A 144,179-nucleotide genomic window follows, 5' to 3' on the forward strand; every position below is an offset into this window, starting at 1 on the left:
CCCTGCGCAGCTAAAGGAGGCCAGCGCGGGCTCAAGGTGAGTGCAGGGGCTGGGGCACCCCCGACACCCGGGGCCCCGATGCGGCACGAAGGGCCCCGGGTCCCAGAAGCCAGCCTGCTACTCCCCTGGCCTGGCCCCTACACTCATGCTCCCACACGAGTCTGCATTCCCCTCCTCCCCACACTTGCCCCAGGGCCCTGCCCCTGCCTGGGCCAGTTGCAGAGTCCCTGTGCACAGATGTGTAGGAATGTCAGACTAGAGCCTCCAGGGGAAGCCTGGTCGCCCAGTGGTTTAGCGCCTGCCTTCCGCCCAGGTCCTGACCCCGCAGGCCTGGGATCGAGTCCCGCCTCGGGCTCTCTGCACCAGGGCTGCTTCTCCCTCTGTCTGTGTGTCTGCCTCTCTCGGTCTCTGTCTCTCTGTGTCTCTTGAGGTCCTTGTAGTGATCCAACCTTTTTTGAACATTTATCCTCTGAGATTGTTTCTTTATTGGATAGTTCGTCTTGTTTGTGTAAGAGACAGGCAGAGAGCAGGGAGGGGGAGAGGGAGACCCAGGCTCCTCAAGCACACTGGGCCCCAAGCCCGGGGCCTGCCAGGGCGGGATCCCAGGGGCTGCGGCCACGACCTGAGCCACAGCCGAGAGTCAGATGCTAAGTGCCTGAGCCACAAGCATCAAGGCCCGGGTTCCTGCCATGGGCGCTCCTGCTGCCCGCAGCCCCCGAGAGCTCGGGCTGCGGTCTGCGCTCCCAGCCCAGGCCTCCGGGCGGCTCCATGCAGGCTGCACTTCCCCTCTGTCCCACCTCAGGGTGCAAGGGCCTCGGCCGGGAAGGGGCCTCCCATCTGCCCGACGAAGCCCAGCCGGACGGAGCTGCTGGAGCAGGAATTCCAACAACTGCTGCCCGCCTTGCTGCGCAGGGATGTCATCTCGGTATTCATGTTTTTAGATGAATGTCATGGATTTGCCACCACCGAGGAGGTGCTGGATCTGCTGTTTACGAAGTGAGCACCTGCCCCTCCATGGCCCAGGGGAGCGCCACCTGCTGGTGGGGAGGCTGGGGAAGGGTTCTGAGCTTCCCGGGCCTCGGGCTGCTCCCCCGACTGGAGCAGAGTCACCCAGGGCACAGTGGGGTCCTGGAGGGCAGCCCCGGGGCCTGGCCTGTGACAGGTCGGCCAGAGGGGCTGTGCCTGTGCTCAGCAGCCGTCCTCACCCCATGACGGGGCCTGTGCCTCCTCCCCACCGTCACCAGGGTCTTGAGCTGGCCTCTTTTCCCGTTGAAAGGGAGGTTTGAGAGTCCACCGGGGGTCTGTGTCCTGGGGCAACCAGACAGGGGGACCACGGGGACCCCGGGGCGCCCAGGCCCACTCTGATATCGGCCATGGGCCTGGCCGGAGCCCTTTCATGCTCAAGCACTCAGGAGGCCCCAGCAGGTGCGGGCGCTTCTCCGGGAGCTGCGCGTGGCCCCACGCACAGAGCTGACGGCACCCAGGGCTCCGGCGTCGTCGGGGGTCAGAGGGTGACAGCCCCCATGGTGAGAGGTCGCGGCCACAGGACGATTCATGGGATGCCCCCCGCCCTCCTCTAGATATGGGTGCATCGCAGGTGGGTGTGGTGGCAACGACGCGGTCCTGCAGCCCTGGAAACTGTGAGTGACTCCGGCTGCTGCAGGCGGGCCTTCCCTCTCCAGGAGGGCAGCGAGGGGGCTGTGGGTCGGGGGGTGCTGGACACTCACCCCACACATCTGCAATTCCCGTGACAGGGTAAAGGTCTAAGGGCCCTTAAGGAAAAGAGGAAAGGAGAGCTGTGAATAGGGTGTGGGCTTGGTGGGAGAGCACTGGGACCCCGAAGGGAGACTTTCTCCATGCCCGCCCCTCCACCCCTCTGTCTGCCCCACACCTGGGACCCAGAGCAGAGGGGGTGGGGAGCATCGCACTCCCCAATATGGTGGCACCTGGACCCAGGTGCACAGCAGGTTGCCAGGAGGGCCGTTGAGGGCTCACGGACCAGGTGGCCCTCGCCCTGTGGGAGACGGGAGATTGGAGTCAGTGGAAGGACATCCCCTGGGGCCCCTCATGAGGGAGGCAGCGCAGAGCCACAGGAGGGAAAGTGGAGGTCCCGGGTGGCTCCTGGCAAAGCCTGGCAGGACACAGAGCCCGAGCTCCTCTGGCTTGGACCTTCCCAGAGTGACAGTGTGTGCAGTGAGGGCAATGACAGGCCAGACGCCCCCCCCCACCCCGTCCCCGGACGCCTGCCGGTGGATTCAAGGGGCAAGTGGGCAGGGACCCAGGCTGAGGAGGGAGCCCCGCTTCCCCAGCAAAGACAGTGATGGTCACACCGCTGGGCGTGGGCTCCCCCGCACAGAGGCTTCGTGCCAGCCCCTCCTCGGTGAGCAGGCCTGTGGCAGGCAGGACTGCCAGGTGGCAGGTGGACGAGGAGCAGGACTGGCCTCCGACAGCCCCGCGCGGGAGGCTGAGGCCCCGGGTCCTGCAGGGTTTCCCCGGGACACCTCGGCGTGAGGGAGCCCTGTCTTCTGACGCCTGTGCCCACCTGTCCCTCCCCAGGGCCATGTGCTGCATCCTGGAAATATGGGTGGATTATTATCGGCAGGACTTGTGTCAGCTCCGAGAATTTGCTTCCCTGAAGAAGATTCTGGAATTCTTAAGGCAGCGCATGCCAGGCACAGACGTGGAGCTCCGTGCCCGACGTTACCTCCAACAACTCAGACGCCTTCATGCAGTGGAGCCAGAGGCTGGGGGTGAGGAGTCCTAGGGGTGGCCGAGCTGGGGACAGGGTGGGCCCCACGGATCCAGCGACCGTGCAGCTGGGCCGGGAGCAGGGGTTAGGCTCACACCCCATCCCCACGAGCTGCTAGGCTGGGGACACCTACCAGGGCTCTCCCCCCCCCCCCCACACACACACTTGAGCGGTGGGGAGAGTGTCCTTGATTTGGGAGGGTCGTGGAAAGTCCGTCCTGGTGGTGATACTTTGTCTTTTTGGAGCTACAGCTTTGGCCTGAGCAAAAGACCCTGAGCCACTTCAGCAGCCCGCCCCAGCTCCAACTCCGGGGCCTGCTGCCTCGGTAGGGCCTGAAGTGATCGAGGCCATCCTGACAGCTGGGGCTGAGGGCTCGGCCCAGCTGAGGTGCCAGCTGGGGAGGCGAAGCCCCTGCAGATAGTGGTCACTGCTCTAGTTCCCTGCTGCACCCTGGACGAGCCACCTGCACCCGCGGCCACCCGGGAGGAGGAGCAGGCCCCGGCACCTTCAAGCGGGGTCCCCAGAATGCCAGAGCCGCCACTTGCCTCTGGAACAACTGGCTTCCATCCCTGAGCAGCCCCCTGACCACCTGGGGAGCCCACCCCAGCTCCCACCGCGGGGCTCGTGATGGCTGCAGCCCAACGGAGGCTTGCCCTCCCCTGTCACTTGATTCTTTCTATATTTTGAGTTTTTCTTTAACCTGTATAATGCCTTATGAGTTTTATCGTAATTAATTATAAGTTAACTTCAAACAAAATTCACTCTGATGCTTTTAAACTATACATCGTGGACCTACACTTTAGGTCCATTCACAGTGTCACAGGCCCCAGAGCCCAGGGCACCGGGGGACACAGCCCAGGATCGGGTGTTCCCCCGGGTCAGGCAGAGGCCGGGAGGACACAGGATAGCCAGGGGGCTCCTGCCCCCGGCGGCCCGAGCTGTACAGATCGGCGGGCCCGCCCCTGGAGCATCCAGGGCCCTGTGCACTGGGAGCTGCGGTAGTCACTGCGGGAGCTGACTCCAGGGCTGCACAGCTGGCCGCCCCCACTGTTGTTGTCCCTCCTGGTGTCACCCTGTACCTGGGACTGAGCAGGGGCCTCACAGATAAACAACTCCCACTGAGCCATACACCTGGCAGGGGCCTGGGTAGCTCCCCATGTGCACACACCTGAGAATCAGCACAGCAGGCCCCTCCCCCAGAAGACCAGCTAGAAGGTCAGGGGAAAAGCAAGGTATTGACCAGGCAGCACTGGAAAGTTCCAGGGGAAGTCGAGGGATTTACAGTATATAGAATCAGAGGATACTCCCCCTTGTTTTTTTCTTTTCTGTTTGTTTCTGCTGTTTCCCCACCCCCTTTTTTATTCTTTTTTATTTCTTCTTTTCTTTCTCTCTCTCTCTTTTTCTCATTATTCCAGTACAACTTGTCTTTGGCCACTCTGCACTGAGTAAAATGGCTAGAAGGAAAAAGTCACCTCAAAAGAAAGAAATCAGAAACAGTCCTCTCTCCCACAGAGTTACAACATTTGGATTACAATTCAATGTCAGAGAGCCAATTCAGAAGCACAGTTATAAAGCTACTGGTGGCTCTAGAAAAAAGCATAAAGGACTCAAGAGACTTCATGACTGCAGAATTTAGATGTAATCAGGCCAAAATTAAAAATCAGTTAAATGCGATGCAATCCAAACTGGAGGTCCTATCGACCAGGGTTAACGAGGTAGAAGAACGAGTGAGTGACACAGAAGACAAGTTGATGGCAAGGGCGGAAACTGAGGGAAGAAAAGAAAGACAATTAAGAGACCATGAGGATAGGTTAAGGGAAATAAATGACAGCCTCAGAAGAAAAAAATCTAATTTTAATTGGTGTTCCAGAGGGTGCCGAAAGGGATAGAGGATCAGAAAGTGTTTTGAACAGGGGATCCCTGGGTGGCGCAGCGGTTTGGCCCCTGCCTTTGGCCCAGGGCCCGATCCTGGAGACCCGGGATCGAATCCCACATCAGGCTCCTGGTGCATGGAGCCTGCTTCTCCCTCTGCCTGTGTCTCTGCCTCTCTCTCTCTCTGTGTGACTATCATAAATAAATAAAATTTAAAAAAAATTAAAAAAAAGAAAGTGTATTGAACAAATCATAGCTGAGAAATTCCCTAACTTGAGAAGGGAAACAGGCATTCAGATCCAGGATATAGAGTGATCCCCTCCTCTAAAATCAGTAAAAACCATTAAACATCCCGACATTTAATAGTGAAACTTGCAAGTTCCAAAGATAGAGAGAAAATCCTTAAAGCAGTGAGAGACAAGAGAAAATCCTTAAAGCAGCGAGAGACTCCCTTAACTTATATGGGGAGAAATGTTAGATTAACAGCAGACCTCTCCACAGAGATCTGGCAGGCCAGAAAGGGCAGGCAGGATATATTCAGGATCCTAAATGAGAAGAACGTGCAGCCAAGAATACATTATCCATCAAGGCTCTCATTCAGAATAGAAGGAGAAATAAAGAGCTTCCAAGATAGGTAGAAACTGAAAAAAATATGTGACCACCAAATCAGCTCTGCAAGAAATATTAAGGGGGACCCTGTAAAAGCAAGAGGAAGCCCAAAGAAATAATCCACAAAAACAGGCACTGAATGATATTACCATGACACTAAATTCATATTTTTCAATAGTAACTCGGAATGTGAATGGGCTTAATGATCCCCTCAAAATACCCAGGGTTTCAGACTGGATAAAAAAGCAAGACCCATCTATTTGCTGTCTGCAAGAGACTCATTTCAGATGTAAGGACACCTACAGCCTGAAAATAAAAGGTTGGAGAACCATTTACCATTCAAATGGTCCTCAAAAGAAAGTTGGAGAAGCAATTCTCATATCAGGTAAATTAAATTTAATCTCAAAGACTAGTAAAAGATGAAGAGGGACACTATATCATACTTAAAGTGTATTTCCAACAAGAAGACCTAACAACCATGAATATGTATGCCCCTAATGTGGGAGCTGCAAGTGTATCAATCAGTGAATAACCAAAGTAATGACATACTTAGATAATACACTAATAGTAGGAGATTTCAACACGGCACTTTCAGCAAATTACGGATCTTCTAAGCATAACATGATCAAAGAAACAAGAGCTTTAAATGATACACTGGACCAGATGGATTTCACAGATATTGCAGAACACATCCAAACGCAACTGAATACACATTCTTCTGAAGTGCACATGGAACTTTCTCCAGAATAAACCACATACTGGGTCAAAAATCAGGTCTCAACTGATACCAAAAGATTGGGATTGTCCCCTGAATATTTTCAGACCACAATGCTTTGAAACTAAAACTCAATCACAAAAAGAAATTTGGAAGAAACTCAAACACATGGAGGTTAAAATGCATCCTGCTTAGAGATGAATTGGTCAGCCAGGAAATTAGGGAAGAATTAAAAAGATTAATGGAAACTAATAAAAATGAAGTTACAACCATTCAAAATCTTTGGGATACAGCAAAAGCAGTCCTAAAAGAGAAATACATCGCAATACAAGCATCTCTCAAAAAATTGGAAAAATTCACACCTTCAGGAACTAGAGAAAGAACAGCAAATAAAACCTACACCAGGCAGAAGAAGGGAGACAATAAAGATTCAAGCAGAACCCAGTGAAATGGAGACTAGAACTGTAGAACAGATCAACAAAACCAGGAGTTCTTTCTTTGAAAGAATAAATAAGATAGATAAACCATCCTTAGCCAGCCTTATTAAAAATAAAAAAAGACTCAAATTAATAAAATCACAAATGAAAAAGGAGAGATCAAACCAATAACAAGGAAATACAAACAATTTTAAAAACGTTATATGAGCAGTTATATGCCAACAAATTAGACAATGTAGAAGAAATGGATGCATTTCTAGAAAACCACAAATTACCAAAACTGGACAGGAAGAATTAGAAAAACTGAACAGGCCATAACCAATGAAGAAGTTGAAGCAGTCATCAAAAACGTCCCAAAACACAAAAATCCAGGCCCAGATGGCTTCCCAGAGGAATTCTATCAAACATTTAAAGAAGAAAAAATATCTATTCTACTAAAGCTGTTCTGAAAGATAGAAAGGGATGGAATACTTCCAAACTCGTTTTATGAGGCCAGCATCACCTTAATTCCAAAATCAAAGACCCCACCAAAAGGAGAATTATAGATCAATATCTCTGATGAACACATGCCAAAGATACTAGCCAATAGGATCCAACAGTACATTAAGAAGATTATTCACTATGACCAAGTGGGATTTATCCCTGGGATGCAAGGCTGGTTCAACACTGGTAAAACAATCAATGTGATAGATCATGTCAACAAGAGAAAAAACAAGAACCATATGATCCTTTCAATAGATGAAGAGAGGGATGCCTGCGTGGCGCAGCGGTTTGGCGCCTGCCTTTGGCCCAGGGCGCGATCCTGGAGACCCGAGATCAAATCCCACGTCGGGCTCCCGGTGCATGGAGCCTGCTTCTCCCTCTGTCTGTGTCTCTGCCTCTCTCTCTCTCTCTCTCTCTCTCTCTCTCATTGTGTGTGACTATCATAAATAAATAAAAATTAAAAAAAAATAGATGAAGAGAAAGTATTTGACAAAATTCAGCATCCATTCCTGATTAAAACTCTTCAGAGTGTAGCAATAGAGGAAACAATCAGCATCTTAAAAGCCATCTACGAAAAGCCCACCTTGAATATCATTCTCAATGGGGAAACACTGAGAGCCTTTCCCCTAAGATCAGGAACAAGACAGGGATGTCCACTCTCACCACTGCTATTCAACATAGTACTAGAAGTCCTAGCCTCAGCAATCAGACAACAAAAAGAAATAAAAGGCATTCACATTGACAAAGAAGAAGTCAAACTCTCCCTCTTCGCAGATGACAGGATGCTTACATAGAAAACCCAAAGACTCCACCCCAGGATTGCTAGAACTCATACAGCAATTGCAGTGTGGCAGGATACAAAATAAATGCCCAGAAATCAGTGGCATTTCTATACACTAACAATGAGACTGAAGAAAGAGAAATAAAGGAGTCAATCCCATTTATAATTGCACCCAAAAGCTAAAATACCTAGGAATAAACCTAACCAAAGAGGTAAAGTATCTATACCCTAAAAACTACAGAACACTTCTGAAAGAAATTGAGGAAGACAGTAAGAGATGGAAAAATATTCCATGCTCATGGATTGGAAGAATTAATATTGTGAAAATGTCTATGCTACCCAGGGCAATTTACACATTCAATGCAATCCCATCAAAATACCATGGACTTTCTTCACAGAGTTGGAACAAATCATCTTAAGATTTGTGTGGAATCATAAAAGAAACCAAAAAGCCAAGGGAATATTGAAAAAAGAAAACCAGAGGCAGGGGCATCACAATGCCAGATTTCAGGTTGTACTACAAAGCTGTGGTCATCAAGACAGTGTGGTACTGGCACAAAAACAGACACATAGATCAATGGAACAGAATAGAGAACCCAGAAATGGCCCCTCAACTCTCTGGTCAACTAATATTCGACAAATCATGAAAGAATATCCACTGGAAAAAGGACAGTCTCTTCAATAAATGGTGCTGGGAAATTGGACAGCCACATGCAGAAGAATGATACTAGACCAGTCTTTTACACCATACACAAAGATACACTCAAAACGGATGAAAGATCTAAATGTGAGACAAGATTCCATCAAAATCCGAGAGGAGAACACAGGCAACACCCTTTTTGAACTTGGCCACAGCAACTTCTTGCAAGATACATCTATGAAGCCAAGGGAAACAAAAGCAAAACGGAACTATTGGGACTTAAGATAAAAAGCTCCTGCACAGCAAAATAAACAGTCAACAAAACTAAAAGACAACCTACAGAATGGGAGAAGACATTTGCAAATGACATATCAGATAAAGGGCTAGTATCTAATATCTATAAAGAACTTATTAAACTCAATACCCAAGAAACAATCCAATCCAATCATGAAATGGGCAAAAAGCATGAACAGAAATCTCACAGAGGAAGACACAGACATGGCCAACAAGCACATGAGAAAATGCTCTGCATCACTTGCCGTCAGGGAAATAGAAATCAAAACCACAATGAGATACCACCTCACACCAGTGAGAATGGGGAAAATTAACAAGGCAGGAAACAACAAATGTTGGAGAGGATGTGGAGAAGGGGGAACCCCCTTGCACTGTTGGTGGGAATGTGAACTGGTGCAGCAACTCTGGAAAACTGTATGGAGGTTCCTCAAAGAGTTAAAAATAGATCTGCCCTACGACCCAGCAATTGCATTGCTGGGGATTTACCCCAAAGATACAGATGCAGTGAAACACCAGGACACCTGCACTCCAATATTTATAGCAGCAATGTCCACAATAGCCAAACTGTGGAAGGAGCCTCGGTGTCCATCGAAAGATGAATGGATAAAGAAGCTGTGGTTTATGTATACAATGGAATATTCCTCAGCCATTAGAAATGACAAATACCCACCATTTGCTTCGGCGTGGATGGAACTAGAGGGTGTTATGCTGAGTGAAGTAAGACTATTGGAGAAGGACAAACATTATGTGGCTTCATTCATACAGGCTTCATTCATATAAGAAATAGTGAAAGGGAATAAAGGAGAAAGGAGAGTAAATGAGTGGGAAAAATTAGAGAGGGAGACAGAACATGAGAGACTCCTAATTCTGGGAAATGAACAAGGGGGTAGTGGAAGAGGAGGTGGGTGGAAGGATGGGATGACTGGGTGACGGGCACTGAGGGGGCACTTGAAGGGATGAGCACTGTGTGTCATACTATATGTTGGCAAATCGAACTCCAATAAAAAATAGACAAAAAATAAATAAACTCTGTGCTTCTGTGAAGTTTAAGATGTGTAGATTATCTCTATATATGATCTAATGAAAGGGAGTATGGAGACCAAGGTGGCTAACAGTGTTTTCTTCATCCACATCCAAATTAATACGTTAATAAGGTTATCACAACATAGACATATTAGTGCAGTTTATTATGATTTTCTAACATTGATAATTAGGGGGAAAATGTCAAGTCCTAAGTCACAGGTGGATACAGGAATGAGGACAGTCATGTTTGTATTGTTTGGAAGGATGACACTGTCAGGAAAGGCAGCTATAATTAGGTCATTCTACAAAAAATGCTAATCCTCTTTAATCTCATGGTCTCCTGTCTTTTCCTTTATTATTATTATAACCTATTAGAGTTTCCTACTTTTCGTTCCTTCTTACTTCTGATAATGCAGTAGAATAGAAGGAATTTTTTCTCATTTACTCTTTTATGTTAAACATTAAAATATTTGATGTTCTATTTTATTTAATTCACCAATATCTACTAAGAACTAAGGGCCCAGAACTCTACTAGGAATTTAGAATATAACAATGAATGAAACAGACAAACTTCTGGTGGTTGCCATATTTAGGGATTGGGCCAGGGAGGGCATATACTAAATACATAACAAATAAGTAAATTATGATATATATTAGAAGGTGATAAGTACTTTAGATATAAGAAAAAGTTGATTAGGGTTAAAGCAGTCAGTAAATAAAGAAGGTACTTGTGGGTAGTGGAAAGTAGAGAGTGTAGTGGAGAGTAGATAAGGTCTCAGCAAAGACTTAATGAGATGAAATTAACCCACCAGCTATCTAAGGGAAGTATATTCCACGTACAGGAAATAGCTGGATTGAATGCTCTGGGTTGGCATCTTCTGAGCATGTTCTAGAGGATGATCAAGCAGCCCAATATGGACAGAGCAATCTAAGCAAGGGGGCATAGCAATAAGAGATGAAGTTTGGGAGGGAACATTAGACAAGGTCTCGTAGTCAATGTGAAGACTTTGTGAGCCATCTGAGTTTCAAGCAGAGCTATGTATAACACGATCTGAGTTACATTTCAAAAGAATCTTTCAGAATGTTGCATTTAGAATAGATTTTAGGGGACTAATATACAAGCCAACAGGTAGAAGGTTAATGCAATAAAATTACAAAACCTGGAAAATACCAAAACATATAAGGAAGTGGAAACAAAATTACCCAAAATCACTACTTAAATTCTGACCCATTTGTCATATTTTTCTATATATTTTTGGCTTGTTAATATTATTCTTCAGATAAAATATTATTCTCTATACAAAATTGCTTTGGTTTCTTAGTTGACCATTGTATCTCTGTATATTTACTTAAAATGTCACATTTATTCACTTTATAAGAAATTAAATTTTAACTATTTTATTTATTTATTTATTTATTTATTTATTTATTTATTTATTTATTTGAGGCAGAGAGAGCATGTGTGAGTGAGTGAGCAGGGGGAGAGGCGGAGGCACAGAATCTCAAGCAGACTCTGCACTGAGCACAGAGTCTGAGGCAGGGCTCCATCTCTCTATCCTGAGATTACAACCTGAGTAGAAACCAAGAGTCAGGTGCTTAATCAACTTTGCCACCCAGGTGCTCAAGAAATTGAATTTTAAACCTCGCTAAGTATTCACTCTTAACACAGTACTGAAAGAGTCATTCATTCTTTGACCCCCATGACATTAAAACTTCATCAGTATGGTATCCATTCTTTTTTACAGTTACTTGTTCAACGTAATTTAGTTGTATTGCACTATGTTCCCACCACTGTATTAGTGACTGGGAAGAGGAGAATAATCAAGACACACATAGCTCTTCCTGTATGTGTTTCACTGTTGGCAAATGCCAAGCTATCTAACAGCCACTGCTGTCTGAATGATCATTTCTAAAAGGGTATGGTCTGTAGACTACAGACAGAGTCCAATGTTTCTTTAAGAATCTATCTATATTATGTTAAAAAATTGATAATCTTAACATATAGTTTGTAAGATGTACATTACTACTGTGAAATATTTATCCCCTGTTATACATTAGAGAAGTAGGTCTAGGATAGACAATCTCACAGATGACTTTAAGAATATAGGGAAAGACTTAACCATCATTGGTGGTACACACTCATGCAAATTCTACCAGTGAATGGGACTTTTTATTTAAGCTGTAGCCAGTGGTGTTAGAGATATGTCCAATTAGATGTCTTATCATTTTTTGACTATATGCCTAAATATGATGAGAATTTATAGACAGAGTATCAGAGAATAAAATTTTTGTCTTTAAAATAGCCACGTTTTGGAGCACCTGGGTGGCTCAGTGGTTGATCATCTGCCTTTGACTCAGGTTGTGACCCTAGGGTTCTGGGAGCCAGTCCTTCATAGGGATTCCCCCCCCCCCCAGGGAGCCTGCTTCTCCCTCTGCCTATGTCTCTGCCTCTCTCTATGTGTCTCTCATGAATAAATAAATAAGATATTTAAGAATAAAATAAAATAGCCATTTTTGGAATTATAAACTTAACATCCATTGAGTTTAAAATGAAACCTATAAAGAATAATGCAAATCCCTGGAAAGATGGTAGCACAGTATCTCTGACTTTGATTATAGGATTTGACAATGGGACATTGATCTTACACTGATTCTTAACATTATTAGCTCTTACTACGTTTTGTTGGGTTGTTTGTTCTGACTTGATCTAGGAGATAGCTCCTCACTTTGATTCATTGACCCATGTGGTTAATGTCAACATTTTTGTAATGATGAATGAGTTTATAGAGAATACAGAAGAGTTACCTATGAATAGAATAAACCCATAAAAACACAGTTAAAAGCATGATCAGATTTAAGTAAATATGATGAATGTGCTTAGTGGTCAAATAAGAAATTTAAATAAATACAGAGCTATAAACTTAGGAGGAAAAAGACATGTAGCAAATACAATTCTGGACACATCTGACAATGCTCAGGTATAAGACCAAACCCCAGGAATTATAAAATGGAGAACAAAAGCCTATAGTGAATAAATCACAGTTAAGAAAACTAGCATGAGAGTTGAGTATGGTAAAGTAGTAACATTGAATTTAAATATAATGTGGTGATCTTTTTTTATTATGTCTAGGATTTTACAATGAATGAGTACCATGGAAAGCTTGCTGTGGTTTGGATTTCATCCATATACAGTTTGGATTAACTTCTTATTTTTCCACTCTAATTTTCTCAGAGGCTACATTTTATAGCTTTGCAGTTGAGTGCCAAAAGGGTGATTAAAATTCAACTAATAAAAAAAAGAAGGAAACTGGAGTGATTTGGTTTGAAAGAAAAAAAGGCCGGGGAATGATTTGATTGCTCTAAATCAGATAATGAGAATTAAATTATTTCTATTTCTTATATTATAGAATAAATGAAAGTCTGTACATTTTGTCTATAAGATTTTTTTAAAAATGTCTTTAATTTTTAAAAAATTAACCCTGCTTAATGTATTTTCAGATGTTAGCTGGGTTGGAGTTTATTAAAAGTTGGGTAGGATGGGGTTTATTAAATGGAATCTTGATATACTTCCCTTTCCTAAGATATAGAGTCATCTTTTTCTTAAATCTTTTAAAATATATTGAAAACATATTGTTCAGTTTTCCAAGCTATAGTAAACTTAGTGAAGTTAGTTTTTTGCTCATATTAAAGTTACTAAGATCAAATACCATCTCTTAAAAATATTAATGTATCAATTTTCAGGTTTCATAATTATTCCTCTCATTAAGTTTTATAGGACAACTGCAGATTGTCCCAAGTTATACCAAGGTAACAGATCCAGAGGACAAGTCTTAAAAATTAATTATCACAAAAATAGCTATCTTTAACAATATGTATTTTTTCTTCTATTCTGTTTACAAATAAATGACTTAAAGAAAAATGACCTAAATAAGAAAAAAGCTATATAGAGCTATACCTGTATCTATATATCATCTATCTGTATGTGAACATATACATATATTTAAAGACAGAAAAAAATGGACTAATATAAAATATCTCTCCAAAGTTCATGAAAAAAAAGGTAATTATTTTCCAATCTATGCATACTCTTTTAAAGTCAAATACCAAGAGCATGGAGATAGAGAATAGATAAAGACCCATTTTTGAATAATAAATATACAAAGATGATTGACTCTTGTCCATTGTGTTAATGAGACAGTTAAAAGCAAAAGAGAGGTATTTCAAAATATACTTTGTTTCCTTTTTAAAAAAGATTTTATTTACTTATTTATTTATTTGAGAGAGAGACAGGGAGAGAGCAAGAGTAGGGAGAGGGGCAGAGGGACCAAGCAGACTCCCCGCTGAGCAGGGAGCCCACAGTAGGTCTCCATCCAGACCCCATGATCATTAACCAAGCTAAAGTTACATGCTTAACCCACCGAGCAACCCAGGCACCATAGAAATATATTTAAGTACCTGCTTGTGTTCTTATTAAAAAAAAAAAAAAAGCATACTTAAAAGATGATAGGGGATCCCTGGGTGGCGCAGCGGTTTGGCGCCTGCCTTTGGCCCAGGGCGCGATCCTGGAGACCCGGGATCGAGTCCCACGTCGGGCTCCCGGTGCATGGAGCCTGCTTCTCCCTCTGCCTGTGTCTCTGCCTCTCTCTCTCTGTGTGTGTGTGTGTGTAACTATCATAGATAAAAAAAAAAGTTGATAGCATTCAGATAGTGTCAGTTATAATTCTAACAGGATTCTGAGACAGTATGTAAGTATATCAGTAGTGAGGAGCTATGTGGGCCCTATTATTGAGGCTTTCTGCTTAGAAGTAAGAGAAGTGACAGGTAAAAACTATTTCTAGGAGATTGTAGTCAAGGGAATCATTTAGTGTAAGTCAGTCTCTTATGCTGATAAATAATGTAAGCTAAACAAGGTAAAAGATGTTCATGCTTCTATATACAAGTTGAATATAAACTATGGTTAATAGGGCAGCCCGGGTGGCTCAGCGGTTTAGCGCCGCCTTCAGCCCAGGGCGTGATCCTGGCGTGATCCTGGCGTGATTCTGGAGACCCGGGATCCAGTCCTGCAGTCAGGCTCCCTGCGTGGAGGCTGCTTCTCCCTCTGCCTGTGTCTGTGTCTTTCTCTCTCTCCTCTCTGTGTATTCTCATGAATAAGTAAATAACATCTTAAAAAAAGAAAGTACATTATTAAAAAATTACAGTTAATAATTTTTGCTAAACTTATATTCATCAAATATTAAATTTAAAAGGTGGAAAATGATCCTTTGAGAAAATTTACTTAAAAAGTCTTATAAGAGAGAACATTGGCCTTAATTTTGGGGATTTTTTTCATTTAATCTGTTAAACCCATAATTAAAAGTTATTCAAAGACCAGAATTTATTTTGCTTTGGTTTTCTTGCTACCAGCCAGAGGTCAGGTATTTAAAAAGTGAATAATAATATTAAAAGTGGGTAACTTGGAGAGATTAAAATGAATATATGAATAGACAATATTATTTTTAAGGTAATTATTCCCATATAAGTGAGCTTCCAACTAAAAATATCCAGACTTTACAACACTTAGTTATCATCGGTTGGTGCTTTCTTCTTCTATTCTTTCTCTCATTCCTTCTTTTTTTCTTTCTTTCTTTTTCTTTCTTTCTTTCTTTCTTTCTTTCTTTCTTTCTTTCTTTCTTTCTTTCTTTCTTTCTTTCTTTCTTTCTTTTCTTTCTTCTTTCTTTCTTTCTTCTTTCTCTTTCTTTCTTCTTTCTTCCATTCCATAATTTATAATTTGTTACGTGCCCTCAATGTTAGTATTTGGGAGTAGAAAATTGGGAGGTAATTAGGTCATGAAAGTGGAGACTTATGAATGAGATTAGTGCTCTTACAAAAGAACTGATCTGGCCTGATCTCAAACTCCTGGCCTCCAGAACTAAGAGAAAATAAATTTCTGTCACTGAAAAGTCACTCAGTTTATGGTATTTTGTCATAGCAGCCTGAACTGAGTAAGACAATATCTTCAGACTGCATGATTCCATTTACTAGAGTGCAAAAACAAACAAACCTTATCTGTGGTATTAAAACTCAAGATAATGGTTATGTTTAAAGGGGAGGGGAAGTTATGATTGGAAGGTGGCTGTGAGTACAGCTGTTTGGGCTTTGACATGTGCTTGTAAACTTGAACCTCATGCAGTTCTTGACATAGACAGGGGCTTCAGTAATGCATTCATTTCATATAGTTACCTGAATTATATGACTCTAATTCAACAAATACTTTTTGATAATCTACTGTGGATCAAATACAGAACCAGGCTTTAGATTTAGAACCTCACAGATGATAGGGACTGTCCCTACCATCATTGAGCATACAGTGTAGTGGTGAGTACAGATAACTAGACAGTGGGATCTGTGCGCAATAGCAGTGGTCCCCAAATTTGGGTATGGTATGAGATTTAGGAAAAACTTTCTTTATAAAATGACATTGATGTTAAAACTTGAAAGAATGGAAGAGTTTTTCCTTAAAAAGAAGATTGGAAAGGTGTTCCAATAGAGGAAATAATATATAGATGGCCCCAGAAATGATAGACTGCATTGGTCTTTTAGTTAACTGGAATTTCTACAGATTTGCTTAAGACTTAAGCACTCAAGCCATACAAATACTCATTCTTTTTCTTTGCTTTGCAACTACATTCACAATTTCTTTCATTCTTTTTTTTTTTTTTGGAAGCTACCAAAAGTCTTAGGACCTTTTATTTTATTTTTTTTAATTTTATAAATTAATTTTTATTGGTGTTCAATTTACCAACATACAGAATAACACCCAGTGCTCATCCCGTCAAGTGTCCCCCTCAGTGCCCGTCACCCATTCACCCCCACCCCCCGCGTCCTCCCCCTCCACCACCCCTAGTTCATTTCCCAGAGTTAGAAGTCTTTATGTTCTGTCTCCCTTTCTGATATTTCTCACACATTTCTTCTCCCTTCCCTTATATTCCCTTTCACTATTATTCATATTCCCCAAATGAATGAGAACATACACTGTTTGTCCTTCTCCGGTTACTGTGGCCAAGTTCAAAAAGGGTGTTGCCTGAGTTCTCCTCTGGGATTTTGATGGAATCTTGTCTCACATTTAGATCTTTCATCTATTTTGAGTTTATCTTTGTGTATGGTGCAAGAGAGTGGTCCAGTTTCATTCTTCTGCATGTGGATGTCCAATTTTCCCAGCACCATTTATTGAAGAGACTGTCTTTCTTCTAGTGGATCGTCTTTCCTCCTTTATCGTATATTAGTTGAGCATAAAGTTCAGAGTCCACTTCTGGGTTCTCTATTCTGTTCCATTGATCTATATGTCTGTTTTTGTGCCAGTACCACACTGTCTTGATGAACACAGCTTTGTAGTACAACCTGAAATCTGGCATTGTGATGCCCCCAGATATAGTTTTCTTTTTTAAAATTCCCCTGGCTGTTTGGGGTCTTTTCTGATTCCACACAAATCTTAAAATAATTTGTTCTAAGTCTCTGAAGAAAGTCCATGGTATTTTGATAGGGATTGCATTATACGTGTAAATTGCCCTGGGTAACATTGACATTTTCACAATATTAATTCTGCCAATCCATGAGCATGGAATATTTTTCCATCTCTTTGTGTCTTCCTCAATTTCTTTCAGAAGTGTTCTATAGTTTTTAGGGTATATTTTGAGAACCATTTGAATGGTAAATGGTTCTCCAACCTTTTATTTTCAGGTTGTAGGTGTCCTTCTGTCTAAAATGAGTCTCTTGTAGACAGCAAATAGATGGGTCCTGCTTTTTTATCCAGTCTGAAACCCTGCGCCTTTTGATGGGGTCATTAAGCCCGTTCACGTTCAGAGTTACTATTGACAGATATGAGTTTAGTGTCATCATGATATCTATTTAGTCCTTGTTTTGTGGATTGTTCCACTGAACTTCTTCTGAAAGGGGAATTTTAAGAGTCCCCCTTAAAATTTCTTGCAGAGCTGGTTTGGAGGTCACATATTCTTTCAGTTCCTGCCTGTCTTGGAAGCTCTTTATCTCTCCTTCCATTCTGAATGAGAGCCTTGCTGGATAAAGTATTCTTGGTTGCATGTTCTTCTCATTTAGGACCCTGAATACATCCTGCCAGCCCTTTCTGGCCTGCCACGTCTCTGTGGAGAGGTCTGCTGTTACCCTAATATTCCTCCCCATGAAAGTCAGGGACTTCTTGTCTCTTGCTGCTTTAAGGATCTTCTCTTTATCTTTGGAATTTGCAAGCTTCACTATTAAATGTCGAGGTGTTGAACGGTTTTTATTGATTTTAGGGGGGGATCTCTCTATTTCCTGGATCTGAATGCCTGTTTCCCTTCCCAGATTGGGAAAGTTTTCAGCTAGGATTTGTTCAAATACTTATTCTGGCCCTCTGTCCCTTTCGGCGCCCTCGGGAACCCCAATTAAGCGTAGGTTTTTCTTCCTTAGGTTGTCATTTATTTCCCTTAATCTGTCTTCATGGTCCCTTAATTGTTTGTCTCTTTTTTCCTCAGTTTCCCTCTTTGCCATTAACTTGTCTTCTATGTCACTCACTCGTTCTTCCACCTCGTTAACCCTCGTCGTTAGGACTTCTAGTTTGGATTGCATCTCATTCAATTGATTTTTAATTTCTGCCTGATTCGATCTAAATTCTGCAGTCATGAAGTCTCGTGAGTCCTTAATGCTTTTTTCTAGAGCCACCAGTAGCTGTAGAATAGTGCTTCTGAATTGGCTTTCTGACACTGAACTGTAATCCAGATTTTGTAACTCTGTGGGAGAGAGGACTGTTTCTGATTCTTTCTTTTGAGGTGAGGTTTCCTTCTAGTCATTTTGCTCAGTGCAGAGTGGCCAAAAACAAGTTGTATTGGGAAAAGGAGAGAAAGAGAAAGAAGGAAAGAAAAGAGAAAAAGAAAAAAGAAAAAGAAGGAAAAAAAAGGAAAAGAGAGAAGAAAAACAGAAAGAAAAAGAAAGAAAGGTAAAAAAAGGGGGGGTGGGGGAAGCAATCAGAAATCAAAAAGAAAAAAAAGAGAAAACAAAAACCACGGCGGAGTATCTTCTGAATCTGTAGACTTTAAGTCCCTTGACTTCCCCTGGAACTGGCCCGTCCAGCTGGTCTTCTGGGGGAGGGGCCTGCTGTGCTGATTTTCAGGTGTTAGCACTTGGGGGAGCTGCTCTGCCGCTGCCTGCTGCAGGGCTCAGCGGGGGTTGTTTACCCCGTGGGGCCCCAGGAGGAACAGCCGCAGTTGCTATGGCAGCTCTGGAAGCCTGGAGTCAGCCTCCGCAGGAACTACGGGGCTCGGGGCTCTCGGTTCTCTGTCTGCAGGGCCTGGAGGCTCCGGGGCGGGGCCGCTGATCTGCTCAGCTCGGGGCAGGAGCGTCCTTGCTGTCCTGGGCCCTCCCGGCCTCTGCCCGTCCCGGGGGGAGGCCGGATCCTGGGCTGTGCCCCGGTGGCCTGCGCTGTTGGATTCGCGCTCCCGGCCTGCAGCCCCCTCCACGGAGCCGCCGCCCGAGCCCCTACGAGCTGCTCCCGGCTGCGCAGCCCCCTCCGCACGGAGCCTCTTCCTCTGCCCGAGCCGCCGCCGCCGCCGAGCTGCTCCCGGAGCCACCGCCGGAGCCCCCCGAGCTGCTCCGACCCCGCCGTGCGCGCTGCAGCCCTTAGGGAGCTCGGCGCACTCTCCCGGGGCGCAGGTGCCTGTTAGTGTCCCCGGGAGCCCGAGGGCATCCCCGCCCTCCTGGGTCCTGCTCCAACTCCCTGCGAGCCCCTTTCCGCCCGCCCGGGAAGGTTGGTGCAGCTCCTGCTCCTCCGGGACGGGGCTCTCCTGTCCTGGGGACACTCGCCCCGGCCTCAGCCCGGCTCCTCGCGGGGCCCCTCCCCCTCGGAGGCCTTTTGTTCCTTTATTTCTCTTTCCCCGTCTTCCTACCTCGATAGAAGCGTGAACTCTCCTCACTGTAGCATTCCAGCTGGTCTCTCTTTAAATCTCAGGCCGAATTCGTAGATTTTCAGGATGATTTGAAGGTTATCTAGGTAATTTTTGGGGACAGGTGATTCGGGGACCCTGCTCTTCCGCCATCTTCAATAGGAATCCCCAACTACTAATTTCTAAAGCCCCTTTGTAACTTTGAGAAAATTCATCAGTCAGATGCAGGTCAATAGCTGGGAGACCATGAGAAATCTTATATATCAAAGTATCAAAATTAAATGCTTCTGTTTTATTTAAAAACAACTTAGAGCCATTTATGGGTTGCAATGAAAGAAATGAAATGATCATATTTTCATTTTAGAAAAGTATTCACTGCATGCAGTTTAGAGGAAGGCCAGAGGGAAAGAGCCCAATTTTGGAGCCCTGGTAGGAATCTGCTTGAGATATTTTGGTGAACTGAACTCAAGAAATTCATAGTGGATACAGGTAGAAAGAAATCTATGCTATGAAGTAATTGTATACATGCTTCTCAATAAGATGTGAGGGTAGAAAGTTTAGGAGTATACAATAATGACATCAAAGTGACAGGCTGAATGGAGTTGTGACCTCTCAATACCCAGAAGTATTCGTAAAAGAGAGTGAAAAAGAAGATTTAATGGTGCATGTAGAAAATTTCAATCACTGTGCTATTTAGTAAAATTATGTGGACATAGATCTAGGCCAAAGGCAATTTATTCAAGACTTTGTTCTAGAGTGGAGAAAAGAACCTAGAATGGGATCCTAAGAAAAGTCATCATTTAAGAGTAGACAGAGAAATTGAAAACTACATTCACTGAAGAGTTCTTTGCTAATAAATAATTTATCAAATTCGCCTAAACTCAATTTACTAAATATCACTCCACAGAATACCAATTCACCATTCATCATAATGCTCATTTGTCAAACTTGGTTTCCCAAAAAAAATTATTTTCTTGAAGATATCCAAAGAATCTGGTTTTTTTTTTCAGTGAATTTCATAAAGAAAAGTATGCTCAGCAATGTCAAATGCTCAGAGTTCATAATGACTTTGTATGGAGAATAGGAATTACTTAAAGAGGCTCCTTTTTGCATATTGGTATGGTTCCTAAGACCACTCTGAGATTTCTCAAACGAGCAGGTTAGCTTCAGGACAAATGCTAGATCAAAAGTACTGGTTGTAGGAACTTATAACCCTTTAATCATTTTACCAACTAAGTTGGTCCACTGCCATTCACAACTTGGCTCCCTCTGATCTAGAGTAAATTGGAATTCTGCTGAGGCAGTTCTTTCTTCTGATGGCTCTGAAGCACTGTATGATTCTATAGGCTTCTACCTCAGAAAAGTTGTCAATTTTAAATAAAACTTTACCCAATTTTCTAATATTTTCACATTTAAAACAATTCTTCTGTCACTTCCATGGGATTGTTTTTACAGTATACTTCATTTCTTTTTCTAGATATATATTTTTATCTGATATGAGTTTACCGGTGCCTGAAAGGCTTCCTTAAAATCTCTTATTAGTGTAATCTGCTGGTGATGAATCCTTTCAGGTTTTGTATGTCTGAAACTATCTTGTTACAAATTTTAGAAATGTATTTTCAATGAGTTTAAAATTCTAGGTTGAAAATTATTTTTCTTTTATTACTTTAAAGATATTGCTCCATCCTCTTCTTGGAATTTTTTCGAACAAGAAATCTATGTTTTCATTAACTATGTTTTTTATGTATATAATGTGTCTTTTTCTCCTGGATGTTTTTGAGATTTCTTGGTTTAGGGAAATTAAAAGAATTTTTTTTTCTTTTTAGTAAGCTTCAGCCCAGTGTGAGGCTCAAACTCATGACTCTGAGAACAGTCACATGCTCTTCCAATTAAGCCAGCTAGGTTCCCCTGGTTTTGAGTAATATTATCATGATGCCTCTTGGTGCAGTTTTCTTCATTTTTGTTTTTTGTTTTTTGTTTTTTGTTTTTTTTTTTTGCTAAGGTACTAAGGTAAAGAAGTCCCCATCTGAAGGTTGCTTTTTGGAAACTAAGAGATTGTTCCTCTATTGTGAACAAGATCATAAGTTGTATGTCAAATGTTTGAAGAGATAAAACATATTTACTGTAAAAAATGTGAGGGTCTTGTTGCTATTAATGACTGCTAATGTGTAGTCTCAAACTTATGTTTTCAAGCAGTTCTTCCCTTTTCGGATATGGGCATCAAGGGGATAGGTGGAAAAATGAAGATATGAATTCTTCCAGTTAAATGGGGGAATATTAAATATTTTATTACATAGGGAAGGAAGTGCACAGAAGAGGGGATTGAATGATGAGAAGAAATTTGAGGGCTCAAATAATCATATATTCTGAAGTGATGAAAACATGGATATGGAGCACAATCTAAAGGCCTAAAAAGAGTAGGATTCTAGGAATAAAATACAGAATATTTTAATGTGGCATATTAGTGTTGTAGTTCCATGTGATAGCATGATCCAGCATGTGGTCATGATATAGCAATGCTGGTACAGCAAGGAGAGGCACTGTCAAACAAGTTAGAAGACAGAGAATAAAATAGATGACTCATGTAAAAGTTGAAAGACCCCAATGTGTGAACTAGTGCTTTGGGATGAAAAGAAAATCAGAGAACCAAGTACCACATTTTTACTAAATGAAGTAGAGTTCTAGGAATTCAGTATGTAGTCAGCAACAAAGAGAAGTAAACTATGATAGAAAGAAATGGAGTGGCCTTGAAAGAAGTATGTGTTTTACCTAATGTTTGAAAAGTGCCAGTAAGAGAAATGGGAGGGTAAGAATGCCAACTCCAAACTCTTAAGCTTAGGAATGTGGAACATGGTTGAATGAGCAGACAGGAGACTATCACTTACATGGGCAGAAAGTGAAGTCAAAAGAATCAACACTTTCTGTCTTATTGGTTAAAACTTATTCTGGATGGATCTGATTATAGCCCAAAGAAGGGGAAAAAAGAATGAAGAGGAAAATAAATCATGCAGAAAAAAGCACTACTGAACAGGTAATATACTAACCACTAGAGTAAGAGGACAAATATAATTTGGAAAATAATCACTGTAGTGTTCTATAAGAAAACATCAAGAAAACACTGACATCTTAAAATGCAATAAGACATGCCCCCTATTAAATAAAAGGGGGCACATTTCAAGGAAGGCCCAAATATAAAAACAGATAACATCTACATTGGAGTGAGAAAATAAAAAAAACTAATAAAAACAAAACAAAACTTCAGGAATAAGAAATGTAGTTATGATGCTATATTGCATGAAAACAAAACAAAACAAAACAAAACAAAAAAAAAACCACGGGGATCCCTGGGTGGCGCAGCAGTTTAGCGCCTGCCTTTGGCCCAGGGCGCGATCCTGGAGACCCGGGATCGAATCCCACATCGGGCTCCCGGTGCGTGGAGCCTGCTTCTCCCTCTGCCTGTGTCTCTGCCTCTCTCTCTCTCTCTGTGTGACTATCATAAATAAATAAAAATAAATAAATAAAAAACCCACAAAGGTTAAAAAATAGAGACAATGTGTCAAAGCAGATTTCCAGATCCAATACCTGAAGAGTTTGTGTGTATGAAAAATAGACCAGGGAGACCAGGAAAAAAAATAATAAATGTAAAAGAAAAACAATTTCTTCAATTACATTGAAATGGCTCACTGTGTTTCAGAAAAAAAAAAAGGGGGATCCCTCGGTGGCGCAGCGGTTTGGCGCCTGCCTTTGGCCCGGGGCGCGATCCTGGAGACCCGGGATCGAATCCCACATCGGGCTCCCGGTGCATGGAGCCTGCTTCTCCCTCTGCCTGTGTCTCTGCCTCTCTCTCTCTCTCTCTCTCTCTGTGACTATCATAAATAAAAAAAAAAAAATTAAAAAAAAAATAAAAAAAAAACAGAAAAAAAAAGCGTAAGTTAAAACATTTAAAAGAAAGTCTTGAATTCACCCCAAATTATATAGGTTTAGATTTGTAGCTGGTTTTATACTTTTTTCTGCATGGGTTTTTGTATTTAAAAAAATTGGCAATAAACAAGTATTTTGTGATTATAAAAACGTTATTTTAAGATGATTTGAAAAAAGAAATGTCAAAATTATAACTAGATTTCTATGTAGATACTGAAAAAATTCTAGAAAATTGCATCCTTTACTTTAGGTTTTGTTCAGTGAAGAAAAAATATTTACTTCCTAAACAGTAGAGAGCTGTTTTTGGGTGGCTTTGGAAATCTCCCTTTCTGAAATAGAAAGAACTAACACAGCACAAGTTATTAAGCGGTGAAGTGGATATCCTCAAATAGTCTGTGAAAAGAGCTCTTAGAGCAATGGAAAAGTATCTTTTCTTAATAGAAATGTTAGCACTTCCTGGGCTCATTTATTGTTTGGGAGTGCACCAAAGTTTGCCTCATTTCTATCAGAACCCAAGGTCAGCACCATTATTTCCAGTTAAATCCTACAGATTTTCATTGAACATTAAATAAAAGTCACCTTGTTTCAGTGTAGCTACCATGGTGATATTAAGGAAAGTAGAAACGTCTAAATCTGAAGTCCTTAAAAAGGTTTGTTGATTTTACTGCATCAGATATAGAATGGCACTGATTTCCAAACTGAGACTTAAGGAAATATGGACAACGGAAATTGAAGTCATTTGGAAGTAAGCATTGTTGTGTGACTATCAGAATGTGCCATCCTCAGAAAGAGACTACAGAAGAGCCCTGGAAGGATGAAGTGAGAGATAATGCTTTGTGTTATTTGAAACAGAGAAGAAAATATATTGGAAGATATGAGTCTATCAAGATGAGTTGGAATTCATGAAAAGCATCACTGAAAAAAATTCAGGTATTGTGGGTAAAGAATGTGAAAATAGAATGCAGCATCAGACTTACATGCTGTTAGTAGATAAACTAAATGACCTAAAATGCCTTTTCACACCCAGTTGTCATTTCTTGTAAGATTCTTTTATTTACAAAAATGACAATAGCACAGTTTCCTGACATTGTTTTCAATGATTTTTTTTCTATGATTGAGAAATAGCTATCCAAAACATTTTTGCAGGAGGAATTTAAAAGGGCTTCTAAATCGTCATAACCTCCCAAGACATACAACTCTCCTTTTTCAGTTAAGAATGTGGCAAAACCCTCCATCAGTAGAATTTAGGGGTCTTTCCCTGCCATTTGCTGAAATGCGAAATTTAACGTTGGCTGGTTGCCTTTCTTGAGATGTTCGACTTCTTTTCTTTTTTTTTTTTTTAACACTTATATAATCTCATTAATTTTCTCAAAATCCCTGTGAACTATCGTACTGATATTATTCTCTTAAAAGTGAAAGGATTTGAGGCAGGGTGACAAAATGATGACAAAGCAGCAAAGAAAAACTGCTTATACAACCTCAGACACTTGGTGTGGACACTCTCAATTAACATAACTCAACTTGCTCTTCTTTTTGAATGAGTCCCCTGGTGTTATCACCAGTCTGTTTTAAAGGTCTCTGGGAATCGGGGGAAGCAAGCAATAACAGGAGATGTAGGTCAGCCCAGGAAGTAAAATGTTATTTGCATGATTTCCCCTCTGTGTTTCTATGAAGCTTTTTTCTGTTCCTAATTTTTAGTACCCTAGAATTTACAGATTAAAGTTAATGATAAAATGGGACTTTATAGATGGGCAGTATGGAAGAGCAATTGAAAAGTCTATTTTCAGGAAAATTGGTTTTTAATCTTATTTTAGAGATAATGCAACCAAAGCTCTGAAGTAGATGCCTTTCTTTCTGGATCCCACTCCTGTTGGACAGCATCTTACTGCGGGGAAGACAGATGAGCTGAAGCCTTGAAGGAATCCACTTAGCTTAGTGAAACCTTAGGAAAAATAAGCAGAAAGGAAAGAGTTTGATCTAAGTCTCAAATAGAATGAGTAAAATACTGTTTTAGAAAAATTTTCCTATTTTTACTGGAACTCATTTTAAAGGCTAATAGCTACTGTTCATTAAATATCAAGTGACAGGGATATTTTAAGAGCTTTACCTACATTGCCTCATGTAATCTACATAAATCCCACGACATAGCCATTATTATTTTCCCTCATTTTATAGATGGGGAAACTGAGTGAAATGAAATTCTGACTCTTGTCTAAGGTTACATTTGGAGCTACTTGGGTAGTCTTGTCCCAGAACTTACACTCTTGACAGTTACAGCATTTTATCTCTCTAAGGCTAAAAGATTATTTATTTATATCACTGTTAATATTAACTCTGTGGAAGATACAGCAGCAGACAACGTGATACTTTCTCTGACAGCTCATGGAATAAAGATACAGTTTGGCAAAATTAAATAAATAAATAAATAAATAAATAAATAAATAAATAAATAAATAAATAAATCAAAGGCATACTCCAGGTGGATCTCATTGTGGTTAAACTCGATTCCTTTTACACAAATGACGGAGGAGATCCAGAAGCATTTTGTCCATGGTAAGTCAGCAGCCATCTGGGGACTGGTGGCAGACTCCATGATAGTTTGATGTAGAAAAGTTTATTAGTTATGTGGTGGTCTTCTGGGACTTAATGTGCAGTAGACATATAAGGGAGAGAGAGGGGCAGGGAGAAGGAGGGAGGGAAGAGAGGAGGGAGGGGGAGGAGAGGGAGAGAGACACACAGAGAGAGATAGATGCTGACAAATAACATTTATTTGACTAACATTCACAAGAGCGGAAAGCTCAAATCTTTTTTTTTTTTCTGGTTTAAATATGCTTTCTCTTATCCATTCATTCAATACACCGTCCCAAAACCTTCGTCCTTGGTTCTGATGAAACAGTATTTGAACAAGACAAGAGGGCATTGCTCTGGGGGCCACACAGACATGGCAGTGGCTGTTCTACTGGGAGAGAGTAGCAGACAGAAAGAGTCCACCAATTTGGTTGTCTTGTTGTGGTATTGAAATGCATCTCTGTGAACTGGTTCCTCACTATCCGTGCTCAAGGTGTCTCGGGCCTCACCGGAGTCGCTTCTACTGTGGTTGTTTGTAGACTCTGGGTTCTTGCCTATATTCTGGGCTGCTGTTTTCTGCTGTAGTGTTGAGGATTTTCCTTCTGATTTCTGAACCTCAGAAATTTAACACTGAAGCTACCTTATTTTTAAAACCATCTTTCAGTTATTTCTAGGGTTTTGTGCTGAGGAAGGAGACCTCAGTTTGTGTTCATTTGCTATATCAAGAGTGAAAATTGGTATTGCCACTGTGGGAAATATTTTTAAAAATCCTGCTTTGGAATGATGTGTAGACCCTGAAATATGTTCCTTGGGATTTATCTGTGTATACATTTTTCATCCTCTGCAGTGGCCATAAGAAATTTTAAGCCAGTTCTAAAAAAAAAAAGTGATTAAATGGAATAAAAACATTTCTGGCGAAAAATTTTAAAATTAGCGAGGGGCATGGCCATAAAGTCATGAAACTGATTTTCTTTCTGAAGGCAGAATTAATGCCCAACATCTTCATCTTCATTTATTGATTACTCACTTACTTACCGTCTGGTATGCATTTTTAGGCACTTCTAACATGTTCCCTGATCATTTTGGAAAAATATTGCAATTGAACATACAATTACAAACAAAGAATCTTCCTATGTACAGAGTGTTTACAGACCACTTCTGCATCCCAGGAACACTCACATACAGGATATTCACTGTACTATTATCTCTAGACAAAACCCATGGGAAACATTTGTATTAACCTATTATTAACAATTTCACAAAGGTATAATGAAAAGGGACTTTCTATAATTAAGAGACATGGATAAACATGTCAACTGTTTAAAAACTTCAACCACATTCAGATGATAAAAATTACATAAATATTGTTCTTGCAGTTGTCTCAGCTGAATGTTAAACTGCCTCACTACTTATCCATCCTGGCTAGCTGTTAAGTTGTGATTGCACAGCTTTTGTTTATCTCACTTAAGATCTTTACTAGTGATTTTGACAAATGGAAGGCTAAGACCTCAGGGAGTTTCTGCTTCTATTTTGAAACCTCAAGTGTTAAAATGTCATTGGTGGCTCCAGTGGCATTAATATTCTAACATCTGAGCTCTCTGCCCTTTCCCTGGGAAAGAATTTTCCTGGTTGAAATGTTTCCCACCTCATCCTGTAGATAACGGAATCTAGAAATGGAATGCATAAGAGAAATAACATTAGAGTTTTATTTTTTTTAACAGTAGAGTTTTAGAAAGTTGATATTTAAGGAAAACTATTTATGAAGATACAGTCCTCTTAAAGAAGTTTCATAAATAACACTTTCAACTCATATTTCCAGTGATACAGTAACAGGATTATGTACATATGTATAGATATGTGTGCATTTGGAGTTTTTATAAACAAAGTCTGATTAATTAGCTCTGCACTAGTGCTTATTATATAAACACTTTACTCCTGCTTTCACTTTGGCTTGCATAATGGTTAAAAAATTGTGGAAGGAAAGCTGTTTAAAATATAACATGCATTAATTTCTTTTATTTCTTTTTTATTTTTTTATTATTTTTTAATAATAAATTTATTTTTTATTGGTGTTCAATTTGCCAACATACAGAACAACACCCAGTGCTCATCCGGCCAAGTGCCCCCCTCAGTGCCCGTCACCCATTCACCCCCACCTCCCGCCTTCCTCCCCCTCCACCACCCTCAGTTCGTTTCCCAGAGTTAGGAGTCTTTATGTTCTGTGTCCCTTTCTGATATTTCCTACCCATTTCTTCTCCCTTCCCTTATATTCCCTTTCACTATTATTCATATTCCCCAAATGAATGAGAACATACACTGTTTGTCCTTCTCGGATTGACTTACTTCACTCAGCATAATACCCTCCAGTTCCATCCACGTTGAAGCAAATGGTGGGTATTTGTCATTTCTAATGGCTGAGGAATATTCCATTGTATACATAAACCACATCTTCTTTATCCATTCATCTTTCGATGGACACCGAGGCTCCTTCCACAGTTTGGCTATTGTGGACATGGCTGCTAGAAACATCGGGGTGCAGGTGTCCCGGCATTTCATTGCATCTGTATCTTTGGGGTAAATCCCCAACAGTGCAATTGCTGGGTCGTAGGGCAGGCATTAATTTCTTTTATAGTTTACTGCTTGTTTACTTTGTTAGTAGAATAGTTCAAACTTGGTCAATAATTCTCATTTGATACAGAGTAACTTTTAAAAAATGATAATCCATAATTTTAACTACATATCCTCTACAAAAAATTGAAAGGGAAGAAATCCCTTTATGATCCCAAATAACAAGTACAATTAAATAATGCAGAAATCAAATGCATTATTTAGGCAAATCACATCTTTTTTTTTCTTTTTTTTTTTCAAATCACATCTTATATAGTACTTTTCTAGTTTAAAAAATAACTTTCAGGCACATCTGAATAACCACAATAATTCCCTACTTTGCCAGGACAGGAAAATTCAGTCATCTCTAACTTTCAGATTATTCTTAAATGTTGTGCCTTGAAATTTCCAATTTCCATGCTTTAAGTTTGACCACTCAAATTCACAGTTTCAGTGTAAATCTAAAGTTAATAATCTATTTTAGAATATTTACGATCATTTGAAGATGACTTATTTTGCTTCTTGATTTAGATGACTTATAATTTGCCTGCCATATGCAGATTTATTAATATTATTGTTAGTAAAATGCCAGTAGTGTAAAGGGGTATCTCACTTATTTTAGTTATGGTTACTACAGCATGGCTAACTTTAGTGAACATTTTCAAGGCAGAAGGTACTGCTTGAATTCTTTGTTTTCTCCAGGCTTCAGTGGATAGTGCAAAGATTTAGAGGCCTCTTTAGAACAAAATCAGTCAATTTGCTTGGGTTGAATTGAAAGAAAACCTCTTCCTTAGCATCAGACTCCAGGTGCCCATTGGGTGAAATGGGCTATGACTGGATGAGTAGAATGTGATTCTTTACCATTTGGAGTCAGAGAAGGACATGAAACATGGAGAGAGCCCAATGTTCATGAGGAAAGCCTATCTCTTTGCCTTCCCCAACTGCAGGGATAATGAAAAGTATGCTCACTGATTTTCTTCCCTAAAGTTAAGGGATTTGCGTTTCAAAAGAATCATTCTTAAAGTTTGGTTGTGTCCCAAAAAGGGATAGGATCCATCCATGCTGGATATCTGCTTGGCTCCAAGGCTGCTAGTTTGCCCTGGTGCTATCAGAGAAATGATAGAAGAGATAAACAGCGGGATGCTGAATCAAAGTGTGGGAAAACAGATGCCTCCCCTTGAGTTCTGAGACTCTGAAGCAGGTGAAAGATTGTGGTCATGTGCAGGAGCATGATGCCCCAACATGATGACATCAGAGGATGGAATTTTACATGGGACCACTACGGGATAACAAAAACACTGAATCTTTGAAAGAGTAAAGCATGTGGGGCTGTCCAATGAGGGCCAGGCAGGAAATGTAGCTGAGGTTTACAAGGCACCCTCAGTGTCTGGGGCGGGGGTGCTGATTGAGTCCCTGGATGGACAACAGGGCCCCTTGAGTCCTCTGCTTTTGCTTAATGAGCCTAAAAACATGAGTTAATAAGGGAACAGCAATGTGATTGTGGACACTATCCCCAAGAGAACTTTCTCTCTGCTCCAACGCCACATAAGTTGGTGCAGGGAAGAGCACGTATGAGAATGGGGATGAGGGAAAAGAAAGAAGACAGCAGACCAAGGAGGGAAATTTGCTTTGAATAGGAGTTTGAGATTTTTAAATGAAAGAAGCAAAGTCTTTAAAGCTAAAACTGGTAAAAAAAATTAAGAATCCAATTGATTTGTCTTTAAGAAAGCCCAGTACCCAGCAGAAAGATGAATAAAGCCAAAATGGTAATGACTGTTGGAAAAATAAAATGAGGTAATATTTATATCCCAAATCTGGCAGTTATTTTGAAGTGTAGACTACTAGAGTTGGGAATACACTGGAGGTATTTCCTTCTCCTTTTTAAATGACTAATCCACAGTATACGCTGGGTAAATATTGCTGAACCAGTGAATCCTTGTAATTCACCAAACAAATTCAGTATTTTATTTAAATGTGGTTAGTAGGAAGAGTTCAGAATAAGCACCTGAGAATCAAGCACTTGATTCTCATCCCACTACTCTTTTTTCCTTAAAGTTACATTGTTTCTACATTATTTCTGTATTATTCTACATTATTTTACAGACAAGCACAATTTAACTGAATTTTTAGAGTTTAGTGATTTAATAATCACTACTCCAAAGACCTGAACTGTGTCAACCTTTTAAATGACAGTCTTCAAGCCCTTGTTTTTCAATCATGTGCTGACTTGCATGATTTAGTTAGAAAAATGCAAGGGCTACATTTCAAAGTATATTTCTGAAGAAAGTCTTGGGTTTTGTTCAAGGTTTCTCTAACCCTGGCTTGTGTATGACTGATTTCTTCTTAAGAAATATCATCAGTTACTATGACACTGTGACCATGTAGAACATTTTGGAAGCTTCAGGTTTGGAAACATCAGCATTAAGAGTTCCTGAATGTCCATCAGAAGAACCTCTGATCAAATTTAAGGCTTACAGAGTGCAAAATAACTTTTCTTTAGATGGGGAAAATAGTTTTAGGGTTCCTTGCTACATTTTTAAAGAAAAGTGAGTAAAAAATATTAAGTAAGATGGGACTTCTATATCATCCTGTTGGTAAAGAGAACAGGATAAGAAGATGACATAATTTAACTGAACTCATATTAGCAAAAATGTTTGGCAAGCCAAACTTATAGGACCCGAGACACACAGGGATGAAAATAAATGGACACTTGTCAAAATATTGCACCCTCTCCTTTCATTTTAGCAGAAAACACATCCAGAGACACTATAAACCACTTATATTGACACTGACCAGGCGTATCTGGCAAAGCAAATGGTGCAATATGTCATGATCATTGCCACTACCAGCCTTCTTTCTCTAGAAGGAGTTCATGATTTGGCAAATTTGTAATTATGGTATGTTGTATGATCTCCTTAGCCCTCCATCTGTTAACAGACTCCCATGCAGATGCTTGTGTGCCATTTACCTTCTCGCAATGATGACTTGATTACAACTTTAGCAAATGCTATGTAGTGGATAGCTGCCATAACTCACCAAAGCATCTTAAGCATCCTCTACAAATGCTCAGTATCTGAACATGACTAAAGGATTTGAGATGTGGGCTCTTTTCAATCTCTGGAAGGTTCTTAATTACCCCTTATTGATTTTTTAAAAGACTTATTTATTTATTTATTTATTTATTTATTTATTTATGAGAGAGAGAGAGAGAGAGAGAGGCAGAGACACAGGAGGAGGGAGAAGCAGGCTCCATGCAGGGAGCCCGACGTGGGACTCGATCCCGGGACTCCAGGATCGCGCCCTGGGCCAAAGGCAGGCGCTAAACTGCTGAGCCACCCAGGGATCCCACCCCCCTTATTGATTGTTAATCCTACCAACCACAGTCACCTCCCACATATGTGTCCCACTATTTTTAAGCTCTATCTCAATGATCTAGTCTCTCACTTTCAATCCATGGCACTGCTTCTATTTTTCTGTAACCATGGTGATATTTTTTCTGAATGCTTATACCTTTACATATCTTCTTTCAAATCCTTCTACTCTTTGCCATGCTTCCCTTTTGACCACTTCTAACTCATTATTTCCAATCCTTATTTGCTCTTAGTAATTTGCTTTGTGAGTCACTCTTGTGGAGCTTTCCTAAGTGTATATTTCTTCTTGTGTGTGTTTTGCCACCCTCTTCCTGCAAACACAAGTATTTTAAAAAATATTTTATTTATTTATGCTGGAGAGAGAGAGAGAAAAAAAAAGCAGCAGAGGGAGAGGGACAAGCAGATTTCACACTGACAGCAGAGCTGACACAGGGCTCAATCTCATGACCCTGAGATCATGACCTGAGCCCAAATCAAGAGTTTGATACTTATCTGACTGAGCCACCCAGGGAGCCCCAAATGCAAATATTTAGATCTCTACTCTCTTAAAATTATCTCTCCCTCAAGTTTTCATTCTTTATCTCTTTTTTTCCCTGCTACTCATTTTGACAAAGTAGTTTACACTTGGTGCCTACACTTCATTATCACCTTTCTACTTCTTGTCACTGAAATTGTTAGCCCACATATTTTTTGACTTCCTATTCATCATTGGGTTCCACTTTCCCCCTCCTTTATCTGTGGTGACCACTTCTGCCTTCCTTTCTGAGCTTCCCTTGTTTCTGGAGCATTAACCTATTTCTCCAACTTATTTGTAGCTTTTTCTCTCTTATGCTTGCTCTTCTTGGTTTTCCACATTCTATTTATTAGCTTTCCTTAAGTATTTACTGTTATCACCACCGTCATCACCATCGTCATCATCTCCCCTCCTCTCCATTCACAATCTGTTCACCTCGAGGTCTTCCCTTTCCACACTTGCTCTCCACAGAGCACTTATTTTTCATTCTAGTTGTCAGGTCTGCTTTTATATTCTTCTGGATTTTTTACTACTATTTTAAACTTAAGAGATATAAAAATGAACTCATTCTGTTTCTCCAAAACCAATTCTCTCTCCTGATGTTGAAATTTGAATTTATGATAGCATCAATCTTAGGGAAAACTGTCAAAGAAATAGTTGTGTTGTTTGCTGTTATGCACACTTCCCTGTCATTTCACCAACAAGCAGCTATACATATAGATTCAAAATACTTTCATCTTTACCTCTGGCTTTTTCCTTTTCTGCCTTTTTTGTTTGTCGATTATTAGTTCTTCTAGTTGGAACCTTGCATGCCACTTTCCAGTTTGTCTCAAATATTCCTATTTCTTCATAATATAATTTATGTATCATCCATCTCAATTTTCCACAAGTTACTGCCACACCAAACTTCCCTAATCACAGATTTAATCATCAGATTCTCCAATGCAAAATGGCCTTCTATTGCCTAATATATTAAATTATATATCAACCCAAAGTGTGATTACAATCTCTCCTTCCAAACCGATGCCCCATAACTTTTTTATTTTTTGTGTGTAATCTCCACTCACATTACAATATCAAACCCTGAATACTCCATTTATTTTTAAAAAACAATTATTTTTATACTATTTCCTCTGCCTACTACATTTTATTGTTTTAGTTGTTGAAACTTAAAAATCACCCTTCTATGTGAAGCCTTTCCTTATTCTTCCTAACTTCTGAAATTAAAAGTGATTGCCTCCTTTGAAAAAGTCACCTCCTAATTAAAATCAAGACATAAAGTAGAGATGTACTAACAGGTAAACTAGGGGGAGCATCTGCTCTGAAAGGGTAAATGGAAAAGTCAAAGTCAATTACTGAGTCTCTTAAACAAGAGATACTGAATACTAACAGGAACAGGTAATTCTACTGCCTTGAGAACAAATACAAGAAAATAGTAAACAATATAGTAAATCAGATATGTTCTATCATTGATTCTGCTTAACTGTACCATCCTTGTTTTCATCCCCACTTTTTCTTTCTAACATTAACAAACTCAGCACTTGCGATATCCTATCCAGAATAGTGATTCATGGTAAGGATTCTCATTGGCTGAGATAGGGATGACTCAGTAGCATCTTCATTGTAGTCAACATATTTGAATCTTAGTGGAGGTATCACATACAGATTAAAAAAAAAAGCATCGCAGAGATCAGAAACCACCATTCTCACGCTGCTCAACTCTCCTCCCTAACCAAGACACTCACTAGTATACTTTCCCTTCTATACTAAGTGATAAACCTTTTAAAGGCAGATGGTAGATATTATTCATTATGTCTCTTAGGTCATGTAGTATAGTGTGTGGTACATAGTTGAGACTAGGCAAATCTATTATGCTTGAATAAAAAGGAAATTTGGATTAAAAAATTCTACATGGTTTCCTTAATTACAGAATTAATTTTTCCTACTTGAATATAATGTAAGATCTTCTGTATTTATAAGCCTTGAGGACAGATAGCATGATTTCATATTTCCTTCTGAGAATTATTTAACAAAATATCTGATTCTACTCTCTTACTTATTAGAATATAGAAGCCTGGAAAGTTATCATTTTAATCACTGACAATGGAATGTAGTTTTTATTCCAGACCTCAGAGTCTTCTAATGTTCAAATTACTTTTTTGGTCAATATAATGAGATCTTAAAGAGGGAAGACAAGAACATATGAATGAATATAACTGATTGCTTAAAATTCATATTAAAGGGAAATTTATGCTTCATACAGAATATTTCTTAAGAGATAAAACAAAATATTTGACAAAATACCTCAACCAGTATTTCATTTTCTTTTCAAAAATAATTTGATATCAATCAAAACACAATTAGAGGAAAAAAGCAAAAGGGGTTTAGTATAAATGACATTTTTAAAGAAAATATTGATAAAAAAATCCATGAACTCATAGCAAGCCCAAGATGTAATAAAAATACCTTTGACAATCAAAATTTCATATACTTTGATTCTCAGTTTAGACACATGTTAAAGAGAGATATTAAAAGCACTTGGGGTGTCTGGGTGATTCAGTCAGTTAAGTGTCTAACTTTGGCTCAGGTTATGATCTCAGGGTCCTAGGCTTTGAGCCCTGCTTGGGGCTCCACATTCAGCAGGGAGTTTGCTTACAATTCTCTCTCACACTCTCCTGCTGCCTCCCACTTGTGTTCTTTCTCTCTTTCTGAAATAATAAAGTCTTTAAAAAATTAAATAAATAAAATGGATTAATATAAACTACTAAGATCATACTCTGTATCAGGTACTTTCCTTCTTATTGAGATATTTTATATCAATGGATTATTAATGCTAACAAATGCTTTACATATATTATCTCTAACATCTCAATAACTTTTCAAGGAAAGTTCTGTTATCTAAAACTATTATAAATTCGTGCCAGACTAGATATGAATATAGGTGTGCTTAACTCCAAAGATTTAATATCATCACACTGAGAGTATTTTCCAATCATACTGCAATACTTGATGTAGAATGTTGTGAAAAGTCTCATGTGCTTTATCTCCTCTTCTGATTTCCTCTATGTTTAGGTAGAAATAAAGAAAATAAGATAAGATCTATTGCCCATCAATGAGGGAAGCTTTCCTGTGTAAACAGTTCTTTTGCTATAGCAATACATACCACTCTGATTTGAATAGTTTTAATAAAGCACTTCATGAAGAAGAAATGCTACTCTCGCATATACACACACACCACACAAGTACAAATGCACATTATATGTTTAGCATAGTTAGAATTCCAAGGAGAAGGACAAAAGAGACAACAACACAAACAAAATGTAGGCAAAAATAAAAAATTTCAAGTATTTCATTAATGTATTTTATATTTGACCTTCAAGCAAAATAACCATGGAAAGGAAAAGCATCTATTTTGGAACTTTGGTTTTTGCTCGATGATGGCAAAAGCAAAATTTCCCCCATCCTATTTGACTGTCACTGAGAACTTCCCTCTCTTTGAGGTTTTACAATAAAGAAATGTACCTTTCGTAATCAGGATTCTACGAAGTTGGGCCCAGTTAGCCTGATGTCTATCAATTACCTGGTTCTTTCTTGGAAACTGAAGACAAGTTTTCAGTATTGCCAGGAGGATATACATGGGAATGCATGTGTCAGAGTCAGTTGACTGGGTGTCCAATTATAGATATTTGTCCAATTTGTTCTCTTGGAATTTTAATCCCATATATTATGCTGAGTGAAGTAAGTCAATCAGAGAAGGACAAACAGTGTATGTTCTCATTCATTTGGGGAATATGAATAATAGTGAAAGGGAATATAAGGGAAGGGAGAAGAAATGTGTGGGAAATATCAGACAGGGAGACAGAACATAAAGACTCCTAACTCTGGGAAACGAACTAGGGGTGGTGGAAGGGGAGGAGGGCGGGGGGTGGGGGTGAATGGGTGACGGGCACTGAGGGGGGCACTTGACGGGATGAGCACTGGGTGTTATTCTGTATGTTGGTAAATTGAACACCAATAAAAATTAATTTATTAAAAAAAAAATTTCAAGTATTAAACAAAAGTAGAATTCCTCCTATAAAAGTGCTCAGAAAATCAGAACATCCAAAAAACTACCAAATGCTACCAACAACATGGAGAAAACACTTGCTATTTATTATTGCCTTATACACTGTATCTGGGTGAGCCCATCTGTTATTAACAGATGCTTAGTTGCCAAAAGAGAGGAATTCTGTTTCATGCTTTATTGTGTAATAATATTATATAAAGCAAAGCTTTATGTTACCATTTCTGGATTGATAGCTGATAATCACAATTTGGCCCAAGTCAAATTGTGACTTTTTTGGAGAGGTCAATAAGAAAAGAATCACTACTGCAGATGTTTGTAGGGTTAGTCAAAAGAAGGTGAACAATATTTTAGGTGTCTAGGTCAAGAGAAGTCATTCAATAATTCATGTGCTATACATAGAAAGAGGTTATTCAGTTAAATTATGCCTATTCATCTGTCTTTGTATGTGTGGCATCATAAAAGGGAACAAAATGTTAGGGTCTTTTGACAGGCCCCTCTGGTTTGTAGAGTTCTAAAATTGGAGGATCCCCTGTCCTCATGCTTGTGGGTGGATCCACTAACAAGGATGCATCTGATAGCTCTGCTTTCCTTAGATCTAATATTAAACTTGTCATTAAATCTGTCTTAGTCTTTCAGAAAGTACTACAAATTGGGTGGCTTATAACCAACAGAAATTTATTTCTCACAGTTCTAGAGAGGTAGAAGTCCAAGGTCAGGGCATCAGTGAACTTAATGTCGGTGATGACTGTCTTATCACTGTAACTTTAGGTGGTAGAAGGTCCAAGCAATTTCTTTGGGGTCTCCATTGTAATGGCACAAATCCCATTCATAAGGAATTCACTTTCATGACCTAATCACCTCCCAAGGTTCCACTTCCTATATATCATCACACTGGGGGTTAGAATATCAACATGAATTTTGGGGAGACACCAGCATTTAGAGCACAGCAGTTTCTATATCAGTAAGATTCATATAACACTATATATCACATAAATCAAATGGAGGCTGTGCATTAAGTCTGTAGAATCAACATAGAGAGCTAAATTAAGTGATTGATAATTCTAAATCTATTCTGAGTTTAGAATATTAGGATAATATTAAGTGGACCATAAACAAGTCTGGATGCACTGTTGGGATGCTTAAATATAGCCTTTTATTTGAAGGCATTATTTTCCTAAGCAGAGACCTGATAAAATAGGTTGATAATATCACATGATCTCCATGTATTTATTTTCTTAGCATTTAAGTAAACAAAAACTACCAATAGTTCAAGGATTTTTAAAAATTATTGGTTTGATTAGGACAGTATTTTGAAGATTGTATTCCTGAGGAATCATGATTGTGTAAGCTGTTAGTAAGCATTAGGTGAAAATTGGGCTCTGAGGATTTATGTTTGAGAAACTATGGGTTAAAATATGTTAAAGTGGTCTCTTGCAGGATATCTTAGAACTTTTAAAATGCTAATGAGGGACCACCAGTTCTGAGTAACATGGGATAAGCACACTCTCGTCCTGTGTCTCTCTTAGTGAACATAGCTTCAAAAATAAGGCAGAAGGCATGGAGCAGTTAGTGGAGAACTTTTAAAAGTTAAAAGTAACAGATGGATTGGGGAAGAAGACCAGAACCAAAGTATCACTGAGATAGCTGTGAATTTACAATATTCCCACCAATTGTATACACTGGCCTGGATTCAAGGCATCCAGAACTGACAAGTAGCCTTTTGCATGAACAGAAGCTACCAGAGAAACCCTCTCATTTAGATTTTTGGAGTAGGAAAGGGCTCTTCTGGCAGAGACAGCGGGCTGCAAGGTCATTCATCTAAAATTCTGAAGAAGAAGCTTCCTCTCTATTGCAAGGAGCTGTGGTCCAAAATGGTAAAAACAAAGCTGTTTTTCTTTTTTTTTTCTGTCCTTTTCTTGTTGGTTTCAGAGGTGAGTACAGTTGAAGGAAGCACATAGCAGAGGAAAGTAAATAAAGCTCCAGCTTTTGGGCCAAAGCCCTAAAAAGCAGGGTCTACAGGGAACAAAGTGCCAGGAAGATCATGAAGCTGACAAAAGTGACACAATAAAGTTGTCTATGAATTCCTATGCTCAGCCCAGAACTACACAAGCATTGATTTAATCTCAAACAATCCACCAAAGATGCTGAGAGTTGTAATAAGCAATAGACTGTCGCTTACATCTAGAATGGCCAATACATAGGACAGATCCTAAAAACACTTCAGAGACTTTGAAAACAGAAATGACATTGAAATAACAACTCACAAATGACTGATTTGAATATGTGATTGGAACCAAACTGTGTTTATGGCCTACTAAAACAACAGTGGCAACATTCACTGTAGGATTAAAACAAGTCTCAAAACATAATATTTGAAACATCCAGGAGAGGGTGCAAACTTATCTGGCATATAATGCCTTACCAGCATTTTGAGATGAATAAGGGTGGTTTTTGGATTTGTAAAAAGGATAGGTGGGGTTTCTTTTTCTGTTTTTGTAAAGACTCAACTTGTAAAACAAGTCATGTGAGTTGTCTTCATTTGTAGGACAGTTGTTTTCAATTCCTCAAAGAATTGGATTGCAACCTTTATGATATGACCCATCCATCCAATGACATTATCTTCAATTTTCTTCTTTTTTAATATTTTATTTATTTATTATTTATTCATTTATTTTACACACACACAGAGAGAAAGCGAGTGAGTAGGGGGAGGGGCATGGGGAGAAACAGAGGGGGAAAGAATCTCAAGCTGAGTGTGCAACCCAACATGGGGCTCCATCTCATGACCTGGGTGGAAATCAAGAGGCAGACACTTAACCTACTGAGCCACCCAGGCACTCACCCACTTTTCTACTTTATGTTAGGGAGAAGATCTTCAACTAAGATAGAAATCAAAAGATTCCTATATTCTAGACTTAGAGCTATTGTCTCTGGAATGTTCCTTCCACACATATACTGGGCACATAGTTTCATTTAGCTTAGAGAAGTAGGCCTAAAAAGAAAAGTTTCTATCAGGCCCTGAATATCGGCTTCCAATTTGGCTAACTTCTGACCATAAAACTATCTAAAAATTTAAAAAGAAATGATTTCAAATATCTTACCAAGCTTCAGCTAGGACAAATAGTAAACAATTCTGGCAGTATTAGACAACCCCAGAAGATACTACCCTCCCAAGATGCAGAGCCACTCCCAAGATAGCCAAAAGAAAGGACTCAGACAATTCCCTATGACCTGGAACAAGTCACTAGGACCCTATGTCACAGATGGAATGCAACCTACATTTCTGCCTGGCTATACATTTTGGCCCACAGCCCAATATTGAGCTGCTTGCATATGCAAGAACCAACAATCTACATGTCCCAGGCAGGCAGAAAGCCAACCCAAGTCTGAGGACACAAAATGAAAGAAACATAAAAGGCAATATCTGTCCCTGGGAGAAAAAGGATTGGCAACCAATGGGCACCCCAAAATCATATTCACAAAACTCCGAATTTAGAAAGGAATCTGGAAAGAAATTTTATCTCCCCTTCTTGACCAAGCACTACAGAGAGTTCTAAGAGAGCAGACCTTGGTAAGAAGTCTCATCCTTTGCTGTCTTCTGACAATTTTCTTAAGATCCCATCTTCCCATCTATAGCCTCCAGAGCAAGTGGAGTTTAAAGTAGAAAATATAGCTTTGGTATCTATCAGAATTTGGTAAGGTTTTCCATCAACTTTAATTTTAGTTTCTCCTTGTCTAACTGATAATAGTTTACCAGAGAATCCCTCAGAATCCCATCAACCCTGGAAGGGGCCCTTTGGGGTGGGGCAGGGTGGAGGCTCCATCAAGGCTAGATATGGGAACTTTTGAGTGGGTGTGAAAGGATTTGACAAAACAAAAAAAAATTTTTTTTCCAGTGTCCCAGTTGATTTTCAGGGAGACACTGCTTTCTGGGCCAGTGTTCTGAGGCTAGACCCCTAGAAGGGTGCAAAGGGGAAGACCCAGGTGTTTTAGGTCTCTGACCTTGGAGCTTTTGCAGTTGTAAGGCCATTAACCCGGTGGGCTTTTTTTTTTTTTTTTTACAGTCTTGTGGTCTTTACAGAACTTAAAGGCAATTCAGACAGAGGACTTGCAGACTGAAAACTCAGGTAAAGTAAGACAGAGAAAAAGAGCGGACACTACACCAGTCTTAACAGTCTTTTGTTTTAGGTACCTCTTAGGTCTTTAATTTTTCATTAGTGTTCTGCAATGAATCTCTCAATGAAGCTATTCTGGAATCTTGAAGCCTTTTGGAGCCTTCTGCATGCTCGTTAAAATAGGTATCCCATTCTGTTAGTTTGATTTGAGAAACCTTGCTTTCAAGTACCCTTCTTAAATTAACAATCCTGCCTAATTGTAATGTTCCCCATAATGGCCATTGTAATTCTAGTTGTCTTAGTAAGACTTTACCATTTTTGTAGATATCTGCAGCTTCCAGGACCACTTTCTTAGACATAAAATAAGCAGGTGTGCCAAATGGTCCACACTCAATTCTTTGAAACTTCTAGGATCCCATTTCTTTAGCTGGGCCTTCCATCCCTTGGAAACAAATTAATACCTAAAAAGGATGTGCCACTGGATCAGGGATGGTGTGTCCACCTTGTTGTATGGAAGTTTTCTTGAGGTTGGAGGGTAATAAGGTGTCAAGTTCACCCATTCCTTGACAACTTAACCTAGCATGGAAATCTTAGATTAGGTAGTAAGTGCTCCAAAAGCTTTTAAGTGCGTAACCCCTGCCCACCAATTTTATGGCTTTGACTTCCCAGATTCCCATTAGCAAGAAATCTATTATTCTTTTCACAAGATGTCTTTATAGTGGCAGATGCCTTGATGGCTTTTAATAGTGTCACTTGTGCCCCTTTAGATATTGATGGTCGAAACAGTCTGAATTTCTTGTCTTAGTTTATTCTTCTGAGCTCCCCACCAACATTCCCTGAAACAGCTTATGCTATAGACTTGTCCCAAGGTTTTGTGAGTCCTCTAACAGCTACCAGACAATGTGGACTCCCAAATATAACTATACTGGAATATTTCTCGGATCCCGGAAACTTTCTTTTTAAAAATATTTTCTTTTCTTTTCTTTTTTTTTTTTTTTTTGAGAGAGAGCGTGCACACGAGAGAGAGAGAGAGAGAGAGAGAGAGAGAGATCAGGGTGAGGGAGGGGAAGAGGGAGGGAACCTTAAGCAAACTCCCTGCTGAACATGGAGCCCAACACAGGGCTCAATCCCACAACCCTAAGATCATGACCTGAGTGGAAACCAAGAAACGAATGTTTAACCAACTGAGCCACCAGGTGCCCCTAGGACTTCAGAAACGTTCTGGAATTTTTAAAAAACCCTGAAACCCCTCCAGGGCCCCAGAACCATTTTGATATATAAATATATAACCTTTATTTAATCATAAATATTGTTTCTTTCAGAGAGCTGCATGGGAGGGAACAGAGCTCCAATCTGAGAGTGACTTACCTGGCTCTCAGTAATGAGGAGAGGAAGAGTGAATTCAGAACATTCAGTGGATTTGTCTCATGCTCAGGCTGTTAGCAGTCAGCTTGGAGTCCCATTTTTTGTTGCCCAAAACTGTTAAGAAACAATTAAAGCAAACAATTTAGATGATACACATAAACTTTAACCCTTCGCAAAGTCGACAGTCTCCTGTGGAGAACTGCAAAATGGGGCAGAAGGCAGGAAGCTTTTGTAGGATTAAGAATAAAGAACAAAAAAGACAAAAATAGAAAACTTCTGATGGTTTGGGACCACATAGTCAACTTTGTTGAGGTAAGAAGGCCCAGCGCTGGCTGCACGTTTGGGGATGGCAGACTGGATATACTACATTTCTAGTCAAATGGAGTGTTTACAGGGACACGAACATTATGTGAATTTCAGTTTGCTGACATGGAGCCCTGGCAAGAGCAGCTCCATCTGGAATCTCAAAAGTGATTTCAACACAAGTCAGTTATATCGTAATCTCATATGAAATGTGTGCCGAAGACGTCAGATAACTTGATCATCTGTTATTCTAGGTGAATAAGGGTTTAAGAGGAATTCAACATTTGCCCAGGCAATAGTTTTACTGTCCATAAATAATAGAAAGACAATCTAGAAAAGAGAGGCCATAAGTGAGAAATAAATCTCATGTTGGCTTTATGCCTAGGACTAATGAAAGAAAAGGAGGTTGGCCAAAATGAACAATAATTCAAAGGGGGCAATTGTATATCCTTTAATTGATTTTATTCATAGGGTTCATAACCATGAGATATCAGAACTCGTGACCAAAATTGGGATTTGTCAAGTCCAAAGCAGAGATGTCAGCTTGGGTACTCTACACATCAGGAGCTCAGGTAGAAAATAAATTGCATGCACACATATACACATAAGAAGTAATATCTTAACACTGAATGTTGTTGGCCCAGTCTAGCAGCAGCCAACAACTTCCTGTCTTTATTAGCATATTGGCCCAAATGTCACAATTCAAGACTGATTGCACTTTCCTTTAATAATATGAGTCATGGTAGAAAACAAAAAGCATTTGGATAACTACACAATTTTTCTTGAGACTCTCAAATAATTAGTTACTTCAACACAAAAAGAAAAAAGTTAAAACAAGCACTGGGAACTCAGTGTATTTACCAACTCAATTTACTTAGTTTTCAATTTACTTTCCTAACAATCTCTAATAATTTTCTAATTCTTGCATATATTTTGGTTTTATAAAAAACCAAAAGGTACATTTATAAGAGCAGGATTGCAGTTAGGCACCATAACAATAATTCTGTGAAAGATATTTTAAGTGTATTTTTACTAAAAAAGAAAATTAAATATTATAACATTGTGTTTACTCAATTTACTTTAGTTTATGGGATAAGTGTACAATTGTTTTCTCCTATTTACTATAGACAGTACTTTGTATTTCCTTCTTTTATATTTCTCCAAAGGCTCTTCCTTCTGCCTAGACAACATCATATAAAAGCAGACATCCAGAGGAGTCAGACTTCTTCACTGGTAGGTGTGCTTGGCAGCAGTACATCATCCTTTCTTAACATCAGTTCCCTTACCTATAAGGTGGGGATATTCTCCACCAATCCATGCCTATCAACATACCACCTTAACTAAAATTGCTTCGTCACAGTTTATTTCTATGTAAACTTTACATCTATGTCCTCTTGATCTTGGTATTTGAGTTGCTTCTTTAAGGATTCATACTAATAAGATAATGTGTGTGTATACGTATATAAGATATCTAAGAACTGCTATAGGGCTTTTGCTCATCACTTGAATTCAACTACTGTTCACTCACAGGAACCCATAAACCCCAGTGCAAGGGTGGGTAGGTGGGTATTCCCTGCTCAAAGCCTGTGTTGGGTTTTCAATGCCCAGCATAGAGGGAAGAAATCTCTGGAGCAAGACCAACTGGATCATATCTCAACTTACCCATCTTTTACCTAGGTGATATTGGACAAGTGACCTAAAATTCTCTACACACTCTGCTTGTTCAACTGGTAAAATAAGGATATCAATATCTACTTCATGGGTTTATTGTGAAGTTTAAAGCATGTGAAGTACTTGAACACTAATGGGCACATAGAAAGTGCTTAAAAAGCATTTGTTGCTGTTATGACATGGATGGAAATCTATAGTACGTTTTTGCATGGTTTGGTCACTACTTTTCTCATTTTCATTATGCTACAACCTCTAACCCCTCAGACCCTTCGACACACACTGTTTTACTCCAGCCATACTTGCTTTCAATAAATTCTTGGTTTATGGAATTTGGACTATTTTATCCTTTCTTAAGGTTTTAGACTTGCTATCTCATCTACTTAGAATAGTCTTCACACTTCTTAATTCCTACTTGTCTTTCTGACCTCATGTAAAATATTACCTCCCTGGGGATGTCTTCCTTAATCTACAAGATTGGGTCAAATCCCCCTGTTAATCATGAATATAATTCCCTGTATTTCTTTGCTGAGAGCACTTATCACAATCATTATGAAATAATTTCTTTTGAAATTCGTTTTTTGCCTGTCCTATTAAAATTCTGTCTTGTTTAATTTTTTATTTTTAGAACTTAGCATAGGGTCCAATAAGTATTTGTAGAAAACATAGATACAAGTAATTAACCACTTGGTAATCTCAAAATCTCAACTTTGATAATAAAAAAAGGGGGGGGACACATTTCAAAATGCCAAACAACAGTTCAGAGTATATTTAAATTATAAATACCAGATGAGTTAATACATGAAAAGCTACCTTTATTTAGTTAATACTACAGAAATTTAAAACATCACTGTGATTATTCAGTATCATTCAACTTCCTTCAAATCACTACCAACAAAAATAACTCAGGATCTGTAAAATTTCCTATATAATACCTGTTCCCCCTGAAATCATGGAGGCTTGGGGAAAGCTATCAAAAAGCTATCCATAAACAGGTGTAATTTTAGAAAATGAGCAGGTTGTTCAGAATATTCCTATAGTGCATTTTGGAGGGAAGCATATTGGATAGTTATTAAATAACATGCCTTTAGTCTAAATTAGACTTGAATAAACTGATCAACCTCCCATTCAAGACAGAGCTTTAAACAGGTTTTCATTAACATCTGGTATTTCCCAGCTCACTTTTCTCATTATTAAAGCCAATAAATGGCTTGGGTTGAAATTATTCTCAGAGGGTCTTTAGAAGAGAATTGACCAGAGCTGTTTATTACTTTGCTTTCCAAATGTTACCCAAAATATCCTTTGGTAATCAATGCATGACTAGCATTCTAGAACCTATTAAGGACAAAGAATTTGGAATCTGCTATGCTCTAGGCTTCATTCCTAGTGAAAACTCTCAATTAATTTGCTAAGAAAACTTTTATATAAGGGACCTATTTAAAATATTCATCCCTCCTTGAAATTTAGTTCAAGTAAAAAGTTTATCCTTAAATAGAAACTTATCTATTTTCTCTGATTAATCATCAGTTCTGTATAAATCAAAATATTTCCATTTGTTCTTTTTCCTTTGATTCAATCTTGACTCACTGTAGTAACTAACTTACTCTAATTTTCCATGAACACCTATATATTTATCACTTACTGAGATTTTTGTTCTATGTTCAATGTAATTGAATTGCCCTGTGTAATATACTGTCAATTTTTGTAAGGGGGCTCAAAATTAAGCAGATATGCATAAATTATAATTTACAAAAGAGGAAATGAAGAATCTGACATTAATTCTTTTTTTAAAAAAATATTTTATTTATTTATTTATGAGCGACACACAGAGAGGGAGAGAGAGGCAGAGACACAGGCAGAGGGAGAAGCAGGCTTCATGCAGGGAGCCTGACATGGGACTGGATCTCATGTCTCCAGGCTCAGGCCCTGGGCTGAAGGTGGCGCTAAACTGCTGAGCCACCTGGGCTGCCCAGAATCTGACATTAATTCTGTATAACGCCTTTTGTACATAGGTGGTAGGTCTAATCTCAAACATATCCCAAGGTTGCTTGCTGCTTACAAAGTTTTAAGGAGATAGATTACTTATTTTCTTTTTCCCTCCTGTTATAACCATTTAGATAAATAAATATGTTGTGATTTATTTCTGAAGCATCAAGAAAGGGACACCATGGTGATTAGACCTTCACTCCAGCATGATCCTTTCCTTTTCTTCTTTTACAGTGACTTCTCCTCAAGGACATGCCCTATTTCTAAGCTGTGTGGTATGCAACCAACCAACCAGGTAGCAAATGACAGTGCAGAGTCAGGTAGATGCTATCTGGAAGTAGAGCCATGATATTTTTCCTTTTCATTTCTTGCTAATTAAAGATAAACAGGATGGGAACCTGGAATAACAGAAAGCCAATGTAATTTGGGGTCATTGGTAGGTTAGATTCTAATTACTCCACTAACTACCATGAACTTGACCAAGTTACTTGACTTCTCTGTATCTCAATATCTTTTCATGTTAAATCTTTGTGATGTTGTTAAAAGCATTACATGAAATCCTGTGTATGAACAGCCAGCTGGAGAGCAGGTGGTTTCAAGGATTTGTTATTGGTATTAGTGCTATAGCTATTAATAAGAGCATTGGTGGCCTCTACATGCCCTTTTAACTTTCTTCTTGGTGAGGTAACATGGATAAGTAGGTGATTTTGTGTCTCCAACATGGAAGTAGCTATAATAAAATCTTAAACAAATCAATAATCCAACCACTGAGAATCCGAATGTCTTTTCACTTGTGTGCACTGAATTGGAAGAAGTTAAAAAATTATTGTGTAATCAATCCATTAATAGCTGGTTGAGGAGGAAAATGTGTGCAAGCTCCCTTCACCGGTGATAACTGTTCTTAGGTTTCTCCCAGGTTCTTGTCCCCTAAAGGGTTAGAGTCTCCCTCACAATCTTCTCTCCTACCATCTCCTCCTGAAGTCTCCTCCCAGGATCTTCCCCTAGGATCCATTCTCTCTGTACTCAAGGTTCTCTGCTAATGGACAGACTCGGTTTTAGTGTGGGATTAATGGCTGACAAGGGGTTCCTATAGGAAATCTTCTGGTTAACATTTGCATTTGAATAGAAATTTTAGCAGATGAAGTGAGCAGCATTTTGGAATATGGGTTCTTTTTGGTTTCACTGTGGCAACATTTACCAAAGGATTTTTAAAATCAAATGCTAATTATAAGAGATGCTGATGTCACAAGGGAAAGATGATCAAATACACTGTGCAGAGACCTGGTTAAACAAAATTAAGCAGATTCATTTACTGTAATACTGCTAGGAGCTCTTAATCCGCAATGTGCATTGTGTTAAGGAGACACTGGATTATGCAAAGTTATTAATTCAACAACGATTCATACAGCACCTCTATATACCAGGCACCGTTCAGTAGGGATGATGATGTAGCCTTGAATAAGATGGATAGCATCCTTGCTTTCATGGATCTGACAATCCAGCTTTGAGGCTGATGATGGGGGGAGTGGGTCAGAAAATAAACAAGCAAACACTTGGCAAGATACTTTGAGAAAATTAACTTTTAAGGAGAAAATAAAGTACAACAACATGGTAGAGACTAACTGGTGAGGAAAGACTACTGCAGGGAGACCGATCTGAAAGCTGAAGAAGGGAAGAGCCCTAAAAGGTTCTGAGACAGCAGAGTTTCAGAAAACTTAAAAAAGAGGAAGTGTGGGCAGCCCAGGTGGCTCAGTGGTTTAGCACTGCCTTCAGCCCAGGGTGTGATCCTGGAGACCTGGGATCGAATCCTACGTCAGGCTCCCTGCATGGAGCCTGCTTCTCCCTCTGCTGTGTTTCCACCTCCCTCTCTCTTTCTGTGTCTATCATGAATAAATAAATAATTTTTTAAAAGAGGAAGTGGGAAGAGTCCAGTTAGGAATGAGCGTGGCACTGTCACTAGTCACCATAAAAATATTCGGTTTGAAATCTCTTTTCCTGAATTTCACAAATGGATAGTGTTCCACAGAACATATTTTGAGAAAATAAAGTGCTCTATAGCTTAGGTGACTCACACTGTTGAGGGGGAGCCACCTCCTGCCATTACCTGTGAGGTAGGCTAGAATACCTATCTCAGAGATATGTTATAGCATTTTTTTGTAAAGTACCAAATGGAATATTTGGTGCATAGAGATATTCAACATTTGTTAATTTCCTTTCACTCTTTTGCTTTGAAAATTGTCCAAAAAAAGATTTTAATACTTAGTGTACATTCGCATTGAATAATCTCTTAAGAATTTTCACTAGTTTGTTCACACTATACTCATCTAATGTCATTAAGAAGATTTGATTTCATACTAGCAGAGTAGAGAAAGAAAAGCAAGTGTAAATGTTATAAAATGCATATGTGCAATAACAAAACATGAATTCTTTTCTCCCCACCAAAGGGCAGAAATGAACTACTGGGTTCAGATAAAATCATAAGCAGCTAAATGTTTTTTCTTGGTTTCTTTTATTCCTGAAAATGAATTTTAATCATAAAGATATGCATTAGTAAATATAGAGTGCATTCTAACTATAATATAGTAGATCATTTGTTCTTTTAATTCCACAAAGAAATATAATGTGAGGTTATTTAAATTAAATTGAGTCTCTTGTTTAAAAAAAAGTGAAAAGTATTAATCTCTCAATTTGTTCAGGAAGAAAATGTTAGGTGAACTTTTTCAGTGGCTCATTTTCCACAATTTCAGAGGAAGAAAAAAGTTAGAAAGGGAGCTGATTTTAAACGTGAACCGAAAATTATCTGTCAAAACAAATACTTTTATATGACTTAGAGGGGACCTGTTTAAAGGAATTATAAAGAGTCTTGTCTAAAAGATTTTAATCTTAAACATATGGTATTAATAATTTGCACACCTTTTACTTCCATTATTATAGGCAACTTAGAGGTAAAATAAGATTATGCTTAAGTAATTTGTTTTCCTCCTTGCTGCCACAGAAGTCACATGGGGATTTTTGACAGGCAAATTAGTCAAATACAGGATAAATGAGTAAAATGAAAATTGAAGGGCCAATGGAATAAAGCAAAATTGTAAAATGACTAAGGCTTTTAAAAACTAAAATAATGCATGCTCATCCTTCAGAAATCTGCTGTCCCCAGTTATAGTCCTACTTTGCAATGGTAGTCATTTTTAAAAGTATATTTTGAATAGTTCAAAATATTTGACATACAAGTAAATATATAAATCATTTTTATGCAAATGAGTATACTATTAAATGTTATGTTCTTCACCTAACTTTAAACTTCTCAATATATTTTGGAATTTTTTTTTATCAGACACAGAGCCTAGCTGCTCTTATTAATGATAGCTGGTTTTCTATTTAATAGATTTGTCACAATTTGTTTAGCTAGTCTCTAATTATGGTGAACATTTAATTATTTCTATTCTTTTGCTTTCACAAACGATGTTATTCTGAAATTATATCTATAAGCCCTGCCATGCTGTCTAATGATTGCTTTAGATTCCTAGCATCTGACCTGCTCCATGTAGAACTAGGCCCCATGGCCTATAAAACAAGTGGCTAGAATATGGCCCTAAAAAATAGCTGCAACAGAGCATGTCAGAAAGTCAGATGCAGGAGAAGATGAAGGATACTGGCTTTGCTATACACTTCATAGCATCTACTTAGTTCAATAAAGCTGTTACACTTGGAAAATATCTATTGTCTTCACACTTTTTTTTCACTTGCAAGTTCTTTGACATAATTTGGAAGTAATTTTATACTATCAAGATATCTAAGATATATCCTAAAGGAGATCAGATGAGCATATTTTTTATTTTTCTATTCCCTTTCTCCATCACACACACACACCACACACACACACACACACACACACACACTGCTATTGACATCACTTTTTTGGTGCACCTCAATGATAGTAATTTCCTTTGGAAGTGTCTTTCCCTAGACTTTTCAACACCACATTTTGCGATACCATGCCTGTACCTACATCTTCCAGCCCCACCTCTAGAGATGACAGTTTAACTTGCTCTATTCAATCGTGGATTCTATCAGTGGGTACTAGAAGCTCAGGATGGCATGCCTCCCAAACACTAACTGTGTGATGCATACCATTCAACGTCTGTATAGATTATGCAACTATTACATAGGAAATTAACAAGTAAGATAGAGCTCCTTCCCCTTGAGAAGCTCACAGTATACTAACAAGATGAGTGAAGAAGGAGCTGGAATAAAAAAATCACTGAAATAAAGAAAAAGGAAGGGGAAAGCCACTTATAGATAGCCGGCAAAATTTGATAGGGCTACACAGAAGAGCATTGCTTCTGGTTGCTAGCATTAGAAAAAAGGATTGGTGAAGAAACTTATACTTTATCTAGGTCTTGAAGGATCCTTACTTTTTTTTTTTCCAGAAATGACATTAGAGGGAGGCCATTTCAAATGAGGAATAGCACAAGTCAAAGGCAGGTATTAGGAAACTCAGTAACTGGGGAGCAATGAGTACTCCAGTTTTGTGGGAATATAGGATGCAGAAGAGTAGTGGGGGAATGTGTAGTAAGGAATCTGGTGCCGAAAGATAGGTCTAGGTATATAATCTTTGTCCTGGGTCCCGGGAGGTAACCTCTAAACTCTTTGAGAGGAGAGTCTTTGTTATTGGTGGTGCATCCATAGATTGCTTCTCATGGTTTATGCTAAGAAGTGACTCTTGGTAGGCCCCTCAATAGCTTGTGCTAGCAAGATGACTTAGGCTGTGGGCTTGCCATATAAGAGAGACCTGCTATAGTATCTGATTAGAGAATAAGGACTTGGGGCCACATAATATTAGCCTGATCTTCATGGAGGGAAAGGGGCCTGGAGATCGAGTTCAATTATATGGGCAATTCAGTTTATCTTGCTTATATAATGATGCCTGAATAAAAGACCCTGGACACTGAATCTCTAGTGAGCTTTCTGGCTTGCTGATTCTCTGCATGTATTGTCACACATCAATGGCAGAAGGTTAACTCATCCTGAGGATGCCTGAGGCTTGGTGTCAGGAACTTCTTCTCTATATGTCTTTCTCCTTAGCTGATTCTAATATATATCCTTGGCAGAGTGAAATATAGAAGGAAGAGTTGCCATCACATTACAGAGGGCCTTGACCGGGGCTAAGAATAAATAAGAATAAATAATATAGACAACAAAAATATTTAAAGTTTTGGGATCCCTGGGTGGCGCAGCGGTTTAGCGCCTGCCTTTGGCCCAGGGCACGATCCTGGAGACCTGGGATCGAATCCCATGTCGGGCTCCCGGTGCATGGAGCCTGCTTCTCCCTCTGCCTATGTCTCTGCCTCTCTCTCTCTCTCTCTCTCTGACTATCATAAATAAATTAAAAAAATTAAAAAAAATATTTAAAGTTTTGAGCAGAGCTGTGGCATATTAAGATGGTGTGTGTGTGTGCATGTGTTTAATCTTGAACTGATGAGGAAAATGGATTTAAAGGCAGAGAGTATAAAGAAAAGGGGAACTATTCCCTTGGGAGACCATATTAGTTTTCTTTTGCTGCCCAAACATATTACTACAAATCTAGCAGCCTAAAGCAACACAGATTTGTTATCTCACAATTCTGCAGGTCAGAAGTTGTGTGGGTACAGCTCATTGTTTTGATCTAGGTTCCACTGGATAAAAGCATAGTGTCACCAGGGCTGCAGTATTTTCTGGAAGCTCTGGGGCAAAATCTCCTTCTACATTCCTTCTGGTTGTTAGCAGAATTCTAGTCCTTGCAGTTGTAAGACTGAGGTCCTTGTGTCCTTGCTGGCTGTTGGTCAGGGAGCTATTCTGATCTTCTGGAGGCCACCTGCATTTCTAACCTTATCTTCAAAAGTAGGTCAAGTCCCTCTCATGCTTTGAATCTCTCCTCCTTCTTATCCATCAGATCTCTTTAACAGACTCTTGCTTTTCTGCTCTCACTTTTAAGGACCCATGTGATTATGTTGGGCCCATGTGGATAATCAAGATAAAATTTCTTTTAAGGGCAGCATATAGCAACCTTAATTCCATCTGCGAAGTCTATTTTGCTATAAGATGTAAAGGTTGTGGCACCAGGGGTTGAAGATTATGGGCCCCCAAATCCTGCCTAGAACAGAGATGAAATGAGGACCTAAATAAGTGGTAGTCGTGGAAATGTAAGGCATAGGTAGCAGAAGAGATATTGTAGAAGTAGACAACTGGGAATTGTAATGTGACTGGTTAGAAAGAACAAATAGGGGGAAAGCCCAGAAGGGTTGTTTAGGATTTAACACTGAGTGATTAAAAAATACTGATGGCGATATATGGGTTTGAAGCTGGCTACTTATGGTGAAGTTGCTCAGTTGTACCTTAGAGTTTGAGACACTCACAGGCTATCCAGTAGGAAATGCCAGTAGGGAATTGATAATAAAGGACTGTATCTTGGGAAAGGATAAAGCTATAGATAAATATTCAGGATTTATCTATGTAAAGTTGACTGTTTAAATTAAGGAAATGGATAATGAAAAGAAAATAGAAAAATACAGGGCTAGGACAGAACCTTGGTGGAATGAGTACAATGGGGGGACTGAAGGAAAAAAAATGTTGCTATGCCTGCATCTCTTTGAGATTATTGAGTAGCTCCCTAAATGTTTGTCCTGTCTGTACTCTTATTCCATGCTTCAGACATCAGTTATAATGATGCTTTGGAAAAAGTTAGGATATGTCATATTCTGGCTTAAAATTCACCAATGTTTTCCATAACACTTGGAAAAAAAGCACACCTTCTTACCATAGCCTAAAAGGCCAGCATCATGTACTCCAAACTCATTTGCTACTCTTCCCTGATGACCCAGTCACTCTGCCTCTAGTTGACTCCTCCAACACACTAAACTCATCCCACTTTGGAGCGCTTGTACCATTTGTCCTCTTTGCCTGCTTGCTTGTAAGGTTCAATGCTCAGATCTTTTTATGACTGTCACTTCTCACAATTCAGGTCTGAGCTTAAATATCCGTTTATAACAGAGACCCCAATCTAAAATAGTCATCCATCATCACCTTTTTGATATATCACCCTACTTCTCTGCTATTTCTTTCTTTTTTAAAAATTTTATTTAAATTCAGTTTGCCAACATATCTGCTATTTATTTCTAATAATGCCTTTATATTCAAAGTCTAATTTGCCCTATGTTAATATTACTATATCACATTTTCTTTGATTAGTATCTGCATAACTGATCTTGTTTCCATTCCATTATAATCTTAATCTTGCGTTCTAAATAATGTTTTCAGGTTTTCTCCTTAAAAAAAGAAAAAAGAGCTTTTTATTTTTTTGTTTTTTAAAATAAGCTCAATGCCCAATGTGGGGCTTGAACTCACAACCCTGAGGTCAAGAGCCACATGCTTTACTGACTGAGCCAGCTAGGCACCCCATTTTCTTCTTGAAAGTAGAGTACAACAAGTTGGCTTTATTTTGTCTTCCAATCTGCTAGTCCCTGGGTTTTAAATGATGAGAATAACTAAATTACATTTGTGATCATTAGTGTATTCATACTTATTTCTTCCAACTTATAGTCCATTGTCTATAATCTTTTTTCTTTGTTTTATTCTGTCTCCTTCCTTGTGTTCTGTTAATTTTTTTGATATTCCATTTCCCCCATTTTACTAATATTGAAGTTATAAATTGAGTTTTATTTAGTATAATAATTTGTCTCAACTAAAAAATCTCCAATTATTTATACAAGTTATTATTACAATTCTGTAATTAATTAGTGTTTCTATTTCCTAGACATAACATTACAAGGACTTTAGGGTGCCTTAATCCACTGTTTAAAATTCTTTTATATAGATTATTTTCTACAGAGTTACTTTTATCAAAAAACTATTATTAGTTTTACTATCAACTCCTAGTTAAGTTTTCTAACATATTTTTAACAGTGTTTTCACTTACTGATACTGTTTTAGTCTCATTATTCCTCCGGGGTTTACATTATAAAAAATAAGTATTTCAAGATCTATGAGCTCTAAACTCTCTTACCTAGTCTTTGTGTATTTGAAATATCTTTGTTTTGCCTTTAGTCTAAGATGATTATTTGGATGAGTGTAATATCCTGTTCTTTTCCCATAGTACTTTGAAGATATTGTTCTATTATTTTTTAGTTTTAATTAGTGCTGTTGAGAAGTCAGCTTTAGGCTAATTTACAATCCTTTATAGGTAATCTGTCTTTTCCCTCTGGTAAACGTTAAGAATTAAAAAAAACAACAACAACAAAACTTTGATGATCTGCAGTTTTTATAATGCTGTGCCTAAGTCTGAGTTTATATTTATATGCCATTCAGTTTTTGTAGGAAACATTTGATCTGAGAAGTCGTGCTTTTTAAATTCTGGAAAATTCTCAATTCTATTCTTGTCAAGTATGGCTTCTCTGACATTCTCTGTTGTTTTCTTTTGAAACTGATTGAACATGCTTTGCAATCTTTCAATCTTTTACCCATATGCCTTAATTGTATTTTTTATACTTTTTAAACTCTTTATCTATGAACTGAGTTTTGAATACCTATATTATTGCTGTGTTACTTCTCTCTTCAATTGGGTATGGGGTAGAGTTTATCTCTTATGTAGTTCTTTAATTCAATGGTTAATATTCATATTCAAAGTTTCTAAATTTTTATGCGTTTTATGTATCTTCATTACATGCTGATTTTTGAAGGATTTTAGTTTTATTTTTATCTTGTTGAGCTTTATCTTGTTGAGCTATTTTAAAAATCTTTGTCACACTGTTTCATAAATTATTTTCAGTTGAGCTGATTTCATGTTCTGAATTTTAAATTCTGTTATCTATCTTTATTAGCTTTTGCTTGTGTAGTGTTTTAGTTTGTGGGCTAATTTCGAGTGTTAACTTTCTTTTCTCCTTTCTGCCTCCTTAGCTGTCTGGCTGTTCTTTTTTAGTTTTGTATGTACTTGCCCTGATCCCACTTCAAGCCAGAGTTAGTCTCCTCATGACTGTTTCATGGCTCTAGGGACACCATGGCTCTAGTTACCAAAATCTTAGCTGGCTTGGCTAAGTTCCTGGTCATTAGGCCATGTGTTTATTTTCAAACTTCTGGAGGTCCACAGGTTTCCATAAAGTCACGGTATATTAGTTTCCCCAGGCTGTTGTAACTAAGTACCACTAATTGGGTGGTTAAACAACAGAAGTTTATTGTCTCATAGTTCTGGGTTCTAGAAGTCCAAAATCAAGGTGTTGCTGGGGTTGTTTCCTTATGAAGGCTCTAAGAAAGAATTTGTTCCTGCCTTTCAGCTGCTGGTGGTTTCTGGCAATCCTTGACATTCCATGGCTTTTAGAAACATCATCTCATCACTGCCATCATCTGCACATTGTGTTCTCCCTGTGTGCATGTGTCTCCAAATTTCTCCTTTTTATACAGACACCATCATATTGGATTAGAGTGCACCCCACTTTAATGATCTCATTTTAACTTGATTGCCTCTCTAAGGACTCTATCTCCAAATAAAGTCATGTTCCAAGGTATCAGGTGTTAGGACTTCAAAATAGGAACTTCGGGGGAACACAATTCAATCTGTCACACATGGCATCAAAAGCTTCCTTGAAGGTATCCTTTTTTATCTTTTTAACTTACTATGCTGCTGAGTTTGAGCTACAAACCTAGCTTCAGACTCTCATCTCAAGTGGGGCATTTTGGTTGTTTTTGACTCAAAAGAGCTAACCTGGGCCCAAAGTGGAGCAAATCCTTAGCTTCAGATGTTCTTGTTATACACTGTCAGTTGTCTTTCAATTTTTTATCTATCATTATTGTATGTTGGGTATTATGATATGTTGTAGTATAAACTGACACTCATAGTGATACATTTTCCTAGTTCAGTTGCAACAAAAATGCTAAATTGGAGATCCCTGGGTGGCTCAGTGATTTAGCGCCTGCCTTCAACCCAGGGCATGATCCTGGAGTCCAATGATCAAGTCCCATATCAGGCTCCCTGCATGGAGCCTGGTTCTCCCTCTGCCTGTGTCTCTGCCTCTCTCTCTCTCTCTCTCTCTCTCAATGTCTCTCATGAATAAATAAATAAAAACTTTTTAAAAATGCTAAATGAATTAAACTTTTGGAACTAAAGTCACGTGACACACATGTAATCAGAGTAAGTTTGGAAAAATAAGAACAACAGATAATGGAGCTAACATGAACTGCTAGATATTAAAACATATCCAAAAATCTAGTTATTGAAATAATATGGTACTGACAAAAAGACAAATAGAATAAAATACAAAGCTCAGAAACAGACCCATGTCCACAGAAGTATTTTGGAGATATTTTTGGATTGAAATTCAAGTTAGCAGGATAAATATGGGTTACTCAATATGTGAATGTATTTGGTTAACTATTCAGAAATGTGAAGTTAGAATTCTGTGCCTCTCAACACAATGATAATTAAATGTTAAAAAGAATAAGATTACTTGAAGAAAATATAGTTGGATGTTAATTAAAACATAGGCTTAGAGATGATTTTGCCAAAGGAATAGAAAAGAGAAGGAAGTCATAAAGATAAAAAAATGTATTAAAGTGACAAAGGAAATAGTAAGCTATAAATTAGGAAACTCTAAATATATAGAGAACACTTGGAAAATCCTAAAAATGAGACCAGTGCACCCAATGGAAAAATGAGCAGGCAGTTCATTAAAGAGAGTTAAAACAATAATGAAAATATTAAAAAGTAAAACAAAGATGAAATAAATAAACCCATGTAGACCAAGGACCCTCATACATTTGCTGTAGGAGTTAAGTTGAAACAATCATTTTGAAGAGTAGGTTCACAATATAAAATGTTTATACCCTTCAAATTTACATATTCTATGAGTTTGAACTAAGACAAAAGTCAATATGTATACAGAGATTAATGTGCAAGATTATTTATCATAGTATTAAAAATAACGGCAAAATTATAAATGGCCTAAAGGATATATGTGACTTATTATATAATTTATGGTGTGTGCATGAGATACAATGATTAAATTAAAAATCACATTGTAGAAGGGTATTTACTGATTTGAAGGTATGTCTCAAGAAAGAAATCGTGTCCAAAATATTATAAGTGTATGTGTATCCATCCATATATACCTGAAAATATATACATCCACATCTTATTTTGTTAGTAGTTATCCTCGGGTAATAGGATTATGTGTGGTTTTAATCCTTGCTTTTATTTTTGCACTTTAACATCTTTCTGCATAGACTATATATATCTTTTGTAATGAGAGGAAAACAACAACAGTTTCATAAAAACATTGGCAGTCAGAAAACTTTTTCCTTATTTTTAAACCAAACCTCTTGTGCTACTGTCAAGATAATTTTTTTTCCTTTTTCTATCTTCAGTTGAGATCCAGAACAGCTAATTACTATCTTTGTGCAGAATATCGCCTATACATTACAACTCTCAGGTATTCTAGGACTTTTAAAATTGCCTTCAACCTTCTTGTATTTTGGGTAATCAGTTCTTCCGGAATTTTATCTTATGTCCATTTTCAAGTTTTTCTGATCACTATGAATTTTTTAATGACTTTCTGAACTTTTAGATAACTAAAAGTCTTCATAATCAGATAAAATATAATGCATAAAAATTGTCAACATGGCAAATTGAGGATCTGCTCCAGAGAAATGCCATAATAGAAAGTCAGTGGTTAATGGTAAAAAACAATGGTAAAAAAACTTTAGTGTGGGCAAAGCATCCTGTATCCATGTCTCCTGGCAAAAATAGGACTCCTGTGTGCAGAAAGAGTTAATGTAGCTTCCCAGTACACCTAATTTATTTCTAGAAACTATGTTATGCACTTTGGAGAATTTGGCTCACCATAATATAAGTTCCTTTGCTAATAGTATCAAGAATAAAAAATCTCATTTTCCTTTTTTTATAGTTTACTTCCATAATTGTTTATTTTTCTACTGCTCACATATCAAGTTAGTTTACTGCATAAAGTCTCGGTTTTGGAGATTTTGAAGATTGTCAGTTTGGGCTGTTATAGGCTATTCCGAATGCAGCTTGATTAAACTAAAACTTCCAGATCAGAAATTTTAATGATGTTACAGATAGGAAAAACAGATTGGCTCATATCAAAACATATTTATGGACTTCGACATATACATCTGGTAAATTTATAGTTAAGATCAATCTCTCACTGAATTATGGAACTACATTTAGGATAGGCAAATACTATATAGTATATTATACATTAATATCTTTTAAAAAAAAACACAATGAATTTGAAACTCTCCCAGTTTTTCATTTTATTCCTTGTTCCCTGCTGTATTTTCATCAGAAAATAAGACTATACACTCCACTGTGACATATTGCAATGATAAGAATTATTAGATTTTGTTCATGTAAGGACATAATAACACCTATTTAGATAAATGTCTATTATTACTCAGGTTTCAGCTTCTTCAACTAGTTACAGCTTACACAGAAATATCTCCATTAACCTTATCTTTCATGCCAATCTGTGATGCTTTATATTTTTGAAAGGGATTCTCCTAAGCCAGAAAATAATCTCCGATTATAAATTAAGCCCTTTCAAAGCTGCATGAAATTTTAAGACCAATGTACTTCTATTTAAGAAACAAAAATACAGTACAGTTCGAATTGCAGTTTGAATTGTGTGACTAAGAATGTAACCCTCATTTTTATGAGATAGATACAATATTTTCTTGTATTTTCATCAACTCTTAGTTTGTTGTTTGACTCTTGAAATATTTTTTGCAAATTAAAGTTTCAATGCATATAGATTTATACGCAATGAAAAGTTTGGTCTAGAAAGTTGTACAATGAATTATTTTATACTTTTTAGTACTTTGGCAATCCAGGGCTTTGATTCGAAGTGTCCACTAACTTTAAATTTTTGTGCTGGTTAAAGACAACCTAAGGATGGTCTTTCTTCACACAGAAATTGTCACAAGTTTCATATAAACACAAATGCTTTTTTCATTCCTTATGTAATCTTGGGTAAGGACATTGAATATTATAGCCTTTCTCTTTAAGAAATGGGATCATCATGTTTTGGAATGTCTGGCTGTGTTTGAGGAGATCATTGAGAGGACGGGACCTCTGATGTCCTTACATGATCTTGGAGCTAAACCGGGGCAATAGGAGGCTCATCACCCCTCCCCCATCCTTATAATGTACATTCTACTCACCAACCCCACTGGGAGAGCCTGAGCCTTTTCAAGGACACAGCTTTGAGATAGTAGTGTATTATTGAGAGCATCTGGAGGTACACGGTGACTGAACCCAGGTAAGGCCTCTAAATAAACTCCTAAGGTTCTGGTTGGTAAATTTCGTAGTTTTTTTTTTTTTTTTTTAATCTACTACCCATCAATCTGGAATGGTCTCTTTCCTCTGGCCTCTCCTTGCCCTCTGTGTACTGGTGCTGGTTTCAGATTTCACCCTGGAAGCTCCAAAGTTTCAACACAATAGACAATGATATAAATTTGAAATGTACAGGTATCAACTACATGGTTTCTTGCTGCCTAGAACTTTTGAATATAACTTTATATGTCTGGAAAGCTTCCTCTTTTATGAGTCCTACTTTCACTTGTAGAAGCCAGAAAACCTGTTCCCATCTTCTTTTGCAACTGGAGCCCAGACATGGGTCCTAATCCCCACCAATCACATGTGTCAGTAGGTGAATCCAATTTGGAAGTAAGCATTAACTTTGAGGAAAGATGCGCTGTGCAGAGTCTTTCTTGGGGGGGCTGGGAGGAGGAAGGCAGGCACCTGAGGATGGGATGATACTGGAGGGTGTCTGGTGGGGTACTAGGGCAAGGATGGCATTCTGGCTTGCACTAGAAGCACTTGCAATTGGGTTCTGTGCAACAAATAAAAAAAACTCTATAATATCTATAGCTTGTTAGTGGGAGCACGAGTGGCAGTGATTTCTCATTCCTCCTTCTGTGGAGTGATTCAGAGGATTATTTCTGAAAGTTTAGTGTTAAATCTGGTTCTCCAGACCTCCTGTTTAATTTTTGCCCAATAAACTCAATAAAGTAGTTTTCTTTAAAGATTTTATTTATTTCAGAGAGAGAGAGAGACAATAAGCAGGGGGAGCGGCAGGCAGAGGGAAAGGGAGAAGCAGACTCCTGGTGCAGCAGCGAGGACAATGTGGATTCCATCCCAGGACCCTGAGATCGTAACCTGAGCTGAAGGCAGACACTTAACTGACTGAGCCACCCAGATGCCCTTGTTGTCTGTTTCTGCTCGAGCAGTCATAATCAGCTTCTGTGGTTGCAACTGAGATTTCTACAAAGATCATTACTAATTTCTTTCTTACTGTAAATATTTTTTACATGGACATTTGATTTTTATCTTCTCTCTCAGCGTACCAGTTATACTCTTTTTGAAACATTTTTAGTGGTTATCTTAGAGGTTCCATTATACTTTCTAACCAATCTAAATCCACCTTCATTAAAACTATCCTGCTTCATGGGTAGTGTAATTAAATTAAAAGTATTCCCAATTCTTCCCTCCTGTGTTCCATAATGTTTCTGCTCTGTATATACACCCAGTCCTAAATATAATCACACAATGCAATCCTGCTATTATGACTCTAAGCAGTTATCCTTTACATCTAGTGAGAGTAAGAAAAAATGAGAGATTTTATTTATTTAAGTTAGATTTGCCAACATATAGCATAACACCCAGTGCTCATCCCGTCAAGTGCCACCTCACTGCCCATCACCCAGTCACCCCAACCCCCCTGCCCACCTCCCTTTCTACTACCCCTTGTTTGTTTTCCAGAGTTAGGAGCCTCTCATGTTCTGTCTCCCTCTCTAATTTTCCCACTCATTTTCCCTCATTTCCCCTTTATTCCCTTTCACTATTTCTGTATTCCCCAAATGAATGAGACCATATAATGTTGTCCTTCTCTGATTGACTTATTTCACTCAGCATAATACCCTCCATTCCATGTCAAAGAAAATGGTGGGTATTTGTGGTTTCTAATGGCTGAGTAATATTCCATTGTATACATAAACCACATCTTCTTTATCCATTCATCTTTAGATGGACACCGAGGCTCCTTCCACAGTTCGGCTATTGTGGACATAACTGCTATAAACATTGGGGTGCAAGTGTCCCGGTGTTTCACTGCATCTGTATCTTTGGGATAAGTCCCCAGCAGTGCAATAGCTGGGTCGTAGGGCAGGTCTATTTTTAACTCTTTGAGGAACCTCCACACAGTTTTCCAGAGTGGCTGCACCAGTTCACATTCCCACCAACAGTGCAAGAGCGTTCCCCTTTCTCCACACCCTCTCCAACATTTGCTGTTTCCCGTCTTGTTAATTTTCACCGTTCTTATTGGTGTAAGGTGGTCTCTCATTGTGGTTTTGATGTGTACTTCCCTGATGGCCAGTGATGCGGAGCATTTTCTCAAGTTGGCCATGTCTGTGTCTTCTTTGGTGAAATTTCTGTTCATTTCTTTTGCCCATTTCAGGATTGGATTGTTTGTTTCTTTGCTGTTGAGTTGAATAAGTTCTTTGTAGATCTTGGATACTAACCCTTTTTTGATATGTCATTTGCAAATATCTTCTCCCGTTCTGTAGGTTGTCTTTTACTTTTGTTGACTGTTTCTTTTGCTCTGCAGATGCTTTTTATCCTGGTTAAGTGCCAATAGTTCATTTTTGCTTTTGTTTACTTTGCTTTCATAGATGTATTTTGCAAGAAGTTGCTGTGGCCAAGCTCAAAAAGGTGTTGCCTGTGTTCTGCTCTAGAATTTGATGGATTCTTATCTCACAAGAATGATCTTTCATCCAATTTGAGTTTATCTTTGTGTATGGTGTAAGAGAATGGTCTAGTTTCATTTTTCTGCATGTGGATGACCAATTTTCCAAGCACCATTTATTGAAGAGACTGTCCTTTTTCTAGTGGATATTCTTTCATGCTTTGTCAAATGTTAGTTGATCATAGAGTTGAGGGCCCATTTCTGGGTTCTCTATTCTGCTCCATTGATCATGTGTCTGTTTTTGTGCCAGTACCACACTGTCTTGATGATCACAGCTTTGTAGTACAACCTGAAATCTGGCATTCGGATACCCTTGGATCTGGTTTTCTTTTTCAATATTCCCCTGGCTATTCGGGATCTTTCTGATTCCACACAAATCTTAAGATGATTTATTCCAACTCTGTGAAGAAAGTCCATGGTATTTTGATAGGGATTGCATTGAACGTGTAAATTGCCCTGGGTAACATTGACATTTTCACAATATTAATTCTTCCAATCCACGAGCATGGGATATTTTTCCATCTCTTAGTGTCTTCCTCATTTTCTTTCAGAAATGTTCAGTAGTTTTTAGGGTATAGATAGATCCTTTGCCTCTTTGGTTAGATTTATCCCTAGGTACCTTATGTTTTTGGGTGCAATTGTAAATGGGATTGATTCCTTAATTTCTCTTTCTTCGGCCTCATTGTTAGTGTATAGAAATGCCACTGATTTCTGGGCATTGATTTTGTATCCTTCCACACTGCCAAATTGCTGTATGAGTTCTAGCAATCTTAGGATGGAGTCTTTTGGGTTATCTATGTACAGTATCATGTCATCTGCAAAGGGGGAGAGTTTGACTTTTTCTTTGCCATTGTGAATGCCTTTTATTTCTTTTTGTCTGATTGCTGAGGCTAGGACTTCTAGTACTATGTTGAATAGCAGTGGTGAGAGTGGACATTCCTGTCTTGTCCCTGATCTTAGGGGAAAAGCTCCCAGTGTTTCCCCATTGAGAATGATATTTATGGTGGGCTTTTCATAGATGGCTTTTAAGATGCTGAGGAATGCTCCCTCTATTCCTACATTCTGAAGAGTTTTGATCAGGAATGGATGCTGTATTTTGTCAAATTCTTTCTCTTCATCTATTGAGAGGATCATATGGTTCTTGTTTTTTCTTGTTGAAGTGATCTATCATATTGATTGCTTTACCAGTGTTGAACCAGCCTTGCATACTGGGGATAAATCCCACTTGGTCATGGTGAATAATATTCTTAATGTATTGTTGGATCCTATTGGCTAGTATCTTGTTGAGAATTTCTGCATCTGTGTTCATCAGGGATATTGGTCTATAATTCTCCTTTTTGGTGGGGTCTTTGTCTGGTTTTGGAATCAAAGTGATGCTGGCTTCATAAAACACGATTGGAAGTATTGCATTCCTTTCTATCCTTCAGAAAAGCTTTAGTAGAATAGGCATTACTTCTTCTTTAAACATTTGATAGTATTCCTTTGAGAAGCCATCTAGCCCTGGACTTTTATGCCTTGGGAGGTTTTTGATGACTGCTTTAATTTCCTCACTGGTTATTGGCCTGTTCAGGTTTTCTAATTCTTCCTTTTCCAGTTTTGGTAATTTGTGATTTTCCAGAAATGCATCCATTTATTCTAGATTGCCTAATTTGTTGGCATATAGCTGCTCATAATACATTTTTAAAATCATTTGTATTTCCTTGGTATTGGTGGTGATCTCTCCTCTTTCATTCATGATTTTATTGAGTTTTTTTTCTTTTTAATTAGGCTGGCCAGTGGTTTGTCTATCTTAGTAATTCTTTCAAAGAACCAACTCCTGGTTTTGTTGATCTGTTCTATAGTTCTTCTGGTCTCTATTTCATGGAGTTCTACTCGAATCTTTATTGTCTCCCTTCTTCTGCCTGGTGTAGGTTTTACTTGCTGTTCTTTCTCTAATACCTTTAGGTAAACATTAGTTTGTATTTGAGTTTTTCCCGATTTTTTGAGGGAGGCTTGCTTGTATTAAGATATATTTTCTTCTTAGGACCTCTTTTGCTGTATCCCAAAGATTTTGAATGGTTGTATCTTCATTTTCATTAGTTTCCATGAATCTTTTTAATTCTTCTCTAATTTCCTGATTGACCCATTCATCTTTTAGGAGGATGCTCTTTAACCTCCATGTGCTTGAGTTTCTCACAAATTTCTTCTTGTGATTGAGTTTTAGTTTCAAAGCATTGTGGTCTGAAAATATGCAGGGGACAGTCCCAATCTTGTGGTATCAGTTGCGACCTGATTTGTGACCCCATATATGGTTTATTCTGGAGAAAATTCCATGTGCACTTGAGAAGAATGTGTATTCAGTTGCGTTTGGATGTAAAGTTCTGCAAATATCTGTGAAATCCATCTGGTCCAGGGTATCATTTAAAGCTATTGTTTCTTTGGTCATGTTATACTTAGAAGATCCATAATTTGCAGAAAGTGCCGTGTTGAACTCTCCTACTATTAGTGTATTATTATCTAAGTATGTCTTTACTTTGGTTATCCATTGATTGATATACTTAGAAGCTCCCACATTAGGGGCATAAATATTCATGATTGTTAGGTTTTCATGTTGAATAGACCCTTTAAATATAATATAGTGTCCCTCTTTATCTCTTATTTCAGTCTTTGGGATAAACTTTACCTGTCTTATATGAAGATTGCTACCCCAGCTTTTTTTGAGGACCATTTGAATGGTAAATCATTCTCCAACTTTTCATTTTCAGGCTGGAGGTGTCTTAGGTCTAAAATGAGTCTCTTGTAGACTTCAGAGATAGCTCTTGCTTTTTATCCAGTCTGAAACCCTGCATCTTTTGATGGAATATTTAGCCCATTGACGTTCAGAGTAACTACTGAAAGATATGAATTTAGTGTCATTGTAATACCTATTCAGTCCCTGTTTTTGTGGATTATTTCTTTGGGCTTCCTCTTTCTTTTACAGGTTCCCCCTTAATATTTCTTGCAGAGCCGGCTTGGTGGTCATATATTCTTTAGGTTTCTGCCTATCTTGGAAGCTCTTTATCTCTCCTTCTATTCTGAATGAGAGCCTTGCTGGATAGAGTATTCTTGGCTGCATGTTCTTCTCATTTAGGACCCTGAATATATCCTGCCTGCCCTTTCTGGCCTGCCAGGTCTCTGTGGAGAGGTCTGCTGTTAATCTGATATTTCTCCCCATATAAGTTAAGAATCTCTTGTCTCTCGCTGCTTTAAGGATTTTCTCTCTATCTTTGGAATTTGCAAATTTCACTGTTAAATGTCGAGGTGTTGAGCAGATTTTATTGATTTGGGGGGGGGAACACTCTATGTTCTGGATCTGAATGCCTGTTTCCCTCCCCAAATTAGGGAAGCTCTCAGCTATGATTTGTTCAAATATACTCTGTGGCCCACTCTCCCTCTCAACTTCTTCTGGAACCCCAATTATACATAGATTCTTCCTTCTCCGGCTATCATTTATTTCCCTTAGCCTTTCCTCATGGCCTCTTAATTGTTTTTCTACTTTTTCCTCAGCTTCTTTCCTTACCATCAACTTGTCTTCTATGTCACTCACTCTTTCTTCTACCTCATTAACCCTCATTGTTAGGACCTCCAGTTTGGATTGCATCTCATTTAACCGATTTTTAATTTTGGCCTGATTAGATCTAGATTCTGCAGTAATGAAATCTCTAGGGCCCTTTATTCTTTTTTCCAGAGCTACCAGTAGCTTTATAAGTGTGCTTCTGAATTGGCTTTCTGTCATCAAATTGAAATACATATTTTGTAACTCTGTGGTAGAGAGTACTGTTTCTGATTCTTTGTGTGTGTGTGTGTGTGTGTGTGTGTGTGTGTGTGTGTGTGTGTGGTGAATTCTTCCTTCTAGTCATTTTATTCAGTGCAGAGTGGCTGTATGAGCAGGTTGAGTTAAAAATATCAACTACAATCTAAGTAAATTCCACCCTAGGTGATTCTGATGAGAGACCAGAAAATGAAAAAGAAGATCAGAACTTAATAAACCAAAAGGACCACTAAAGTGAAAAACAAATCTTAAAACAAAGTAGTAAAAATAAAAGGCCCAAAACCCCAAAGAAGAAGAAAAATGAAAAAGAATAAAAGAAAAAATAGGTAAAGAAAAAAAAGAAAAAAAAAAGGACTGAGATAGTGGTGGTGAAGAACTGGTAGTGGAGAAAGAATGTAGTCTACCTGAAGAGTCCTAGAGGATGATCCTCTTGGTTCTGAGTGTATTTTGTTCTGTATGTTAGATGCTCAATCCCAATTTGTATAAACCAGCAATACCTATAGAGGGCCCCAACACTGACCACCAACACATACACAAGATAAAAGGGGGGGGTAGAATGGGAATGAAGAGAGAATATAATCTCTCAGAATGAACTGGAACAGTATTCCATTTGGTTTTGGGTGCATGCTGGTCATATTTTAGAAGATATTAACTTCCGCTATTGTAGAACAAAATGAGGCAGAGAAAACAAACACAAAACAAAAACCCATATCTTGTATATCTCCCCAAATTAAATTGAATATGTTGAAGGGAATCCATAAGTGAAAAATATATCTAAGACCTGTAATTGTAGAAATATGAAAGTCAAAAGGGAAAAAACTTAAAAATGAAGAGCTGGCAAAATATTGTAAATAAGGTGGAAAAAGATTAGACATATTGGAAATTTTTAGTCTGATATAAAAGAGTTACAATGGAAAAAGGAAAAAAAATAAAAACAAAGGGGGACCCTTTAGTTCTATATACTATTTCCCTTGGTCCTGGAGCTTTCCAGTGCTGCTGGGTCAAGAATTTGCTGTCCTGCTCTCTCCTTCCAGCTGGTCTTCTGGTCGAGGGGCCTGCTGTGTTGATTCTCAGGTGTGTGCACCCAGGGGGATGCCCCGCCCCCTGCCAGGTGCCGGACTCCGTGGGAGCTGTTGACCCCACGAGGCCCCTGTCCCCTGGTGGCCCCGCTCAGTCCCAGGCACAGAGTGACACCGGGAGGAACAACCCCACTGGCGGCGGTCGGCTCCCCAGCCCTGGAGTCAGCTCCCCAGTAACTACCGCAGCTCCCAGTCCGGGGGCCTGGATGCTCCGGGGCGGGGCGCTGACCTGCACAGCTGGGGGCACCCCAAGCAGGAGCGTCCTCGCTGTCCCGGGCCCTCCCCGCCCCGCCTGTCCTGGGGGAGCGCAGGATGGGGCCGTGTCCCCCGGCGCCCCAGGCTCCATCCGCCCCGCTGGGCTGGCATCGCGCTCCCGGCCATGGTCCCGAAGGCAGCAGGTACAGCCCCCTCCGCGGAGCCCCCCGACCCCCGGCTCCTCCCGAGGCCCCGGCGGGCGCTCCAGCCCTTTACCCGCTGGGCCGCGGGGTGCGGCGCTCTCCTCTCCCCGGGCGCCCCTCCTCTGTGAGTGACCCCGGGGCTGGAGGCCCCCGCCCCCGTGGTCCTGCCCGGGTCCCTGCGAGCACTTCCCCCGGGAAGGGTCAGGGGCGGATTCCTAGAGTCCCCACTTCTGGGGCCGGGGGGGGGCGGGGGGTAGGGCTTTCCCGTGGGAGGCCCTCGCCGCCCTCTTAGCCCGGCTCCTCGCTGGGCCCTCCCCCCGGGTTCTTTGTTATTTATTTATGTTTTTCTGCCTTCCTACCTTGTGAGAAGCTAAAATTTTTCTCTCTGTAGCCTTCCAGCTGCTCTCTCTTTAAATCTCAGGTCAACTTCGCAGGTGTTCAGGATGGTTTGTAAGTCATTAGGTCAATTGGTGGGGCCGGGGCAGGTGAGGACCCCGCTCCTCTGCCAGCTTGCCCTGCCTCCTGAGAGATTTTATTTTACTTCAATTTATTGCATCACCATAGCTTTTTCTTTCTTTGTGTCGATCTGGGTTTCTGAACCGTTAGGGTACTGTTGCTGTTGTTTTTCTACTTGGAGAACTTCGAACATTCTTGCAGGGAAGATCTGGTCATAATGAATTCCCTCAGTCTCTGTTTTCCAGAAATGTCTTTATTTCTCCCTCACATTTGAGGAGAGTTTCCATGGATATAGAATTCTAAGTTGTTGTTTTCTTTTTTCTTGCAACTCTGAAAACATTTCCTTGCACACTCCATCAGAACCTTTGCAAGTCAATCATAGTTATTTAGAAATCTGTTTTTATAATTCCAATATCTGTGTCATGTCTAAGCCACAGTCTGATGGTTTCTCTGTCTCTTCAGAATTTTTTTGTTTGGTCCTTTGGCACGCATGTTAATTTTTGTTGGTAGCTGGACATGTTTCATGGTCTAATGGGAACTGAGGTAAACAGTTGTGAAGATTTAAGTTAATGTGGCCAGGAGGTGAGCTGTATTTAATATTTGTTGTAGTTATAGGTGGGAGAGGTTTAAAATTCCTCTAGTATCCTTGGTTTTGGTGTCCCTTCTTGCCTTTGGACTCCTCCCTCTAGAGTCTGGGTCTTGGCATTTTTTTTTTCCATTGTAATCCACTGTTACACCGGAGCCCTGTGTGTGCTGGTAAGATGTGGGATAAGGAAAGTACTGTATAGTGTTTTGATTAAATGTCAGTAGTTTAGTGGGCTTTTTTCCCTAGGTCATGACCATCACAGGCATTGTTCCAATAGTATAGCTTTTTCCCCTTTAGGTGAGACAGGAAGGCTAAAGAGGACAGAGTTGGGTAGATGCCCCTCCTCCAGGTGGAATAAGGCTCTGGCAAAGACTTTTCCCCTAGAGAGTGAGCATATTATGAAGAACACACTGGGCATATTTCATATTACTCTTTTCCTCCTCCTGTTAGAGTCAAGAGAATATCTTTCTTGATTTTTTAATTGTAAGTTGCTAGTGCATTTCCTAGTGGTAAAATTCAATAAATATGAGGTCCCCTAAATCTGGTGCCCGTGGAGTTTCCCACTTTCATTCTAGTTTATACTCAGCCTCCAGAAATTTGTTAAAATTACCATTTAAGTATTCCTGTCACTTTACAGTACTAGTAGCTTCTGCGCTAGGTGAGCAGATATCAGCTGTGATCCTCCAGATTTAGGGGTGGGCATTTGTCCTGCAACCACAGTTCTCAGAATCCAGGGAAAGTAATTGATTTTAAGTTTGTTGCATTTTTCTTATTTTAAGTGTGGAAGCGACAACGTCCAGGCTCAGGCCATGTTGTGACTGAAACTGTACATCCCCTGGATTTATTTTCTATACCTGTAGAAATTGATGTTTTGAAAAAAAAAAACATATTGAAGAGAATCCATTTATCTGATGTGTTTTTAGCTTTGGAAAAATAATACCTAGAGATATTTTGGGAGAGATCAGATTAAATTTTAGGTTTGATACATAATGGAAGGCAGTCCATGTATGGCAGGCTTCCTTACCCAAGGGACATATTTTCTAATTTGGCAGTTGCCTCCTTGGATTCCTGTATAAGGTAAAGGGGATCACCTGAGGCCTTGTAAGGGGTGTGATGAAGCTACTGTCTCCAGATGAGGTGTTTTCCATGTCCACCGGGTCACTGATGGTGTTGTAAAGAGCTCACAACTGCTTCCACCAACAAAAGTGAAGCTTTCCATCAGTATCGATGCCCTCTAAACCACAGAAGTAAAACATCAGGACTTCGTAGCAAAATCAGCCTTCAAAGGTAATTTCAAAACAATGTACTACTTCTCACTAATTGTGGGTGTTTGTTTCACTTTCCAGAATCTACCTTCACCATTCACACATGATTTACGGCAGCAGTTTACAAATTTGGTATCTTGCTGGAATGAGTGCTTCTTATAGAGGCTAACCAGCATTTGGTGCTGCTTTTCTTTCCAGACTATTAGGAATGTTTTCAAAACCCTTGTTGCTCAAGGCACCTTGAACAACTGTGCTCAGTGCACTGCAGTGTCAGAAACTACCCATGGTCAGTTTTCAAATCGGTGCAGTCAAAAAGGTTGTTGATTTTTATTTGGTTAATCCAGATTTAAAGACCTATTAAAGGAATCTATCATTATATATCTAATAATATTTTAAAATGTGGATATTTAATTAGACACACTAACTAGCGGACAGTTTAGGAAGCCATAATTTACCTTCTCTTTCTTACTTTGATGAATAATTTTAGTTTTGCAGATCCATGTCTTTTGTAAGGAGCTTTGTCATTATTTATTCAATCTTATTACCCAGAATAGAAGATTAAACCCTCACAAAGGCTCCAAATGTTTACTAGCTCTCTGATTTCATCTTTTACTTCTATTCTCCTTGAAACTTCCCTCTAGCCATGGCTTTCTTACTGTTTCTTGAACACATTATGCATGTTCTCTTCATTAGGACATGTGTACTGGTTGCTTCTTCTGCTAGAAACTTTTTATTCCTAATAAATGCGTATGTAACTCCCTCACTTCCTTTGAGCTTTTACTAAGACTTCATCTCAGCAAGGCCTACCTTGACCACCTTATTTTATTTCCAGCTTGCCCTCCCCTGGTTTTCCTCATCCCCAACAATCTGATCTTTTTTTTTTCAGAGCCCCTTTCCATGCTACTATGCTACTAATTTACTACTCAGTTTGTTTATTATTTATTGTATATTGTTGTCCACTAGAATGTGAGCATCAGAGAGGTGGTATCTTTCCAAGGTTTGTTTCATGATGTATCCAGAGCATGTAGAATGGTGTCTAGAATATAGTAATTCTTGCTACATTATAAAGCTTTTCTACTGTGGTAATTCTATGGCCTAGACACTGTACTAGAGAAACTGATGATGAATAAGAGATAGATCTTACACTGATAAACAGACCAGGAAGATACATAACACTGGTAGAAAAGAACATGCATTGGAGAATGTTGAGCAAGAAATAATGCATATCTGAACTACAGCTATGGCAGTGGAAATAGTTAAGTATAAAATTTGGAGAGATATTCATAGAAAAAGATCAAGAAGTCTTGGCTATTGATTGGATGGTAAAGCAAAAAGAAAAACATATAAAAATAGTTTCAATATTTTTTTTAGTTCCAATATTTCTAAACTGAGATTAGGAATGGTGGGAAATAAATATATTTAGGAAGTGAATATGTAGGTTCATTTCTATGTACATTAAATAGAAGATGCTTGATTGTATATTCAACAGTTGATGGTAAATAAGGTTATATAAATTCAGAGCATGAGACAAAGATCTGAACTGTAGATATAAATTTAAGGGTCATTACTATTTGGGTTAAAACTGAAGTTAAGGTTTGGATGGTATTTTCAGAGACGGAAAAGTAAAAAAGATCAAGATGAGCAAAGAGAACATTGAAAATGACAATTTGAGAGACTGGAGAAGAAAGACCTACAAAAGAGAATGAAAAGGTAAGTCTGGAAAGGCAAGAGAAAAGTCAGATGTCAAAACAGAAGAAAAGTTCAGGAAAGGAGCAAGCTATTGTTATAGAGGTTGCCGAGAGAGGCACACAGGATGGAGAAAAAATATTAGACAATAAATTATCTAAAATAACATCTTCAAATTTATATATCCTAGCTTAAAAATAGATGTGTTTGAAAGACATGTATGCTTATGATTTGGGGAGCAAAGATCCTAAGTGATAAATATATGATGGATTACAGTTTGGAAAGTATACTCATAAAAGTTATATGTGCTCTTTGCTATACTGCAAATACCGTTGCATTCTTACTTAATTTGGGAAGACTCAGGAAAAGGATATGTTTTCATAATCTGTCATTTGATGGACTTAGAGGGCAGAGAAAGTGTATTTCTATTTGACGGAAAACAGTTATACTATTTTTGTATGTGCTTTATCTAAATATATGCAAATATGTGCGTACAGATCTTTTATCTATACATAGCAGCAAAATGAATGACCTTGAGGGTGATTTTGTTATTGTGTTTAATACAATGCAATATTCATTTCTGAGGTGAATTTGCTGGCTTTATTAATGAGGCATATTTCTCTGAATATTTAGTGTGAATGAGAAATATTGATTATCACCATTTCCTTGATGGGTGTTTTTTATTTTTTATGGAGAAACATGAAAATTATACTCTACTGAAAATAATAATGTCTATCTCAGTGAGCGTTAATGCGTCTACTTTAGACTTCACTATACTGAGGCTATGTGAGTGAAGTGCTTTATGCTTATGGCATCCGGACTTTTACTTTACTTGTGGCTATTTCCTCTGTGTATATTAGTGGTTATGATGATGATAATAGCAGGAAGAACACTTAATTTTGCATATTCTAGCTTACTGAGCATATGAATAACTCCATTTTACTATACCTTTCCTCCCCACAATGGGATATATTATTTTTTGAAAAGCGCATTTCTAGACCTTTCTGGACTTATAATAGAGGCAAACATATGATGAGAACCTGTAAAGGCACAAAGGACTGGAAATAGTTGATAAAATCTGATGCGATAATGTACAAAACATATCCCTTATCACAGCCCCAGGAGGGGTGGTACTAAAGTTCTGACACATTGTGTGTCCCACAGAGCCTGATGTATTTTCTTATACATTGTAGGTGCTTCTTAAATAGTTGGTGATGGAAAATAAATGTTCTAGACTTCTCTAAGGAGTACCTCATGCAGAGGAAACATGTGCACAAGCTCTGAGGCATGAAAATGTCCAGCACTCTGGGAAACTGCATATGGTTTAGACAGAGAATGGAATTGGTTTTGTAAGCCTATTAGGCTAAAAAGCTAAGCCTTGTAAGCAATGGGAGACCACTTCGAGATTTAAAACAGAGTTATGTTAGATTTGCATTTTAGAAAGAGGGTTCCTTCTCAGCCCTCTGTAGAGGACTGGGATGAATAGGTCAACTTTTATGAAAAGTACAGAAAAAGATGAACCTACAAAGGTAATCAGGGTTGAGAAGGCAAATGACATGTTTTGGGAGCCAATGCAAGAGAGATTCACCTAAAAGGTGCAGAAATATTTAAGTAGAAACCAAGGGGTAGCCACTGGATTTAGAATCATTTCATTATTGTCTTTGCTCTCCCTTTGGAGAGCTTAAAACAGATTATCAGAAGTTGATGAGTGATCAGAAGATGAGCAAATGGAGAAGGCATGTTTACAATACTTCTAAAAGCCTGGTTAGGAAGGGCAGTTGGACACAGAGAAATGGTAGGATTTATTTATTTTTTCTATGTTCCAAGGAACAAAAACATGGTGTCTTCATATAATCAATGTAAAGAAAGAGCTTGATATATATAAGAAAGGAGAATAAGCAAATTCTGTTTGAAAAAGGAAAAGTAACCAGAGTATAGGTGGAGAGACTAATTAGTCCTAGAGAGCAGAAAGGACACCTAGCTCTACCATGGAAGGAAGGGAAGTACTATTGGCTGCAGAGGTAAATGAATTTGTAGAGGGAGTGAAAAAATAGGCTTCTGAAACAGAAGGTTTGTTGCTGGCTAAAAATGCAGCAATGCATTAGTAAAACTCATTAAGCAATTTTCAATTACTAAGGCAATGGTCAAGAGCTTCCTGTTTAAGTTGTACTAAAAAATACCACAGAGACCCATAATGCAAGAGTTGGACTAAAATCAGATTTATAAACTAATGATGTTACTCTCTCCTTGAGTATTGACTATCACTTGCATTTTACTTATTAAAATAACACCTGCTGGCAAGAAGTTTATTTACAGAATGGTTTGTTTATTTTCTTGAAGATGAATCAGTCATATAAAATTTTAAAAAATGCATATCTAGACTATTTACCAACTTCTCTTTCCTCCAAAGTTGTCTTTAGTTGTGCTTAATATTATCATTCTTAAAATGATTATCATTTGAAATTACCTCATGGTATGGTGACAAATAACTCTATTATTACTGCCTATAAGAAATGACAGGAGTGTAATGTTTTATGCATTTTTAAAACTATCTAATATAACATCTTGCAGTCATTATAAATAATTATGAAGTCCAAAAAATCACGGCTATAGCATGGCGTAGAGAAAGAAAGAAAGAAAGAAAGAAAGAAAGAAAGAAAGAAAGAAAGAAAGAAAGAAAGAAAGAAGGAAGGAAGGAAGGAAGGAAGGAAGGAAGGAAGGAAGGAAGGAAGGAAGGAAGGAAGGAAAGAAAGAAAGAAAGAAGGGAGGGAGGAAGGGAGGGAAGGAAGGAGGGTTGGAGGGAGAAAGGAAGAGAGGTTTTAAAATGAGTACTGTGTGTTATACTATATGTTGGCAAATTGAATTAAAATAAAATAAATTTAAGAAGATGCATCACATGGGAGTTACTAAGTGTTTGGAGAATCCAAATATTTGTGGGAAGCCATGCCAAGTTGAGACCCAGTGCCTGGTACCTTTGCATTCCTCTGTGACTTGGGACATGCCTGATGTCCAGCAGTGTGCGTGAGGGCAGTGCAGCCTCAGCGCAGACATTGGTAGGTGTTGGCACTGCCAGCGTCTGTGTTGTCAGGGATTAGAAACTCCATCCCTCCGGGAGGTTCAGTGATGATCTTGTTGGAGGGTGTGGGGGGCCCGGCTCCTGTGGCTGGCACAACAGACCTGCTCCCCCCTCAGAGGGGCCACAGAAGGGGGACGTGATGGATGCCATGCTATAGTCAGGGAACATCTGTGGACACTGGTGAGGCATCTCCATGGCATTCCTGGGGATGCTGGGAAGAAAGTGAGGTGGAATTTTTAGGGTATTCACATAGCAGGGGCAGATAAATACTGCACCAGAGCTGACATTAAGATCCTCCTGTTAGTCTTCAGATAGGGTGGCCAGGAAAACGAGCGGTTTATATTCACAGGCCTCAGATTCTCGGTTTTTTTTTTTTCTACTCTTGGGTCCTTACAACCTTTTACTACCACTACTATTACCACTACCACTGCTACCCTTATCACCACCAACACTACCACTGCTAAAATGCTAGAAACAAATAGTGATAGCAACATTTTTATGGCATGCAATATTTTACAGCAGCAAAGTTTTATAATGTGTTTACCTACTATGTGCTAGAGTTTCATTAGTTTTATCTGAATCACCTCATTTCTTTCTCAAAAATACAAACCCATAAGATAGGTAATATCCTAGTTGAGGATACTGTCAAATTGATACTTAAAGAGAAGAATGTCAGTAGCCACATTCACATACCCAGTGTGTGCAGCCAGGACTCACACTGTTAGCTCTGCTATTAGTACTAATGTGTCTTTCACCCTTTATGACCCTTGGGACCTTAGAACTCAAGATGCTCCTGAATCTTCTATGCCAAAGACTTACAGGGCACAGTGACGAGGAAAGCCCAATGTGGACAAATATTCTATCAAAGAAATTTCCCTTTTTAATTTTTTTGTCTTTGGATAAGGAAATTTGAGTAGACTGTTTAAATTGGCACATCTTTGTTTATGATGTAAGAGGATGGTCTAGTTTCATTCTTCTGCATGTGGCTGTCCAATTTTCCTAGCACCATTTATTGAAGAGACTGTCCTTTTTCCAGTGGATAGTCTTTCCTGCTTTGTCAAATATTAGTTGACCACAGAGTTGAGGGCACAAACATGGCTAACAAACACATGAGAAAATGCCCTGTTTCACTTGCCATCAGGGAAATACAAATCAAAACCACAATGAGATACCACCTCACACCAGTGAGAATGGGGAAAATTAACAAGACGAGAAACAACAAATGTTGGAGAGGCTGTGGAGAAAGGGGAACCCTCTTGCACTGTTGGTGGGAATGTGAACTGATCAGCCACTCTGGAAAGCTGTGTGGAGGTTCCTCAAAGAGTTAAAAATAGACCTGCCCTACGACCCAGCAATTGCACTGCTGGAGATTTACCCCAAAGATACAGATACAATGAAACGCCGGGACACCTGCACCCCGATGTTTATAGCAGCAATGTCCACAATAGCCAAACTGTGGAAGGAGCCTCGGTGTCCATCGAAAGATGAATGGATAAAGAAGATGTGGTCTATGTATACAATGGAATATTACTCAGCCATTAGAAACGACAAATACCCACCATTTGCTTCAACGTGGATGGACCTGGAGGGTATTATGCTGAGTGAAGTAAGTCAATAGGAGAAGGACAAACATTATATGGTCTAATTCATTTGGGGAATATAAAAAATAGTGAAAGGGGATAAAGGGGAAAGGAGAGAAAATGAGTGAAAATATCAGTGAGGGTGACAAAACATGAGAGGCACCTAACTCTGGGAAACAAACAAGGGGTAGTGGAGAGGGAAGTGGGTGGGGGGTTGAGGTGACTGGGTGATGGGCACTCAGGGGGGCACTTGGCGGGATGAGCACTGGGTGTTATGCTATATGTTGGCAAATTGAACTCCAATAAAAAAATAGGCACATCTTGTGTTTTAAGTGGATGTCAAATATGAGGTTATATAGATCGGTCTCATTATAGCAGAAGTTACAATTATGTTGCTGTAGGATGTTTGTTTATCTTGGCTTGAATATATCATTACACTTTAGCTATCAATGACTTTAATATTGTTACACTTTGTGAATAAAATAATGACCCCAACTTTCTTATTCTTGGTTTTAATTATATTCATAATAGGATTATATGATCATGTTCATGTTAAACAAGTAGATTGAAGAAGACTTACTATTTCCTAAATGAGCTTATTATTCTTACTTTTAAAGTTAATATAATAAATTTTCACTTTGGGTAATTTTTTAGAACTTCGCTTTATAAAAAGTTGTTCTTCTGGGATAGGTTGTTTATTATTAGCACTAAGAAACTAGGCCAGCTACTTATGCAGGAATAAGGGATAGTAATGTAGTTAAGGAAGGAAATGTCTGTTTTCACTTTAATTTAAAAATGATCCTTTTTGGATATTACTATTGATCATGCATTTTTAAGTTTAATGAATAAAAATACCTAAAATCATAGTTACATTATGGTAAGTATCACCCTCAGGATTTTCCTAATGAATTGTGTGCACATTATGAATATTGTGCTTTTCAGTCATTCTCTTAAAGAAAGTGTAAATATTCTCACTGTTGTTAAAACTTTAAAACTGGAAATGCAATTTCCTTTTAAAAGCAGCTGGTCTCTGGTAAATAAAGTAAGCAAAATGTCATCTTTCTTAGTCACTCCATAAAGGAAAATCATCCAGATCCAGGCATTGCAAGGAAAGAGTGGTTAGGCTAAGAGATGCATCAACCAAAAAAAAAAAAAAAGAAAAAGAAAAAAAGGATTCATTGTTAGAAATCCTTATGACAGTGTCAGAAAAAAAATGCAAATCAATTTGAATAATAGTATCCCACAAATTGATGGACACTTAAGGCATTGCTCCCAAGCCAAAATCACAAGCACCAAAGCACGCAGCAACAATTAGAACCTTCCTTACTTGTCCTGATCTCTTATCCAATGACCATCCCATACACATGTGTATCCCACGCCTTGGCTGACCACCTGCTTCAGGTCCACTTGGGATTCAGCTATTCAGCCAACCATGTGATCTCCCAGCTCCTGGATTTATCCTCATTTCTGGGCCTGCAGTGTATGGGCTACCACCAATAATGATGATGATAAAAAAGACCATGGCTTGGGTTTATGTAGTGCTTACTAGATGTAAACATAATTTTACAATATATGTTTACATAAATAGTATTAACTGTATTAATATTTTATTCAGTTTTATATGTTTTCACACTTATGTATATGGAACCAGACTCTATGTGTGCCTGTGTGTGTGTGTGTGTGTGTGTGTGTAACATTCCAGCGTTAATGTAATTTTGGGTTGTTTTGTACTTTTTTGCTACAATCAGTAAACGTGCAAAAAATTCCCTAGAGTCTGTGTTAGAGAATGCCAGTGCTTGCACATGTTTATGTTTTCCTCTCCTTTCCAGCCATATATCCGTACTGTTTTCCAGGGTCCTCTATAATTAGATGGGACTGTGTGTCTGCTTTCTGGTCATTGTAATGTGAACAGTCCTGGCTGATCCCCAGAAATCTCCACACATCCATTCCTTTTCCTCATCTCCTAGCCAGAAATGTGACATTGGCTTATCAGACAACTTTGGCAAAGGATCAGATATCAGAGACTAAAGGGAGAGCCCTGTTAAACATAGAAAAAATCTCTTAAGACTGTTCCCAGTGATAACTTGGAAAGCAGGTTATCTACCTACTGATCTTTCAACTCATGAGGAAGAAGTTGGAAAAAGATGTTTTCTGTGTATAGTCACTAAAATTAACTACGTTTGACAAAGTTATAAAAATGAGATATAATGGAAGATAAGAGGGAATAGAGACAGCCCATAAATTTGGGGCACTCAAAGGATTGAGTTATCAACTGCTTTTATGCCCTGTAAAGTTTGAGATAAAAAATTTAAGAAACTTTGTGTGGCAAAGGGTCAACCAAATTTTTCATTTTGATAGAGCCAATTGGGTTTATGGCAAAATTCAGATTAAGGCTGGCCTTCTACCCAAGCCTACTGTCCCTCTGTCATCATGTAGTCATTCATTAGTTTAACAAAGGGGACATTGAGAAGGAAGCAAAAAAATAAAGCATATCTGAGAATTTTATCTAGGAAAGAAATGTGGATATGGTCACTGACACATGAAATTAAATAGAAAGAAATGGATTGTTAGCCTATTAATACTTCGAGAGAATGTTACTGCCAAAGGAACCACTTTTCATATTGGATGTTCCAAATGCCAAACAACCTTTGTGCTCTTGTTATGAGTTGCATTGTGTCCCCTCCAATATACATGCATTGATGTTCTGGTTCCCAGTGCTTCACAATTTGTCTTTAAACAGTGATTGGGTTAGAATGAGGACATTTGGTGGATTCTAATCCAGTCTGACTAGTGATCTTATCAGAAGAGGAAATTTGGGTACACAAAGAGATGAGGGATGAACACATACAGAGGGAAGACCTTATGAAGACTTAGTGAAAGGGTGGCCATCTGCAAGTCAAGGAGGGAAGGTCTAGGAAAGATCCTTTCCTCATATCTCTCAGAAGAAATCAAACATGTCAGCATCTTGATCTTAGATTAAGAACCTACAGAGCTCTGAGAAAGTAAACTTCTGTTGCTTAAGCTACTAGGCTGTGATATCTTGTTATGGCAGCCCTAGAAAACTAACTTGAGCAGCAAGTGGTTTACAAAAATGGTCTAGCTTCTAATACCTACATATATGAGGTAGACAAGGAGAATGATGAACACAGAATAAACCTCTAAGGTGTGGAGGCAAGACAGCTTTGCACTTGAGAGTTCCTCCCAGTATTATCAGGATCTAATTAAGGAATAGTGTTTACTCCCAGGATAAGTTGCCTGTATCGGATGTTAAGTTTCCTTCATAATTGCTAGGCGTCAGAGAATCTAGAGTGCCCCATTTCTTCCTCTTTCAGAATTGGCATGATTTCTTATGGTTATCTTGTCCTGTTGTACATTTGCATATTGGAGTTCTGGAGAAAGTTAATCAACTTTAATTAATTCATAGGTGGCTGAGCAATGAGAAACCATGTCTAAAGAAGACTGCACATAACCCAGAGACCCTAGACATTGAGCTAGATAAAGGGTTTGGATGGGTCAATCTTCTTTGGAGCCAGAATGACATATTTTTTGTGTTAGTAAAGAGCAGAGAGATATTTGGTGGCCAAAAGGACTAACTGTGATGGAGATTGCTCATGCTCATTGGTATTCACATTATCTTTTCCTTTCTTTCCACAAAGCCACACTACATTACCCAGTATCCTCTACAGTTAGGTCAGGCCATGTGACTGAGTTTAGGTTGATTGAATGATGTAGGATGTGACATATACCACATTTAGGTCTATCCCACTAAATTGACTACTCTCCATTTACTCTCACTTTGTCTCCTGGGGGGTTGACAGTAATCCAATAGAGGACTTAAGGTTCTAGAATTCAGAAGAAACACTAGATTAATTGTGTATTGTAAAATTCTCACCACACTGACCCACATCAATATGAGATATAAGCAAGAATTGAAAATTTGCTGTAGTAAGCCACTGGGATTTGAGGGTTGCCATATCTAGCATTATTTATGTTGACTAACACAGAAATGTGTTTATAAGTAGACTTGCTGTATATTAGGCCATGTCATATGCAAGTTTACTAGAAAATGCCAATTTCCCCTATATCTTTGAACCAATTTATCGTTCCATGAATGCACTATAAAAGTATTCTAGTGGCTACATATTCTCCTCAACACTTTCTGTTGCCAGATTAAAATGTTTTTTTGCCGATGGCGTGGTATAAAATATTATCTATTATGGATTTAACTTGAATTTTCCTGTGTACTAATGAGGATAGTCTTATGTTTGACTCTTTGGTTACCTTCTTTGAGGAGGCACTGGTTCATATCTTTTATCCGTGTTTTCAATGTATTCTTTGCATTTTTCATATGCAATATCTGTGCACATATATGCTTATATATACATATGTATATTACTATGAGATCCCCATGTGCGTATGTACAGTGTTAAAAATATATAATTACATATATGCAGCTATATATGTAAATACTCATTTCTTGTTAGCTGTATGCCTGGTGGACATGTGGTTTTTTATGCTAAATGAATTCAGTCAGTTATTATTTAATCCACTGCTTAATACATACAGATTGTAGGAAATCTGGAAAATAAGCACTTATAATCCCATCTGTAAAGATAACAACTCTTAATAGATGGTGTATTTTAGTGAATACCTGTGAGAGAATGCAAGTATATCATAGATTTTTAGAGCCACACTGGGCTTTAAAGGAAAATGTACTAACTTTTGAGTTAGTCTTTGTGGTTACGCTCTTTATGTGTGTTGTTTTAGTCAACTCGATGTCTTTAAAAAACAGTAGAACATCAAGTACTTACAACTTTTCTAATAGGAGCTCGTTATTTTATAGAGACTTGAGGTCTAAAGAGGTAAAAGATGGGTCATAAGGTCACAACTTAATGAGGAGAGAAGCCAAGGCTATAATACATTTCTCCTCATTTCCAGTTTGGTTCACTTTCCACCACATCTTGCATTAAAAGTGTTTAAAGAGTAAAACATATAAATGTATTTTTCTATACCTGAAATCCTAAAATAGAGGTCAAGATCTTGTGAAGTCCTGACTATAAACTTCGAACAGGATTATGGCACTGGGATGTGTGTCCTTTATAATTGTCTAGAACACATCTTTGAATTTGCATTGTATTATCTCCTACTGATTATATTGTAAAATCTATATGCTCAGGGTCTCACTGTTTCTTAACACTGTGTGATTTCAAGTGTACTGACTTTTAATAATTAATATTCAATAAATATTAACTTAAGCTTACATAGTTACAAAGAGTATGTTCAATTAGTGTTCTAACCCTTATAATATCCCTGAGTCAAAATTTTACCTTATTAATTTTTGTATGAAAGATTAAGTTGACTAAAGTTAAGAAGACATGTTCTTCTTTTTGTCATAAAAGTTAAGTATTTTTATATTTACCGGAACTATGGAAATTTTATCTTTGAGTCAATGTCTTATGTTACACAGCAGGGAAGGTTGATTGGCATATAATAATAGATAGTCCTTTATTTGTAATTCAAGTTTGTATCAAACAGAGGCGGAAGTGAAAAAAATTTAGTTCTCTAGTCTCAAAAGTAGTCAGTTTCCAAACTTTCATAAAGTACATCAAGAAAATGCATTTTAGTGAAATCAGTTTAATGAAAATATGGAAAATTCATATCTTGCTTCCAGATGAGAAAAAAACAGGTAGAAATTAAACTTGTTATTTTAACATATGAAAAAGAACATTATAGTTACAAAGAATTATGCAGGTGATCTTATAACCAGAGCTACAATTTGCTATGTATATACTGAGACTGCTTCTAAAATGGGTAACTGGGAGAAAAATCTGTGAAAATGGTGCATTCTGTCTTTAATAATCAAACCTTTAATAAACATGTATTTTATTCATATGTGCTTTGCAAATCAAAACAAAAATACTTAATCACAGAAAAATTACCCTCTAGATCAAAGAAATTCACATATCCAATATGTTAAGAAATTTCATCCTTTTGAATGTAGATTTCAACATGCATGTCCTTTGAAAAAGAAGAGCATTTGCAGTCTTAATTACAAACACACTCTAAGGAGCACCGGAAACCAAATCTTGAAGCATCCAAAGATGGAGTGGCTGCATTTATGGCAGCACAAGTTTAATGGTAAAAAAGGAAAAAAGCTAAGGATACAGCATTTGGGAAGGCATCCCTCCCTGCGTGTAAGTTATTACCAAAGTACATGAAATTTTATTTGCAGTTAGGACAAAGATATTGCTGGGCTTTTAAGAAAATCTTTTGTCTTTTGTCATGCGGATGTCAGGCTGTGGCTTATGGGGAATGTACTCTCAGTTCAATATGAAGAGTGTATCAGTTTAGTAACAAAATTGTCATGCATAATTAGGTTTAAAAAAACTCAAAAAAAGGCCGACTTGGTTCTCTCAATAGTCACAAATGGGTAGAGTCTGAAATGAGCCCGAGATTACAGCATGTTGCGTGGGCTTCAATGATGCTAGGGCTGATTAAACAGTTTGTGACCGCTGACTGTAAACATAGTTTGTCATGCAAGATAGATGATTCCAACCAGCTCACAGTTTCATAAACCCTCACTTTGCCTTCTTCTGCTTTTTCTCTCTCTCTTTTTTTTTAAAGCAAGTCAATGACAGCCTTAAACACTACAATATGGTACCTTTTTTGTTCTTTTGACTTTTCACCCTGGTTCTTAAAGCACGTTGCAGAACTTCATATCAAATAATACTGAACAATGATCAAAAAGAGCAATTGCTCTTCTTAGAATTGTTAAAGTTTTCAAGATCCACGACAATAGTATACATTGGTGATGATAGGAAACTTATTGCCAACAGGTCCTAGTCAAATTTAAGTTTGGGAACTCTTTGGACTCCACCATCCTTCCAAATTAGAAAGTACTGAAAAACAAGTTTAAATTTCATTATTATTATTTAGACATAGCAAATTCTTTAGAATTCAGTTTTATTTCTAAGCATTTACTTAAAGTATATCATCAGAAATTAATTTAATTATACTTTTATACATTTAATCTTGATTTTTATTTTACTCAGTGAAAGCATGGAAGAAAAAAACAGATAAAATTTCACATTAACCGATTTCCTAAAAACAAGTTTCAAACAGCAGTCCATATGTCAATGAACAGACAAAACAACCCCACAATTTTGTTCTGTTTTATGGTATTATTCTTTGTCAACCTTGGCATAGGAAAATTTCCAAACTAGAAGAGTTTAATTAAGAGTAAGTAGCCTGTTTTAGAATTTAACCACATTATTTCCTTCCAGATTTCTTAGTTTTTGTTTATTTGTTTGTTTTGCTCCTCCAAAAGTACTCTATCCAAGGCCAATACTACTTTCAGTTCCTCCTGGCTATTCAGACCTTTCTTTCAGAATCAGTTACCATTTTACTTATTTCCTTCCATACCTGTGTCCCTATTCCTAAGATTTCTCCATTTTTTGTTAGAGTGATACCAGTGGAACTAACTGGAAGACTGATAGCTCTTAAAGGTTTTATTGTTGTTGATATAATATTAGATTATCACTCTGTGTGTGCAGGGTGATGACTTTAACAGTTTTAAGTTCTTCTATTGGAATAAAACATATTTCCAGAAAAGTCACTTTCCTTCCAAAAGGTTAGTTTAAAAATTGATATTAAGCCTGTTCATAGAAATTAATTTTGCTAAAGAATTGGGTTCTTGAATTTAAATGAACCAACTTATACAGGCAACATGAATAATGAAGCCAAAGGCTTTCCTTTTTCTAATAGTAAAAGATTATTGGTCTGAGGGTGAAGGTTGCAATTTAAAAAATTCTTCAGAGTTATATTTTATTCTGGTATATGGCTATAATTTTAGGGTTCACCATTTCTGACCTTTTAAAATTTCTATGTAAATTGATAATCATTTTTAATGGGAAAGTTCATTGAGGATCGACATTGCCTTCAGATTGAAGATGTTTGACAGCATTTCTTTCCTATTTGTTTGAACTTATGGAACTGGGATGTGATGCTCTTTGATGTGTGTTGGCATGCTTCTCTTTTGTTTTAATTACTACTATGTTACAGCATTAGCTGCTATGCATTTTTTTTGAGAGTTTTAACTCAATTTTTGATGAGGCTATGATTCTTTTTGTAGATTTGTTAAATTTCTTTTTCCTAGACTCCCCAGGAAGTTTAATGTTTTAAGGTGGGTTGTTTTTTGAAACTTCAAACTGTAATTATCAATGTTCATGACTCTGAGCGGTAATAAATAGTGGTTTGGGAGATGCTTGTAAAACTGTTAGCACCAATCATAAATCTCTAAATTCCACAAAGAAGAGCCTCCATTATCTTTTATAGACTACTATCATCTATGCCGTACAAAGCATATGTATTCTCGTGACAGAGAGGGGAACTTTTTAAATTATATGTGGCTAAATAATTAAACATAACTTTAAAAATACACATTTGACAATATTTTTCTCCAGTAAAACAACAACAACAAAAAAGGGGAGATATGTTCCCAGTTTCAAGTTTTCGGTAGTTTTAAATCTACATTCTGGCTTCTTTTTTGGCTATAAGCAGGCATGTCTGTGTCCTATTACTCTTTTCAATCCTTTATTTTCACTTGTTGTCTGGAGTACTAATCCTATTTTTGCTTTTCCTTTCTTTTCTTTTTTTTCTGGAATAAAATTTGGAGTAGCAGCATGATGTAGGATGAAGGTGAGCAAGTTAATTTAATTTCACATCAATTTTTTAAAAATAAATATATACATCTGTGCTACAAGAGCGGTGAGTGATCATTTTGGGGGAAGAGCCAAAGGATATCCTTTTGACTACATCAAAATGTTAATAGTACATTTAACTTGTTATTCTTCATCTATTCACATATAAACAATTGCATCCCTTGTATAAAAATAAAAACAACCTATATTTTACATTCCCATAGTTTCTAGTACATACTTTTTAAAGCAGCATGGAATGAAAAATAACATTTTTGAGAAATGAACTTTTTCTGGCAAGTGTTTATATCACGTGAATATAAATAGTGATCATTAGAAGCTCCTGGGGCAACTATGTAAGTAAGTAATTTATTACTCAATTATAATGAATTAGAATACATTACTTATCCCTTTAATAATTTCATAAAATTGAAATAAAACATGATCTTACTGTGTAGGATGCTAAGAAAATAAAATAAAAGCACAAGAATCATAAGTTTTGTCTAGAGAGTTGGGAGAGGGTAGTATACAGGCCAACAAAATGGAAAACTCTAGAAGTGGTTTTAAACCTTATATGATGAATAAAAATATTTTCAACTGGGATAAAAAGGAGGATAAATTTCTCATTTCTGTAAATTAGTTCAGATAAAGAAACCCATAATGGCATTTGTACATTGGCTTTAATACCTTATGGTAAAGGATGAAATTCATGAATAAATGACCCTGAAATGTGACATTTCATGACTGGCAGGTCCACACTGCCTTCCCCTGCTTGGAGGTTGTAATTGATATTTGCACTTTACCTGTGAGTTATATATCTTTATTAGAATCGAATCTTGCTCCTTTCATGTACCCTGCTATGTACCAGCATGATCTCCTGGAGCAGCCAGGGGTAGCTGTCTTCCTCTTGATATTGTGATTCAGGGCGTCTAGACAATATTCCTTCCCTCAGTTCACTTCCCAATCCTTCTATTGCCCTATTTTAAGTTTATTTAGAGTTACTCCATTTTCTTTTCTTTTTTAAAGATTTTATTTATTTATTCATGAAAGACACAGAGAGAGGCAGAAACACAGGCAGAGGGAGAAGCCGGCTCCCTGCAGGAGCCTGATATGGAACTCAATCCCAGAATCCTGGGATCATGCCCTGAGCCAAAGGCAGATGCTCAACCACCGAGCCACCCAGGCATCCCAAGTTACTCCATTTTCTGACGGTTGTCTCCCTTAGCCATGTGTCATTTGAAGTGGAGTTGAATCCTGATTGCCTTGAAAGGTTATTATAGGGATCCCTGGGTGGCGCAGCGGTTTGGCGCTTGCCTTTGGCCCAGGGCGCGATCCTGGAGACCCGGGATCGAATCCCACATCGGGCTCCCGGTGCATGGAGCCTGCTTCTCCCTCTGCCTGTGTCTCTGCCTCTCTCTCTCTCTCTCTGTGACTATCATAAATAAATAATAATAAAAAAAAAGGTTATTATAGATATGTTTCACTAACTCATATTTTTGTGATCAAATATCATTTTTTTGATTTTAGGAATATTCAGCCTAATTAATTTGCATGGGAATTCATGAAAGAGTAAAATACTTGGAGTCTCTTACTCTGTAGATATTTAATTAGGTCTACATTTGTAACTGATTTGGAAATCACCTATAGTTTCTGTAGCTCATATAATGCCAGTCTGGTCAACATAGCATGGTGGATATAATGTTGTATCATTAAAGGTGGCTTAAAATCATATGTATGACTATATATAACTTTTGAAAAATATGGATAAACTTAGCTTTTATAGTTATATACTATATCATCTTTTCTTCCAACCATAATTTTATGCCGTACTAAGCAACTCTCTTGAGTCTTCCCTTTCTGAATAGTGTTTAAACATTAATGTTTATCTTTCTTGGACTGTGTTTTCACAATTACAAATTTTAAAGTTACCTCAAAGATAGTATCACTTTAATATGCTCAAAATAAATTTGCTTTTTATATTCCATTTGCTGAAATTAGACAATAACTGACTGAGAGGAAATATAAAATTATTCTATATTGAAGAACTGGAATTAAAAAAAACCTCATGTAATCATGTATATTCATGAGCATTATTGATAGGCCTTTTAAGAGTTATACATTTTATATAAGTTCATTTACTCTTAACCTGGAGCCTTATTTTTCATCATACATCATGTAAAATTAACATTGAAAATTTATTTTGAGAAGTTTATGTTCTGCTTCTCTAATTGATGTTACCTTGAAAGCTGTAGGCACAAGTCAGAGTTTGAGAGAAAGGTAGCATTGATAAGCTTGTGGAATAGAATAAGCTTAAACTAAAGAACTGCAGGCTTACTCATGAAACTGAGAGCATTAGGTTTAGCTGCAGACTCGGAGGGGAAAAAACTGGTTACTTGCATGTTGAGTGGGGAGGAAGTCATAGAGGTTTTTAGATATTAGAATAATAACTAAAAAAGATTCTTCCCACACACATCTATCTGTTCTAGGCATATTTGTGCACTATGTGCTAGACCCTTAGGACATATTGGTGAATAAGAAAGATAAAACTTGCCTTCCAGAGCTTATAGTCTACTGGAGTCAGATAACAAATGCATACACTAAATAATGATAAATTGAAGTGACAGCTATGAAGAGAGGACAGAAGAGAGGGGGAGCATCTGAGCCACTCATTTAAGGAAAATCCTCTCTCTAGAGGTGCCTTGAGTCTGAAGCATGAGGGTTAAACTTGCAAAGAGAGAGAGAAAGAGCTGTCCTGACTATGGGAGGAGAGCCCATGGCAGGTGGAGGTAGACCAAGTGGCTGAAGCAGAGCCAGGGAGGGAGACAAAGATGCAATTGGAGACTGAGGCCAGGAGACTAGATGTTGCATATTTAAATCCAAAATTTAAAAAAAAAATGGGGGGCGGGGAAACAAAGGTAATTATTTATTCAGCACTTTTTAACATTTTTAAGTCTCACTAGTTTATTATGTACCATACTAAAACAAGAGGAGAATGTTTAAATCCCTTCAAAAGTCAAGCTTTTACACTAAAGGACATTTAAATGAGAGAGAGAGAGATTTTACAGCAAATCTACAAGTTAAGTGTATTGACCTCTTAGGGTCTATTTAAAGATAATTTTCCAGTAAATGGTTGCTGATGGGAAGAAGAAACCGGACGAGAAATTTTCTTTTTTTCTATTTGTCACTTTCTTGAACAGTCTTTCTCAAAGCTCTCGGACACGGAACACATCAGAGACGTCAAGCGCAGGCCTGCGAATACATGCAGAGGGTACACACATGCATGTTCCTCCCCGATTGACACGAACGAGATGAGGCAACGTGTGTAATGAATTAAAATGCGTGTCACCTACTGGATTCTGGGCAGAGGGCAGTCTTTAAGACCCAGCAGCACCGTATCCGTCTGGAGAGGAAATGTTGCTTTTTGACAGATGAGAGAAATCCCCTTAGCGCTGGCTGTGGGAAGAGAGAAGTGAAGTCAGTCACCTGGTGGTGAAGGCCAGTAAAACAGCAAAGCAGGAGGAAAATTTTTCTCTCCCTCTCTGGCTTTCTCTCTCTCCCTCTTTTCTCTCCTCTCTGTAGGATCCACCTCCCATTCTCTCAACTCTTTTTAGCATAACCTTCAAAGGAGATCGTTCCCTTCAGACTTTATTATCTTCTTTTCCCCATTGAGAGAATACCTCTTAGCTGCAAGACATTTTTAAGTCTATGCAGGACTTCGGGGATTTGGTTATCTTGCCAGGGAAATTGATCATTGCTAATGCTTGGGACTCACAGTGTGCTAAATTAGCTACCAGAGTAAGCCTGGCGGAGGAAGGCTTTTATCACAGACTCTTCTCTTCAGTTTGAACACATTTGCTTGAAATTTGCCGCATGATGCTGTCCAGGGAAGCAGCTTTTTTTCTTGGGATGCAGCAATTCGCTGGTTTCTAAGCTTATTGCAGAAGAAGAAATAATCTTAAATAGTGTGGATCTTCCTTCCCACCGGCCCCCCCCACCCCCCCTCCTTCCTCCTGCTTGATTCGACTGGGCTGTGTTTGCACCGCGGTAACAGATCACCTGTCACTAAATCTTTCAGGAAGTAAAACAAACTGAATTACAATTATTATTTATTTATTTTTATTATTTTTAACCGGTGGAGGCGGCGTGATCACGGAGAATGAGACTGAGAGAAGCTGCCAGGGCTTGGAGGAGGATAAAGCTGAGTTTAGGCTGGAAACTAAAAGACTAGATTGTGGTGGTTTTTTTTCTTTTTTTTTTTTTTTTTTTTTTCCTTTTTCTTTTTTCCTTCTTCTTCTTTTTTTTTTTTTTGGTTCAACTTGCCCGGTTTCTCCCCACTTCCTCTAGTTTCGCTCCATGGACAGATCGACCCACCTGGACATCGAGGAGCTGAAGGTACGTGATGCTCCGGGCGGGCGTGGGTCCTGCCTTCTCGCGCCCGCCGCCTCTCGCGCCCTCCTTCCTCTCCTTTTCCCGCCGCCTCTTCCTCGCCCCGCTAGGATAGTTGGTGGCCCCGTGGGACGGCGAGGGGGCATTTGGGGTGCAGCGGCCCCGGGCGCAGGCGCCCCCCGAGGCCCGAGGACGCGCAGCGCGGCTGGCTGGGGCTCGGCGTGCGCCTCGGGCTGGGCTCCCCGCCGCCTCCTGCGCCGCCCGCGGCCGCGCGCTCCTGCTCCCGGAGCCGCAGCAGCTCTCGGGGTGCGAGGCCCGGCGCCGCGGAGCGGAGGCTGCAGTCTCGGGCCGCCGTCGCCCGGCCGCCCCGCAAAGTTCCGGAGCTGCGCCGCCACTTCGCCTGTGCGCCCGCCGGGGACAGCCTGTCCCCGCTCGGGGGCGCGGGGCGCGGGGCGCGGGGGTCACGGTTGCCCTCCTTCCAACACTCCCGGAGCCCGTCCCTCCCGCGGCCCCCGCCGAGGCCGGCTCGCCCACAGTTGCACCTGCCCCGGGCGCGAACTCGCGTTCTGTGGATGGATGGGGGGGGGGGGACCGGAGAGATGCTCCGGCTGCCCCCGCGGCGCCAGCGCAGCGCCGACGTGCCTGCCCCAGGCACCCGGCACCGAGCGGTCCCGGGAAGGGCGCGGGACGGGGGGCGCGGGGGGGGGCACCTGCCGAGGCTCCGCGGGTCCCTCCCCCGAGGTGGAGCCGAGCCCCGGCCCGGCCCGAGCCGCGCCCCCACCGACCCACCGACCCACCGCTTCCCAAGGACCCTGCTCCCTCCCTGACCCAGCTCAGCCGGGAGGGGACGGTTGGCGGGGGCATCTGGGCGAACAGGACAGTTTGCCCCCCTGCCTGTGGGCTCCGCTGCCTGCAGTGCCGTTTTTTGAAAAAAAGACAAAAAAAAAAAACCTTAAAAAAATCAACAAACTACAAAATAATTTAAATGTCCCGCTCACTGTAAATGAAAAACCCGGAAAGGGGGTGAAGCTGGGAGCATCTTTTGTTTTTATTCTTCACGCTTTTTTACTCCCACGCATTTTCTACACTCGACTGTATTGCTTCAGAGGGTTCTTTTTCTTTTTCTCTCTTTCTTTTTCTCTCTTTCTTTCTTTTTTTTTTCTTTTTACTAGAGATCCATGTCAAATGGACTCTCAGTTCAGGTGAAGACTTCTAGACACTCCTTCCCGCTGGGGAAACTTGACTAGTAGAGGTTTGCTTGGAAATGTCACGGAAGTGGATTTGCCCTGTAAGAAGAGAGGGCTGGAGAAATCCCTTGCAGAGGGCAAGAGGCTGTCAGCAGCCGGCTGTCTGTCCTGGCCACGGAGTACATAGAGCCCAGGCGCCCAGTTCTCCTGGAATGTGCAGCCCAGATCTTCTGTTGCTCCAAATTGCATAGGACAAGAAGAAAGGGGGGATTGAACTGTGGCTTTGTGGAATCTGCCCTGCCACAGATAGTAGATGAATCCCGGGTGGCACAGGATAGTCAGAAGTTAGACACCACTTCATTTAAGAGTCTGGTTTTGTTGGGGAAAAAAAAAAATAAGTGAATTAGGGAGGAGGCATATTTGCTGCTCCAGTTAAAGTTGGGGAACAACAAGTTTCTGGGGATAGGGCCAAGGTCACACAGTTGGTAGACCCTGGCCTAGAAGAAGGTTCTGCTTCCAAGAGAGAATAATACATTGCCTTTGTGTTTGAAAAGATCCCTTGCAGCTTTTCTGGAGCATCCCCAGTCTCTGGAGAGAGGGGGGAATTTTATTTGAGATGCAAAAGAAAGCATATGAACGTTTGTAATGTGTATCTCATGCAGAGGCAGACTATCCAGATTTATTATTTTTGTGTGTGTGAAATATTGGGTATGGCACAGAAGAAAGCCTTTTTTTTTTTTATGAGAAATGGAAGGGAGAATGGTTTGGGATGATCATTTCCCCTGATACCCCATTAGTGTTTTACTAGCTGAGTCCCTCACCCCTGCCTGGAATCTTGGCACCACTAAATTGTTGCTTAAAACAGCAAAAGAGCAAACCTACTCTGGAAGCTTCTGTCTAGTTTAGTAGGAGATCCCAGTTAACCTCAAAACTACTACACATGAACTCAGAGATTCTCATCGTCTGAGTGTAATAGACTCTGCAGTTAAGCAGCAAAGGGTAGAAAATGGAAGAGCTTGTATGGGAGGAGGTGTATTGGTAATGGCTGGGAAGAAATGAAGGCATTCAAGGCAGAGGTTTGTTGAGGTTGCTGAGCAATGATGTCAGGGACAAGCCACTATTGGGAGTCAGAGCTGGCAAAAGAGGAAATGCAGTCAAGCCTTACTCGAAAATGTTTGAGAGCCTCCAATTTGGGAGTAAATTTGTGTTTTCAGGCTTGTCTACAATTCTGGAACATGGAGCCTTTGAATCATATTCTGGAATATATATGCTTTCTAGAGATGGGTATACTAATGTAGAATAACTTGTCTGGATTCCCTCTTATCAGCTGAATCCATCGGCTTGGGTTCTCTAGAGAATTCCAGTTGGAGTTATTTTCAGTGGTGAAGGAGACCCTGAAGGTGGTCAGTGAAGAGGGGGAAATGAAAGCTGGGGGTACTTACTGTTTATATTATTTGCATGTTGACTTTCCATACTGTGGTCCAAGGATGCTTACATTAAAGCACATCCATATAAAAACTTTATTTTCTGTGATGCTTTAAATACATGAAAAGAAAAACAACGTTCACTGGGATTCGATAAATAAATAATGTGCATAATATTACGAGAGAATACCATTTAGCTTACTTTTAGATCATTAGTGCCATTATTAGTTGAAACTGCTTCCCTCAAGTTTTAGGAAAGAAAGATTTTGCTACTTTTTAAATCTCCTTTTGCGGTGAACTATTTTCTCCTTAGGAGATTTTGGCAAAGAATACATATTTTTTGCTATGCTGGTTGTGTGGACCTTGATTTTGTATATGCTTTGAGTAAACAGTGTTGTCTTTTGCAAGTTTTTAAACTAAAGATAAACTCAATAATTAGGTGTGACACCATTGCTGTCATTATCATAAAACTAAACATAACATGCACATTAAAAGATTTCCTGGTGGAAAACTAAAATATAGTTATATGTAGAAAACTTGCTAATGAAAGTGAGTATGATTCATCTTCTATTCTGTACACAAGCTCCTGATGAAACAGATCAGTGTTGAAAAGGTAGAGAGTTCTCATCCAAAGACTTTTGATCTGTTCTTTTCCCTTTGATCCCTATCTGTTTCTCCAATAAATGTATAAACTTTACTCTGGGTTTTGCCCTGGCGTTTGTTTTAAGCAGGAAACAACATCAAACAACCCAAAATATGGGTTCCTGCTTTGGAAATGTGGGTGTTAATGAATATTGATTTTTGATAAATCACCTTCCATCCTGGAATATCTCTGAGTTAGAAAGGACTTTTTGTAATTGATATTTAAGATAGTAGCCTTTGATTTTATTTTAGCTCGGTGGTTGCTCTCTTTTAAACAACATATCTTATGCACTAGTTATTTTTCGAGTTGACACTTATAAATTTGCTTTTTGTAGGGTTTATCTATAAGAATTATTAGGCTGAATAAATGGCTACGTTTAAATAATACATAAGACTTTGGTGATTTTTTTACTCAGCTTTTGAAATAGGAGTTTCAAGAAATTCTGTTTTCAGATGCTAAGCATATATTTGTAGATAATTGTAATTTGCTTTGAGATCAAAAACGTAAAACACATCGGGAGTACAGAATAATTTTTGCAGTTTTATTTTTCCTAGCTCTAATTTATTTGTCAGGATTGTTCCTTTAATGGGATGACTGGCTAGAAGTTAAAATGAAATTTTTCCATTGCTTGCAGAATATAAACAGTATGCTTCTGGAATATTTTAATTATCATTTTACAAGGTGCAAAAATTATAAACTGCATAGTTAATCCTGAGATGCATAAAACAACTTTTCAATAAATATAATTGCACTTGTTTGAGTTAATTAAATGTGGTCCAGTCACTGTTACTTAATTTTATCTCTTTAATTTAAATAAAATTTCATTTACCAAGAACTTGAAACTTGCCCTAGATAGGCCAGGAAAAAGCTTCCCTGAATAATACAATTAGGTCATTAAGAAAGTATTGCATGGGTGAGAAATGATAATCTAGCAAAAAAGAAAAATGCAGAGGTGTTTAAACAAGTGGTTGATCTGAAAATGCTGAGGTCTTAAACTAAGTCTCATAGTACATTAGTCTACAGTTTCAATCAAATAAGAGAATTGGTACTTAAGAGAATTCTAAAAATGTTTTTTTTTTGTTTCATCAATAACACACTCTGCTCAGGAAAGTCAGGGTTGCTGCAGTGTAGGAGGCTTTGTGATGAGTATAAGTAGGTGTTTTTCCCTTTTTTTGTGTGTGTATTAGTCATTCCTTAGTGAAAAATAGTACTCTCCAACAAATGTCATATTTTTAGCAACCTGCCTTATATATTCATTTCTTGGCTTAAAATTTGGAAACATTTGTGAATACTGAATTATTTGACCTCTTTCGCATCTAAACCAATTACAATTTCCTCCATCCAGGGCCAGCTCCATTTCTCTTTTGATAACAGAAACTAGTCATGAAGATTTAGAAATAGTTAATCTTGATTTCCTTATAATCAAGAGTATGGACTTGTTTTATTGAAGTTGAAATAAACTTGGAGTAACAGTAGTACAACACTCTTTGTGTGTGTGTGTATATATATATATATATATATATATATATATATAGTCAGGAGGGATGAAGGAACATGTTTGATGTGAGTGGAGAAAGAATTAATAAAAATAAACAATTTTGTTTAAAATTTAAAGGGAGTTGTGTAAATGACTATTTCAGAAATCTTCAGGGGCCTGCTGTCATCACTCAGCCTATATTCGAAATGTTCCTACTGGCTATTACAGCTTTGCTGATCTTCAGACTTTACCAATTGAGAATACATCAAATTTTGAAGGTCCAGTAAAAAAGAATATTTTAGGATTTATGGACTCAAAATCACAGCTACACAAGATGGCTTAATGCTGTAAGACAATAAATCAGCATGTGTCTTTTGGGGCATTCCTTTTATATAATATTTAGTGAGCTGTTTCTCATCCTGTATTGGAATTTCAGCTAAAATACAATTTGGCAGAGATTACAACCTTAAGTTAGCAAGGAAAATGACTGTGTAGTTTTGTTCGAGTGTCTGTGAAATGTTTGAGGATATGCATTTAAATAGGAAAATAAATAAATGTTAATGTGTCAAAATAAAAGTTTATGAATTGTTGAGAATTTTGCTTGATTTGTTGAGAATTTGGGATAAAATTCTTAGCTCCTCAATCTCTATATGCCTAAAAGTGAGCTGTCTCATTTTACATAAATGTAGATGTTAATAATATTTTATGTCTCTTCATTTTCTTCACAAATTTCTAGAAACATGCTGTAATCTTACAGCCTTAATGAAACTTCCTAGAGACTTCTATGCCAGCCCCAGAAAGAGCAAATTAAGGATTACCATCCCTCCAAGAGAATAGCAGACTCATATCCTAACAATTAAAAATTGTGCCAAATGCCTTGAGAGTTTTCTTGACATTCCTAAACAACATTTTTATAGATTCACTCTGAAAAATATTGTAAGCCTTGGTCAGATTTTAGAACATTTATACTGCTCTGTTGGTATTACATAGGTTATCTAGAGTGTTCTACACCAAGTTGACATCAGAGACCTTTAAAAATAAAGGATTTTATTATCCAGCCAGAAAGGCTTTAATTGCCGTATCAGTGTCCATCTGTGAAATAACAGCTAACGCTTCAGCCTTAGATATTAATTAAAGCAATCACCCTACACCAACATGGAGTTTACCAGCAGTTAGAAGTCAGAGGCACCCCAAAGTATTTAAAGCTCTCCCTCTCCATCTGCCAGCTCAGAGCTTTTCAAGTCATTGATTTGTGTGGTGGAAAGGGCACTCATCTGGTTGAAGTAGTACTTAGAAGTCCTTGTGCAAACCCTGGCTTGGCTGTCAACCAGAGGTGGGAACTTGGAGTTTGTGTCACTATGCTTCTTCCCCTCAGGCTTCTCAGGTGACAGTGGTGTCACAGGGTGGAAACTGGATCTCATTAGTACTTTTTAGTGTAATCATTTTTAGCCACAGCTGAAAATTTGTTCAAACATCTTTGTAACATCTAATACCAATAAAAGGGGGGCAGCTCTGGTTCAAGAGAAGGGGGGCCCTATGTAGTAGTCTATTCCCGTTGGTTCTCGCCATTGACCCCAGGACACTGCCCAGGCTGTAGAACAGAAGAATAGAGGGTAAAAAACCTCAGGCCCAGTTTGTCTCTCTCTTGCTGGTCTGACTCTACAGCTCTGAGTACTTGTTTCAGAATGCCATTCTTGTGCGTTCCTGGAAGAAAATCATTTCCAAATTGATGAATAAAGTTAATATAGCTCTTTTTATTCCCCCAAATATTTCCTTGTTTGAATGGCTTTATAGGTTTGTCTGCTGAACATCATATTCTTATTTTATAGATGCCAAAATGGAGACAGAAAAATCAAGTGAGATGCCTAGGATCACATGAATAATAAATAATGGAATAAGAACTTAAATATATGCTCTCCGTTTCTAAAGCCTATGCTTTTTTATATAGGCCCAAATTCCAGGAGGTTCATAGAACTTCTGATTGTAAAAATTTCTCACTGAATTTCTTTAATATTCTGTTTCAAATAAAAGTGATAGTGTTTTGTTTTTTTTTTACCTATACTCATAGTATTTACTCCTGTTACAGAATAATTGTTCATTAGCCATATTTATTTTTACTAATATGCTTATTCCTAATCAGTTACTTTGGACCAGATTACTGATGGTTGATGTTTGTGAAGAAAGCCTATAAGAGAGTGATAGATAAATCACAGGTTGAGACCATTAGATAAAAGTTTCATAACCCTGTGCTAGTCTTTTAAAATAAACTCTCTGTATTTTGTCCAAGTTCTTCACTAGTCTTCTTCATTATTCAGCCTCTCAGGTCACTGCAAACAATATTCACTTTGTTAGGATTGTTCATTGGATTTAATTAACCTCTAGTGTTGCTTTGGCATTCCAGCTTGATGTACATTTAGTATTAATCATAAAATTTTAGAAATCAGTCTCAGTGATTATACTGACACTAAAATGATTAAGTCCTTAGATTTCATGATACCCCGGAAACCTGGAAATAAATATCAGATGATTTAATCCATAATAAAAATATAAAATTCTTAATGGTAATATTTGTGACTTAGCAGAATTAAATGTAATTGCATTGTAAAATTGTCTTTGAATCTTGCTATGCTTTTTTGTATCATGTTTTCCAAATCATATTTATATCAGGACAACAAATGAAAATACACAGATAACTCAGTATAATTTTGGAAGGACATTTCTTTCATATTCATAGGAGGGTCAATATTGAATCATACTTTTTTCTGAGGAATGCTTCATGAAACTTAGGCAAATCAACATTTAAGGGTCTGACTAGAGGGGATGATTTATTTGATAACACATATTTTCTGCCTAAGAACCATCACTTTCTTAGATCTCTTCTCTTTCATCATCAGAACTAGATTTTGTCATTCTTCTGGAGACCATTTTCTTCAAAGAAACATAGTTTCTTTCATTCACCAGAGTGAGTGTTTAAAGTAACATGGAGAAAAGGACACAACCAAGCTGATTTGAGTTTTGGCTTCTGCACAGTGGATCAGGTTGACTGACATTCCTAGTGCTTTCCACGTTCACACCTGTTTTGTTGGTGTCTCAGCTGAGTTAGGGCTGTATGCTGCAAACATTCTGGGTCACTCCTAAATAGTTAAAAATGCAAACCTTAAATCTCTGATAGGAACTTACTATATTCCTCTTTGCTGGAGGCATGTAATGCTTCAGTTGCCCACACATTATCACTGTCTAACTTCTTTTCATATTGGTTTTTAAACTCCCATCTTTCTTTAGAATGGTTGGAAAAATAAATATTATCTACCTGAGATAAAAGACCCTTTGATTCTTTCTTGGGTAGAAATAACCAATTCAACTGCCATGAGCCAAGAGCATTTTTGTGAAACATGATATAATAAATCAATGTCATGAATGGAAAAATACTGTTATCATTGTGATTCCACAAGTCGGTATCTACTCAAGAGTATTAGAGGGATTTTAAAATCCAAATAAGAAGGAGAAGCTAACCAACTCAAGGAGAGAAATTGCTTACCTAAAGTCTTATTGAATTATATGCTAGGTTTCCACCTCCCTCCCACCATGAGACTCATGAGAGGGAAATTATGTCTAATCTGAGTATGAGAATTAGTTACACAGCTAAGCACCTGCTTGGTATTTAATCCTATGAATCCTTTTCATGATAAAACTGATTGTATTTCCCCTTTTGCCTTAGTAGCTGAAAAGCTGAGAGGCAGATTTGTGGCCCATCTCTAACAAGTATACTTGTGTCTTAACCTAATCCTGGCCTCATAATACTTTTTTTTCTTCACTCTTTTTAAATACTTTCATAAGGAATTAGTGGTTATAAATACTAAAGGTTATTAAGACCTTTTGCAGAGACTTCAGTATTTTCATAATGTTTCAGTGGTCATGCTGAAATATTTGGCATTTCTTCTGAAGAGCTTATATCTCAATATGCATTTAATTTGTCAGCAGATATAGAGTTTAGAAAGTTTGAAATACACTATGTGTGTCCAGTTATGCTGTGTGAGAGATCTCCATTGCATGAAACAGCTGTAGAATTTTTGACCCTGCTTGCCACGTAATGGAACCTACTGACTCTGGGAGTGAAAGACTGATTTAATGCTTATGTTATCAGAATCTGTCCATGTTCTAAAACAACCTGTGTTAAATCATTGTTATTATTCTTTATTTTCAAATTGGGCATCTGGGGAGAATGCCCGCCTGCACTTCTAAATCTCTGTTTCTGATGCCTAGGATTTTTGTCTGGTGTGGAGACATTATTTAAGAGCAGTTAAAATAAATGTGCTCAGGTTAACAGCATTTTGTTTAATATTCTTCAGACCCACTTTTAAAAATCAATGTTTTGATCAGTTGTTTGCTCAAGGTAGCAGAAACGTTGAAACTTTTGGATATTTTATTTCATCTCATTAAGTTTCTTAAAGTTCATGCTGGAATCATGGTCCAATGAATAAGCAGTTCATGATGGTGTCATGTCTTAATAATAAAGGCCCTGTTATCAAGCATTCCTGGGAGAAATTATAAGTATTTAATAATTTTGGATGTGAAATATACAGCAAGATTAGCTTAAACATATTTTTGGCATGTGGCAAGTGCAGCTGAGGATCTTTCATTTGCTTCTGAGCCCAATTACCATACAAACCTTTCATTTTGTAAATACGAGTGTGTTATTACATATACATTTGTTTTACTTATTTTCTAAGCCACGAATAACTATTAATACGTAGTAAATAAAAACACAACTGACTTTGAAGTGCTTAACATTGACAATTAGTAATGTTTTTGTTTGTTTCTTTTAGTATGTTTCATATTTACACACCTGAAGTGGATTTCAGAAACTTTTAGAAAAATGCCATTCAAGCATATTAAAAATTTAATATCATATGCAATATTATGCTCTCTCAAATGATTAAATAGTTAATGCTAGGCTTTAACTTGGTTTCATAGACTTGCATAATTGTTAAAATTATCTGCGAATATGCTCGGAGTGTAATTTTTTGGTCTTCTCTGCCTCAGTTGTGAGATTTTGTGAGATGCATTACCCATCCTATTTTAAGCTCCATAATGTTGTAGAACTATACAACATTAGTGTAGTATGCACAGTGTAATCAAAATACCAAAGATTGGAATCTTATTTTTTATACTTTGTGTTTTATGCCATATAATATTGGAGCACAAATGAATAAGGATAACAAGAAGAAACATCAAATAGAACTTGGGGAAGTTAACAATCTAAAGCTTCACTTAAAAAGAAAGAATGAATCCAAGTAGACACAAAAATAAACAGAAATAAATATTATGCTCCCATCCCAAAAGAACATTTGACTTAAATGATACTCTGTCCTTCTCTTTATAGAATCCAATATCTACATTTTATATCTTAAGACCTGTGACTCACTATGATATTGGTAGATTTAACATTATAGCTCCTTGGTGTGTGTGTGTGTGTGTGTGTGTGAAAATTAATATTTTCAATGTAAATGTAATGTAAGAACTTTTACTTATTTGATTTTTCACTCCCAGAATCTTTTAATGGCCCTTTGTGAATGCCTTTTCCAAAGTTTCTGTTGCCCAAGATTTTGTGCAATGGTATTCTGATTCTCTCTTTCAACATACTTCCTAGATAGTCTTATTTACTCATAGCTTCTGTTTTGTACTTACAGGGTGATAGTGCATGGTAATGCAATACACCCAACACCTCTCACTTAAGCTACATCCTCAATTTTTGACAGTATATCAGAAATCTTTGCCTAGTTGTTTCGTAGTCACTTAAATCTAACAAAACTTATTCTCTGTTTAGTGTGTCACCATTCACTTAGGCATGCCAGCTGGAGCTCTTGGGATCCTTTCCTACTTATCCCATTGACTAATCTCACTTATCTAATTGATTATCAAGTCCATCATATCACATAGTCCAAGTCTTCCCCTCCATACCTTTTGTTAAAGCCCTAGATCAAGTTCTCATCTCTATTCTGAATTTTTGTCAAATGTTCTCTGATTCCAGAATATTCATATGTATTTCTTGCAGTGGTGCTGGCTGTACTGTGGTGAATTCTAATGTTGTGGCCACAGGGCTGGGCGTGAGGTAGGAATCACTGTGAAGAGATTTATATATTCTCTTCCTTTTCTTAGTAAGTCATCTCAAAGTAAGTTGGGAAATACTGGAAACTGGGGCACTAAGCCTAAGCCTGATGCTGGATGGAGAGGGATTTAGAGATTTCTAGAACTGCCTATGGTTACCACCAAAAATAAAAAGATGGTTTCTAGAAGCTAGGGCTGATAGTATCCACTTATAACTATGACTAAAATGTTCAGGTTGGGAGGAAAGGAGACCACAGATTATTTGGAGATAATAATGATAAATTTCAGTTTCTTCCTCGATGAAACTTGCATACACTACCCCAAAACCATGAACTATGTTTCACAATTTCTTTAGCTGATTTTTCTGTTTTTTGACAGTCTGATCAGATTTTTTTTGTTGTCAGATATATTATCTGCCTCTGGGGATTTGACAGCTATCTCCATGGGGTGGCCCAAGGATTAAGCTACCTAATGGAGTAGAGAGGCAGACCCGAAGGAATCTCTATAGAGGTAGGCCAACGTGTATTCTGAAATGTACATTATAGCTAATGAATTTGGTTTGTTAGTGACCTGTAAATCTCAAGCTGTTGGATAGATGGATTTGTAATTATTTTATCCTTGTTATGCTTACTCTTTCAGTAAAGGTTACTTAATCATGATAGATGTGTTTTAGCTGTCGTAGGGGTCTTATAATGTGAGCTAATAAGAGTAAAGTAATGTAGAAATGTATAGATCAAGGTAGGTATGGGAAACCAAAATCTAACTGAAGATGGCTGATGACAACAATGGCTAGTGAAGGACATCCTAAGAAAATGTGATTTGCAAGAATGGGGAATTCAAGGAATTGAAAAATGTTCATGCTTCTTCAAAGGGAGATTCTTCATTATTAAGGAATCAGCCAGCTTTGTGTCACTGTCTAACTGGTCTACCTCTGTCCAGTATATTCGACAAGCTATTTGCATTCCATACTTTCAGATTTCCCAGATTTTAGAATACAATAATACTTGGTCCCTCACCTGCTTAAGAGTCTTTGTCAATTTCCTGTTACTTATTTTATAATCTGTACCCCTTGATATAATAAAATATGATATAGAGCTTGCTCATTTTCTGGCCATGTATGACCATACTCTTACCTACCTTTCAACACCACACACACACACACACACACACACACACACACACACACACACACACATTTTCTACCATAACTTCACCAAAGAACTCACTTCTTGATGCCAGTTTCTTTTGCTCCTTTGTAATGATTCATATACAGTTGGCTGGAATACATCTCTGCTTCTTTTTTGTATATTTTTTATTGGAGTTCGATTTGTCAACATATAGTATAACACCCAGTGCTCATCCTGTTAAGTGCCCCCCTCATGCCCATCACCCAGTAACCAACCCCCCGCCCACCTCCCCTTCCACTACCCCTTGTTCATTTCCCAGAGTTAGGAGTCTCTCATGTTCTCTCACCCTCTCTGATATTTCCCATTCATTTTCTCTCCTTTCCCCTTTAATCCCTTTCAATATTTTTTATATTCCTTGAATAAATGAAACCATAAAATGTTTGTCCTTCTCTGATTGACTTACTTCACTCAGCATAATACCCTCCAGTTCTATCCACGCTGAAGCAAATGGTGGGTATTCATTTCTAATGGCTGAGTAATATTCCATTATATATATATATATATATATATATATATATATATATATATATATATAATATTCCATCTTCTTTATCCATTCATCTTTCAATGGACACCGAGGCTTCTTCCACAGTTTGGCTATTGTGGACATTGCTGCTATAAACATTGGCTTGGGGTGCAGGTGACCTGCCATTTCACTGCATCTGTATCTTTGGGGTAAATCTCCAGCAGTGCAATTGCTGGGTCACAGGGCAGTTCTATTTTTAACTCTTTGAGGAACCTCCACACAGTTTTCCAGAGTGGCTGCACCAGTTCACATTCCCACCAACAGTGCAAGAGGGTTCCCCTTTCTCCACATCCTCTCCAACATTTGTTGTTTCCTGTCTTGTTAATTTTCCCCATTCTCACTGGTGTGAGGTGGTATCTCATTGTGGTTTTGATATGTATTTACCTGATGGCAAGTAATGCAGAGCATTTTCTCATGTGCTTGTTGGCCATGTTCTATGTCTTCTTTGGTGAAATTTCTGTTCGTGTCTTTTGCCCATTTCATGATTGGATTGTTTGTTTCTTTGCTGTTGAGTTTAATAAGTTCTTTATAGATCTTGGGTACTAGCCCTTTATCTGATATGTCATTGTAAATATCTTCTCCCATTCTATAGGTTCTTTTACTTTTGTTGACTCTTTCTTTTGCTGTGCAGAAGCTTTTTATCTTGTTTAATCCCACTAGTCATCTCTGCTTCTTTGATGAGAGAATCCCACTCGTTGACTAGCTGAGGTAAATATTCTTGTTCCTAGTCCCAGAAGGAGATGACTGTTTCTTCCTTTGTGTTCCTACACACTTTGTACATTTAACTATACTATACATTCTTAAATAAACAGTATATGATAGAGAAAATGTTCTGTATGATACCAATCTTTTGAGGCTTGCCATAAATTGTTTAAGTTCTAGTATAAAGCCAATATTCATGTTCTGAGTTTCTTTGGAAAGAAGGTATTTTTTTTCATTTTTTAGGGATAAAGTCCTATGAGACTGTTTATTATTTATATTGTTTTTATATTCTATAATCTTTCTATTTTGTTCATTTAAGCTGGAAATTATGAAAGATATGTTAAAATTTTCTGTTATGATAGTATTCTAATAGATCTTTCAAATTTTACCTTACATATTTGAGACTATGTTATCAGATACATTTAGGTTTAATTTATTGTTTGTCCTGGTGAGTTTGGACCTTTTTTATTATGCAATGATTTCTGCCTTAAATTTATTTTTTTCTGATTTTGATGTAGCCACACCAGCTCTACCTAGTACCTTCACTGTGCTATTAACCCACTTTATTATGGTTAGTGCTTCTCATACCCTTTTGTTTTCACCCTCTTTCTATACTTAATTTTTATATTTATCTCTTGCAAGCAGCACATATCTAGATTTTAGAAATCCATTCGGATAATAGTTTGCCTCTTATTTATCACATTTAGCTTATTTATATTTAATTTAATAATTTCATTCCAGAAATCACTTTCTTTCTGTATCAGGTACACCTGGGGGTGCAAACCCTCATTTTCTTGGTAGCCTGAAAAGATATTTTTTTTCACTCTCATTTTTGAAATATTTTTTTATGAGTTGTAATGCTAGATAAATAGGGATTTCTTCCTAGCATATTGTAGATATCATTTCACTGTCTTCTTGCTTCCACTGTTGTCAATGAGAAATCAAATCTTAGGCCAAGTATTATTTAATAGAAGTAGTATTTGTTTTCTCTGTAGCTGCTTTGAAGACCTTTTTATCTATTTTGTTCTTTAATTTTATGTCTGTTTGTGATTTTCTTTTTATTTATCCAGCTTGGTATTTTATAAGTTTCCTGACTCCTTGTAAAGGAGAAAAAATGGACTCAGATACTAATGGAGTTTATCTAAGAATTACTATATTATTTCTTTTAATAGGCTTTCTCCTAGTAACTGCACCCATGGTGATCATGCTATACCTTTTAAGATCTTATTTTTATCTCTGTAAATATTCTGCACTGACTCTGTGCTATCTGGGTAAACATATAAGTATAAACATTGGGGATTGTAGATTGTGTTTTATGTTTTCCATCCTAATGTTATCTCTTGTACCTCTGATAAATGTTAGATATTTATTACATTTTGTTGATATATATTTGACAATATTTGGTGGACAACAAGAATTTTATATTGGGGGCAAATAATGTTCTTTTCTTCTTTCTTTCTTTCTTTCTTTCTTTCTTTCTTTCTTTCTTTTCTTTTTTCTTTTTCTTCTTTCTCTCTCTCTCTCTCTCTCTCTCTCTCTCTCTCTCTCTTTTGCTACCTGGATGAATAAAACATGAGTTAGGTGGTGAACTACTACTCAGGTTCTGTGACTAATGATCAACCACATATTTCTAAGCTTTTTAAAAATTGAGGTATAATTGACATACAGCATTATATTGGTTTTAGATATTCAAAATAGTGATTTGATATTTGATCACTATAAAAATCAAGTTAACATCTGTCACCATACATAGTTATAGAATTTATGTCTGTGATGAGAAACTTTTAAAATCTATTGTCTTAGCAACTTTCCAGTATGCCTTATGATATTATTAATTATAGTTGCTGTGCTGTACATTACATTTCTAGGACTCATTTATTTTATAAATGGAAGTTTGTCCTTTGACTTCCCTAATCCATTTCTCTTACCTCTGGCAACCCTCCACTCTTCTCTATATCTATGAGATTGTGGTACTTTGTTTGTTTTGTGGGTTTTTTTCTTTTTGAGGGGGAGCTTTTTATAAGTTTATCACTACCTTGTGGTGGTGACCCAAGAAGTTCTCTTTGGGGCAGGTAGAGGAATTTTCCCTTGGATTTTTGGGCCAACTTTTTATCATGATTTACAACTAAACTTTGCAGAAACTATATTTTTGTAGCTGAGATCTTACTGCAGACTTCCCAACATGAAGTTGATTTTGAGTTTTCTATTTTCTGTACTGCTTAGTTTAGGGAGAATGTTTTATCCAGTTTCTGTATCTTTGGTGTCCGATTTCAGGTTCTAGTGGTGGTACTTCTACTTCAGCTTAATTTCAGATTAGCAACACACTAAGAGATTCTTGGGAGTCATAAAGTATGCTTTAAATTTTGGTGAGATAGAAAGCTACTTATGTGGTATGATTTAAGATTCTCTAGTCTCCCTATGTCCTGGAAAAATATGTTTCCCAAATTATCTGAAATTTTTATCATTTAAATCATGCTTTTGGATTCAGAGACTGATTCTCAAACTATACCCTCATGAAATCCTACTTATCTGCAGCTAAAATTGAATATTGGTAATTACCAATTTTATATTTTTTCCTTAATTGTTTTAATTTTTGTTGGATACTACTGCTTTTCTGTGATAGAATTTAATATCATATTTATTTTTTAATTAATTAATTAATTAAACATTAATTAATTAACTAATCAGAGAAAGAGAATACACACATGCTGGGGGGCGGGGGGATGGAGCAGCAGGTAGAGGGAGAGGGAGAAGCAGAAGCTGGATCCTAGGACCCCAGGATCATGACCTGAGCCTAAGGCAGAGGCTTAACTGACTCAGCCACTCAGGTGCCCACCCCCCAGATTTCTTTTTCTAAGTTAATAACACACACATATACACATACACACACATAGTTTTTATATAAGCTTGGTAAGTCATAGTTTTGGAATCTGTAAAGAGCATCATGGCTTTAGGACTTTGACAAACCGAGCAACTGTGTCTATATATATATCACATATATTATCTATGATATATATATATATATACACATATATACATATATATAATGTATGTGTGTATATATATATATATAAGTGTACAAAAGTACACTTGCAGAAATATTTACCTCAAATGTAAAATGAAGGTACTAAAATAAATACTAGCAAAAAATTCCTTCTAATTCTGTGATAGACAACTACTGGTGAAAGCTCATGCTTTCAATCATTTGTGAACATTACTCTCTTAGCACAAACTTCTTTATCAGATCTGTTAGTTAAGTCCCAGAGGGAGAACATTTGTTTATAGGACAGAATATAGTCCCTTATAGAAAAGGAACCAGTTCTTCCCAGTTACTCCCCATCATATTATCATGTTTCATTTTCTTGTAGTGACAGTTTCACATTTGAAAGGAAGCTTTAAAAAAGCTTTTTGTTTATTATTTCTCCCTGTAAAGTTTGAGCTCCATGAAGGCAATCACCTTGCTTGATTATTATATTTCCAATATCTAGATTGACACCTGACATGTAGTACATACCTAGAAATTGTAATAATTGGACGACTGAATGAACGAGGAGAACTGTGTAGGGCAATCTGGCTTGAGGTCCCACATAAGGAAAGAACAGGACAGGACATCCTAACTATGATGTAGAGAAAGGAATGGGGAAAGTAAAAGAGGGGATGCTGGAAGAGGATGGAGTGACCTAATTTATCATCTATGATTAATACCTGTGCCAGATCTATATCACTATAGGAAAAATTATAATGATATAGTAAGCTGTCTGTCCTGAATCTCTTGGGATGGTGGCACTGCCATTAAACATGGATCTGTTTTCCACTTCTTAATTCTGGCTACTTAACCATAACTAACTGGGTCATGGTGAGACATCTGACCCAAGCCAGGACAGTTAGATTCTTTTGCCCTGATATATGGATTAACTAACCTAATTTCAACCCTGTTGGATCCAATATCTGTTTTTTATATCAAATAATTTGTGTAAAGCCTCCTTAAAAATGATCTTATTGATATAGTTTACTTGCAAATAATTTTTGCAAAGCCCCCTTTAGAATTATCTCATAAGTGCTTTGATAATATAACCTACTTGCACATAATTTTGAAAATATCATGACCTAATTACAATACAAAGGAGAAATAAAAGGAAATAAGAGGAAAACATTTCATGAGGAGATTCTGTTTCTTTCAAAATGTGAATGCTAGAATACAGTAAATGCACTAGCTGCAATTGAAGATTGACAGGGATGTGTTAGATTTGTCATTAAAATTCCATAAGTGGTTTTCCTGGTGGTAACATGATATTTTTTGAAATGGTGGGCATCTCTTAGTAAATTTAGAACAAAACAAAATACAGTATTTCTTTCTACTTACATAGATGTTGTATTTCTGGACAAGTTATGAGTTGTGTCAAATTTTATTAACTTTTGAAAAAAGCATACAGTGAACTTGGGTTCCAGGTGGAGGAATGCACAGTGGTTCTAACATGCTGTGGGTTTTTAGGATTCCCCAAATCATTATGTCAACCAAAAATGTCTTAACAAATTTCAAATATTCATCCTAGAGGGCAGTATTGCCCCTGTTGGAATTTTTGGATTAGCTGATGATTGAGTAGACCTATTTTTTCAGTGTTGCTAGAATTTTAAAGGATTGGAAAGTAAGGTTTTAGTCTACCAAATGCAGTGCAGAGCTGTGGACTCCTGCTGCTGAAAAAGGATAAAGCTGAACAGACAGGAGAGAAAGAGTTCCATTCTTCCCAGAATCCTATGGTATTCCCCTGAAAGTAAATTTTGCTGCTTCTTCCTCTTCAATCTTCCCCCTCCTCAGACACACATCGACTTAGTTTGATTTCTGTCATTTGCAATTAAAGTAATTTGTTTTAATACTGTCCTTTTTTCAAATCCAGAGGAACTTTGGCATTTTTCAAATTGACTTCTCCTTGGAACAAATAAAATGATTTCACTATAATTTATGCAATTTTCTTAAAGCTTACACTCTTAGGGACACCTGCATGGATGTAAGTTAAGCATCTGACTTTTGATTTGAGCTGCGGTCATGATCTCAGGGTCCTGGGATCAGGCCCCATGTTGGGGTCCACATTCAGTTGCTAGGGATTCTCACTCTCTCTGCCTCTCCTCCCACTTATGCTCTCTCAAATAAATAAAAAAATATTTTTAAAAAAACCTCACACTCTTGTCGAGACTATATCATTCAGAAACTGGATGCCTAGGACTCGACTTATCTCTGATTATAACTTTCTATACTTCTTTTTACAACTATCATCAATTCATTTTTATGTTTAAAAAAAATCTTATTTTATCCCACACATCTAGAAACGCACATTGTATACTGTAGGTATTTAATGACTATTTGTTAAATTAATCTTTGAATAAAAATTGTTTTCTAGTGCTGATCTTATTGCTTCCCCCCCCCCGCCAAATTCATTATGAGACAAAAGTGAATATGTGATTAAAAATTATCTATACACTTAGGACAGATTTCACCATAGTTAAAGCACCTGTTTCATTCAATATTCATTTAGATGAGGTGGATAGTGGTCAGCATTCAGGTAGGTATGTCATCCACTCAGGCTCCTGAGACACTCTCACAATTGTGTAATAAAATTATTGGAATAGGAAAAGTGTCACATTGCATGCTGGGGTAAAATTCCTATCTCTGTCTGGCAGTCATAAAAAGCAAAACATGTCTTTCTCAAATGACCGTTCTACTGCACTTGGTACTCTGTCTTGACCCATGAGCAATAGGAAATAAATGATAGAATATGAAGGTGGAACCTGCCATTGAAGCTTTGCACCTGATGTTCTAGCATTTGTGGGTCACACTGGCTCAGCAATGCATTTTAACTCAGCACAGGCAAGTCAAGATTGTTAATTTGTATTTTGCCCAAATCACACACTTAAATGTCTGCGTAAAATATATCACAACAAATCTGTTTTGGAGAAACACAAGAGATAGTTAAGGAAAATAGTATGATGACAGTAACCCATACATGTAATCTCAGAGAGAGTGAAAACCACAGAATATGAAACTCGGAAAAGAAATGAATTTGAATAATGACAAATATATTAGGATAGCCACCCACTTAGTTCAGTATCTTACACAAAAGTACTCAATGCATACTTATGGAACAGAGTTTGTGTATTAAAGATCTTGCATTCCTAATCATGGGAAACCATGAGTTACAGCCTACACACTGGGGGAGAAAACGAATGTAATCTAACAGTCTCAGTGAAGCCAATTATAGCACATGCTCTCTTTGCTCAGCTTTGGAACCACATAGACATGGATTCACTTCCAGCTCTACTTGTGAGCTGCATGATCTTGGCCAAGTTATTTAACTTGACTAAATCTCGATTTTCTCAAAGAGTAAAATTGGATTAATAATTGTATCTATCCCATATAGGTTGTGAAATTATAATGAAGTAGTGACGTGGATACAGTCACCAGTGCTTGACCCTGAGATATTTATGTGCCAGCTGTTATTTTTTTATTATTGTTAATATGATGTTCATGACAGCTGTCAAGAATGAGTGAAACATGATTGGGATGTTAAAAAAAAGAAAGGGAGTGCAGTCCCTGGCATAGGGTGGCGGGGTCACCCTGGGGAGAGAAACTGATGAGCTGGCTGTGTGGGACAGTATTGACAGATGGTCATGTAAAAATCTATCCTCAGATGAGACTTAAGTGTTGGTTTTTGCATGGCTCTATGGTAGAACTAAATGTAAGTGCTTGAGTTTAATAATATCAAAAGCTCTCCAAAGGTTCTTAACTGCCTAAAGGCAGCTTTTAATTTTAAACACTGAGAAAAGTCAATCAGCCTACACCTAAAAATATGCATTGGGATGTGTTTTGCATGCATTAAAACCTAATTTCACATCTCACCAAGTTTAACTACTTTTTTGCTCAACTAGTCTCAGAGTCTGGGTATTTTATTTATTTATAATAGATCACATAGGTTGTTTGAACTTACACAGGTCTGCATTAAATAACTATTCTCCTTATTTGTACACAGGCCTTCAGCAACGTTGTTTCCTTGAGATATTAAAAAATATAAAGGCTTTTATCATAAACTTAAGGAAAGTTATACGCTATAAATAACTTATCGCTCAGCTCACTGGGGAAAGCAAAATCTAGCAAAATGTAAAAGCAAAATTTTATTAAAATATATTTATATTACATAATAAATGGTCAATATTTTACATATAATTTATTGCATGTATGTTTACCAAAGTAAAATTAAAACAACACTTTTATTTGTTCTGATACACGGAGTATTTCAGTATGCCAAACCCTTGTTTCGTAAACCTTATTGCTATTACTTAGTTTTGCTTGAAGACTTTATACAGGAGAATTTCATCCTTTAATTTGTATAAGTAGACAGGCTAATTTTTTTGTGTGTATGCTATTTCAAAAATGGTAAGTAGAAAACGAATGCCTGCAAAGCAGGAAATAAAAGAAGGCATTGCTGGTGGTGTTCTTCTGCAAATTTTTCAGTGTGGAGTTCAGGGCAGCAGAGGACATTAGCTTGATTATAGCCCCTGCCTGCCTGGATTAGTGTAATTCTTTATCACCTAGAGTCCAGTCTTCTGGGGATGGGACTTAAGCTGAAGCTACCACTATAATTGCCAAGAAGTTGATCCAGTGAGTTCAATTCTTAGCCCTACTTTGTGAGGTTGACATTCGCTGTTATAAAAGGCAGTTTATTGATCCAACCAATTCTGGAGAGAAGCATAAGCACATAAGCAGGATGTAATGCCTGAAAGATGGAGAGACTCTGTATTGGTCCTCCCAAAAGATTGTCTTCACTGTGATGGTAGGATTCCTACCTTTCTGATCTTCCCTCCTGACCAAAAATCTTTCCACAACTTTCTTGTAGCTTTCTTGGCATAAAAGGATATAGTTCAAGCAAAGGTGAATTTTATTCTCTCTCAATCCTAGTATTCTTTCTGTTGGTAACTCTCTGCTGCAGCTGCAACTATTATAACCATATTTTATCCTTTTATGTCTTTGAAATACTTGACAATTCCAGGAATCTAAAGTAACAAGAAGTTTTCTATGTTTTCTTTAATAGTGATATTCCTGTAGCCCTTTTGGCAGTTTTCTGGGAATTCTATATATTTTTACAGAACTTGTACAGGGTCCTGCTTTAGAAAATTTTGTGAATAAAATAGTACATAGAAACTTCTTTTTTTCTTGAAATGGGAAACACCTTTGCTTTCAACTTTATCCCCTGGGAATGAAATTACTAGGTCTGGGTAGACCCTTAGTAGTGATGGGTATCAAGTAGATGGGGCCATACATTAGATACTTTGGATGCTGCTGTGCTACGTTAGCTTTCATTTTTTCTAAGCTACATGAGGACATTAACAGTATGTTGTCGATGAGGGCAGGCTCACGCCATGGGCCAGCATGAACTTGCAGTAGTCAAACATAATGAAGGAAAAAATGGAAAAATGACATTCTCAAGAACACATATTGAGATTTCTTTCTTCTTTCTTTCTTTCTTTCTTCTTTCTTTCTTTCTTTCTTTCTTTCTTTCTTTCTTTCTTTCTTTTCTCTTTCTCTTTCTCTTTCTTTTTTCTTTTTCTTTCTTTTTCTTTTTCTTCTTTCTTTTCTTTCCTTCTCCATGCCCACAGAGCCTAATGTGAGGCTTGTACTCATGACCCTGAGATCAAGACCTGAGCTGAGATCAAGAGTCCCATGCTTAACCGACTGAGTCACCTAAGCACTCCCAAATTGATATTTCTATCTTTGGCTTAAAGTTTGCACTGCCTTTTTTTTTTAAAGGTTTGATTTATTTATTCATGAGAGACACGCAGAGTCAGAGACATAGGCAGAGGAAGAAGCAGCTTCTCAGGATCACAACCTGAACTAAAGGCAGATGCTCAACCACTGAGCCACCCAGGTGCCCCAGTACTGCCTTATAACTATTTTAGCTTGCATATACACATCCCTAAGCTTTTTTTTAATGGTTCTAATCCATTTTCTGTCAATAATAAGTATATATGGTCTTTTTAATGGTGACCATTAGTGGTTTATTATTATCCCAAAGCTCACCAAAACTCAGCAGAGTTTGGTGGAGTCAGACTGCTGCCACAAATGGTTTGGTTTCAGCTTGTCTTGGTGATGAAGCTTTGTAATTTGGACCAAGAAAGCTTGCATTTACTGATCCTGCTGTGCTAAAAAAAGACCCATGGTAGCTGTCATGAAAGTCTCACATTGGGTTGGTCCTAAACATCCCAAGTAATCATTAAGTGGCTAAATGCAATGGTAACACCTATAGGCATTGCTAGGTAGTTAAGTGTGGGTGTATGAGTGCTCTCGACAGAAATCTGGGATCTAGACTTCCCCCAAGTGAGTAAAACAGTGCCTGTAAAAATATGAGTTTGGCAAGATTTTGATTGTTGGTGTTATATTAGATAACAGAATTTTCCTGAAAGCTGGAGTTCCTTCTTGTGGATATCAAATACAATGAATTTCTGGAAAATTATTTTCTAGGCAGTCTACATAGAACTTACTTTTATAAAGTAGAGAGCTTTATGCAAATGAAAGTATTCACATATTAATATTTTGAAGAGCAAGGATTATCTTAATTGTGATTCTGATGTATCTAGTTTAATGCCACAAGATGCTACAATCTACTTCAGTTAACTAAGAGACTTATAAACTAATTTCTTACAGTGTTTTACATATTCAGCAATCTACATTGTCATTATTTAAAGATGAAAAGAGGGAGTTGTTTCGAGATTAAATGTTAAAAGATGCAAACTAACATGCTCATTTAATTAAGGAAGCATGCAGATGAGTGTGTGGGAAGAATATCAACCTTAACATTGTGTTTTATATGTTGTATCCTCCACTAGTTTTCATCACAGCCTCATTATCTGAAACTTCTCTGTTTCTTTCTAATTGAAAGAACACCTGCTCTTCATTTCTTATTGAGTTTGCTGTTTTCTTTTGCTCTTCGTAACATCTCTAAGGACCAATTGCCAGATTATATCCTTAAACTTGTTCCTTCAGCAGCCAAGATAGGCAATTATCTCAGAAAAGGGAAATTGAGTCAAAGTCTTCGAAATTTGTGCCTGAGGTTTTTAAAATATGACCCGTAGGAGGAATATGCCTCTTTTAGGAAGATAAAATCTAATGTGAGCTCCCCACTGTTCACGGAACTGGCATGTTATTGTACAGGAAGATGTGCATGTCTAGCATGACAAAATATTCTGACAAAACCCAAGAAACAATTAGAAACTGTATAGAGGTTTTGGATTTCAAAATTAATTTTGATTAGCTAGTATACTGGGTATTATATAAGCGATTATACTTACAGGCACATCAAAGTTGAGTGAGTCAAAAATGAAAAGAATCAGATAAACCTCAATGAATGTTAACTTTCAAAACATGAAATAAAGGAAGCAGTGTTGGGGTTTCAGATTTTCCTGGAAGTAAAGTAAATATTTTATTTTATTTTAATTTTTTTAAAGTAAATATTTTAAATAATAAACCTCTTTGTAAAGGATATGCTTTATAGACAATTCTTTTGTTTATTCTTTATGATAAAAACAAGAAAATCATATTTAATTTATTTAAATTGACAATATTTTATATGTTAAAAAAAGAAAAATAAGTAAAATTAAATAATTAAATTATGGATCACTCATATAATAATGGATGATTTTAAGAGCACTTTTGGTGCCTAAATTTTATTATATATAAGAAGACTTTCTTTTAAATGACTGAGCATTAGTTAGTATTTTTTAATACTAGAATAAAAGTTATGAAAGGCTAATGTGAACATGCAAAACTTCTTTTAGTCAATGGAATTAAGCAAGGACACATTTAGAAACAAAATTGTGGGAACTTATGCAAATTAAAAACTATCTGTATTCTTAAAGGTCGCAGCTGAACAACAGCAGCAAATGTATAATTCCATAATGTTACTATTCCATTCATAGCTGGAAATGCTGACATTTCTTTTTTTCCAGAGAAATTTCATCCCTAGGGAAAGGTAAAATATACTTCCTCCTTTTGTTAGAGAATATCTCAATAATTACAAGTTTTGAGCTTACCGTTTTCTCAAAGCATATAACATCATTATTTTTTGTAGAAAAAGTTGTTGGGGTTCATGTAAAGCATCTTGATTTTTTTCTACAGGAATCCTCTAAAAGTTATTTATCAAATATACAGATTTCTATACAGCCATGACATTTATAAATCTCTGTAGGAACAGGGCATTTAGAATTTGTGACCTTTTTTTGTGTAGACTGATACTAGATAACAAAGTGCTAGAAAAGTACTAATGAGCATTTTAACTAATATTTAACCTGATTATTATCGATACTAATGAGTCTATATTAGAAAACCATTTTATTTTTCACAAATAAATATCTTCGGGTCTTTACATGTTTTCTGTGTAGAAACATCGAACTTTTTCTACAATAAATTTATGTTGATTTTCTATATGTTTTCCCAAAGGGAAAATACATATATTTTACTTAAAATGTTTTTGGGGGTAGAGTCACTTTTGTTTCATTTATATGGTTAAAACTTTAAGAAGTAATAAATATTAATTCCCCTTAAACTTTATATAAGCTTATCTCCAATTAAAAGGTTTAAGTGCATTTAGCATAAATATATGCTTGCCTGATAGAATCTATTTTCCATATTCTCTTTTTACATGTGACCCCTCAATGGTGGAAAAAGAGGTATTAAATGTTTTTGTGCACTTAAATTACTAAATTTACTGAATTACATTCATTAGAATTTTAATTTTTATTACGTGGATCATGAACATCAAGAGGCTAATATCCAAACCAAGTTTCCATGTTTTTTTTATTCAATTAGATATGTGATCAGCTATAATCTGTTGCTTCAAAGTGGGAAACTAAATACCATCTATTTTTTAGGTAATGATGTTGAAATTATTTTAGCTTATTGTAATATTTCCCCCCATTTCAGCCACAGGTGGTTTTTTAGTCCCCTGAAGAAATCTAAAACCATCACTTTTTTTATCTTAGGAGATTTACCATCAAAAACTGTGTATCACCTCTAAGAAATTTACATTTATTGCCTCAGATTCTGAGACTCCTTTTTCTCTTATATAGAGGTCTATGGGTTCTTCTTAGGGGAAATCCATGTATTTAAATACATTAACAAATTACATTTTTTGAATTTTGACCAAGGCTCTCAGTCAGTCTATTTAATGTACTGAAATGCTGAGAAGCTGGGAAATCAAAACCAAGAGAACATAGTGAAATTTCTCCCCAAGCCTAGTAAAAATAAACAAACCTAGCCAAATGATCTTAAAGCATTCTGTTAGACTTTTTCAAAGAGATAGTGTAAGAATTCTGAGTTGGAGTCTTAGGATACTTTACATGTTGGCCTAATTACAAAATAAAAATGATTGAATATAGTTAACCATTAAAATATGGCCTCAAAAGGATTTTCTTCATTTATAGTTCTATACAACATACTTCTCTTCTTGAAAAAAAGTTAGCTAGTGTTGATGTCAGTATAGAGTAGCTAAATCATTATGAGAACAACTATAATTAAAAACGATACGTTTAAGAAGCCCCTTGAGAACAGAAAACCTCAAAATAATCATGAACATATTATTATTTAACTACCCATAAAATCATTTCCTAAGGTCCAATAACCAGCATAGGAGAAACTTAAAAGTTATTTTGAAATCTTGTCTATGCATGAAAATGTGAACATTATGAGCAACTTGACTAATACACATACATACACATGACCCCATTTCACATTTCCATTTGTTTGTTTTTCTAACAAGTCTACCTTTTGCTCAATATTCAGGTTAAAGTTGAATACTCTCACTACTGAAACTTTATCCCAAAAGCAGAATCTAATCAGATAGCTCTATTAAAAGATAATAGTCCTAGTTACATATAGAAATGGAATCTGGATGCTTATATATTCCATCGTTCTAAGTAATCAGTCTCTTTTATGATAACTTGATCTAGCCTTGGGTGGTGGTAGCAGTTTTAAATGATGGGAAAAAAAACCCAAAGCAAACACAGTTTGCTTCAATATGGGTAGAACTGGAGGGTATTATGCTGAGTGAAGTAAGTCAGTCTTCCTCAAGAAGGACAAACATTATATGGTCTCATTCATTCGGGGAATTTAAAAAATAGTGAAAGGGATTATAGGGGAAAGGAGAGAAAATGAGTGGGAAATATCAGAGAGGGAGACAGAACATGAGAGACTCCTAACTCTGGGAAATGAACAAGGTGTGGTAGAAGGGGAGGTGGGTGGGGGATGGGATGACTGGGTGACCAGCCCTGAGGGGGGCACTTGACAGGATGAGCACTGGGTGTTATGCTATATGTTGGCAAATTGAACTCCAAAAAAAAATAGTAAAAACTAAAAAAAAATAAGAAAAAAACCAAATTCCCCAGTGGCTTATTTGACAATTATATATCTTGAGTCTCCTGATACACATTTTTCAACTAGTAAAATTTTTAACTGGAATATGATATTATAGAGAAGAAAATGCAAATACTCAGGTTCTAAGCTTCTTTAATATGTGTTCATTACTAATAGTATTATTACTACTATCATTATGTTTATAAGATGTCTGCTCTTGAGGTAATACCTCCTCAAAAGTAGACTTACATACATAAGTAGTAGCTAGAGGGACATGTGAAGTTGAGGGATAGTGAATTAGTTTCCTAATAAACACAGATTTAGTGGTTTAAAGCATCTTGAGTTTATTCATATGGTGATGGAAGGCAGAAGTCTGACACAGGTCCTACGGGGTTAAGATGAAGGTGTCAGCTGGGCTAGTTTCTTCTGGAGGTTTGAGGAGATATTTTATTTCTTTGCCTTTTCTAACTTTGGGAAGCCACCTGCCATTCTTTGGCTTGTGACCTCTCCCTCATATCCAATCATTCTTTCTTTGTATGCTTTTGTCACACATCATCTTGTTCCTCTTCTGTCAACAAATCTATCCCTACCTGCCTCTTTTGATTAAATTTAGCCCATCCATATAATCGACATTAATTTCCCCAGCACAATACCCTTAATTTAATCAGATATGCAGTCTTTTTTGTCATATATGGTGATATTCATAGTATCCAGAGATTAGTACCAGGTTATCTTTGGGGGTCATTATTTAGCTTGCCACAGAAGATTTCATTTTTTACCTTTTAAAAAGAGAGAATGTGAACATGTTTTGTGTGTGTATGTGTGTGTGTGTGACAAGGAGCCTATAGAGAAAAGTTGAAGATATGAGAAAATGAGGAAATAATCACTAGAGCTAGTCCTTGCAGTAGGCAGATGAAGGTGGGATCTAGAGAACAAGCAGAGAGATTATCATTACTGGAAAGGCTGGGGCATTGTTTTACAGTGAGGACGAAGAAAGGATAATGGGTAGAGGTGTGGCTGAATTGATAGTAGCTATGGTGGCAAGAAAGAGAGGGGATTCCTATCTTAGAGCTTCTCCTTTGGCTTTTACACTGGAGGCAGGTCTTTTCCTGGGAATGGAGGGGTGGTAATGAGGTAGGAGGTTTAATGAAGGATACAAATGATGAGAAATAATTGTATGGATAATGGGAAAAATAATTAATTTAGGAAACACAGAAGGCATATTGGTCAGGTTAAAGGGCTTGATTTCTTTTGAAGATTGTGCTGATTCATGGGTTCTGAAGTTTTTTTTTTTTTAATAAAAATAGAAGCTTGGATATTGTTGTAGAATATTTGGACAGATGGATTGATCCAAGATTTCTAGGCAGAGACAATGGAAAACTGGAAGAATAAGGGAGTTGAAGTTTTTGAAATGATAGGTATTTGATTCAAAATTGCTGGGGTGAAAATTAAGAAATTTAGTGGGAGTAAGTGAGAGATGGAAGGATTGGAGATTGTTGGCCAGAGGGCAGGAGGCTTAAATTTAGATTTTAAGAGCTACAGGAGTTCCAGCTGAGTGTGGTGTGGGAGTGCATGTCCAAGGGGGATTGGTGCTAAAGTGCCCTAGAGATAGGGAGTACAAAGAGATGAGAGAGCATTGGATTGTTTATACTTTGCATAGGTATTTAAATCATTGAGGAAGATGGAAAGTCTTGGGGTAGAAGACAGTCCATGAAAGTGAATGATTACAGGTCTGGCTGTTGGGGTGTCATTTCTTGGTGAAGAGCCAAGAGCCATGTTGCAACTAATGGAAAGAGGCAAAGGGTAAGTTTGATAGACAGATTGTGACTATAGGGAATTTGTTATGAAGTAGAGTTATAAAGGACATAGTTGAAGAGTTAGGAGGGAAGAATACTGTAAGAAATTGGATTATAGAAGAGGAATCATAGAGAATTTTTTAAAGATTTTATTTATTTATTCATGAGAGACACACTGGGAGAGGCAGACACAGGCAGAGGGAAAAGCAGGCTTCATGCTGGGAACCCAATGTGGGACTCATCCCAGGTCTCCAAGATCACACCTTGAGCTGAAGGCGGTGCTAAACCGCTGAGCCACCGGGCTGCCCTCATAGAAAGTTTTTATGGGATAATATATTGGGGGAAGAGAACGCTCATAATGATTTCATACCATGCAGCAAGTTATCAATTATGGTACTTTTGGTTGAAAATAACAGCAAATTCCCCCTAATAGTGGTTATAATAATATGAGTCTTTCCTATCCCATATAAATAGACATCCAGAGTATGTTCAGTTTCAGCAGCTCAATATTGATAGGATTAACCTTCTTTCCATCTCCCAGCACAGGAATCATTTTCCTCTTGACTTTTTTCTTTCTTTTTTTTTTTTTTTTTCAGACTTGTCCCTTAGGATCATAAGATTAAAGGGAACAAACATTACATTTTCAAAACACAACACACAGTAGAAGGTAAAATAAATGATTTTATTATTATTATTTTTAAGGGTGAGTAAAGCCCTCACAAAACCTACATTGCTGGCATCACCTAAAATACAGTTGGCCAAAAGTACATCATCTGCCTGTGACTAAACTCATGATTTGGCAAGGTTAAAGAGACTGCCATGGTTCACTGGGAACCAGCTAGATATCCAGAGAGGTCTAGACATCCAGACATAGCCTTCTCTAAATGAGGAAGAAGAGCAATGGATTTATTTAGGCTGTGACTATAATGTCTGTCACTGGTGGTAGCTAAGGATAAGAAAACTGGAAACATGAATTGTGTGGCCTTGAGCAATTATAATCTTCTCACCTATAGAATGGTGAGCTAACCTATGCAAAATGCCTAGCCCACAAAAGGTACTAGATATCAGGTGCAGCTGCTTCATTTTATTTAATTTTTTGATGCTTGAAATAGGTATTTTAAGGCAAGGTAAAAAAAAATCCCCACTTTTCCTTTACTTTTATGCTTTTAACTTTTCTGTTCTTGTGTCTAACTATAAAAATAAATGAAAGAAGAGATTTTGGGAATAAAAAGTGAAGATTGGGTATGGGTCCCTCCAATTCCCAAGACCCTAATTTTTAACATTCTTCTCAAATAGTCTCAATATTCTGTATGAAAGTCAAAGAACTTTAGAGATTTACAGCACAAGGATTTAATTTTCCTTACAAATCTAGCTAAGTACATAAAATAACGTAACAGAAACTGATCACAGAAACATAGAACTTTGGTTCTAAATTGTGCCCTACTAGTTATTTAATCTAAATTATCTATTTTCAGACAGAGAAACTACAGATGCTTATGATGCACTTGAAGTCTTAAGTGAGGATGAAGGTTGGAACTTCTAGTCAAGGATTCCTTTTCACTCTTACATACTTTTCTGAAAAACTCACTTTTTGCCATTATAAATGCAATATTTTATTGAAAAAAGTTGCATTTCTTAGTACCAAAAAATTCTCTCTCTCTGTATATGTAGTAAATTACACTATATATGACATCATATATACAACTGACTCTTGAGCAATGTGGGAGTTTCAGGGTGCTGACACCCTGCACAGTCAAAATTCCACATACAATTTTTTACTCCTCCCAAGCTTAATTACTAATAGCTTAGTATTGATTAGAAACCTTACTGATAACATAGAGGATTAATACATATTTTGTATGTTAAAAGTATTACATACTATATTCTTACCATAAAGAAAATATTTTTGTGTATATAAAAAATCTGCATACAACTGGACCTATGCAGTTCAAACCTGTGTTGTTCAAGGGTCAACTATACTGCAAATATAATATATATCATATATTGTATTTATTTATATACTATATATTATTGAGCAAGTTACTTGACCTCTATTTCCTCAATTGACTTATTGTAGATGTAAGATACTAGTAGTCTTTGCCTCACAGAATTCTTGAGAGCTTTCAATGAGGTAACAATCACTAAAAATGCATCGTATTTCAGATAAACTCTGGAATAAGTTGGCTTTTGTAGGTGTTTTATTGTGTTGACAGAATCACCATATTCCATATTATCTTTGAGGAAAAAGATCTATGAAAAATATATTCAGGGTTTCTCACAACTGATTTGTAAACTAATTTCTGGGGAACACTATGAAAAGAAAATTGCTAGTAATTAAATATAAAGCAAACTTCAGAATAGATTACAAGCAAATTATTTGGATGAGTTAGTTAGAAATTACATCTGAAACTATACCTGTCACTGGTTATAATTGATTTTTTGCTATAATGTGTCATACCTTATGTTGGACATAATTGGTGATATCACTGGTCTTGCTTCAAACTTCTCCCCTATACCTTTTCCTGAAAAATGTGGAAATCACTTCCTTTTGACCTACTACTGTGTTTTTCCAAGAGACTCCTTTGGCCTTGAAAGGAATTACTATTTTTTGCTAACTCTATCTTCCAACATGGCTTTGCTGCTTTATACCTCTTCTTTAAACAACAGAGGTAAACAATATTTAACATATGTTTGAAACTCTTCAACAGAGATTAAGAAATTCAAGTTAAAGTTATCTAAGATTTTTGGAGAAATCTGAAAGCATATTGGGCAACCAAAGGAAATGCAAGGCTTTCATCAGTTTATATTCCTTAAAGGTTGTAAAGTTTAGTCAAAGTTATATTAAAATTGTCAAGGTACTAAATTTAAAACTTCTCGTAGAACAAATGTGTTTTCCATATTAAACTCCCTTTTTGGGACACCTGAGTAGCTCAGCAGTTGAGGGTCTGCCTTTGGCTCAGGGCATGATCCTGGGGTCCTGGGATTGAGTTCCACATCAGGCTCCCCACAGGGAGCCTGCTTCTCCCTAAGCCTGTGTCTCTGCTTCTCTGTCTGTCATGAATAAATAAATATAATCTTTTTTTTAATAAAACCCTCCTATTTAAACTTATCCAGAATTATGTTGGATCCCTTTGCCTTTTTACCTTCCCTGTCTGTATAAAAATGCTCTGGTTTCTCCTATCTTTAACCCTTCTTCTGAGTCTTATTGTTTGTTCTAACAATTTCTTCTTTTCACTTCTAGGATTCCTTTTCACTCTGTTTTCGCTAGAAACACAAATGTTTCTAGATATGTATGTGCACCATGGAGTGTCTCCCCCACCCACCTTCTATCTGAACACTTGTCCATTCCTAATCTCTGCTACCTCACTCTCCTCCTCCTTCTGTTGTGTCTCTGATATCCTGTCCGCTCTTTCTCCAGTCCACCTCCACCCTCCCATGTCTTAAACATGGATGCCTTACCCCTTTTAAGTCTAGCCTAACTTTTCTTGATGCACTCACTTTGGCATACCTCATTTGTTCAGGACTTAACACCTTCACTGGAAAATGATTCCCACTAACTGACGATCCTTGTCTTCTCTCAATGGTTCACTTTTCCAGTCACCTGCCTAGCATTTCTGCTTGATTAGCCTGCCATCCACTCAACCTTCACAATCTGGAATGAAACAACTTTCCCCCTTACAAAACTCCTTAGCCTCTTGACTTCCTTGTATCTTCCAGTGACTTGAAAACTCTCACCTTACAAGGGCTTGCAGCCTAACAACCATCCTTCCGCTCTGTCTGCCTTCTCAAGCCTCTTATCCCTTTAGTCTTGGGGCTTCTGTGAACTATTTCTTGACACTATCGTTTGCATTTAATCCTTTTCTTCCTGCAAGCTATTTCACTCCGGGTACTTATTAGATAATATTTGTCTTATTGCAGCAGCCTTTCAGTTCATATCCTCCATCTCATGGTTCACTCCAATTCTTATCCTTTCCATCCCCCTTAAGGCAAATTCATCTTTCTAAAGTACCACTCTGATTATGCTGTCATAAACAAAATCTTAGATGACTCATATTGGAAAAAAAAAATCTCTTTAGTCCCTCATTAAAGACTCTTCCTTATGTAAAAGCAGCTTATCTTCCTATTCTTATCTTTCTTCTCAAAAGGACCTTTGGCTCCAGCTAATTGGATCAGTCACCACTTTCATGAAATGCTGACACTCTTGTTGGCACCCTTCCCAGAAGGCCCTTTTACACTGCGCACAACCAACTCAGCCTGTAATATGGAGCTCAGTGCTCCCTTCCTCTGCAAAGCCTTCCTTGACCACCTGGCATGAAGTAATCTTTGCTTCCGTAAACTAATGGCATTTATTAACAGATCAATTCATTTTGTAGAGATGTACGCTAACATGACAGCCTGTTTCATTACCTTGAAATGTTTCTAGACATGGATGTGCAAGAACTGAATCTGTTTTAAATTTAACTATAGATGTTCATATTTTTATTCACTTAATTAGAGTAAATTAACTTACTATTAACTTAATTAGAGCAAAAGATCTTAAAGACCAAGGCCATGTTCATTCATTAAACTTTTACTGTTTTATATGAAATCTAGAGATATGGAGCTGAATCAAACATGAATCTGTCTATAAATTATGCCACTCTGGGGAGATAGATTTTCAGATAAATAATTGCTTACAGTTGTTTGAAATGTTTTAATTGAAGTATGTGTGGGATACAGTTAGGATAAAAAGGAGAGATGACCAACACTCTGGGGAGTGTTTAGGAAAGATGACTATGCTAGGTGAGTCTGGAAAGGGTAGTACTTAAAATGAGTCCTTCTTTTGTATTGTATTTTATTCTCATAAAGCACTGGGAGCATTCCAAAGGAAGGGTGAGAAAATACATCACAAGAGAGCATATCCTTGATCTGTACATCTTCCAAAAAGATAAGATCCAGTAATTCCACTACTGGGTATTTACCCAAAGAAAACAAAAACACTAACTCAAAAAGGCATATATACCCATGTGTTTATTGCAGCATTATTTGCAATAGCCAAATTATGGAAGCAACCCTATTGTCCATCCATAGATGAATGGATAAAGAAGATGAAGTATATCTGCACAACAGAATATTATTCGTCATAAATAAAGTGAAATCTTTCCATTTGCAACAACATGGATGGACTTAGAGGATACAATTCTGGGTGAAATAAATGAGACAGAGAAAGACAAATACCCTATGTTTTACTCATGTGTGCAATTTAAGAAATAAAACAAATGAACAAAGAAACGAGACCAAAAAAACACTCAAATACAGAGAATAAGTGGGTGGTTGTCAGAGGGGGAGGTAAGAGGGGGGAATGAGTGAAATAGATAGAGGGGATTAAAACTACACTTATTGTGATGAGTATTGAGTGATGTACAGAATTGTTGAGTCATGCTGTGCACCTTAAGCTAATATAACATTGTATGTTAATTATACTTTAATAATATAGGAAATAAGAATAAAAATTCAAGTCATTTTTAATAACAAAGCTATCCAATTTGACTAAAACACTGCTATTTTATTGGTGGTAATAAAAGTTAAAGTAATAATATAACATAGATAATGTAGATTTAATTCACATTATTTGACTATTCCTATGTAAAGTGATTTTCATTCATGCTTTTCCTTCTATAAGCAACTGTTAAGATAAAACCCTAGTGTACACTGTTTGAATTTTAAGTAAGTATTGAAAACATTACTTGACTTTGGATTTCTAGAATTCATAAATTGCAAACCCTACTTGATGGCTTCATCTTCATGTAATTATCATGAAACAATCTTAGGGTGACTAATTGTCTCTTTATTACCTTTGGATATAGAAAGTTCTCTTCAACAGTTTTCAAGAAACTGAAGGGATGTAGGATGATAAGAAGCCGTATTGTTTAAACGTAGGAGATACAGGGTCCCAGTTATGGAATGAATGTCATGGAGATGAAAGGTACAGCATAAAGAATATAGTGGATGGTATTGTAGTAGTGTGGTATGGTGATGTATAGTAGCCACACTTGTGGTGAGTACAGCATAATGGATAGAATTGTTGAATCATGTTGTACACTTGAAACTAATGTAACATTATGTGTCAACTGTACTTCAAAAAATAAAAATAAATAAATAAAGGTGGGAGTAAGTAGCTACTGTAATTGGTCATGGTTTGAAAAATTAATTCTGGCCAGGCAAATTTATGTTTTTTCATATATGATAAATCTGAAGGTAAAGCAACAAGAAAATGATAAATATTTTTATTGTGAGCCACCTAAATATAATCCCGAAAGGATTTTATTGAATAAGGAAAGCTTTAGTTTTGTAGCAAAATCTATGTAACACATAAAGTAAGCTAAACAAATCAGTTTGAATTCTGTTTGTTTGTGTAGCATGTAAATGAACTGCAAAATTTTTTTTTCATTTTAAAATCAATGTCTTTTCTTGGATAAGAAATGGAAAAGGGAATATTGACCCTTAGATGGAAAACTAAATGATTGATCCTACAGCACTGTTTATGTTGCATTTGATATTTTAGTTACGTCACATGTATGTTGCAAATGACTCTTCTGATGGTGGACCTTACAAGATCTTGACAATTCATTTATTCTCTTATTGGTATTCATTTTTCACAACTTGCTGCAATAACCACATGATATGTACTAATACTACATCTCAAAAAAATCAAAACCAAAGCCCATTTAGGTTTTAAGTAGTGTGTAACATTTGCATGAAGAATCAATGTGCTTCTTACTGTATAGGTAAATTTATGAATGCAAGATAATGTTTTACATAAGTCCCATGTATTCTATTTGAGCTGAGCCTGATAAAAATGTACATAACAAATTGCAGTCCTGTCAAGGAGTTTAGACACTCAAGCTTGACATTGGTACAATTGAGAAGCCAAAAAGAAGTCCCATCACCATAGATTTTGTTACTTCAGTAACAATAGAGATAGAAACAAAAGACTGTTTATGAACTTTTTGATACATTTATATTTGGATTTTGATTAAAATACTTACAAGAAGCAAATATTATTTCTGAGAGTGGAATGGAATACAAAGTTTCAAAAGGGTAACTGAGGCAAAGTCTAACAGAAGCAGAAGGGCTTCGGGGTTAGACACACCTGAGTTTTGTGTTTCAATATAGCTTTGTACCAGCTCTGTGGCTCTGCCCTGGTTCTTTTTCATTTCTCTCATCTCTACTTGATATTAACAGTTAGTTCTTGTAATTTAGGAATATAGGTGAATGTCTGGCTTTGGAAAATATGTAAGAAATATTTCTATCAGCAATTCTTTTATTTAGGCAAATATTAACAATGATGAGATATTACATTTAGAATCCTCTTTTGAATTGAGATTTCAATATAGGATCTTCAGTTGTGAAATTGTTATCCAGTTGATTATGTGGCATTTTAATATTAGAGTGTTGTCTTTCTGATCATTGCATGGACCCCATTAGCCTCAGGAGTGGTTGCTCCTGTGGAACAAGAGGAGGACATATCCCTCATTATTTTAGTCATGTATAAAGAATGAAAAATGAAACTGCACTAATGAATAAACCTTTTAGAAGCACAATAAGTGAATATAGAAAGAGCTTTTTTTTAAAAAAAAATTGTTGACCCAACTGGCTTGATATTTTGTATACCTAGTTATACTGTCATTCTTTCTTACTGAAAAAAAGCAAGAGTGACATCAGGGTAAATAGAGAAATGATTCTGCTGTGAACAATGTTCCACCTGTCTGTATCCTGCTTTTTCAAAGATGTTACCGAAAGGAAAAAGAAAAAAAATATATAGATTGCAGTGTGTTTTTCTTTTCTGTTGTGTAATTGCAATGTTTCAGAATAATTTTTTCTGGGCGCTGACAATGGCAGCATGACAAATCCTTGAATGGTACCCAACAGAGAGCCTAGATGGAGAACTGAAAACAATTAACTCAGGTGGTTCATGTAGTTCCAACACTGACAGAAGTTCAGGCTTGGCCTTGAACTAACATTTATTAATTGTGTGTCCTTTGGCAAGTTACATTTCCCTGAGAGTATCTCTTCATCTGTGAAGTGAACTGATGATGGTATTTGTTCTACCTAGCTGGATTGTTGTGAAGATTAAATGTAATTATAGATGATTAAATATGAAGAAAACTCTTGAGTTATGGGTAGGTGTTTGAGGTCACTTCTGTTCTGCCCTCTTTAATATGGATCTGATTTTGGGGGTGGGTAAGGGTAGAGGGTTCACTATCCCCAGTGACAAAGGAGTTACAGAGGCAAAAGTATATTAGGCAAGTTTCTCAATGTCCATTCATATTTGAATTTTGATTACAACTTTTATAATAAGCAAGTATTATTTCTGGGAAAGGAATGGGGTATGGCATTCCAGAAGAGGGGCTGAGGTACTATGGAGTGAAAGGGAGGCTAGAGGGATTTGGGGTCAGAGAGACATGTATTTGGGTCCCAGCCTAGCTTGTATAAGCTTCATGATCCTGCTTAAGTTCTTTTTATTTCTGTCATGTCTAATGATATTGATAGTTTCTGAACTCAGAAATATTCTAGAAAGAATTTCCATTCCTGACTTACTCTGTTTTGCTCTCAAACCACCTTGGGTCATTCTCACTCACATGACTGTGGTACAACTTTTGTGACATTTGTGATGTGGTTGCACACAACAGTAGCTAGACCAAAGGGACAACCATGAAAGCTGAGTTTCATAGTTATTTCTCACATATCACATGGTGAGACCATCCATGATGCCCCCTCTCCAGGTAGCTCTAGACACTGCAGTTAGAATTCATAGGACTCCGTCCTCTTCTAACTCATTATGCTCCCGGCAGAGCAATGAGATCATATTCTGATACCTTGTGGGAGGTAACAGTAATTGCCAGGAGCAACACAGAAAACCCGAGGGCTAAAGAAGTCCTGGAGGAATACTAGTGAGACTCTTACTGAATTTCTCACATTTTTAGATCCCATAACAAAGGACGATTTATAGGAATTTTAACCAGTCTTAAACTTACAGATGTAAATTAGCATTTATGCCTTCAGAATTGACTTTAAGATTTGGAGATTTGGTACAGGAGCTTGTGAAGCACTGCCCCCCCCCCCAACACACACACATGAATGGCTTACCTTGGCTAAAAAAGAAACCAATATCTATAGAGTTGGCCTTTTCAGTTAAATAATTTTTCCAAGTGAAATTTGAAAGCTTGACTTGGGTCCCTTAAAATACAGAAAAAGGGAAGTTTAGACCATAGCAAATATGCCATTTAATCTGAAGTTAATGTCATTTTTCTTTACAAATCCTCCTTTCTAAAAAAGTGGGCTCCATGTAGATAGAGCTCAACACAGGGTTTGAACTCATGACCCTGAGATCAAGACCTGAGCTGAGATCAAGAGTCAGATACTTAACTGACTGAACCCCCCAGGTGCTTCCCCCACCATCTATTTTTATAATTGGCACTTTGAATTTCATCATGTTGTGACTGGTTGGGCAGAGAAAAAGAGAGTAGTATACTTTTAAAAATGCTTCTTATTCCACCCAAATGATAAGAAAAAGGAAAAAAAATTCCCCCAGAAGTTTGATACTTTTCAGCAAAGTTTTCATAACCATCATTTATTTAATTGAGGGTTATTTTTTCTGAAGCTAGTAAAGTGTATCCTTTGTTTTCCTGGGAGATAGTATTTATGGTGATTACGAATTTCTACTTTAATATTATTGGCAGGTATTAGCAAACTTGAATTTTTATGTTATTGCCTGTAGAGAGGTGCAGCTGTTTTATTTTTATTTATGAAGATGATCTGTTAACTTACTTTCTAGTCCTAAATGGAAGCCATAATTTCCTTCCTACTTTCCTTCCTGTCTGAAAAATCATAATTAGTTATAACTATAAGAATTGCGGAGTGACAATGATTTTGAGAACACATGATTCATTCCAATTGCATAAATAATGGTACCACTCAACTTTATTACAGAATTTTGAAAGTTTAAAAAAAGGAACATTAGACAGAAATAAATTCTGTGTTTAATAGGGATTAAGTCACTTTAATGGTTGAGAGAATTGCATCTATGATCTAGACTGAAAGTGAGCTTCAGATTTTTGCTGTTATCTCTAACTTACAAAATGCAGAGTAAAAACATACACACAGACTTGACATTGTGGTTGGTTATGTGTGGCAATCATTCAAAAAGCATTTGCTAAATGAGTGAAGAAGTGAATGGATAAAGGAGTGAATATGAAAATTCTGTGAAATTTATGAGAAAATTCTGTGAAAATCCCCAAATTGGGGCATTATTTTTGTCTACAGATTATTTTCTAAAAATTTACAAAGATTTGGTGAGCTATTGTGGCCAGAGGAAGGTCATAAACTGTCTTTTAAATAATTGTATTATAAAAGAAATTCAAGTTACCCTTTGTGTTTAAAGTTATATTTCATGTGAATTGCACATTGTATAGAGATTCCGTTAGTCTGATAACCAATGCTTTTCCCTCATACCCAGATCTGACTCTAGATCTATTCCCTTGACAAGCAAGCACAGTGGAGGACAAAGAACAGGAATCATAGAGTCACATTGGTCTTGAGACTGTAACTTAGTTGTGCAATATTGAGCTAGATGCTTCTTTCTTGCTCAATATCCTGTGTTTAACTATGCCTGACTGACATAAAGACTGACATTTAATAACCAGCCTATTTTAGTTGTGGTAGTGGTAGTTACTGTTATTCTTAAGAAGTATATTTTAATAATTCTTTTTTTTAAAGATTTTATTTATTTATTCATGAGACACACACACACATAGACAGAGACAGAGACACAGGCAGAAGGAGAGGCAGGTTCCATGCAGGGATTCTGATGTGGGACTCAATCCTGGATCTCCAGGATCACGCCCTGAGCTGAAGGCAGACACTCAACCACTGACCCACCCAGGCATCCCTAATAATTCTTTTTAATAATATTTTATTTATTAATTAATGAGAGACAGAGAGAGAGAGACAGAGAGAGAGAGAGAGTCAGAGACATAGGCAGAGGGAGAAATAGGCTCCCTGCAGGTAGCCTGATGCAAGACTGGATCCCAGGACCCCGGAATCACAACCTGAGCCAAAGGCAGATGCTCAACAACTGAGTCACCACAGCACCCTTAATAATTCTTTTTAGGGCATAAATTTAATAATATCCAAGGGAGGCATTATAGATATTTGCTATTGTTATGCGTTCATTTGATTTATTTTTATTCTAAATCATAATAGTTCTTTTCATAAGATTTTTACATGTATACACGACCCCAGATTAATATGATATTTTTTAAACATTCATTTCTTGACAATTTTCATTAGCTTCCCATTAGAGTGAGTAGAATATGATAGATTAGAACAAAGATATCTTGAAGGACTGGTGAAGTTATTATCTATATTTATTTTATAGAAGAATTATGAGAAACCACTAATGTCAAGTTTTCCCTTACTTGTTGAAATATAAAACATGAGTTTAATGAAAAATGCATTACCATTTCTTCTTTCATGGTTTAACATTGTTAGGGATTAAGTGTCAGAGCTCCCCTACCCAAATCTCCTTCCAAATTCATATATTGAAACTCTAACCCCCAATGAAATGGTTTTTGGAGATGGGACCTTTGGTTGATTAGGCTTAGATGAGGTCATAAGGGTGGGTTCCCCCATGATGTGATTAATGTTCTTATAAGAAGAGGAAGAGGTCCAGAGGTCCCTCTTTCTCTCCCTTTCCATTGTATGAAAACACAGGGAGAAGGCAGTTGTTTTCAAGCCAGGAAGTATGATCTCACCAACAATCACACCTGCTGGTACTTTGATCTTGGACTCTCCAGCTTCCAGAACTGTGACATATCTGTATCCCTTATTTCAGCCATTTAGTTTATAGAATTTTGTTACACCAGTTTTAGCAGACTGATAAAAACATCATATTTTGGTGTAAAAAATGCAAATAATTAATATTTTGTGCCATATTGACTTAGTTTTATATTTTTAATTATCCTAGTCAACAATGTTAAAATGTTTATAGGTTAAATAATATATAAAGTCTCTTTCTCTGGGTTTCTTTCTATACATACACATATGTATAATTATTTGTATGTCATTATGTATGTATATGTATCAGAATGTATATTATATATATTATAGACATACATAGTATATACATATATGTATAATCTCCTATGTAAAAGACCAGAGGAAATAACTGCTACTTGATACATAAATTTGGCTGAGATGTTATATTTATAATAAAGGATACTTTAATAGTGTTATTTTTTGTCCACCTTTTATTTTTGAGGCAGGGCTGTCTGAGTCTACAGGGTGGTGAGGGGACCTCTAGGTCCTAAGTCGACAGCTCTGGCATAATCTTGGCCGCCTGTCATTTCTTGTTTCACAACTAGCTTTAGCTTTCGTTCACCAGCATTTTCTGTGAGCTAACTAATTCTCTCCAATAAATTATCTATTTCTGCTTCAGTTTCTATTATTTGCAACTAAGAATTCTATTTGGGAAGATAACAATGCCTTGTTCTCTCTCCATTTATTTTCCTGAATTATACTTTCAATTTTTGTTTTATTTTTTTATTTTTTTTTCAATTTTTGTTTTAAACAATGGTTAACTTAAAAAAATTTTCCCTACAACATTCTGAAGTAGAACTTATTTTTATGTGAGAACTTATGCCTGCTCTCTTTTTTCCTTCATATTTATTTCTTCATATCTATTCCAAAGAACAGAAAACAAAAAGAGGAGACACAAACTCAGATGTTAAATTCAAGGATGTCTTTCACTATGTGCTAAAAATAATAAAAAGTCTGTTTATAAAATAATCACACTTCACAAGGGATGGAGTTCGCTCTGCATTGTAGATTGAACAACATAGCCATAATATCTTCCAGCTCTTCCTGTAAAGAAGCAGAGTCTATTTCCCCACCCTTTGAGTCTGGGCTGACTTTGTGATTGCTTTGACCAACACAATAGGATAAAAATGGCATTGTGTCATTTCTGGGTTTTGGCCTCAAGAAACCTTGTAGTTTCTCCTTGAGCCCTCCTGGAACACCATCCTGGGACTACCATGTCCGGAATCGAATGTGTCCTAGTGAACGTTGAGAGGCCCCATGGGGCGGGTAACTAAGGGTGCCAGGCATGGACCTTCTAGCCCATCTGACCTTACGGCCAAGCGCAGCACGAGTGAGCCCAGGTACCTGAAGAACAGGAACCACCCTGCAGCTTACAGAATTATGAGAAATAAGAAATTTTGGTTGTTTATCATGACTAAATTTGGGGCTGGTTTGTTATGTAGCAAGAGTGAACTGAAAAACGTTGTCAAGTCATGACACTCCGAATATGATAAAATCTTGGTTCTACAATAATGGGGTAGTTATTTCACAACATATATTAAATTACCCTGTACCCCTTAAAATTATGTTATACAACCTAAATATATGACTTTTTATTTCTCAACCATACTTCAATAAAGCTGGAATAAAAATAAAACAGTGGAGAAAATGAATAACCCTAGGTGATCACATTCATCACTCATTTGCAAGATGGTAACATCTCATGTATTTTAGCCCTTATAAAATGATTCCTAAACTTATTGGATTTTTGATACCTGCACATTTCCACAGAAATATTCTGATACAGGTCTGCTTTCTTCATCCACCCATTCTTAATAATGCCGTATGATACATATTTAAGTCCAAAATATTTAAATTTGTTAAATATTAAATTATAAATTAATGTATATAAAATAATTTATAATAATTTATAACTGTTTTTTATTAAATATTTGGGAACATCTCTGGAGCTAAAAGGAGGCAATGAAATATATTTAAACCTAATTTTGAACTAAGCAAATTTTGCATGAAAACTAGACCAAAAAGAGAAAAAGGAAAGAAAGAAAAGGAAAAGAAAAAGAAAAGAACTAGAATTTGTATTTAGGACACAAGCATCTAGTTTATAATGTGGCATCTGGGGAGAATTTTTGCATTAAGAAAAGGTCTAAGCCTAAGAAAATATAAATGTCTGAAATCCATTATAAATATATAGAGGAATAGCTATTAATTTCTAGTGTTAAGTCTCATTTAGCATAAACATACAGCTTAAATAATTTATTATAAACTTATACTGAAATGTGGGAGGTAAATTTTTGAGATGAAAAATAGGTTGCAGCCATAGGGTTGCAGTACTTTCCTCAAGCTTACTAAACAGTAACTTTCAGGGCTAATTTTGCAGAGCTGTTTAAGTTGCCTTACAGCAGAATTTCACTGGGTTGGCAACTGATGGAATTAGATCCCCAATCAGGCCTGGACTCCTGTCACCAAAGGGATAAAAATAAAACCTTTGCCATTATTGACAGCAAGGAGGCTAATGGCAGCAAGAAGCAAAGATGCGAGAGTTGCGAAGATGCACAGGTTGTAGAGAGAGCCGAGGACTGGGCATGACAGCAAGTGTGCCAAGGGCCAAGACCACAAACAAAAGTTAGCCTGTGTCAACAGACAAAGCCTGCAGCAAGCTCTTGCAATGAGAAGGTAAACCTTCAGAGAAATCAATTGTCAGACATTCTGAATGAGTAATCACATATACAGATCCTGCGCATAATCTTCGAAGGTTAATAAAGGCTTTGGCAGGAGGACCCAGCTCTCCCAGTACAGGAGAGGGTCAGGAAAGCTGCAGGACCCTCAGAAAGTGATTAGTAGGACAGTGTGAGAGGAGGATCTGGATCAGACTTATAGGAAAACTGTATTCCACTTTTCATGGTGTAAATGTTCTCACTAGTTTCCTCATCAGAAGAAGCTGAATGTTCATCTGGGGCCTTCACTATATAGTATTTTTTGGTTTATTGGGCCGATGTGGAATGCTTAAGATAAAAAGATGAGAATTTTCTTTTAAAGGAAATGGTCTGACATTTTTAACACTTCCTTTCACATTTTCTTTTGTCTTCTTTCCACAACTCCGTTCCAGGTTATAGATACTCTGCAAATATAGTCTCTTACTGCTACTGTAACAGATGTTCACAAACTTACTGCTTAAAATAATGCAAATTCATTTTCTTACAGTTTGAGAGGTCAGAAGTCGAAAACGGATTTCACTTGCTGGAATAAAGTTGGCAGCAGAGCTGTCTGCTTCTGAAGGCTGTAGAGAAGAATTGGTTTCCTTACCTTTTCCAGCTTCCAAAGGCTACCTGTATTCCTTGGCTCATTCCTTGGCTCATTTCTTGGCCTCATTCCATCTTCAAAACTCAGAAGTGTAGCATCTTCAAATCCTACCCCCCACCTCTGTTCTTCTTCCATCCTCACATCTTCTTCCTCTGACTCTGATCTTCCCATCTCTCCTTAATAAGGACCCTCATGATTACATTATGGCCACTCTGATACCCTAAAATACTCTCCCCATATCAATACCATTAGCTTAGTGACATTGGCAAAGTTCATATTTACAGATTCTGGGATTAGGATGTGGATAGCTTTTGGAGACAAAGGGTGAATTTTTGTGCCTATCACCCATATCTGTTTGAAGTTAGAACCTATCTGACCTATAAGATAAGGCTCTGATGTTCACTAGGAGTAAACTTATGTAGACACCACCTCTTAGAGCATGCTTTACTTACAATACTGATTTCATTTTGGGTGAGTTATACAAAAGGAAGAAGGGGGGGGCAGGGTGTCTGTGTGTGTGCATGTGTATGTAGGGGGGGAAATGGGCAATATTTTAGGTCAAAAGCTTACTGGGTAAGGAAAAATACTAAAACAACGTGAAAACTATGTTTATTTAAGCAAGGAGAAAAATGTTTTTGCATAAGAGTCAACTCAGAAAACATTAAATGTTAACAGGCCCGATTTTATTTTAGGCAAAGTGAAAAATAGCTTTCTCAAGTTTATAAGTAGAAAAATGTATATTCTAACAAGTTATATTGCCTAGTTATAGAGTAAAAGAATGCCAGTGAGATTTTTGGTCCAATTTTTTAGCTGCTAGAGTATTAACATAGAAACGTTTGAGAAGTAGCAATTTTAAGATAACTGCTTATATTTTTGTCTTAAAATAAAATCCACGGTTATAAATGTCAAAAATAACGAGGCCTTCGTTTATTCTCTGTGTTAGGGAAATTGCTGCTTATACATGGCCAAATGGTGCCATCAGCAGAAAATATTATTTTTATAGAGGAGTAGTCTACTATAGATTCACCACAATTCTGCACTAGCTACTAATATATATATATATATTTTTGCCTAAGGTAAGATTATGGAAAATCCTAAGAGATAGAAATTGTAAAGAAAAAAATGCTTGTAGATATGGGCATCACATATAGACTACCTGAGTTCAGATTCTTTACACCAGTATTTCCTTGTTGTGAATGTTGGGCAAGTTACTTGACTACTCTGTGTGTCAGTTTTGTTTTGTTTTTGTTTTGCTTTTGTTTTATTATTTACCAAGTACCATTTGATAATCTGAACTACATAGGATTGTTATAGAGATTGAAATGAGTTGATGAGAGTACTTGAAACAGTGCTTAACACATAGAATAATGTACTCAATTCAGTGTTAAAAAATAGTAAGTCAGTCCAGATTTGTCAATAATCCAATGTGTGGCAGTTTTGAAGCTTCCATCACTAGTGTTTTGGACCTAAATGCTTTAGTGTGCTTGGCTAAGCATAAAATTATATTAAAAATATATTCAATTTTCCATATTTCTGATAATTGTCTTCCTTCTGAATATCTTCCATGAATGCTATTATGATTTCTGTTACCAGTCACATTGGAAACTTCAGAGGAAGAAATACACTATGTTATTGGAATCAAGGAGACTTACCTGAAAGATACTAACCTTGCTGTCAAGTGCTTCAAATGGGCCTACTTGTCTAATTTAGGTTCCAGACAGCCACATCCCCGAATTGTACCTCCACTCCCAGTATTTACCATTTTAAGTGGCAAACTTTAGTGGCAGGCATTAAATAATCTCCACTAAAATGGTGAAGTGTGCCAGTTGTAATGCCACTTTAAAATACTTTTTGGTGGGAATCTATTTCTTTATCTGGGAATTCTTATTTCAATACATTTTTTTTGAAAGTCATCTTTCCTCTATATATCTAGCTTAAAATAAACCCAGCTCAGGCTGTTTTTGCTTTTTTGGAATGAGAAACCACAAAGATACAGAACCCAGCAGAATTTCCTCAAAGCAGCTCAAAATTCTCTCTGAAGTTAACTGCTAGGGAGCAGAAGACTTGAACGGAAATGATAATTTTAGGAGCTGTGCAGCTCCAAAATAAGAAAAAAATCATAGAGCTTCCATGGTTGTGAAGCTCATTTGTTTTACTGATGGCATGTGGGATCTCTTGATGTGTTTGACATTGGTGCCAGTCAACCATTAAACATTGATTTGAGACATTGGATTAGTTGTTAACAACTCTCCCTCTGAAAAATAGAGATTTGGAAATTCAAATTTCAAAGTTGTTAGAAGACAGTAAAAAAAATATTTTCTATAGTTTCTTAGACACAAAAACTAGAAAATATTTAAATTGAGTGATGTGATTCTTCTTTCAAAATATTTTTAGCATATTTGGTTTACTATAAATTAAATAAACTGCTATGTTCCAATCTTTATAAAGTAGATTTTGTAACTGAGGTATATTTTAAGGTGTATTAGTGTTCATACTTCAAATTTTTCCCCCACGTCACTCATTAAAACAATGCTCTGAAGTAGCTAAAGGTGTGTTCACATCTTCTCCAGGAATTTTGACCATTGAAAAGAATAAAAGGATGTCACCAGGATAATTATATATACAGTCAGGGGATTCAGGAATAAAGTCTTACACTGATGAGGAAATAGTGCAGAAGCCAATAGCATTTTGGTGTTAGAAATATTGTTGTTATTGTTAGAGGGGTTATCATGGCAGAGTTAAGAGCACTAAACTATGATAATAGCTCCAGTTCCAGAGCTTCTGTAGTGCATATAGGCCCACGTGCTTTATCCTAATGATTTAATTTTCACAGTCCTTTGACTTATGTGCTGATTTCATACCATTTTCCACATAAGAAAACTGAGACACAATTTTGCACAGAGTTGTGTAACTCAAGTGGAATCCCAGGCAGTGGTTTGGCCCCTTTAGGATGATGCCATGGGAGTGGGAGGTCAAAGTAGAATATTTTTCTCATGGACTATTTCATCCTGAATATTGCAGAAATGTTTTGTATCATTAAGAGTAGAACTCATCAATGCTGAAATCTTTTAAACAAAGGCTTTACTCCTCTTCTGAAATACAACAGTATTTTTTCAACTTCCTTTGTTCTTATTAACACAGATGAAGCTCATGTGGGGCATTTATCAAATATTATTTTTATATCCTTGCTGTTTTTCCTAAGTCACATATTACCCACTTACATATATGGTAGAGAATTAAATAGTTTTGAAAACAATAGGAATAAACAGAAACATGTTGTATAGGAGAGTTTGAAGGCCTAACATGTCTGTTTTAAAATTTTTAAGGGTTAAGAAAAAACTTTAAAAACTTAACTCAAGTTATTTTCAAGGTTAAATATGATTCACATTCTCAAATTTATAGTTTAGTTTAAATCCCTTAAGCAGTGACATTCAACTTGGTCAAACATATTTTCCACACCATTTGTTATGATAAGTTTACCTGCCTGAGCTAGGTGTGTTTGCAAATTCGAAATGAATACAAAATATTTTCTTTTGGAGAATAAATAAAATGATACTGACTAGATCACAAGAAAATTTAGAATTTTTGTTCTTAACCGATGTATATATTGAAATTCAGGCCCCTCTAATTCATGGAATGAATTATATGCCAATAACCATCCTGAAAAAATAAACCCAAAGGCTTTTAGATTGCTTATATGTAGTGTGTACTTATTAAGCTTTTGAATTGATTTCAATTATACTTACCACTGTAATTAAATTATATTTGAGAGTTTTTATTTTTTGTGACACTGTATTCTTGATATTTATAAGAAAGTTATAACAAATAAAAAGATGGGGATCAACTCAGGCCATTGGATACCTAAATCCAGAATGGGAAAATAAAATTAATTATTTTCCAGCCAACTGAAAATTTGAGACATGTAATTGTATGCCTTTTCCAACTGTGATTGAATTTAAAAAATAGAAGTCATTTATCTGCTCACAAACCTATTTTAGAAACACTATTTCTCATGCTATTGTTGTTGAAGAAGACCTTTTATAAAATCCCCAACCTTCGTTGATAGTTTTGTTTTCTAACAAACCAAATGTTTGTTGGACACACGTACACAGTTTTTTTTTTTTTAAGATTTATTTAATCATAAGAACAGAGAGAGAGAGGCAGAGACAGGCAGAGGGAGAAGCAGGCTCCATGCAGGGAGCCCGATGTGGGACTCGATCCCGGGTCTCCAGGATCATGCCCTGGGGTGAAGGCGGCGCTAAACCACTGAGCCACCCAGGCTGCTGCACATGTACAGTTTTAAATAAGAATTTAGGCAAGCACTTTGATGGTTTTGAAACCATCTAAAAGTATCTGAATAGTATCCACCTAGGTATTTGTATCCTGCTTCATGCACAGGATTCTGACTTCCAGGGAAGCTGTGCCACTCTTTGAAGAGAGCCTGAATGAAGAGAACCTGAAGAGAACCAGGAAGTGTCTGGCTTCTAACTTTTGGATTCCTTGTCTGTTTCTCTGATTAGACTGTTGGTTCCAGGGAGGGCTCCGTCTTGTTTACTGTTTTCCTCTCCCAGCCTTGGAATGTGGAGGGCATGGTAGCTGCCTATTACATATTGGATGGATGAATGAGTGTAGTGAGTTAGTTATCTTTCATCTCTCCCTTTTTGATTTGCTTGCAAATATTATATGTTGGCTGTTTTATGAAGATGAGAACACGCTGCTACGGCGGGGGGGGGGTCCCTTAAAACCTAAACAAGCTTATGCACAAGGGATACAAAAATCAATGAGCCAAGGATCTTGCACTTGGTGATATGATGTTGGGGATTAGGGGTTGAATGTAGAACAGAGAATTTCAGGTGGAGCAGGCATCCTGTCAGGGGTGTGTCTGAAAGGGCTTGTCATGTGCAGAGTTGGGTGAGAAAGTCAGCTGGTTGTAACATAGGCAGTTTTGTGGAGAATGGAAGGAAATGATGGTCGGTAGGTTGTGACTAGGTTGTAATGGACCTGAGATGCAAGGTAAGGTTTTGGGACTGTAGAATCCAGGAAGTCACTGGAGAGCCCAGGAGAAAATGAAATAAAGAGGTTCCCAAAGATAGTAGGATGGTTTCACCATCCTCATAAAGTATTTTGAAATGACAATTGTACATGAGGAGTTCTTTAGGCTTAATAGGAAATCTATGCCAAGATTTGTTTTGACTATCATGATCTGGTCCCAAGTCAACTTTTGGATGGAAAACTTTCCTCACAAAACTGAGAATGATCATTTAAAAATAGATGTTTCAAGAAAATGTTCCCTCAGGAGTTCATGAATCCACTGGTGAAACATGTGTTTGTTTTTATATAAGAAGCATGTTAATGCAATGAATAAATAAAAGTCGTTGTGTAGACCTAGGTCAAGTTCTTTGCTCTCAATTTTCTTTACCTCCTGACAAAACTGACTTTCCAAATTTATTTCCCTTAAAAATGTAACCCAGAACATATTTGTTACAGAATTCTTACTTCTAAACTGAAGGAAATGCAATCGATCCATATTAAACAGAAACAAATTATATTTTAGTAAAAGCAGAGCCAATTTCCTGAACTGCTTTCATTTAACAAATATGCTTTATTGGCTACTATGTGCTACACTCTTAATAGTTTTATAGTTTCTTCCATCTGTAAGAACATATCTGATGTGGGAGAGCTAAGTTCTTCTCTCATGGAATTGAATGAATCTCGTGGTCAAAGGAGAGTGAGTAAAACGATAGAAGTTTATAAAGCAGATACAAAAAAAGCTCTTAGAAGTGAGATGGGTCCCGACAGAGTTGCCACTGAAGGCTTTTAGGCTGGTTCTTCTATTGAAAACTGATCAGTAGGTTTGTGGCCTTGAGATTCTTGTGAAGTCTTGGGTGAATGACGTATGGCTTTTTTTGGGTCTGGTGAGTATCTGTGATTATTTTGTAGTGGGCAGAGAAAGATACTCCCTAACATTTGGGACCAGGTAGTCTGTTCTATTTTTATCAGTAGTTTTTTTTTTTTTTTTTTTTACATCTTAGTGCCCTTGGGGTTTCTGTGAGCCTGATTCCATAGCCCCTCACCTATCTCTCCCTGCCTAGCCCTGCCCGTCCCTTACTCATATCCATGCCATTTTCTGGATATTTAATGAGTATTTATATGAATGAGGGATAAGTGTGAAAGTGATACTAATGCAAAAAAGGAGGGAAGATATTACTGTATTCTTTTCTGGCTTCCTCCTCCTCATCTCTCTTTCTTCCTTTCTTTCCCCCTTTCTTTCCTTTTTGAATACCTCCTGATTTGACAAAGAATACCTTAAGAAAACAAAAATAGTAGTGACAATAAAATTGCCAAATGTATATTTATTATTCCTTATGTGAAAATGGCAGATTGAAAAACTTTAACACATTAATTGTTTATATGCAAATAAATTCTGCTAAGTACAAATGATCCTTATCTGTTTATTAAAACAAGCACAACAGGACTTTTGCTTGGAAACGGTTTTTAGTATTTAGAGCTATTCTTTGTAGGAAATGCTAAATGAGTCATGCCAAGGAGTGAAAACAAAACAAAACAATCCCAACACATTTCATGACTACCAAGTAGAAAGACAAAGACAAAAATTTTTCCCCAGTGAATTAATTTCTTACACTGGCATATGCCAATTCTATGTTTACATCTTCAGCTAATTTAGATCTGTAGATATGCTAAGAAGGACGTTTTAAAATATACTAAAGAATATGTCTGTGCAGGACAATTTCTTTAGTAACATATGCTCTAAGAGCTAATTCAATTTAAAAGCTCATAGTGATAGAAAAGAGAACATGTAATCTACTGATCACACTAATTTTCTTTGGGCCTGTTCTTCTTGATTTATTTTATTCAACTTGTAGAAGTCTTACTTCATTTGAAACTCACATTAACGAATTATATTTGAGAGATATGCTGCTGTCAAATTCTCTAAAGAATATTTGAATTCATGGAACTGGACATTCTTACAATGTAGATATGGTTAAATTACATATGCATGCAGTAATATTCATATTCAAAGGTGGGATAATAAGATGTTCCATAGAATTTTAAACAATTTTTAATTACAATATATCATACACAAATGCATGGCACATACCCAAACAGATATGTTTTCTCCTAACCTTTAATTATTTTCAATAATATTTGGCGAGCTTATTTTTGTTTCATATAATAAATGAACTCACATAGTTTTTTGGAATTGAAATTCTATATTGGAGATGCTTTTTAAAAGTATCTTTTTATTTTTCCTCTAATAAAGTGTCATGACTGATTAAACTCACCAAGAGCTTACATTTTTAAAACCTTCTGGTTGTAGTAGACTGGTGTTAAGAAATAGAAACCATATATCTGCTTTTAAGTCAATAAATTACTGGTTGTTGTTTTTTTTTAAGATTTCATTTATTTATTCATGAGAGAATGAGAGAGAGAGAGAGAGAGAGAGAGAGAGAGAGAGAGAGAGAGACAGAGGGAGAAGCAGGCTCCATGCAGGGAGCCTGACATGGGACTCAGGATCAGGCCCTGGACTGAAGGCGGCGCTAAACCACTGAGCTACCCGGGCTGCCCAAATTACTGGTTTTTAATTTGAGGGGTGGGAGCTAGGGAGAAGAAAGACTACACCTAGAAGTTACTATGATATTAAAAAGTTCTCTAGTTGATTTTTATTCTATTTCCTTCCTGCATACACTGCAATACATATTGTTTGTAAGAAATTAACTCACATAGTAAAAAATAAACAATTTTCTAAAAGTAAATATCCTAAAGTCACACCAAAATTAGTTGCATATTATAATAATCTTGAAATTATTCTCTAATCTTTTTATAACTATGCTGAAAATATCTCTCCTCTTCTAAAATGTGCATAACATTATGTATCTATTCAAATTTCTAGGAAATAGATGAAAATTACCAACTCTTAAAAAAATCTGTCATTTTTAAAATTTGAGTAATATAATGATTTTATATTAGAAGCGTTATATTAAACACAAATATAGATTGATTTGGAATATGATGTGAAAATAGGACAAAAAGACTGAAAGGAAATATTATATAGTGAACATCATTGGCTTCATTTACTTAAATGAATGGATAAAGAATATTAGGACTTAATTCAAGAATCAGGTAGTAGTAGATCTAAATAAACAAAATTGCATTTTCTTTTTTGGCATAAATTTAAAACTTTTTGGTTGATGTATGCCAGTTACTGAAATTTGTTGTTCATGGTGTTTTATATCGATTAGAGTAATTTCAACTATAAGAAATAGAAAAAACGCCACTTAACACACATTAACCATGAAAAAAAAAGTGATTATCTCACATGAAAAGTTGTGCAGAGGCAAAGTTATTCCGTGGTTAGTGAATTTAGTGGCTCAACAATGGGATTAAATTTTCAGATACCCAGTTACTCCCTGTCTCTCCTCATAGCCATGGGAAAGCTGCAGTTACTCTGTCCAGGCTTGAGGTATCTTACTTCTGTCTCTTTTTAAGAGGAAGAAGCTTCACTCATAAGCCATTCCTGCCCCTAAATCTTCCTTAGAGCTTTATTGCTCAGTAATAAGTCAAATCTACCTTTCTTCTTATATCAGACCCTCTCAGGATGGACTTCTAATTATGTAGAAAAAAACGATATTGGGATACTACCATGTAGGATAAAGGGAAACATGAAATGACTGCTGGGCAAGAAGTGAAGAGTATGTCCTACATTTCTTCTTTTAAAAACTTAAAAGAGAATCACCTGAGTGCCTCAGTTGTTAAGTGTCTGACTATTGGTTTGATTCAGGTCATAATTTCAGGGTCTTGAAATTAAGCCCTGAATCTGCCTTTGCACTCAGCAGGGGGTCTGTTTGAGAGTCTTTCCCCTTCCCTCCCATCTCTCCCTCCCCCTCTACTTCTTCCCCTCCCCTCACTCATGAGCTCTCTTTCAAATAAGTAAGTACGTAAGTAAGTAAGTAAGTAAATAAATAAATAAATAAAATCTTTTAGAAATATTAAAAGAGCAAATAAAGAAGCATATCTTTTACAGCAGAATAGAAAATATTTAATATTGCATTTATGTGCTGATTCAAAAAATTAAGAATGACAATAAAATTGAATACCACTGGGCTTCCAGAATGCTTACTGATTAATACCTGTGCACAGATATTTGCAAAGGATAGAAATTGCAATTAGGTAAAATTTACAGTTTTGCAAAGAAAAAGTAATGAAATAAAGCTTATTAAAGAAAATATCATAGATCACTTAAATATAAAAATAAATATATTTTAAGTTGATTTGTATCTAGTTCTCTTATATTTAATCACAGGATTGTTTTTCACTTGAAAAGGAAGCTAAATCTAAGGTATCACATCTTATTGACCTTTCATAGCTATAGTTTCTGAAATAAAATGGGCCCCATTCTTAAATCATTGTAGTAGAAATGTAATCATAGTTTCCCTTAAACTGTCTCTAAAAATTCCATAACATGCAATCTATCTTTTAAATTTGAAGTTATTGACAGTTGAATACTAGACAATAGAGCCCACAAGATCTGCTTAAATGTTTATAAATCCCAGTAGCTAAAAGTGAGTTTTCAAAGTTAATATTTTGGGCAAAATCATACCTGTAATTTGTAATTAGCAACACTTTTGTTACTCTTTTCCTGTTCATGCTTAACACAAACTATGTAATTTTCTCCCATTCACTCTAGTCAACTACTATTCTGTTGATGCAAAACTAACTCTCAATAAGTATAAAGATTCTAGTTATATTGTAAATGCCCAAATTTACTTTTTGACTGCTTGGTAAAAAATACTAGGAGCCTGTACATAAACAAAAGCCAAAAGCTACATGAAGAGTCCTTATGTCCCAGAACATGATGTCTAGCATAAGCTAATAAGTAAGCAAATGTTTCCTGAATAAAAAGTAAGTAAATGAATGATCTAATTTCAAACCTGGAAGGAAAGGTATCTGTGCAAAATTTATCTTTCAAATAGTTTGAAAATTATCTCCCTTTACCAGTAATTTTATGAAATAATTAATATTTTTATTGTGAGATGTTTAATATAATTAAAAAAAACAGATGACTCATACATAGACAATGGAGACAAGAAAGAGAAGGTAAGAACATTAAACAATGAGGGTACCTAAATGTGGCCTCAATAATCATCTATTAGGAGATGGAAAAATATAACCAAGTTATAATGAAGTAACATTATTTTACAGTATATTATATTTCTATCCAGTACTTGAAGAGATCACCACCTTTTTTAAAATTTTCAACCCAAACAAGTATCTATCAACATACTATTTTCTAAGAAGATATTTTAATTTTCAACTGTAGAAAATCAGCATTCCCTTGATCAATGAACAAATCCTTACTCACTAGAGATGATTAGTCAAATGACTGCTCTTTAGACTTCAGTAATTATCAATAGTAACTGTTTTAGAAGGTGTATACTTAAGAAAATATGTTCTATCTCTGACTTGGAGATTTTTCTAAATTTTTTCCCTTGAAAACAAAATAAATGATTAAATTTATTACTTTTACTGGCTTCTCTTACTATGATTTATTATATTTCTTTAAGCAGCTCTATAAAGTTTAGGAGCCTATCAGTGATAGATACAGAAGAAATGTCCACTAATTGAAAGGAGAACAGTGTAAATCTGTTAATTCTATATGTTTGGCTTCATATTCTAGTTAACAGATAAGGGAATACTAATTAGTAAAAAGAAAAGTTTGAGTGGAAAATGTGTCAAAATATGGAGAAAGCAATGAGGCAATTCGTGCAATTATTCCCCCAGTATCCTTTCTCTTCTTGTCTTGAAAGAGAAGTGTTGGTTGGGTCCATGTCCAACTAAGTAAAGAATGGGTTTCTCAGTCTTCCTGGTACCCAGATTTGGTAATGGTATTTGGTTGAAAACAATAGGATATTAACTGAAGTGGTAGGTATGACTGTTAGAATGTGCATGCCCCTTTCCTTTCTCTTCTAACTTCTTGCATGACTAAGATCCTACTCACAATGCTACTTAGATCATTAGTAGAAGCTAATTTGAGGATGGAAGGTACTTAATTCTACACTGGAGTCACCATATTGGCCCTTAAAGATGATTTCTGTGTGGATATTTTGTGTGAGAGAAATTAACTTCTTTGCTGCTCGAGTCAATATTATTTTGGACTTTGTCTTATTTTAACTGAAGGAAAAGCTTTAAAAATGATGCTTTTACTGTGTTTATAGAGCATGTATGTTGGCGTATGAAGTTATTGTAGTCAGAAGCTATCATTAACAAAGTTGCAGATCTTCTGTTTTTTAAAGATTTTATTTATTTATTCACGAGAGACACAGAGAGAGAGAGGCAGAGACATAGGCAGAGGAAGAAGCAGATTCCTCACAGGAAGCCTGATGCGAACTTGATCCCTATTGCCATTACTAATCCTTCAGTAGAAGCCTTTAGGAGCACCCAGTAGAAGACTGACCTCAGGTCCCATCCTTCCCCTATTCCATTCTCCTAATCCTGATGTTTCAAATATATAATTTTGTCTCAGAGAGTACATTGGGAAATTTATCTAGTCCCTAATTAAGATTGCTGCTATGATTATGTTGCTCCTAAATTCTGAAATCAGTTTTCCATTTTACATGTAGCAGGAGGACATTTGCATGTGGACCTAAATTAATGCACTCTAGGAGATAAAGAAGACTTTGCCAGGACAAGGTGACTTTAGACCTAATTGCCCTTAGACTCTCCAAGTCTTAGTCTCCATTTGTTAGTCAGGGGCCAGGCAGGAAAGAGATAATA

At 37.3% G+C, this 144,179-nt stretch overlaps 1 protein-coding gene across 1 annotated transcript; it reads right to left on the bottom strand.

Moving 5' to 3' along the window:
- Positions 1-611: 611 nt before the first annotated feature.
- LOC129516100 (uncharacterized) lies at positions 612-67,702 on the bottom strand. The gene is made up of 4 exons (XM_055335448.1): positions 67,613-67,702; positions 3,021-3,408; positions 2,543-2,704; positions 612-1,772 (listed from the first exon to the last, which is right to left on the bottom strand). Exons 1-4 carry the CDS (start codon positions 67,700-67,702, stop codon positions 1,189-1,191), a joined length of 1,224 nt encoding a protein of 407 aa, XP_055191423.1. The 3' UTR covers positions 612-1,188.
- Between the last annotated feature and the right edge of the window lie 76,477 nt (positions 67,703-144,179).

The sequence above is a fragment of the Nyctereutes procyonoides genome, unplaced genomic scaffold, assembly GCF_905146905.1.
Source record: "Nyctereutes procyonoides isolate TBG_1078 unplaced genomic scaffold, NYPRO_anot_genome, whole genome shotgun sequence".
In the NCBI taxonomy this organism is placed as follows: Eukaryota; Metazoa; Chordata; class Mammalia; order Carnivora; family Canidae; genus Nyctereutes; species Nyctereutes procyonoides.

Coding starts and splice junctions, on each gene's coding strand:
- LOC129516100 (XM_055335448.1), bottom strand. CDS start 67,702: ATGTTCGAAGTTCTCCAAGTAGAAAAACAACAGCAACAGTACCCTAAC. Junction 3,409..67,612: donor CAAAGAAAGAAAAAGCTATG/GTGATGCAATAA, acceptor ATCAAGTGACAG/GGGAGGGCAAGCCTCCGTTG. Junction 1,773..2,542: donor ATGGCCCTGGGGAGGGACAG/GTGGGCACAGGC, acceptor CTTTTCCTTAAG/GGCCCTTAGACCTTTACCCT.